The 144,179-nt window shown below is 35.1% G+C and overlaps 1 non-coding gene across 1 annotated transcript; it reads left to right on the top strand.

Annotated features, from left to right (window-relative positions):
- The first annotated feature begins 11,660 nt into the window (after positions 1-11,660).
- On the top strand, positions 11,661-11,762 carry LOC131757933 (U6 spliceosomal RNA). The gene has a single exon (XR_009336077.1). It is a non-coding gene; the product is annotated as a U6 spliceosomal RNA (small nuclear RNA).
- The last annotated feature ends 132,417 nt before the right edge of the window (positions 11,763-144,179 follow it).

Raw genomic sequence — 144,179 nt, 5'->3', positions numbered from 1 at the left:
AATTACGGGGAATCTAATGAATATGTTATTAGAAACACTTATGGAATTGGGGCTTGTGTTAGGTGACTTTGTGACTGGTTCATAAAGCAGGATTTGCTCTGGGTGCATGCTGTCAGGAAAGAGGGGGAAGGGATAAGGAGAAGGGAATGTTTGGTGTCTTCAGGTGTTTGAACAGTGACTTTTGTTTTCATCTGAGGCCTTAGCTTTGGTCTCCCTTCATCACGTTACACATTGTGAATTTGTTGACATGGTTCTGTGAGATTGTCCACACTCAACAAGAGAACACCAAATCCTAGCTGTGAGTGCCAAGTACTTTCTAACAACACCAAGGCCTAGCAGTTATGGTGAGATCAGTTCCCAGATATCAGGAGCCACTTTGTTTTTCTTTCTCACTACTTACTTGTTTAACCACATCCTGTTCATATTTTTTGTGTTCAACTCAAGTTTTGCCAACTCTATTGAGACATTTACAATTGATTATTATTCTTTTTCTCAGGCATTATATTTCCCCTCTTACTAACATAACTACTTATACCCCAAATTTATTTTGTTTTATTTATCTTATTAACTTCAATTTTTCATAGTTTGAAAATTCATACAAATTAGTAAATAATCATGTTTTTATTTCAGTCTTCCAAAATGCAATGTTTTACATGCAGTGTACGTGTGTGTTTTATATGCATGCAGTATATGTTCATCTTAATGAATGCTTTTTTAAGGAATGCTGATCTCAAACAGATTGCAAATAGCTTCAAAAAGTAGGGACACTGCCCTTTAGCGATATACATATTTTGACAAAATTTATCTTGGTAACCAGAGATGTACATGTTCATTTTTGCATAAACTAAATTTATTAGTAAATTTGGAGAATAAAAGAATATTCTTTATTTGACTACTATATGTTTGTTATGAATCTGTCAAATTAACAGTTGTTAAGTGGAGCATAGGGTTCAGAATGGTGAACAAATGTTCAACAACAGGCCAGAAGTAAAGCTGAAATAGAGAAGTTTATCATTCACAGGTTCTGGAGGAAGTACCCGCCATATCTTGAGGGGCCACATGGGGAGGTCAAGGCAAAGTGCAGACAGAGAAAGGGGTAGGATGTGAGGCACATGCCTTTACTGGGGTCCTTGGGTGGCTTTGGGGTTCCTGAGTAAGGCCTGATTGTCAGTTCAAACCAAAAGAATGGGGTTTTGGTGAGTGCCACAGTGCTCTTATGTGAAGAGAGCACAGGGGAAGGCACTGGGAAGGAGAGGAGATTGTTGATTACAAGGGATGTTAGGAAAGTCACATCAGGAGTTTACATTTGCTTGTGCCTCTGAAGGCTGTTATCTAGGGCTTGTGCTTGCACAAACTTGTCATTTTATGTTCCCTGAAGTCTGCTTCGTCAAACAAAATGGTTGCCAAGGCAGCAATAACACGGAGCTTAGCTAAGCTCTCGGACACTGTTCTGTTATATATGGAATTTCTGAGGGTATGATTATCAACGGGAAAGAATAACATAAATATCTGGAGTGGTGTTGCTCAGCCAATATGTTAAAATCTTTAAGGTTTTGATTTTAATAGGATGTAGGCTCATATCATTTCATGGAGAATATTATTCTCTGAGAAATTGTTAAGATAATGAGCCTAAATTAATAAAAATTATACCTAACATTATGGTGATACTTTCTGCAAAGCAAGTATGTTAATGCTTGCTATTTATAAATATGTACATATTGTATACAGTATCAGCTCCCTATTAAAACCCAAAGGGAACATACAAATGCATTGACACTCAGGTCTAAAGTGCTTAATTATATTTCGTGGGTTCCTTATAATGAAAAATGTACCATTCATTCCTTTACATTTTCATGTTCAAGCCATCATACGCAGTTGTTTGCTTTTACTAAGATTTTCCTTGAGTCAGGTGTTTCCAATCTGTACTATATTATTTGGCTTCAAATATTTTATCCTTCTCCGTATTGCCAAATATGTTAGAAGATAATATGTATTTATATCTAAATTTAGGTGTTGAGAATTTTTCCTTTGTTACGTAAAGTAAAGCTATATCTAATGTGTTGAGTTGTGAAAGCAAGTGAAAGGTCAAGGAAATAAGACAGATTCACCTACTGATCACTCTGTTATAGGAGATTTAATAAGATTTTTTTAAAGAGAAAATAGAGCCATATTTGTAAATAACACTGTCAGGTACTTCCCAACGAGTTCTTCCCAATCTCATTCCCACCCCTAAGAAAGAGAAAAATTAAAAAGCAACACTATTCCCTAAAATGTGAAGCTCTGAAGGTGGGTAAATATAATAGTTATACGTTGGAAATGTTAGTGCATCAATGCTGTATTGAAGTAAATAGTATATCTGGGCATATTCTATTAAAATGTCTGGATTAAATATGAATAGGCTGGAAATAAATAATATGGCAACTATAGACACTTACTATAGAAAAAAGTATATTAATTTGCAAAAGAAGGACTAAGAATATATTTTCGAAGGGTCAAGTGACAGAAAATTTCCTCTTATGATAAAATTAGAAATACATGCTAACATGAACTCAAGACCTCAAAGATCTGATGAGATGAAAATAGATATTTCAGTGCAATTAGAAACCACAAGAAACACAGAAGTTACTGATAAAATCTGATCTAAGGCATGGAGGGGGATATGTATATTATTACAGTTAAGATGAAGGAAAAATTAGAAAAAGACTAAGAAATCGGACAAATGAAAGTGATATGGGGGAGAGACTAACAGTATCCAGTATGATAAATGACATAGGAAATACAATTATTATTATTATTATTTTTTTTTGTGGTACGCGGGCCTCTCACTGCCGTGGCCTCTCCCGTTGCGGAGCACAGGCTCCGGACGCGCAGGCTCAGTGACCATGGCTCACGGGCCCAGCCGCTCCGCGGCATGTGGGATCTTCCCGGACCGGGGCACGAACCCGCGTCCCCTGCATCGGCAGGCGGATTCTCAACCACTGCACCACCAGGGAAGCCCCAATTATTTTTATATAATAGATGGACACCATCTAAAATGAAAAACAATTCAAGAATATATCACATAGCATATAAGAACTGAAATAGGACTTTCAAATTAAATACACACCCTGGGGAAGTTATAGAAAGTAATTGATAAACAAAGTTAGAATATGTCATGTAGGAAATGCCTGTTAGTCACAGAATAGATAATGGCATTCCCTCTAACTCTCCACAGCTACATTCAATGAAAAAAGACACTGAAACACTGCGTAAACTGAAGGGAGGTCCGAGTATATTATGCTGTTAACTTGTCATTAAGAGACAGAAACTCGCAAATGTGAAAGAACTGAGAGAATGTCTCTGGCTGTTGGGAGCAGGCTTGTTCTTGGTCCTGTGTAAATCTCAGGCTTTGTTCCTTATAATCTTTTCAGGTCATTCTTTCTTGGATTTAGGTAATTTTCTCACACACATAGGTTCATTTATATACTCAAATGAATTCTCTTGATGGAGCCTTTAGAGATTTCTGGAGTTTTTTTTTCTTTGCAGCTTTTTCCTTCCTGTTCTTTTCTTTGTAAACTCTCACTGCATTGGCTTCCCTGGTCTTCCAACTTGGTCTTCTGACCTCTGGTAGACTTGCAGAGACATCCTGGGTTCCACCTTTCTGTACTTTGGCCTATAAACATTCTCTAGGCAATAAACTGGGATAATCATTAGGCATACCTTGTCTGTTTCCTTTCTCTCATGGTTCAATGTCCTTCATTGCCTAATATCCAATGGCATGAGAGCTATTTATTCACACAATTTGTCCTTTTTAAAAATTCAAGTGGATAAGTAAATCTGGTTTCTGTTACTAAATATTGGTCACAAGAAATCATATATTTTTTAATCTTTGAATCAAGGATACCTTATATATTGTAGCACTCCCACCCCCACCTTAATATTTTTTATAAAGTAAGTATGAAGGGAAGGAGAACGGGTAAAAAAGAGGAAGTTATTTTCTCAATTCCACCAAATTCCTGATATCCAGTGGTTGTGGACATTTCTCATTCCAGCTTCAGAACTTGTGGAATGTAAGTAGGAACATCATGTTGTGCTTTCATCATGTTTATCTTCCACATACCCCCACTGTTAACAAGTCTTTAATAGCTAGGAAAAAAAATACTGTGTTCCATAGACAAGTTAAGAAAATAGATAACTCATCCCATCTACCACTTTATAATTATTAAAGTGACTTTATGATTATTTTGAGAATTGTGAGAACAATCAACTTTAAGAAGGTCAAGGAATTGTAAAAATTCTACACATCGTATTCTCATCATGGTCGTAAGTTTCCATATTTGGATGCCTGCCCTTCTGGGAACCAAAGAACATATGACAGTTACAGGATATCTGTATGGATTTGTGTTGCATTTACATAAAATTATCATATATTCTTTGACAGCTACAGATCACATATGGAGTATCCACAGTTTTTAAGAGAGGGCATTTTTGTTGCTCTTGTTGCTTTCTTGTTCTGCAGCCATTATCTCCTTTCTTTCCTGTTTCAATGTCTCTCCTTTCACCAACTTAACACCCCAAAGATTGCATTTTTCCTTAAAAATGTATGCAATATTGTAATTATTGTTATGGATAAACATAACCTCAGTGGGTTAATTAAAACCTAGATATAATGGTGGCTTAGACTCAATGAAATATAATCGCTAAAACCCCTTGCAATAATATTGAGGAAGGAATCAAACACTTAAATTGGTACCACTGCTGGAGTGGATTTTTCACATGTGAATCACTCATTCACTAGTAACTTCAGCCCAGAAAACATCTACCACCAAAGCATTAAATGTATACTGGTGAGAGAAACATACAGAATCTGTTAAAAATACTGTGGAAGTCTAAATGCCTGTACATTATGGGATGAAAGGTAAGAGTTCCTAGTATTGCAATGAGCTCTTATTCTCTCCAGAAGCTGAAACATTATTTTATATTCATTTCTTTATATATTCATATATTAAATATGTGGACTATTCAAAAATTATATTTCAAGCCCAATTTCCCTGAACTGCAGATGTATATGTCTGATTTAACATCTCCAATAGTGTAACACAGAGACATCTTAAATTTAATATGGTCAAAGGTGATCTTCTCCCAAGCCTTCTTCTGCAGTTTTCCTCATCTCCATTAAAGGTATATCTATTCTTTTAATTATTCAGCCCAAAATCCTTGGTGATTTTATTAAATCTCTGTTTCTCAGATCCCACAATATGTCTTTTTGAAAATTCTATCAAATTGACTGTTAGCAGATATCTGGGTACTTCTCCTTAGCACCACCCCACAATCACTGGCCATTTCAATTTTTTCCCTGTCATTAAAGTAGTAACATATAATCTCCTCTCTCAGAGTCTCCCTTACATCCTTCAGTTTGTTCTCAGCAAAGCAGTCTGCATGATTATTGTATAAACGTATATCTGAGCATGACATGTAACTACTAAAAATAGCTAATGTCTTCTCACCTCACTTTGGAAAAAATAGGGTTCTTGTCCCTTTGACATTATCTACTGATCTCCTCTCATGAAGAACCACTTCAATTACACTGGCCTCAGCACTCAGACCAGAAACACTGCTGTCTCAGGGCATTTGCACTTACTCTGTCTCCAAATATTTGCAGGAACAGCATTCATTACCTTTAGGTCTTTACTGAAAATTCACCTTTTGGATTAACATTTCCAATAACACCATGTAAAAATTTAAATATTTACATGGCAAAAAATCTCACATAAAAACCCCACACTCTAGCATATATTAAAATATAGCATAATATATATTTTATGCATTAATCATATTTATTTTCTGACTCTTCCACTAAAATGTAACCTCCAAGGGTCAGAATTTTGGCCTCTTTACTGACAATTTCCACACCTAGGACAGGACCAGACACACAGTAACCATTCAATGTACTGTTAAGTATGCATATTTAAATACATATTAAATTGAATGACACTATTATTTAAGAAATAAAAATTTAATAACATCTGAACTGGGTAACCTAGTCACAGAAAAATGAATTTTAAATGTGCCTGAAACCAAAGAGAAACTTAAAATAGTTTTGTTGAATACAATATGAATGAATGAGCAACTTAAAACCATAAAGAGATCTTTCTTCAAATGTTTTATGTGAGTTTGACTTTTTAAAATATCTTTCTCCTTGCCGCCGGCCTTCTATAAATATGTATTTAACTTAATATAAGCCAAGTAGTTTTTAATAGTTCTTGTTAAAAAGAGATCAGTAAGCCAGGCAAAGGCTATGCTCAAACTGAAATAAGTCCTTTATCATATTAGTCATGACATCTCTTAGGAAAGTAACTTAATGATAATTTGACCTTAAAAATAACTGTAGTTATGGTATTATAAAGTATGTTTTACAAAGCTGTGAGATTTACTCACATTAAGGTATTTTGAATAGATTCAACAAACTGTGGCACAAATTTATTGTCTACTAGTTTTAGTTATTTCATGTAGTTGAAGCTACTAATTTACACGTTGTCATTTTTAATACAGTTAACGCCTATTAAGATCCTTTGTTTATGACACTTCACAGTTCATTTATGGCACTGTAGGTAACTAAATTTATGTGTGATTTTTCTTTAATTTTTGTTCTTTAAAATTTACCAAAATTGTGCCAAAAGGCTATAGATGGCAAATACACATGTAAAATGATGCTCTACATCATTTATCATCAAGAAAATTCAAATTCATATGACACTACATACCTACTCAAATAGCTAAAAAAAAAACCCCAAAAACCTTACAATACCTTTTGTTGGTACGGATGTGGAACAATAAGAGCCTTCATTCATTAAAAGATATGTGGTGGGCTTCCCTGGTGGCGCAGTGGTTGAGAGTCCACCTGCCGATGCAGGGGACACGGGTTCGTGCCCCGGTCTGGGAAGATCCCACATGCTGCAGTGCGGCTAGGCCCGTGAGCCATGGCTGCTGAGCCTGCGCGTCCGAAGCCTGTGCTCCGCAATGGGAGAGGCCACAGCAGTTAGAGGCCAACGTACCACACACACAAAAAAAAGATACGTGGTTCCCAGGGATTTGGGAAGAGGTTGAATAGGTCAACCCATTGAGTATTTTATAAGGTGATGAGATTTTCTTTATGATACTGTAGTTGTGGCTATATGATACTATGTATGTGTTGAAACTATAGATGTACAGTACAAAGAGTGAATCTTAATGTATTAAATTTATTTATTTGTTTATTTTTTAAGAGGTCCCAGTAAGGAATGCACTCTAACAAAAGAATCTGACTGTATCACTAATATATTAAAGAAACTGACTGGAGGAGGTTAGTGAAAAATCACCAACCTAAATAACTTTGGACATAAGTTTAGTCTGGAAAAGTAATGTCAAAAGGAGCTCTACATAGCAATGTACTCTAATTGATAAAATTCCCATGGTGGTACAGGATAACAATTCTGATGACAGTATAGATATATACTGGGATTAAATATTAAGTAAATAGGAGGTAAAAGGAGGGATCCAGGACTCTCACTGTTTAAGTAGGAAATTACAGATAAACAAGGGGGAAAACCTAGAATGACCCATGTAATAATGGAATAGATTTGGAGACATCAGTATGATCCCGTTTAGCTTAAATATAGTTGCAAATTGACATATATAATAAGATGATAGAAAGATAAATAGATATAGATAAGTAGATTTATATAAAGGTAGATAGATTGATAGATGATTAATAGATGGATAGATAGATAGATGATGGATGTGTATAGATATTGACAAATCTAGGAATATAGAGATATTGATAGATTTGTATCTCTATGTATCTAAAAGGAAACATGCACAGTGACTTCCTACCAAATAATGCAGTATTCAAAAGAATGAAAAGGAGTAAATTTAAAGTGAGAAACCTGACAAACCCTGCCCTACTGAAGTCATCAATGTTAATATCATTAGAGATAAGTCATGCTGATAGTATATAGCCTCATGATATGATGAAAATGAGACTTTTCCTCTGAGATTCTCCTCCCCCAAACACCCAAAGTCTAATTATGAAAAAAAATGTCAATAAAGTTCCTCTGAGAGACATTTTACAAAATAGATGACCAGTATGACTTAAAAACCATCAAGGTCATCAAAAGCAAGGAAAAACTGTCACAGCCAAGTGTAGGAGGAGTCTAGGTAGACATGACTACTACATGTAATATAGCATTCTGGGTAGAATCTTGGAATAGAAAAAATATTAGTTGAAAACTGAGTACATCTATTAACTTTAGTTAGTATATATTTTAAAGTATATTAATAAATAATAAATAAATACTAATTAATATTTTATAAATATCCAAAATTTTTTAAAAACTGAATATAGAGGAGGTGTCAACAAATGTGAAAAAAAAAATATTTCCCAAGAAATATCAGAAAATATATATAAAGTGTTTATGTCATATAGTATTTTTAATTTGCTATACTCTGTAACTGATATAGTTTTTTATGCATTATTGATTAGCATGTAATTAATGGAAATTGTTGTGATACAAGAAAAGCACAAAAATACCATCTCATAACTTCTATTTCTTTTTGAAAAGTCACAAGACTCACTACTATAGCATAAGTCAAAGACAGGGCATGAATCCTAGCAACTTGAATGATTACATTGAATCGTCTTATTGGAAGACTGGGACAGTTATTGGACATACTCTTTTATAAATTTAATATTTTTATATTGTAAAACTGATTATAACAATGTTTAATGCATAAGAGAACAATTTAAAATCTTCCACATGACCATATGCCATCTTTTGTGGCCATTCATATATAAAATTTAAAGTTCTACATATTTTCTTAGAAAGTAAAATATTGCATGTATCCAAGGAACTGCAAGTTACATATTTAAATTCACCGCAGATTAATAAGAATTTATGAGGTAAAAATCAGTACTATTAGCGATTTAAAATTCTATAGTGTGTACATTTAAAACATACCAGATTTTTAATAGAACTGTTGGAAAGTCTGGATCCACTTTTTGTCATACAAAAAACAAAAAACAAAACTTTTTTAACCAGAGAAATAAGCAATGTAAAATAATGACAGAAATAAAATGTTGCATAATAAGTTGATCACCTGCATACTGTAGTATACATATATGGAATAATGGAATTATGGAATATATGTATGAATCACAATTTGTAAGATAATTGCATAATGGCAATTTTAATAAGTTAAGGCAACTGCAACATCCTGATTGCATTCTTACTGAAATTATATGTGTGGTTACCAATGTCAGAAACAAGTCCATTATTTAACCGTAAGAATTAATTTCAATCATAGTATGCCACAGAGATCATATTCAATTTCATTTAAGAAAATCATATTGTGTTAGAAATAAACTGAGAATAAAATATCTGAAATATTATTACTTGCTCTTTTCCTCTTTGATTTTCCCTCTGTGTTTTAATAGGTGTGCTTAAATGTCTATAACATCAACTAACATTAATTAGAGTGGCTGAAGATGTTATCTGATTCTCTTTCATGTGAATGGCTCAAAACTACCTCTTGTTTATTAGACCTGTTACTTTGCAGCAATTTTAAAATAAAGTTTAAAATTTCTTATCTAGATAATAGCATACAGCACTAAATTTCCCACTGACAAAGTTCAAGATACATTTATTAGCCAAAGTTCACCTTCCCCACTGAATGTATAAATGCTCTTGGAGTTTACACAATCTACTATTAATAATTCTATAAAACACCTAAAATATTATAAAATTTTAGATACATTTTGTTCAGAAAAAGAAGTATTTTATTCCTCTCTGTTTGTTTCCATCTGTAATTATGCTCTGAGTTAAGGATCTCGCAGTATACATGAAACTAGCCATGAATACCATCAGGAACATGGATAGTCCAATCTCATAATTAGTGTGGATTCATAGAGGGTCTTCACTCAGATTTGTGGTATTCTTTTAATAATTCTCTGAGAAAATGAATACAGTAAATACATTTTTCAATTTAATTTCTATGCAGATAATCATAGATATTAGGAGAGGAAACTGTTGAAAATGCAAGTGCTACCTCACAAAAATATCTGGCAAATCATGTTTCTACAAAAAACATTTTCAATTACTCCATTACATTATTTTCAGGTTGCTTGGTAATTATTTTGTTATTATTATTATTATCTGGTTATCCAATTCCATTCTACTGCTTTAGCTCTATTCTGCAAAAAGCATGATTATTATTTTATATGCTGCAGAGGAGGCAAATGGTATATCTTGCATCCTTGTGGATGAAAGGCCAGTGAAAACTGCACTTTTCAGTTTTCTCCACTTGCAGGTGTCTAAAAGAGACTCTTGTAAGGGCTTTCTCATGTCTTCTTGGCTCAAGAGCTTTCCTCAATTTTGATTACTAAAATTATGCAAGGTCAAAAGAATCACATGCCATTTACCTAGTAAATGAAAGTCTTTCTTGAAAGATGAACACATTTAAAAAACCATAAGCTCTCAAAAAGGGGTAACAATGCAAACAAAATTGACTGTTATCATTGTGTAAGACAAAGGAAGTAGTACTTATAGCAGTAAAAAAATCTATCAGTATTATATGATCACATACAATGTATGTGATACAATATATCACAACACAGTAAAATACAATGCTAAAGAATGCTTTCTCCCTTTACAAGTTAGTCTTTGGTTGAAACCAAAAAGAAAGCCAATCTATAACCTAAGCATAAACAGAATTGTCTAAAGAATGTGATGAATACTTGCAAAATGTCCAGGAACTAACTGAGGTCTAGAGTACAACATTTCTGAAACAGCAAGATCTCTCTGATTAAGACGTTATTGCTATCATCACCACTTTTGTCACTGGACACTTCTTGCTACACTGGGCACTTCTCCTTCGGCCTCTAAACTCTCAGGTCAACCATTAAAACTATCAGCTATTAACCTCCAACTGCCTCTGCATCTCTGTGTTACTTTCTCAGCAGTCATCTATCAGGTAAAGTGTCCATTGCCCAAGCCTCAGGCACACACCTATAGGTTAAGTTACTAGAGGAGGAGAGTAGATATGTGTTTCCATTTAACACATATGGTTGGAAGACTTCCCCCTAACAGTAAAGGTGTTTAGAGTTTCTTTGAACGGATATTTCAAACTAATACTATAGTCAACTACTTCAGCTGCTGAACAAATGCATGCATATTTTCTGCCACACATACACTTAGAGAAATTGATGTTGACACTGTCCTGGAAGATGTTGCACAGAGAATCATTTTATTCCTTTGAATATACCAATTTATTTTGAGACAAAATAAATTTCTTTGAGTTTGATCAAACAATAAGTTAACTGTTTATTGACCTTGCACTACAAAATTAATCCTCCAAGACAGCTGAGTCAGCATTTAAAACAATTTTTTTTAAGTGTAGTATCAGTCAAATTGGTAATATGAACATCTAAATATGTACCAAAATAAAATCAGATTAATTACAGAGATGAGATTAATTATAATGAAATATAATGAATATAATTATATAATACAATATAGACATTAAAATATATACTAATATATAATATATAATGTATAATATATATCATGACATATATTTTATATATTATAATGAAATATTTATAGTTATATTTTATTCTTATAAAAAGTTTATATTTTAATGATAGCTTTTGTTCTGTTAATATACAGTGTTTGGGAACGACACAGAGAAGGTTAGCATGGCCCCTGCGCAAGGATGACATGCAAATTCATGAAGCGTTCCATGTTTTTTTAAAAAATACAGTGTTCCATTTTCACAATCAGAATATATTTTCAAATGGTACTTAGATATGGTCCATTTGTATTCTGAGACTTTATGATTTCTGAAAGATCCCTAAGATGTTGTATAGCAGCTCTTACTTTAAACTTTAGCTCATTTGCTGTTAGACTTGATAGAGTAAACAAACATCCTCAGGAACTCCATGGAGAGAGAAAATAAATCATCTTCAAAATTTACTTGAATTTAAGATGTAGTTTAACATATCTGTATACAATCTGTATTATACAGTCAATATAATCCTATAGCAAAAACCATAATTTAGTAGACAAAATAGATTGTTTTATCCTTTTTATAATGAAATGAAGTATATACTAATGAAAATGCATTAAAAAATGTACAGTTTATGTAGTCATTATAAAGCAAACATGTAATAGTCACACAACTAAGGCAAAAAAAGTATTGCTGAAGGAAACAACAAAGTTCTGAAACTCATCGCAGGAAGATTTAAAGTTCAGAGTTCTAATTGGAATTTGAAAGAAAATTCCTCATCATTAAGGTAAAAACCAAGCCAAAGACTGCAGGTTTTATCCTTTCTACTCTCTGTTGTGAAGGATTGAGGGGGAACATTTGTTTTGCTTGTTTCCTTGATTTTGAATGCTAACTTTGTGCTAAATTTCAAGCAAAGTGCTAAGAGTAGAGTTAATCTAATATTTTAAACAATATTCGATTCAAAATAGCTGAAATATTCATGAGTCTAGAGATGAAAATGGACGATTATCTGAGAAAATCAGATAAAAGGAGAATAGAACTAAAAACTTGCATTTTACACATACTCAAATATTGTTTACACTAAACCTGTAGTACTAAAAATGTACTTTCTCTTTCACATCTTTATCTGTGTGACCTCTGTTTCAGATTGTGGAATTCAGTGGGTTTCAGTGTGTGGTCAGGGAGCCTGGCTAAAGTAGTCATCTTTAACGTGACCTCTTAAGTTGGAGAACATTTAGCCAGGTTCCATTTCTTCTTCCCACACTATTGCATAGATTCACAGATTGAAAATTTGCTCTTTGAAATGTCTATTTGGACTCTGACATACTTAACTTTCCCATTTCTTGTCCTCACATTGAAAGGGGAGTTCTTGCTCTCTTGTTTAATTCCAAGGTGGTGTGATAAACACAGATCTATGACTTTAATCTGCTTGCACAGAAATTGGGAGATCACATTTCAAGCATATTGAAAAATTGAATTAATAAAGTATTTGTTTGTATAGCCCTTTGGCCTCATGATTTGATAGACCTTTAAAAGTGTTACTTGGGGGCTTCCCTGGGGCTTCCCTGGTGGCGCAGTGGTTGAGAGTCCGCCTGCCGATGCAGGGGACGCGGGTTCGTGCCCCGGTCCGGGAAGATCCCACATGCCGCGGAGCGGCTGGGCCCGTGAGCCATGGCCGCTGCGCCTGCGCGTCCGGAGCCTGTGCCCTGCAACGGAAGCAAAAAAAGTGTTACTTGAAGGGATAGTAAGCTTTAGATAATCCTGCCAGGAAGAATTATGCAATGATTAAAATTCACCAATATATGCTTGCAACATTGCTGGATTTCTTCTTTCTCCTCTTTGAAGGGCAAAAAGGAAAGCTGTAAAGCCAAACAAAAGGAAATAAACACCATAGCAGATAATGTTTCTTAGTATTTTTTAAAAACTTTGGTCCAGCAAATACAAATGCCAACTTCTCTTTAAAACTTACAACATGGCTTTGTTGAACTGCTCCCCTTGTCACCCTGACTCTTGGGGAGCATTATATTAACATAGTATCTTTTTAGACTAACCTAGTGTCTACACTTTGACTATGTGCTTTATATTTATCCATCAAAATTAAGATTAAGCATTCTTTCCACCCAAAAGCAATTGACTTCCTTGACCACTTCAGGCTAGAGTTAGATATTCTTTCTAATCAGACCCTTATTTAGTACTTGCAAGAGTTCAACTGGGGATTAGAGATTAATATGGGAAAAGAGTTCATATATGTAATTCAACGGCCAACCTGCAAGTCCAACTCTCTCTATGCCCTTTATAAATAGTAGTCTCTTGGCCATTTCCCCTGCTTGTGGGTAAACATTAATAGTACATTTGTTCTTAAGAAAACTGACACAAGCAGAGGATTATGCATGCCCTGCATGTGGCCTCCGGTCTATCGGGCAAACGTTCTGGAATCATAGGTACCCAAAGAAAGGTTTAGAAGGAGAGATGCTGGCAGGACACATCTCGTTGGCCCAGCAGGCTCCCAGCCATGGGGGTGGGTATTGCTGGACAAAAGCCAGCAATCTTGTCTAGGTTCAAGCTTATCTTGCCTAGGTCTAAAGACACTATGCCATACTATTTTCTCTCTGAAGGTGAAGTCTGTGTCTTATCTTCTTTATATCCCCAGTGTTATTTGGTATTCAAGAAATTTGTTTTGTGTTGAATGTAATTGTTGAATGAGGAAGTTCAAATGCAGAGACATAATGCAATTGTGACTAAGGCTATTATAGGTAGTGAATTTCAAAAACAGTGCAAATTCAGACTTCAGAATCAAAGTCTGCTGCTTCCAAAGTCCTTAGTTATTGTTTCATACTGATTCCTTTATAGTCGAGTATATAAAAGGAGAACTGTAAGAAATGTTAAGCCACTAGAGGCCTGATGTGTTATAGAATACCAACTGAAGGAAAGGTTAAAGTAGCCTGTGATAATGATATACAATTTTATGGAGAAAGTATGATTAGGACAGAATTTTTCAAGTCTGAACATGATTTATTTAGTTAAGAATGTAAAGAAAATGATAAAAAGGGAAAAGAACAACCAGCTCCTTATTGTTTTTACCTCAACCTCATTCATCTGTAATAAAGAAAAAAAGACATTTTTAAAGCAAATTTCAGCTCAAAAGAAAAGGAGTCAACATTTACTTAAGATAATAAAAAATGTCATAAATTTTTGCTTAATTAAATTGTATCTCCACAACTTTCTCAACTACAGGAACATAGGTAAATTGAAATGTTTACAAATTACATTGAAGACAGTCTCAGGTGAACCTATTCAAAGCAATACATTTAAAATACATTTCTCTCCCCAAAATCAGAATTCCATCTAGCAAAATAAATCTTTTTAAGATCTCATCCTCATGTTAAGGAAAATAATTGCAATGGATATCTATATGTGTGAATTGGGGTTAAAAATATTTCTCTTCCTCCTCTCTTTCTCTCTCGTTTAGTTGGACAAAAGCCACAAGCAAATCATGGTGCCAACCACAGAATTTTTTTCAAATTATTGTGAAAAAAATACCATTTCTGTAGAGACAAGGGGTCTGCTGAAGTGTTTAACAGAGCAGGATTTAATGGGAAAAAGAAAGGATGATTCTTCTCTCCTGTGATAATAAGTTCTATTTGTCCCAATTTACAGCAGCAAGGGAGGGAAAGATGTCCCTAATATGCAAATAAACTCTCCATGTGCAAAGTGTGCATGCAAAGAGATAAGCTGGGTAGTGGCTGAGTAATTACAGTAATTCAGGACATATAAATATATCCTGTGGACCAAAGAAACATAAATAGGTATAGCGGACATGGTACAATTAAGAAAATATGCCTTTAGGTTAAATAGCAGTACACATTTCAAAGGACTTAGCTGCTGTCAGGACAAAATCAAGAATAATGTGCTCATTTGAACAACTTTTTAACCATATTTCAAAGTCAAGTGTAAACTAAAGCCAAGTTATGTAGGCTGATTATCTAAGGTGGAAAAACCATAAAATGCTCCATTCTAAGAATGCTTTTTTATGAACAAATAATAATTTATGGAATTGTTGCCTATTTCCTTTAATTTCTTTGAGAGATAGTAATGAACTCCTCAAGCATCCTTGATGAGAATAAATTTCAGAAACAATGTCGTGAGGAAGGGCATCTCATTTTTCTGAAGCACTACACTACACTGTCTGGCAATTAGTAAGCTACTTCTGCAAAGTTAATGTTAAGGTGGTGGGCTAAATGGACAATTAAACCTCTTGCTTTTCAAACCTTTAGTTCTGTGCTAATTCCTAAGGTTATGGTCAATTATTAGAGTATATTTGATTTTTTAAAAAAAATTTTATTTAAACCAAATACATATTCTAATATGGATTCCCTAGAAATATATTTTTTAATTAATTTATTTTCTTATTTTTGGCTGCATTGGGTCTTCGTTGCTGCACGTGGGTTTCTCTATTTGCTGCGAGCGGGGGCTACTCTTCGTTGCGGTGCTCGGGCTTCTCGTTGAGGTGACTTCTGTTGCAGAGCACAGGGTCTAGGCGCACGGGCTTCAGTAGTTGTGGCACATGGGCTCAGTAGTTGTGGCTCGCGGGCTCTAGAGTGCAGGCTCAGTAGTTGTGGCGCACGGGCTTAGTTGCTTCGCAGCATGTGGGATCTTACCAGACCGGGGCTCGAACCTGCGTGCTCTGCATTGGCAGATGGATTCTTAAACACTGTGCCACCAGGGAAGTCCCTAGAAATAATATTTCTATTTAGTGTTGTAATAAAATTTTATGAGCTTAAATATATTTTTTTTTCAAATTAGAACCTGGAGATAACCTACATTCTGATTTCTTTGATATACAAAGTGATAGTACTCCTCCCAGAGCGTTCTAACACAGGGTCTTACAAATGCCCAAACAATGCATATGCCAAGGCTTCTGTAGCAGATATATAGGGGAAACTCATTTAGAAAGAATCACCAGCACATGTTCACGACCCCTTTTACTCTATCACACTAGGGAACAGTATACGGTGATATGGCAAGGCAGGATCTCTGAATCAGGGAGAATGATCATGATAAGTCTGTGAGATGTTTAAGCTGAATTATTAACAAAATAGTGGTCTCTTTCCTGCTGCGACTAGTGTCTAGGTTATAACATCACTATGATGTGGTAGAAGCTACACAATAACTTTCTTTACCCAGTTTGCTATCTGTGGTTTGGAAAGCACCAGCTCCTCTCCTGGAATAAACGATGTATTGCTGCCTAATCCTAGTTGTGAACTGGAATGTATTGTTGTGGTCAATTTCTATGAAACCTTGCAGGGCGACTCATTTGATGGGAGTTCAGTCAGTAGATTTTCAATCTTGAATAAGCAGAACTTTAGCCTTATGTGGTCATCACCACCAACAGCATTTAGGATGTTGCCAATCTCTGTATGTCTAGTAATAATATTGGAAAAGGGCAAAAAAGTCAAGCATATGGTCATTTCCTTCAAGGAACACCCCGTAATTGAATAAAAAATAAGTACATAGGAAACAACTTAGCATTGACAATCAGAACATTTTGGGGGAATGAGCAACAGAAAAAGGAAATGTGAACATTTCTCAAGTTATGAATAGGGGTTAGAAGAATCGGCAAATTAATAAATATTAATTAATGTAATCTTTTTCCTGTAAAGGAAGAGTACAAGGAGTACTGTGCTAGAGTCAGCTCATGTTGGCTCATGGGACCCAATTGTTAAATTTTCACGTAGCTTAAAATCAGCTATAATGGGAGTATCTACATCATGGGACTCAACAAATCCTAAAAGTCAGGGTTTCCCCTTCATCTCCCAGAGAACTAATTAGTAAATATTTAACAACACATTCCTGAGTACAAGCCAAAGAGGGAATTTCCTGTAATCGATGCTGGAATTCATCAGTTCCTCTTTAATTCTCAATCTTTATTCAGCAATTGCAAAGTTTATGAAATGATCTATGTAAATTTGATAGACTTGAGAAGTAATTAGGGTTCCCTTCAATAAATCTAGAATATTCTTTGATTAAAATGTATGCATATCCCAAACTGTAAGATGAGATATGATATTTGCATGGAATGGAAACATCCTACTTCATAGCACACTAGGTTAAAATAATTGTGATTTTTTACATAAATAAATATTGATCATCATTATACAGGATGCAGTTTTTGATGTCTTTTGTATAGTAATGGCATGTTATGTGCTTTTCAGCCAAAATGGAGTGTTAAGAAATGTATAACCAGTCAGATATTATATCCAACTTAATTTTAAACTGAGCTTTTAGACTTTCTTTAAAGTTCTCTAACATTTCCAGTCCACACGTGAGGGGTTGATATGAGCTGTGAAATTTCAGAGTGATAGCCTACTTTCAGATGGTGTTGCTGCCGACCTTGCCAAGTGGTACTTCCACTGACTCAGCAGAGAGACTGACAGCTGAGTATACAGTTGTCAGACTTCTTATATCCTCAGCTAGGCAGAGCAGAGTTTGAGGCAGGGAGAAACTAACAAGATTTGCCTAATCCACTGTAGTTCAGGCCTCTCAGTCGGGCAAAGTGGATTCATATTTTAATTGACCATGATTTTTAGAATTTAGTCTCCTTTTACCAAATTTTCCAAAGTCACTTTGAAATATTTACATAATACTGACGATTTTGTCTAATATTCATAATGATCACACTTTGAGCTATTGATTATAATCTGGGTACTTACTGTGGAAAATATTCTGGTCCACATGTCATTTATGATAAACAAGGAGAAAGAATTTGTGTTTAAAACCCACTAACACTTTGAGATGCGTTATTGATTATATTAAGATCTGGAAAATAAAGTGAATGATAGACAAATTTTTTAAATATTCATTGTAAGATATTAACTGGGTCTATTTCTTCAAATCATCTAGTAATAATTATTCCATTAAAATCATTTTAATTATAATTTCACCATAGAAGTAATGTGTAGGAGATAATATTCCTACAGATCCATAAAAATACTGATTTTTCTTCAATTTCAAACTGAAACTCTAATTCCCCTTCAGTTTGTTTATTCAGTTTAGAATCAGCATTAGTCAATATTTATGGAACAATAAATCATGATCTCTGTGCTCTGTTTAGTCACAGAGGTTTATGCATTGGGTTATCATACATCTGGGTTCCCTGTGACAGTCCAGTATATGCCTGACTTCCTATCATGATGATAAATAGCCACCCTTTCACTCTCACTCCATTTTGGATGATAAATTTTATGATCACCCCATATAAAATGGGCTCTCACATGTACTTTTTCACTTTATGTGGTAGTACATTTCAAATTTATTTTCCTGATCCAAGTTCTAAGCCAGGAACTGGAAAACAAACACTCAGCAATGTATGAAGGACCATATTATACTTACTTATAAAATAGTAAATAATAATAACCAAGAGAAAACTCATAATTATTTATTAAAACAGCAAGTTATAATAGTTTTTATTTTTCAAAATAAGTTCAAGCAGAAAAAGTCAGTCTAAAAATATGCAATTACATTATTAAGACACACACACACACAAAGTTGTGTCCAGCTCAAAACTAAGACATGACTGCTTCCTAGTTGCTTATTTTATATATAGGATTTTAAAATTCATATGTAATTGCTGCAATATTTAATCAAAATTTGACAAAGCAGTGTTGATACTTGTCTTAATTTTCTATGCTGGAATGGATATCTTTCTTATTTAAAATTATTGCTTCCAGATATCGACATTTGTCAGCTTCAGTTCTGATTTGCATTGGCATTAAAGAAGCTAGCCTTCTCATCCTTCTTGATTATTCCATTCTCTTGTAAACTCTCAGTTACTTGCTTCTTCCCATTATCTTGGCTGCTTCAGTCTTGATTGCTTTGTCTGTTCTGATATTCAACTTTATCTTCCTAGCTCTGCAATATTGCTTAAAGCTGTGCTTGTTTTTCTGCCTTCGATTTTCTATATTTTATGTAAATTTTCAATGTTTTGCCCACCAAGTTTGAAAATGATCCAAGGGAAAAGGAAGCCAACAGAATGTTAATTCACTACTCCGAAGATCCCTATACTTCAGCAGCTTGGCCCCTTGGTCCCTGCTTACGTAGGAATCCATCTTAGTTTTAAAAAATATATTATTTTTACACTTTTATCTGGGTTTGCTAGTTGTTATTGATCTCCTGCAAGCTACACCAACTGATTCAGAATTAGAATTAGAAACATTTTTTTTCAATAAATACTTGTTTCTCTCTTCTTAAGAAGCAGAAATGTGTAATTTACAATAAAACCTCTCTAGAGAAAATAGTGAACAATTCTTTTAGCTATGTGGAAACTTTCTGAAGTGTGTACACCTTTGAACTATTTTGATCATTTGTGTGTAAATGTTGGGAATATTTTATTGCACACTATTTTCTTATCTCGTATATTTGATGCCTAAATAGGGGAATTTTTTAATCAACTATATTAGAAATAAAGCTATAGACCCATTTTTCTAATTTAGTATGATAGAGAACTAAAATGCTCCATTTAATTTTTTTCAAATTGGTCTGATAGATTGATACTCTGTAAATTACCTTTTAACAGAATGGAAACTAAAAAATATGCTTACATTTAAAAAAATGTTTTTATATGATTCTGGACAGTAAATGCTCTGTCTCTTTCTTTTTCCTTTTTCTTTTTCTTTGCTAATCAAACTTGTGTCTGAAGTATTAGATTATTATTTTCAAGCAATCTAGCACAACTTTCAAAATACTATAACAAAATCATCTATTTATTTATTTTATTTATTTATTTTTTGCTCTGTAGTATGGCCCTTTCAAAATGCAAGCGTGTCTTGAAATACTTACTTCTCTCTTTTAGGTTCCAGGAAAACAGAAAGTTTATTTTTTTAGTCTCTTCTTAGTAACTAACACACTGTTTAGCATATAATAAGTGCCCAGGAAGCATTTTGTTTTTAGGAAAAAGATTATGACATTCTTCAATTCCAGATTCCCCATTCCATCTACATTCATTCCCATTGGATATCAGTTAGTAGTCTCTCAAAAAAGAACTTTATCTCACAGTATAATTCTTTGTAATCATATTAATCCAAGTAAGCTTAAATGTCAAGTGAGATATTTTCATCTCTTTATCTCAGAGAGCTACAATTCCATGCAGCCATTAAGTACACATGTAACCAGCAGTACAAATTAAACCAGATTATTCCCAGTTACTCAATGTGATGAATTTAACATTTTTAGCTTTATTTCAGGAAGCACAATAGTGAATGGATAGGGTAAATTTAAAAAAGCAAGAGCAAATGCTAACAAATTCAATAAATTATTTGTTTCATAATTTGACAAGTAGTTTGTTTAAAATTTAATATTCAGTGTGTGTGGATTTAGAACTGATGGCAATATCTTATTATCTTGATTAATTTTCCTTCTCTTGCATTCATTTATTAATTTATTCACCTTTTATTCATTCCATATATACTAAGTACTTATCATGTGCATAGTACATTGTAAAGTTTTCCAAATTTATGTGATAAATGAGAAAATCAGTACAAAGATATGACTTTATCATGTTAAACTCTCACATAATGTACTTATCATGTCCTTCATAAACTTCAGTTATGCTGGTTCCCCTGGGGCAGCTGACGCAAACCTGGTCTCCTCAACACCTGCTGGGGCTTTGACTTCTGGAACACACAGGGCTGAGTCCATGCTGATAGCCCAGGGGCTTCAGGACAACATGGGGTCAAGTCCAAGCTAATGGGAGCGAAAACTCCTCAGAACTTGCTTGGGCTTAGGCTTTGGGACATTGTGGGGTCCATTTCACACTGACGGGAGCCCCATCGCCTCAGGACCTGGTGAGAGGATTGCGGCTGAAGGGAAAGGTAATCCACAGGACCCAAGACATGGTAGCTACTAATATACTCTTCCCAAGGTGTCTCATAATTCCATGGGGACTCCTACAAGGGAAATAAGTATCACAATTTTGGTTGAACTTAGTCTGGCCGTGTGGCTGACAGGGTCTTTGTGCTCCGGCCAGGTGTCAGGCCTGTGCCTCTGAGGTGGGAGAGCCGAATTCAGGACATTGGTCCACCAGAGACCTCCCGGTTCCACTTAGTATCAAATGACAAAAGCTCCCCCAGAGATCTCCATCTCAACGCTAAGACCCAGCTCCACTCAACAACCAGCAAGCTACAGTGCTGGACACCCTTTGCCAAACAACTAGCAAGACAGGAACAAAAACCAACAATTACCAGAGAGCCTGCCTAAAATCATAATAAGGTCAAAGGCATACCAAAACATACCACCAGCCATGCTTCTGCTCAGCAGAAAGACAAGATCCAGGCTTATCCACCAGAACACAGGCACCAGTACCCTCCACCAGGAAGCCTACACAACCCACTGAACCAACCTTAGCCACTGGGGGTAGACACCAAAAACAATGGGGAACTACAAACCTCCAGCCTGTAAAAGGGCGACACCAAACACGGTAAGTTAAACAAAATGAGAAGACAGAGAAACACAAAGCAGATGAAGGAGCAAGGTAAAAACCTTTCAGACCAAACAAATGAAGAGGAAATAGGCAGTCTACCTGAAAAAGAATTCAGAGTAATGATAGTAAAGATGATGCAAACTCTTGGAAATAGAATGGGGAAAGTACAAGAAACATTTAACAAGGACATAGAAGGACTAAAGAGCAAACAAACCATGATGGACAGCACAATAAATGAAATTAAACATTCTCTAGAAGGAATCAATAGCATATAACTGAGGCAGAAGAACGGATAAGTGACTTGGAAGATAAAATAGTGGAAATAACTACTGCAGAGCAGAATAAAGAAAAAAAGAATGAAAAGAATAGAGGACTGTTTCAGAGACCTCTGGGACAACACTAAACGCACTAATATTTGAGTTATAGGGGTCCCAGAAGAAGAAGAGAAAAAGAAAGGGACTGAGAAAATATTTGAAGAGATTATAGTTGAAAACGTCCCCAATATGGGAAAGGAAATAGTCAATCAAGTCCAGGAAGCACAGAGAGTCCCATACAGGATAAATCCAAGGAGAAACATTCCAAGACACATATTAATCAAACTATCAAAAATTAAATACAAAGAAAACATATTAAAAGCAGCAAGGCAATTCCACTACTGGGCATATACCCTGAGAAAACCATAATTCAAAAAGAGTCTTATACCAAAATCTTCAATGCAGCTCTATTAACAATAGCCAGGACATGGAAGCAACCTAAGTGTCCATCAATAGATGAATGGATAAAGAAGATGTGGCACATATATACAATGGAATATTACTCAGCCATAAAAAGAAATGAAACTGAGTTGTTTGTAGTGAAATGGATAGACCAGTAGTCTGTCATACAGAGTGAAGTAAGTCAGAAGGAGAAAAACAAATACCATATGCTAACACATATATATGGAATCTAAGAAAAAAAATGTCATGAAGACACTAGGGGTAGGATGGGAATAAAACACAGACTTACTAGAGCATGGACTTGAGGATATGGGGAGGGGGAAGGTAAGCTGTATTGAAGTGAGAGAGTGGCATGGACATATATACACTACGAAACGTAGGGTGGATAGCTAGTGGGAAGCAGCCGCATGGCACAGGGAGATCAGCTCGGTGCTTTGTGACCACCTAGAGGGGTGGGATAGCGAGGGTGGGAGGGAGGGAGACGCAAGAGGGAAGAGATATCAGAACATATGTAAATGTATAACTAATTCACTTAGTTGTAAAGCAGAAACTAACACACCATTGTAAAGCAATTATACTCCAATAAAGACGTTTAAAAAAAAAAAGCAACAAGGGAAAAACAACACATAACATACAAGGGAGTGCCTATAAGGTTAACAGATGATCTTTCAGCAGAAACTCGGCAAGCCAGAAGGAAGAGGCAGGACATATTTAAAGCGATTAAAAGGAAAAAACTAAAACCAAGATTACTCTACCCAGCAAGGATCTCATTCAGATTTGATGGAGAAATTAAAACGTTTACAGATAAGCCAAAGCTAAGAGAGTTCAGCACCACCAAACCAGCTTTACAACAAATGCTAAAGGAACTTCTCTAGGCAGGAAACACAAGAGAAGGAAAAGACCTACAGTAACAAACCCAAAACCGTGAAGAAAATGGTAATAAGAATATAATATAAATAATTACCTTAAATGTAAATGGATTAAATGCTCCAACCAAAAGACATAGACTGGCTGAATGGATACAAAAACAAGACCCATATATATGCTGTCTACCAGAGACCCACATCAGACCTAGGGACACATACACACTGAAAATGAGCAGATGGAAAAAGTAATTTCATGCAAATGGAAATCACAAGAAAGCTGGAGTAGCAATTCTCATATCAGACAAAATAGACTTTAAAATAAAGACTATTAGAAGAGACAAAGAAGGACAGTACATAATGATCAAGGGATCAATCCAAGAAGAAGATAAAACAATTGTAAATATTTACGCACCCAATATAGGAACACTTCAATACATAAGGCAAATGCTAACAGCCGTGAAAAGTGAAATGAACAGTAATACAGTCATAGTATGGGACTTTAACACCCCACTTCCACCAACGAACAGATCATCCAAAATGAAAATAAATAAGGAAACACAAGCTTTAAATTACACATTAAACAAAAGGGACTTAATTGATATTTATAGGACATTTGATCCAGAAACAACAGAATACACTTTCTTCTCAAGTGCTCATGGAACATTTTCCAGGATAGATCATATCTTGGGTCATAAATCAAACCTCGGTAAATTTAAGAAAACTGAAATCGTATCAGTTATCTTTTCTGACCACAATGCTCTGAGACTACATATCAATTACAGGAAAATATCTGTAAAAATACTAACACATGAAAGCTAAACAATACACTACTAAATAACCAAGAGATCACTGAAGATTCAAAGTGGAAATAAAAAAATACCGAGAAACAAATGACATTGAAAACATGATGACCCAAAACCTGTGGGATGCAGCAAAAGAAGTTCTAAGAGGGAAGTTTATAGCAATACAATCCTACCTCAAGAAACAAGAAAAGTCCCAAATAAACAACCTAAGTTTACACCTAAAGCAAGTAGAGAAAGAAGAACAATAAAAACCCAAAGTTAGCAGAAGGAAATAAATCATAAAGATAGATCAGAAATAAATGAAAAAGAAATGAAGGAAACAATAGCAAAGATCAATAAAACTAAAAGCTGGTTCTTTGAGAATATAAACAAAATTGATAAACCATTAACCAGTCTCATCAAGAAATAAAAGGGAGAAGACTCAAATCAATAGAATTAGAAATAAAAAAGGAGAAATAACAATTGACACTGCAGAAATACCAAGGATCATGAGAGATTACTACAAGCAACTATATGCCAATAAAATGGACAACCTGAAAGAAATGGACAAACTCTTAGAAAAGCACAACTTTCCACGACTGAACCAGGAAGAAATAGAAAGTATAAACAGGCCAATCACAAGCACTGAAATTGAGACTGTGATTAAAAATCTTCCAACAAACAGAAGCCCAGAATGAGATGGCTTCACAAACGAATTTTATCAAACATTTAGAGAAGAGCTAACACCTATCCTTCTCAAACTCTTCCAAAATAAAGCAGAGGGAGGAAACTTTCAAACTCTTTCTATGAGGCCACCATCGCCCTGATACCAAAACCAGATAAAGATGTCACAAAGAAAGAAAACTACAGGCCAATATCATTGATGAACACAGACGCAAAAATCCTCAATAAAATACTAGCAAACAGAATCCAACCGCACTTTAAAATGATCATACAACATGATCAAGTGGGGTTTATCCCAGGAATGCAAGGATTCTTCAGTATAGGCAAATCAATCAATGTGATAAATCATATTAAAAAACTGAAGGAGAAAAACCATATGGTCATCTCAATAGATGCAGAAAAAGCTTTTGACAAAATTCAATACCCATTTATGATAACAACCCTACAGAAAGTAGGCATATAGGGAACTTACCTCAACATAGTGAAGGCCATATATGACAAACCCACAGCCAACATCCTTCTCAATGGTGAAAATCAGAAACCATTTCCTCTAAGATGAGGAACAAGACAAGGTTGTGCACTCTCACCACTATTATTCAACACAGTTTGGTAGTTTTAGCCACAGCACTCGGAGAGGAAAAAGAAATAAAATGAATCCAAATCGGAAGAGAAGATGTAAAACTGTCACTGTTTGCAGATGACATGATACTATACATAGAGAATCCTAAAGATGCTACCAGAAAACTACTAGAGCTAATCAATGAATTTGGTAAAGTAGCAGAATACAAAATTAATGCACAGAAATCTCTTGCATTCCTATACACTAATGATGAAAAATCTGAAGGAGAAATTAAGAAAACACTCCCATGTACCATCACAGCAAAAAGAATAAAATACCTAGGAATAAACCTACCGAAGGAGACAAAAGTCCTGTGTGAAGAAAATTATAAGAACACTGATGAAAGAAATTAAAGCTGATACAAACAGTTGGAGAGATATACCATGTTCTTGGATTGGAAGAATCAATATTGTGAAAAGGACTATACTACCCAAAGATATCTACAGATTCAGTGCAATCCCTATCAAATTACCAATGGCATTTTTAACCAAACTAGAATGAAAAATTTCACAATCTCTGTGGAAACACAAATGACCCTGAATAGCTAAAGCAATCTTGAGAAAGAAAAACAGAGCTGGAGGAATCACGCTCCCAGACTTCAGGTATACTACAAAGCTAAAGTAATCAAGACAGTGTGGTACTGGCACAAAAATAGAAATATGGATTAATGGAACAGGATAGAAAGCCCAGAGATAAACCCATGCACATATGGTCACGTTGTTTTTGATAAAGGAGACAAGAGTGTACAATGGAGAAAAGAAAAAGTGGAGCTCTTTAATAAGTGGAGTTAGGAAAACTGGACAGCAACATGTAAAAGAATGAAATTAGAACACTCCCTAACACCATATGCAAAAATTATCTCCAAATGGTTTAAAGACCTAAATGTAAGGCCAGACACTATAAAAATCTTAGAGGAAAACCTAGGCAGAACACTCTATGACATAAATCACCGCAAGATCCTTTTTGACCCACCTCCTAGAGAAATGGAAATAAAAACAAAATTAAACAAATGGGACCTAATGAAACTTCAAAGCTTTTGCACAGCAAAGGAAACCATAAACAGGACAAAAGACAACACTCAGAATGGCAAAAAAAATTTTGCAAATGAAGCAACTGACAAAGGATTAATCTACAAAATACACAAGCAGCTCATGCAGCTCAATATCAAAAAACAAACAAACCAATCCAAAAATGGGCAGAAGACCTAAATAGACATTTCTCCAAAGAAGATATACAGATTGCCAACAAACACATGAAACAATGCTCAACATCATTAATCATTAGAGAAATGCAAATCAAAACTACAATGAGATATCTTCTCATACCGGTCAGAATGGCCATCATCATAAAATCTACAAACAATAAACACTGGAGAGGGTGTGGAGAAAAGGGAACCCTCTTGCACTGTTGGTGGGAATGTAAGTTGATACAGACACTATGGAGAACAGTATAGATGTTCCTTAAAAAACTAAAAATAGAACTACCATATGACCAGCAATCCCACTACTGGGCATATACCCTGAGAAAACCATAATTCAAAAAGAGTCATGTACCACAATGTTCATTGCAGCTCTATTTACAATAGCCAGGACATGGAAGCAACCTAAGTGTCCATTAAAAGTTGAATGAATAAAGAAGATGTGGCACATACATACAATGGAATATTACTCAGTCATAAAAAGAAACGAAATTGAGTTATTTCTAGTGAGGTGGATGGACCTAGAGTCTGTCATACAGAGTGAAGTGAGTCAGAAAGAGAAAAACAAGTACAGTATGCTAACACATATATATGGAATCTAAAAAAAAAAAGTTCCAAAGAACCTAGGGCAGGGGCAGGACAGGAATAAGGACGTAGATGTAGAGAATGGATTTGAGGACATGGGGAGGGGGAAGGGTGAGCTGGGATGAAGTGAAAGAGTGCCATGGAAATATATACACTACCAAACGTAAAATAGATAGCTAGTAGGAAGCAGCTGCATAGCACAGGGAGATCAGCTCAGTGCTTTGTGACCACCTAGGGGGGTTGGACAGGGAGGGTGGGAGGGAGACGCAAGAGGGAGAAGATATGGGGATATATGTATATGTATAGCTGATTCACTTTGTTATACAGCAGAAACTAACACACCATTGTAAAGCAGTTATACTCCAGTTATAAGCTTCGTCCTTTCATACTTTTAATCAGGGATTCCCAACCCCCAGGCCATGGACCAATACTGGTCCGTGGCCTGTTAGGAACTGGGCTGCACAGCAGGAGGTGAGTAGTGGGTGAGCGAGCGAGCAAAGCTTCATCTTTATTTAGAGCCTCTCCCCATCGCTAGCAATACTGCCTGAGCTCGGCCTCCTGACAGATCAGTGGCGGCATTAGATTCTCATAGGAACTGGAACCCTACTGTGAACTGCACATGTGAGTTTGTGCACTCCTTATGAGAATCTAATGTCTGATAATCGGAGGTGGATTTCAGGCAGTGATGCTAGTGCTGGCTAGCAGCTGCAAATACAGATTATCATTAGCAGAGAAGTTTGACTGCCCAGAGACCATAATAAATCTATTGCTTGCAGACTCATATCAAAACCCTATCAGTGCGTGGCAAATGAAAGCAAGCTCAGGGCTCCCACTGGTTCTGTATTATGGTGAGTTGTATAATTATTTCATTATATTTTACAATGTAATAATAATAGACATAAAGTGCACAATAAATGTAATGTGCTTGAATCATCCCGAAACCATCCCCTCCTCCCACTGTCCGTGGAAAAAATTGTCTTCCACGAAACTGGTCCCTGGTGCCAGAATGGTTGGGGACCACTGCTTTAAATCATCTTCCCATTATTAGAATTAGTGTTTATACATTTAAATCTGTCCACCTTTATGATTTTAAAGTGTCTCATAATAAATATTTCATATCCAAATGTGGTGACTTTTCTGCTACCATACTCTCCAATGAAAATTTCAGTTCATCATTCATTTTGATAACAAAAGCAACAAAAGTGTTTTGAAGTAAAGTGTTCTGAAAATTTTATATAGACATTATATATGTGTGAGAACGGATTTGTGTTACTAATATAGATAAACTCAATGTTTAAAAATATTGATGTGAAACCTACAGAAGTCATCCACACTTCAAATGGAAAATTTATCTCTTACAAAATTACTTCAACATACATATTATGCATGTGTTATGCATCCTATATTAATATCTCTTTAAAAATGTGTTTATCGGGACTTCCCTGGTGGTGCAGTGGTTAAGAATCCACCTGCTGATGCAGTGGACCCGGGTTCGATCACTGGTCCTAGAAGATCCCACATGCCGTGGAGCGACTAAGCTTCTGCACCACAGCTAGCCTGCAGTGTAGAGCCCACGAGCTACAACTACTGAGCCCATGTGCCCCAATTACTGAAACCCACACACCTAGAGCCTATGCTCCACAGCAAGAGAAGCCCGCAGTGAGAAGCACACACACCGCAACAAAGAGTAGCCCCTGATCACCGCAACTAGAGAAAGCCCGTGCACAGCAACGAAGACCAATGCAGCCAAAAATAAATAAATAACATAAAAACCAATATGTTTACCAACATTTAGAAAACTATGTGTAAAATATTAGTGCTGATTTTTATTCATAGTTTTTGCAAGTAGAGGGTTAATGGTTTTAAAATCATTAATATATGAATGTAACATTTTCTAATCAATATGCCACATTGGTACTACTATGGGACAAATTTATTGAGTTTATAGATATTTTATATTTATATCAGAAACAGCTTTGCTCAAATCTTCTACTTATATTTATCTAAGTAATATATCAAATTTACTGAAATAAGCGTGGTAATCTCTCTTTGTAAATTTCACTTTAAAAGAATCCAGCTATATGCAGTGGCAATCTGATTGTAATTTAACGATTTGAGTGACATAAGTTTCTGGGTAAATCAGTCAAGTTACCTTGGAAAATATTTGCTATTGTGCTTTGGATACTTTTGAATTAGTAATGATATTACTGTATCAAAAAGTAATTATCAGTCCTGGTGGTGGGAAAGGGACTAACCAGGGCAGAAGGAATCCTGTGATGCTCCAAACAGCATCCTAACAAAAGATCTTTACTTAAATTTAGAAGACAAAGACAAAATCCTAACATTTATTTGTTATCCTTTTCCTTCTGGTCAAATATTTGAGGGTGACCCTTTATACCTTGTTGCTGGTGTCTGTTAAAATCAATGGCAATCTCTCAGGGTTCCCCTAAGGAATCATATTCTCCCCAATACATGGCTTTTAATTACAACAAATTCTGAATGGACGCCAGATGCAAATACTGTTCTGGAAAACAGAAATAGATATTCCTTTGAATATTATCATCACTTGTATTATTTGGTGTGAAAAATTTCCTTTAAACTATATTAGTGTCCTGCAGACACAAATTGTGGCCAAAGTTCTATTGTATGGATGGGAAAAAAAAGAAAATGTTAAACATGTGCATTTTAATAACTTCAGCCTTTTATTCAGTTTGTTTATTTTGAAACCCGGGATCAAAAAAATCATCACACTGTACTTTCTGTCTTCTTCAGAAAGGAGAGTGCACACCTTCTCACTGAAAAGTAGCTCATGTTAGTGTACTTGTCCTTAGATATTTCATGAGTTTTCACATCTACTGGGGTAGTACATGTGTGTTACTAAAGTTATATTTTCACACATTTATTTCTGTTTCTTGTTAGCTCCCCATTCCATATCTATGTATTGAGGGGAGTGGACCTACCAAATATGAAAGCATAAATTTCAAACTAAGTGGGGTAATTTACATGATTATAAGAACAAAATTTATACACAACTGAGGACCATATAGTTTCAAGCCCTCAAGTCTATTTATAGATGTTTTAATGTGCAACAATATTTGCACATTAAAACAACTAATGTTGTTTTGAAAACAACATTTTGAGTATATAAATCAACACAATTTATGTGGTAAATTATACTAAATGTGCAATCATTAATGATCAATATTTTCTAATGATTTATAATTGTATGTGAAGAATATTAAGTATCAAAGATATGACCAATATAAAGAGGTAACATCTATATAGAAAAAACATAGCAATAGGTTTTGGTTATATAAAATATGTTTTAATGAAAGTAAAAAAAAGATAAAGAACAAATTATGATGATACAAATTCAAGAAGAAAGAAAAAAATGTGTGTGGGTTTTCTTTTTGATTAACTATGTGATTATTGTGTTATATCTATGTAGCACAACTATATATCTAATATCTATATTTATGTGGATGCATTTAGCTGAAGGCAGGCAGAGGTGGGAAACAGGAGTCAATTAGTCATTTTAGATCTGTTTGGAGATTCAGTATAAATTATTAACAGCTATCAATGCCTTTTGAAAGTTAATTAGATGCCAAATTTTGGAAATTCTTCATATAACTTTATATTTAAAACTTTAAAAAAATTTTGAAAAGAGTAATTTCTCTGGGAAAATTATTCGGACTCTGTATATGTCAGAACCACATTATTCAGAAACTTTGAAGTCATGTGTTTGTAACCAAGAGAATTGCTTATTTGGAATATGCCATAAATAGCTGATACAAAAATACCTCAATTTTCTTTCATTACCTGCACATTCAAGTCTGGATTTTAATATCTGAAAGTAGATTAACCACCTTCAATTATTCCCCGATGTCCAGTTAAAACCAAGACTCCTAGGTCATTCTTTGTTTTCTCCAAACTGTGGCTACATCTTACTTTTTTAGTACTAGTATTCAACTTTCACCTACGTAACATTTTAAACCCAAACAGACTAGTCTGCTGTCTATTTAAAAAATTATTTGCATTCTAATGATTTCATATTTTAATTGTTGTTAAATTGGCCCATCCATCCACTAATCCATCCATTCATTCACCATCCATCAAATATCTACTAAATATAAGTATACCATATACCGTATCTTGATCACAGAGAGGTGAATAAGACACTAGCACTCCTCTCACAGAATTATGCCTCCTCACTCACTACCTAAAATGAAATTTCCCGTCACAAGTCAAAGACATCTCTTCTGAGTTCACCACATGTACATTCTATACTTTCCATGTATTAGGAATGAATCATGTAACGTGCCTTTTACAGTTGTATTTTGGAGAGATCTTTAGTAGATGTTCATGACATTTTGTTTGATTTCCACATCTAAATCACAAAGTTATCCAGAACAAGAATTATATGTCATTATAACTCCTCACAATCCAAAAGCAATTATGTCTTATTATCTTGCCCATGGCAGATTATCAAAGCTAGTCTGTTATACAGGATTCTTAGTTTCAAGCAGTAGAATATGATTCTCTCTTATTAAAGCATACAAGTAATTTTACTAAAAGAATATTGGATACGTTAATACTTCAGTGGGTAGCTTGAGTTTGAAGCTTAGGAAAGAGGAAAGAATATACCAAAAAAAGAGCTGAAGTTAAAAATCATCTCAAAAACCAGTCTGAATGCCACACAACAAAACTGCACTAACAGTTAGATAGGTGGATGTTGAGTGCTAACAGTAAATGTGTATAATGCAGCTACAGTTTGGAGGAAACTGAAGGAACACTCTAGGGTTTTAAAAAATGTTATCAGTGGTCATGCTACTGGCACTGGGTATGGAACAGCAACATATGCCTCAGCCACTGCTACTCTTATAAAATTGGTGCTGCTACTGCAATTACTGTTGTTACTAACCACCATCTGAGTAAATTTTCCATTATGCATGCTACTTTGTTATAACAGATCAACACTAGAAGTATAAGGTGTTTACACTGGCTGTTTTAGCCTTAATCTAGTGCCAAAATCCTAGGTCCAAGACAACTTAAGAAAATAGGTGTCTGCTATTAAGCTCTTAGAGGAAAACATAGGAAGAACACTCTTTGACATAAATTACAGCAAGATATTTTTTGATCCACCTCCTAGAGTAATCGAAATAAAAATAAAAATAAAAAATTTGGACCTAATGAAACTTCAAAGCTTTTGCACAGCAAAGGAAACCATAAACAAGTTGAAAAGTCAACCCTCAGAACGGTACAAAATATTTGCAAACGAATCAATGGACAAAGGATTAATCTCCAAAATATATAAACAGCTCATGTAGCTCAATATTAAAAAAACAAACAACCCAGACCAAAAATGGGCAGAAGACCTAAATAGACATTTCTCCAAAGAGGACATACAGATAGCCAAGAAGCACATGAAAAGCTGCTCAACATCACTAGTCATTAGAGAAAAGCAAATCAAAGTTACAATGAGCTATCACCTCACACCAATTAGAATGGCATCATCAGAAAATCTACAAACAACAAATGCTGGAGAGGGTGTGGAGAAAAGGGAACCCTCTTGCACTGTTGGTAGGAATGTAAATTGATACAGCCACTATGGAGAACAGCATGGAGCTTCCTTAAAAAACTAAAAATAGAACTACCGTATGATCCAGCAATCCCACTGCTGGGCATATACCCAGAGAAAACCATAATTCAAAAAGACACATGCACACCAATGTTCACTGCAGCACTATTTACAATAGCCAGGTCATGGAAGCAACCTAAATGCCCATCGACAGATGAATGGATAAAGAAGATGTGGTACATATATATAATGGAATATTACTGAGCCATAAAAAAGAATGAAATTGGGTCATTTGTTGAGATGTGGGTGGATCTAAAGACTGTCATACAGAGTGAAGTAAGTCAGAAAGAGAAAAACAAATATCGTATATTAACACATATATGTGGAACCTAGAAAAATGGTACAGATGAACTGGTTTGCGGGACAGAAATTGAGACATGGATGTAGAGAACAAATATATGGACACCAAGCAGGGAAAGCTGTGGGGGAGTTGGGCTGGTGGTGTGATGAATTGGGCAATTGGGATTGACATGTATACACTGATGTGTATAAAATTGATGACTAATAAGAACCTGCTGTATAAAAAATAAATAAATTTCAAAATTTTTTTTAAAAAAAAAGAAGTGTCTGGATTTTTTCACTTTCTACAGTGCGAGTGGTCTCTTTCACTGACCAAGATTCACAAACTGGGAAAACATCCCACTATAGTAAAGAGATCTTAATTTAGGGATGAACAATGTCCATTAGAGTTGTGGGTAAAACGAATGTCTCCTTTATCTTTCCTGAATATGCATTACTCTACAGAATTGTCTTGGATAATTTGATTCTAGATGCTGCTAAAACAAAACAAAACAAAACAAATAACAACAACAAAACAAGAGGAACAAAAATCATTCCATTGAAGCTATCTCCATTGTGAGGAGATGTAAGTTATGCACTCATTAGCATGATAGCTCTATGTTAAAAATTAAGAATTTTAAATTTTCGTTGAGGATAAAACATCCTCAACTTGGTAAAGAACATCTACAGAAAACTTAAAGCTTACATACTTAATGATGTACTTTTCCACTAAGATCAGGAACAAGGAATGGATATGTCTTCTCATCACTCCTTTTCAACATTGTACTGAAAGTCCTAGATAATACAATAAAATAATAAAGGAAATAAGATTTATACAGATTGGGAAGAAAGAAGATATCTTTGTTCATAGATGACATGTTTGTCTACACAGGAAATCCTGACGAATCAACCAAAAATCTACTCTGGTGTTAATAAGTGATTATACTAAAGTTGCAGTTTACAAGAGTGATATACAAAAGTCAGTTGTTTTCCCATATAACAGTAATGAACAATTGGAGTTCAGAGTTAAAAATAAAATATTGTTTACATTAGCAGCAAAAAAATGAAATACTTAGGTATAAATCTAAAAAATATGTACAAGATTTATATGAGGAAAATTATAAGTCTGATGGAAAAAAGCAGAGAAGATCTAAATAAATGGAGTATTTTATCTTCATGGAGAGAAAGATTCAATATTGTCAAGAACTCAGTATTCTCAACTTGATGTATAGATTCAACACAATCCCTATCAAAACATCAGCAAGTTATTTTGTGGATTTCAGCCAACTGATTCTAGCTTCTATGGAAAAGTAAAAGAATCAAGATAGCCAACAAAATACTGAAGAGGAAGTTAGAGGAATGCAGCTACCTGAATTCAAGACGTACTATAAAACTACAATAATCAAGACATAGTGATATTGGGGGAATAATAGATTTTACATGTATTTGTTCTGACACTATATTTTCGCATATATATTTTAACATTACCTCAAAATAGTTAAAGTTGTTATTATTCATACAATAACTTGGTTTTATAGTTCTGTGATATTCAATGTTTACATATATCTGTGTTTTTTTATGCAACTAAAATAAAACAAGCCTTTGTACAGCAGTTTAATCTATTATCAAGTAAATTCACTCTTAAAAAGATCTCCTTCCCATTATCTTATTCTATTGTGTGAGTGGTCCATTTGTCTTCCCTTTTCCTAAAATCTCCTCAATCTAACATTTTCAAATTATGCTATGTGAACTAATACTTTTCTTCACAGATAGAGTATTTTATTTTTATTGCTTTTTTAGTATTTATTTCCCAAGTTTCTCCATGATATTTTGCAGGAAATAGGTTTTCTTCTTAATATAATTTCCTGTGAGCAGGTTCTAAATAGTTTAGACTTGATCATATGAAGATTTGTAAAAGACAGAGTTTGAAAATCCAAGATAAGATTTTAAATACTTTAGATATTTTAAATCAACTTACTAACAATTATTATTTTATCCAAAGAATGGGTCGCCTTCATCTATATTGAACAATCATCACTTGTGAGAAAAGTAAAAGCAGAAAAAGACAAACCTAGAAAGCTCATATAAGCTCTTTATAGCTGAGTGATCATTGGGGTCATGGCGGTAGAGCCTCCTGAACCTGAATTTTGAGACATATTTACATTAATTCTGTGGTTGAGCAAGATAACCCTTGAATGACAAATCTGATCCTTGCCCCTATTTGTTAGTTGACTATAGAGGATTGCTCATAGCCTTCTAAGTTTTTATTGATGTGGAAATGATTCTTAGTGCTCCTAGACTCATAGTCAATGCTACCATACCTGAAACTCCTTAAATGTTAATTATTTTTATATGTAATAAAAACTAACATTAGTTGAGAATTACTAGGTGGTATAAAAAGAAATTTAGAAATCACTTGAACAGAGTGAAAACAAGGCCAGCCCCAGGGGCAGGATGTCAGAATGTAGAGGGAAGGAAGGAACATGTTGATCTTTTTGTTTGCTTTCCCTTTGGGAGAGAATTGCTCAGGTTACTTTCTTCACCCAAGCTACCCGCTGCTGTTCTGCTGTCCACTCACCTAGGCAGGATGAGTGGATTCCTGAATTACTATATCCCCTATGGAAATCTGGGGGTCTATGACTTAGGTAGGGTGACTATAACAAAATACCAGAAATTGGGTGGTTTAAACAACAGAAATTTATATTTTTACAGTTCTAGAAGCTAGATGTTCAAGATCAAAATGACAGCAGGTTTGGTGTCTTCTGAGGTCTCTCCCCCTGGCTTGCAGATGGCCACCTTCTCTGTGTGTTCACATGGTTATCTCTCTGCCTGCATGTGTCTGGTGCCTCTCTCTCTGTTCTAATTGCTTCTTATAAGACCATGAAATCCCACACTAATGACTCCATTTTAAATTAATTACCTCTTTAAAGACCTATCTCCAAATAAGGTCACATTCTGAGGTGCGGAGGGATAGGGCTTTAACATGAATTTTGGGTGGATACAATTCAGCCCACAACAAGGGGTAACCCTGAAATTTAACAGCACTCTTAGTTAGCACCTTAGTTTCCTGCCATCTGCCTTCTCTTTTGCTGCCACCTTGGATTCTGTTACAGTATCAAAAAATCGACCAGGGTACAGTTTCAGAAATTCATTTTCCTCCATCCCCATGCTCCTGGCAATCTCCCTCATTCCTGTAGCTTTTTCGGTCTCTGCAGAAAGCCTTTCCTTCCCCACTAAGCCTAATTAGCAGGGTTTTTAAAAACCATCAGAGTAAATCAGACTGCATCTGAGCCTCCTTATGAGGCAAAACAATTCTTCATTTGAAACTTAGATGATTTTCAGATCACAAACAATCATTGAAAAATTTAGGAAACACATTCATCTATTAAATTTTTTGCTTGATCCTGATTTTTTTTTTTTTTTTTTTTTTTTTGCGCTACGCGGGCCTCTCACTGTTGTGGCCTCTCCCGTTGCGGAGCACAGGCTCCGGACGCGCAGGCTCAGCGGCCATGGCTCACGGGCCCACCCGCTCCGCGGCATGTGGGATCTTCCCGGACCGGGGCACGAACCCGTGTCCCCTGCATCGGCAGGCGGACTCTCAACCCCTGCGCCACCAGGGAAGCCCCCTGATTTTGTTTTAAACGATTTACAGCTCCTGCTCTATAGGATGTGCACATTGTCATTACATATGAAAGTACAACAAATGTATTAAAAATATTAAAAACTCACTGTTTCCACAAGAAGTGTTTTTGCTGGCACTTGAAGTTTGCAAATGGATAAACAGTGCCATTAATTGGTAATACATAATTAATTAAACCTGAGGCAGTAATGGGAGCTCTCTAGCCTTTCAAGGAAGTAAAAGTGGAGGAGAGTAATTAGAAAACTCAGTAAGCTGTGATTCAAATGAGCTAAATCTTTTTTTAAAATAAATGTATTTATTTTAGGCTGCATTGGGTCTTCGGTGCTGCAGGCTTTCTCTAGTGCCAGTGAGAGGGGGCTACTCTTTGCTGCTGTGCGTGGGCTTCTCATTGCGGTGGCTTCTCTTGTTGCGGAGCACGGGCTCCAGGCGCGCGGGCTTCAGTAGTTGTGGCTCGCCGGGTCTAGAGCGCAGGCTCAGTAGTAGTGGCGCACAGGCTTAGTTGCTTTGAAGCATGTGGGAATCTTCCCAGACCAGCACTCGAACCCATGTGCCCTGCATTGGCAGGCGGATTCTTAACCACTGCGCCACCAGGGAAGCCCTGAACTAGCTAAATCTTTGTAAATGAAAGTCGGCACCTTAAACTAACATTTTAAGTAAATGATCTGCTGTGGTTGATGGATTATTTTTTTCCATTCTTAAGTTTCTTTTCTTGCTTCTCTTTTTTTCTGCTCTACTGTTTTTTAATTTCCAGATCCTTTATAAAGGTAGTCTTTTTGATCTCTAAAGAATCTTTCTGCTTTTCGTTAGAGCCCATCTTTTAGCAAGTAATAAATTGGTGACTCACATTAACAAGAAGATTAGACAATAAAGTTACCATTAGTGGAGTTTCACCTTGTTTCAGAAGTGTTGATAAGGCAATCTGGCAAAACGTTGTTATGACCTTGGAAGATAATGTGGCATTCTCAAAACCAATATGTGTACAAAACCAAATAGCTCTGATGGAAGTTGTCTTATTCCCCAGAGGGCAGAAAGTAATCAAAATATATACATTGAATTTTTGGTATTCTACCTATCTCATTAGTCTCCACCTACAATTGATGCAGTTTTTAAGAAGATCTTTTTTATATACATATTCTCCTTATATGGCATAACAGTGCTTGTCATCTCTATGAATATAGAGCATCCATCTTTTTGAAAAATAATAATGCTGATTTTAATCTCTAAAAATCAAAATTTTATCATGTCATTACATGTTAAATTATACATGTTATCATCAAAGTTCAGCTGGTCCTGTTTTTTAAGGAATTATTTATTTTATTTTATTTTAGTTTTTTGCGGTTGGGGGGCCTCTCACTGCTGTGGCCTCTCCCGTTGCGGAGCACAGGCTCCGGACGCGCAGGCTCAGTGGCTATGGCTCACGCGCCCAGCCGCTCCACGGCATGTGGGACCGGGGCACGAAGCCGTGTCCCCTGCATCGGCAGGCGGGCTCTCAACCACTGCGCCGCCAGGGAAGCCCCTGGTCCTGTTTTTTATACCTTCAAATACAGTGATTGTTTTGCCTTGGGATTTCCGGGAAGATGTTATACTCACTGAGCATAACCATTGCGAACAAATTTGGAAATATTCTCTCAGAAAAAGAACAAACTAATTCCATAGGCTGCTGGGAACATGACTTCACCACTGTACATTTCCTGTTATTTTGTCATTTTTATTGGAAGTTTATCTTCAGCTGCTTTTAGTTTGTCTGTTATCCTGTGGGAATCACTTTTGTTTGCTTCTTCTGGATGTCCCCAGGGCTTTACTGTAAAGATGCATTGTGCTTTTTAGCAGACAGGCTTGACTACAGTACCAAATAATCAAAACATAATGATAAAGGAAATAAGTTAGAAATGTGTTTCTCTGTTTCATAGCAATCTAATATTCAGCAGTGCTAGAATCACATGGTGGAGCCATTGTGTGACAAATTCAGTTTCAGTCTATTTTGTTGCACTGCTGTTCTCAAAAGCCACCTTTGTAGCTGGCAAAGTAGAGCATCAGTGAAAGGACACGGAAGATTAAAAGAATCCCACTATCTGTCCTCACAAGTGTGTGTGCATTCATAAGGGACATTTTTTTCTCCTTTTCCTGGGTCCAACAAGAGGAGATGTTTGTAGGCGCTCAGAATGCTAGTGAACTTTTCTTTTGCTCATGTTTAATTTCTATTTCAAAGGCATGAATTTTCTGAGGGCAAATTTTCACGAGAGTGTGCAAATTAAAAGCTTGTCTTTTTTTGAAAAGGTATTTTGGAGTATAGTTGATTTACAATGTTGTTTTAATTTCAGGTAAACAATAAAGTGATTCAGTAATACATATACATAGATTCATTCTTTTTCAGATTCTTTTCTCATATAGGTTATCACAGAATATTGAGTAGCATTCCCTGTGCTATACAGTAGGTCCTTGTTGGTTATCTATCTTATATATAGTAATGTGTGTATGTTAATCCTAAGTTCCTGATTTATAAAAGCTTTTCTTGTAGCAACTTCTTTTGAAATGTGGTAAAGTTTGGTTAAGATTCGGGGCTTTGCAAATAATTGAGAATTACTGTGGTGAATAGTAGTCACATCTACTGGTCTTTTGTGTCCTTTCTCTTATTTTTAATATATTTTTTAAAATACTGAAAAATATTTATATATTTAATATTAAAGAAAAAAATAAATGAAGCTTTCATCATTTTTGGTGAATTGTAAGATGGGAAGAACATATGCATATAAATACGCTTATCAATAAACAAAATGAATAAAACTGTTATTGTGAATGCTTGGTATGTTAATATTTTCATGTATACACAGCTTCTAGGAGCTGAGAAGATTGACATCTGTTTTTATACATCCCATGGAGGGGAACATAAAAATACACCTAATATCCTAGAAACTGCAGTCTTCAATATGATCTGTGAATTTAAAAAAAAAAAAGAAAAGGGAAAAAAGTTACCTACCAAAACTGTAGAACCCTGGGAAAGCATTCTGTAATTAAATTTATTCAAACTCTTAAACAAAACAAAAGCATAAAAGTTGATGGCCTGGGACACATTATTTAAAGTTAATGGGGATTATAAAGTAGAGAAAAACTGGCAAAGAAGAGATTAATTAAAAGCTATTACATTTTTAAACCAATTCAAGGGAACTCAAGTGAAATTCATTGCTTGGTGTCAGTGAAGTGCATGAGAAATGATTGTGCAAATCTGAGACACACTCTTTAGTTAAAAATAATGCATCCTTACAAATGTTATTCATTTCCAGATTTTTATTTAAGAAGTACAAGAACAGTAGAACAAAAATGTAACTAATATGTGAAAATGACTAATAATATATTAAGAAGCAGTATGGTGGAAGTGATAAAAAGGATAGTTCTTGTCGTTAGAGATAACCTGGTTTTAATCACCAGGTGTACTGCATGGTAACTAGGTGAACCTCCGTTCCTTGATTACTGAATTTGCAAAAGTACACGTTAGTATTTGCCTGCCATTAGATGTAGTTGATATAAACAAGGTATTGTTTGTAAAATGTTTGGCAAGTGGTATGTTATGCCTGTAATGATAGAAAACATGATTGGATTAAATAAAGAATAAGTCTGGTTTTTTTTATAAGTCTGTTTTAAGCTGATTTATTTCTTTTCAATTATCATTATGCTTATTCCAAGACAATCAAATAATTCATGTGTCAAAAAACGAATGAGTTGATTAGCCTTTCTGTAGTAATAATTTATAGATTCTAACATCACTTTTAATCCCAGTTGTCTCCAATGAGCTCTACAACTTTTATGACATTTTTATATTCCCATGGGTCTGATATCCCATTCTTGTTGAATGACAGTTGTAGAGATGTAAACATTAATTCTATGCATATTTTAGGAGAACATTTGCAAACAGATTTTAGGCCTATGTAGATGTTTTATAATTCAATAAATATTTACTTCTTTCAGTGTATGGGAACTACTGGTCATAATAAAAATTAAATTACTAGAATAGAAGAGACAGTGTATTGTACAGTTCCCAGTGTAGCACAACCAAATACTTTGTACTTCATGAAAAGAAAAGAAAGTGAGCAGGTATCAATACATCATAATTGAGAGATATGAAGTGAGATAGAAACTGATAAATTAACAAAGCTTGTGTATTAGAGTTTGAAAATAAAAAGCATGATAGAAAAGAGACAGAAGTAATAATTGGTTAAAAAAAGTCATGGAATTTTGGAATATAATAGTGGAGAGAAATTGAAATACTTGCTTAACAGAATGAAAAATCTTCCAAGCCACGAAGATACTTATTTTGTCTAGACTGAAAAATATAGGTATAAATATATCATATTATTTAATAATTTTAATTAAAATTGTAAATGCTCATATTTCAAAATAACCTTGTTAATGGTAATTTCAAGTTTTTATGCAGGTGTGGCCAAAAAGACCATTTTTATCTCTAGCTAATAATTGTGGTAACAATCATCCTTCCCAGGTATAGATCTCATTATTTGATGTGGGAGGTCGATTTTCCTGGGACTATTTAAGCTTGAGGGAAGTTTATCCAGAATGGTCTTGTGATCAACGACAGGGAGAATGAAAGAAGCATGATTGGGTCAAGAGAAAAGTGGATTTGCAATTCAGTCGTAACAGGACCTTTGCGGAACCCCTGGGGTGCTCTGAAGCTGGAACATCCCTTCAGCATTGCCCTGAGTTGGAGAAAGTGGTTTGGGCCTTTATAACTGCACGTCAAACAGTAATTGGATGTAGGATGCTTTTAAGGAAGAAGACATGGATTTGGGCATGGTAGGGGGCAAATACAGAAATTCAGGGAAGAGTTCCTTCGGCTTTGCAGGGGGTATTTTGGTGTTGTAACACAGCACAAGTGAGAGACTGAATGTATAAAGGAAGAATGGCAAGACCAGAGATGACCGCAGAACTCCAATCGACAATCTCTGCAGCCACAAGCCCAGGAAGCCAAGCTAAGACCTCTGCAGCTATTGGGCTGGAAGAGTCAGGACTTGGTTAATGACTGCCAACTTCCTGTTTATGTTCTTATTCTCACTGCCAACTTTGGACCAACAAGGGAAAGCCACATAAGCTCCCCAAACCATATGAAGTGCCCACTTTTAATTAGCCCACCTCCAGCTTCCTTATGCTAGCAAGCTCCAACCAGAGCATACCTGAAGCCAACTCTTTCTTTTTACCATAAATCCTTTCCACACCCTTGCCTGACTTGAGTCTCTAACAACGAAAAGTTCTTACAGCAAGTTTTGAAACCTATAGGCTCTCTTTATTCTCACTTGAGTGGTCCTTATTTCCACACTTGCCAAAATTTCCAGAGTATAGCTGAAACATTCCCTCTTTCTCTCTATAATAGAGTCTCCATATCCTGCCTGCCTTGGAGTCTCTGGCAAACACAAGCGATGGTAGCCGATTCCCTTGTTTTAGCAACCTCTGAGTAAATAGCTTGCCTTTGTTCTTATTTGGGTCATCTTTGTTTATGTCCAAAGTTTTCTGAAGTTGCACTAAGATATGGTCTGCACTGCTTTTAAAGATTGCACTATATTGACTTTTCTTTCCACCTCATGAAAGAATTTCTTCTACAGCAACCCAGATGGGAATCACTAGATCTTTTCTTTAATCCTTAACTTTAATCATTTTTTCTCAGAGGTCCTTAATGACCTTGTGATTACTGAATGTATTCATATTTTTGTAAGAACAGTATTTACCTGATCAGTCAGATGTATTTGCACTATTTAATATACCAGTCCCTCCCCACCTTTTACAACCCTCTGTCCATGCCTGGACAATTACCATCAGACACCACTTAATATCTGTTTTTTTAGGGGGGTTGAGTTTCATTCTTCCACTAAGATGTAAATTCCAGAAAATGAGGAGCTATATCTGTCTTGTTCCCTACCATATCCCCAGATCTCAAAACAGCATGTGAATCATAGTAACCATTAAATTAATATTTTCTGTATGATTAATGTATAACTCATTTTTAATGCCTGTTTCTTGAACTAATTTTTATTCTTTTTCCCAAAGTCAGATCTACTTTCTTTTTGTGCTGTCTGTCTTGGTAAATGAAACTCCCTTTCAAACAGCTATTCAAGTCAGAAAATTTTAAGCCATCATAGAATTATTCATTTCTATCCATAGCAATCAATCATCAAATGCTTTAGCTTCTATATCTTAATTAATTATTGAATTTGTCCCCTCTTTCACAAACCCAGACTCAGAGTCTCCTTTCTTTCTGAAGCCATCTTTTCTCAGCTGATCCATATCTGGTCTCAAGATCACCAGAATAATTTTTCTTGTACTTAAATTATGTTCATAATTAAGATGGCATATAAGATTTTTGAGATATATCTTAAAATTCAAGTTGTGTGGTTTGTCATTACATTAAACCTACAATTTCCAGGATTGGCATCACTTATACAATGGAAATTGTACTGGAACTTGATATATTTTTTTTTGGTGTAAACAAAGTCTCAGAACTATGCTTATACATGTTTCAGGCAGAAAGTATGCAAAATAAGTACATAGAGTAAGAATACATTTTGTGCAACAGAATTTTGAGACTAGGATAGTTTTGAATGTGAGTGATTTTTCCCCAATGAAAATCAAAGCATTCCTATAGTGTCTACAAAGCACCAGAATTTTTATTTTGAAAATAGTTTAATAATCATGTTAGAACATATATTACCAATTAGTTTGATTGATTATACTGATTTTGCTGTTAATTTCAAATGTCAAAAATATCATACCAAATTAATTCTCATAATGTATTACTGGGAAATTATTATAAAAATTTGAATGCCTAATTTATTCAAAAGCTGACCATAGTCATTATCCCATAGTATGTTCTCCACATATCTAAGACATTATTCAACTGTTGAAGGAAATAATTTTGAAATTTCTATTTTATGGGAATGTTTAATCACATAGTTGTAATTCTTTTACAAAGGATTCCTATTAAAGTTCATGCAAATACAATCTCTGACCTACGACCCCTAGTAATGTACTCAGATTTCCCCATGCATACCTATAAAACTTCTTTCTCTCTTCTGGAAAGGAAAGAAAGAAAGGAATAAAAGAAAGGAAGAAAGAAAAAGAAAGAACAAAAGAAAAGAAAGAAAGAAAGAAAGAAAGAGAAAGAAAGGAAAGAAGGAAGGGAAAGAATGGAAGGAAGAAAGAAAGGGAGAGAGAGAGGAGCGAGATAGGGAGGAAGGCAGGAAAGAAGGAAGGAAGGAAGGAAGGAAGAAAATGAAAAAAACACTTCCAAACACATTTTATGGGGATAGCATTACCCTGATATCAAAGCCATGTTAAGACACTACAAGAAACAAGGACTCTAGTCCAATATCCCTGGTAAACGTGTGCAAAAATCTTCAACAAAATACTAGCAAACTGAATTCAACCACACATTGAAAGGATCGTACACCAAGGTCAAGTGGGATCTATTCCTGAGATATAAGAATGATTCAACATATTCAAATCAATTAATATGATATACCACATTAACAGAATAAAGGATAAAAACCACATAATCATCTCATTAGATGCAGACTAATCATTTGAGAAAATTTCACACACTTTTGTGATTAAAAACTCCACAAACTAGGAGTTTCCTCAATTTAATAAGTTCCATATATCAAAAGTCTACAACTAATATTGGACTCAATGAAGAATGTTTGAGAGCTTTTTTTCTGAGACCAAGAACAAGACAATGATGCTTCCTCTCACCATTTCTATTCAACATAGTTCTCAAATTCCTAGTCTGAGCAATTAGGGAGACAAATAGATGTAAAAAGCATCCTAATCAGAAAGGTAGAAGTAACATTATCTCTGACAATGACATGATCTTATATGTACAGAATCCTAAGGACGTCACAAAAAAACTGTTAGAACTAATAAACAAATTCAGTAAATTTACAGGAGAAAAATTCAATATACAAAATAAGATGCATTCTTATACACTAACAACAAACAATTCAAAAATAAAATTAAGAAAATAATTCTATTTATAATATCTAAAAAATAGAATACTTAGTAATAAACTCCACCAAGAAGGTGAAAGAAGGAGTGTACACTAAAAAAGTACAAAACACTTGTGAAGAAGTTAAAGCAGACAAACAAATAAATGGAAAGGCATCCAGTGTTCATGGATTGGAAGAATTAATATTGTTAAAATGTCCACACTACCGAAAGCAATCTACCAATTCAGTGCTATCCCCACCAAAATCCCATTGATATTTTTAATAGAAATAGAAAAAACAGTCCTAATATTGCTATAGAAACATGAAAGTTCCAAAATAACCAAAGCAATCTTGGAAAAGAGCAAAGCTGCAGGTATTACACTTCATGATTTCTAATTATACTACAAAGCTACAGTAAATTAAAACACTATATGGGCTTCCCTGGTGGCGCAGTGGTTGAGAATCTGCCTGACGATGCAGGGGACATGGGTTCGTGCCCCGGTCCGGGAAGATTCCACATGCCGCGGAGCGGCTGGGCCCGTGAGCCATGGCCGCTGAGCCTGTGCATCCGGAGCCTGTGCTCCACAACCGGAGGGGCCACAACAGTGAGAGGACCGCGTACCACAAAAAAAAAAAAAAAAACCAGTATGGTACTGGCATAAGGACCAACATATATAGACCAATGGAACAAAATAGAGAGTCCCCAAATAAACTGCCATATATATGGTCAACTTATCTTCGAAAGGTGCCAAAACCATACAATGGGAAAGGAGAGTCTCTTCAACAAATGATGTTGGAGAAACTGATTATTCACATATAAAGTACTGAAATTATACTCCACCTTACAGCACACACAAAAATAAACTCAAAATAAATTAAAGATAAGACCTAAAACTTATACTTCTAGAAAAAAAAATAGGGGAAAATCTTCATGACACTGGTCTTGTCAATGATTTCATGAATGATTTCTTGAATATGACATAAAAAGCACAAGCAACACAATCAAAAATAAATAAGTGGGCAAAGGCTTTTAAAAATTTTACGTCTCAAGGGGCCAGAGTAAGAATTTACAATTACAAATTTTCTAAAGTAAACCCTTTAGGAAAAAGAAGGTCAGAGTGCTAAAATTAGAAAAACTACCTTTTTCATGTTGCCTCTAAGACTAACTGGAGGTGTTGATAACTCAAAATGTCACATTTTCCTCTTGAACCAGAATTTTCTTTGAACACATAAAGGAGACAATGGCATTCTAAGAAATATGAATGAGTAAGGAACTCTCTGATATGCTTTCTTAAAGATGTTTCTTCTGTTTATTTTTCAACCATTTATGTCAAAAATGATGATATAGAAGAAAAGGGAAAGATAAAGCAATGCTTAGTTCCTTCTCCTTTTAATACAACCTAACTCACTGTTAAATCAAAGGTAGAGAGTGTTGGTAGAATGTGCAAATATCAAGAAGTGAAATAAAGAACATATGGTTGAATTTTATGCAACATCTCCAATATTGTGTCAAGTACATATGCATCTACCAGCTATAAATATGAACTGTGTGATTTGGATGATTTTGTATGCAAGAAAAATGCTGTTACATTAGCATCTCTATTAGCTTTGCGCAATGTAAAGATGAAAGGTAAAATTCAAGCTAATAGTTTAAAGCTTTAATTTTTATTTAATTTGAGTGACTTTAAGTAGCAAGTAAATAGGCACCATAAGAAGCTGAGAGAGAATCTGATATAATTTAGTACCTTAAAGAGCACCCTTTTCCTGCTTTTTCAGCAAAGGGTCACTGCATTTTATTTTGCCTTGAGCTCCATAAATTATGTAGCTGGCCCAGAAAAAGGTAGGTTGTTGCTGAATCTGGGTTCTGATTATTCCATAGAGCCATCATTTCTACGTTATATTTAGCTCCTAGGATTTTGAATTCTGATGGTTATATTATTCCTTGATAAAATATGGCTTCTAGCTTTCTAACATGGATTTTCTATTGTCTATTTGCTTTGGAGGAATATAAACATTCAGTCTGTAGTAGTATATGTCTACTACAGAGAAGGGAAAACATAAGTTAACACAAAATTTTCTACATAAATCTTCATAGCAGAATTATTTGACTATTATAGTTAAAAAGTGGAAATAACACAAATGCCCATCAGCTGATACCTGGGTAAACAAAATGTGGTTTATTCTTGTAATGGAATATTATTCAACAATAAAAAGGAATGAATTACTGATACATGATACGATATGGATAAGTTTTGAGAACATTATACTAATTGAAAGAGGCTAACGATAAAAGATCACACATTGCATTGCTTCTCTTTTAGGAAATATCCAGAATAGACAAATCTATAGAGACAGAAAATAGATTAGTGGTTCCTAGGATTTAGAAGGATAGGAATAGGGAGTGACTGATAAAAGATAGGAGTTTCTTTTGAGGTAAAGTGCTCTAAACTTAGTTTCTGGTGATGGTTGCAAAACTTTGTGAATATAGTAAAAAAGCATCAAATTGTACACTTTAAGTGGGTGACTTATGTTTGTGAATTATATCTCAGTAAAGATGCTAAAACAAATAAATAATAAGCTAGAGTTTCTATTACTGCAGAAGAAAATTAAAATAATGTTTAAGGGGCAATGTTTAATTGCTACAAGCACATTGTTCTGAGAAACCATTTCACAGAAAATATGGGTATAATTATGCTTTCTTCAATTTTTTCCTTCAGAGGTATTTTTATGATTCTATAGGACTCATTATGTAGCAATTGCTTTTTCCTTCAATAAGAAGTCTGTGGTAAACACTGTGAGGTCATGGAGGGAAAGTGCAAGACACAGTTAATACACATGGTATAAAAGATCATACTTCTTGAGTTGTAGAACACGTCGCAAAACTTTTACTTCTAATTATAGAATTTTTAATAATTAATTAATTAATTAATTTAAATTTTTTTCGGTACGCGGGCCTCTCACTGCTGTGGCCTCTCCCGTTGTGGAGCACAGGCTCCGGACGCGCAGGCTCAGCGACCATGGCTTACGGGCCCAGCCGCTCCGCAGCATGTGGGATCTTCCCGGACTGGGGCACGAGCCCACACTCCCTGCATCGGCAAGCGGACTCGCAACCACTGCGCCACCAAGGAAGCCCTAATTTATTTTTTTAATAAATGAAGGAGTGAGATATAATGATCTTCTTTAAAGCAGCTGTCTGATAACATATTTCATGATTATTTATGAACCCCTGAGATAGAATATAGTATGTAGGAGAAACCCAAGTAATATTTATTGAATGAAAAAAAAAAAAAACTGGAGCTATATATTTAAATCCTTTAAAAGCCAGACGGCATTATTTATCTGTTAGCAAGTTGTAGAAGTATATTTCAACATTTTATATGATATGCACCCTCTATATATAATGGACCATCTTACATAAAAGAGGAAGAATAAAGTTTTTTGATGAGTTTTGTCTTTAGTAAAAAGCTAAAGAATATACCCAGACATTGATATCAGTAAGAACTCAAAATAATTTATTATACTTTGGCAAGCAACTTTACTTGCTTAACTTTGCTCTGCACTCCCAATGCAGACTTTACAGTAGTAGACTACTATTTATAGTAGTTATTTATAGTAGTGAACCCTTCTAAAATCTTAAATGACTGCCATCAGTGAAAGAATAGAGAAAGCACCTGCCAAAGGCATGATCTTTGGGACCAGCCATTCTGGTAAGCTCTATTTATCTTGAAAGAAATCATGCTTGCCTGCTGCTTCTGAATTTTGCTATTTTATCAATGAAATACTGCTATTTGGGAGATAAAAGCAGCGGGAAGGATTTGAGCACTGTATTCTTATATTCAAGATCTGATTCTTGCCACAGTACTAAGAATCAGAATGTATTGAAGACCATACCTTATCTTAGTTGGAAAGATAACGAGGTTATTTGGAAATTGTAAAGTCATGACAAGAAGGAGTGCTGGGTGGGATACTTTATTGTTTAAAAGTATAACATTTTCAGCTATGTTATGACTTTCCAGCATCCACATAAAGATACAAATGCAAGCATCAGACCTGAGCAAAAAGTGAGGGGCATCTCATTCCAGACATCAAATATCAGTTGAATTAGATAGTGTAGCATTTATTTTCCATTAATAGTGTAACTATACAATTCAAGCAATGTATATTGAGCTCTCTAAATAAACCTAGCTATATCTTTCTTCATTTTTATAATTTAGAGACATCACAAATTTAAATTCTTGCCAAAAGTTCTGCTAATTTAAAAATTAGACATGATCACATACTTCTTAGATTACCATTAGCAAATTAATCGCCTCCATTTTCTCACATGTAAAATAAGAGTAATAGTAACATCTAATTAAACATTGTTGTAAGTGCTTCAGTAAAAAACTCATGTAAAATGTTTGTTCCTAAGAAAATATCAAGACCAGAGTTCAAAAGAGATTGTAAGGGTGGACCTTGTAGTGGCTTCATTTTTAGGGTGCACCCCATGATTACTACCTCCTGATACTCACTTATGTGCATGATCTCCTCTCTTTGAATGTTTTTTGGACCTATTATTTGCTTTTAACCAGTAGGATATGACAAAGTTGACAGGACATAAGTGATTATGCATACTAGATTATATAGTTACATTAAATAAGTATAGCATCCATCTTGATGAAATCTCTCATTTCCTCGCAACCTTTCAAGAAGAAAACAGGCATGACGGAGACCCACATGGTAAGGAACTGAAGGTGGCCTCTAGGAACTAAGGGTGGTCTCCAGAAGACAGTCAGAAAGTAATTCTGTTAACAAAAATTCAGGTTTGTAAGCAGAATCCTTCCCATTTGCGCTTTCAGCTGAGAACCTATATCTAGCCAATATTTTGAGTGCATCTTTTTAGAGAATTCAGATATGCCATATCTGGACACATGACCTTCAGAAACTATGAATAAGAGTGTGTTGTTTTAAGTACCTAGGTATGTAGTAATTTGTTACTGAGCAAAATGAATCAAATATAGATTCTGGTACATGGAAGTGGGTCAGTGCCATAACAGATACCTACGCATGTGGGAATGACTTTGAAAATTGGTGGTGGATGGAAGCTAGAAGAATTTTGAAGACTCTGATAGAAAAAACCTAAATCATATTGGACAGGTTATTAGAAATCTGTACTGTAAAAATGCAGACTGGGAAGGCTCACTGTACAAATCTGAACTTGGATCATGCTACAAAGGAAACGAAGAACATGCTATTGGAACAGAAAAGAATGAGGATCCTTATTACACAGTTGTAGAACCTTAGCAACTCTACTGTCTATAACAATGTGGAAAGTAAAATGTGAGCCTAAAGAATTTGATGGCCGGGCTTCCCTGGTGGCGCAGTGGTTGAGAATCTGCCTGCCGATTCAGGGGACACGGGTTTGTGCCCCGGTTTGGGAAGATCTCACGTGCCGCGGAGCAGCTAGGCCCCGTGAGCCATGGCCACTGAGCCTGCGCGTCCGTAGCCTGTGCTCCGCAACGGGAGAGGCCATAACAGTGAGAGGGCCGCATACCGAAAAAAAAAAAAAAAAAAAAAAAAGAATTTGATGACCTATCTAACGAGATGTCCAAGCAGAGTGGGTTGCCTGGTTTCTTTTTTGTGATTATAGCAAAATTTAAGAGAAATGAGACAAATTTCAGAAAGATCTGTTAAACAAGAAAAACTAAAACTAGGATGTAATGATTTGGGACATTTTCAGCCTCTCCCAATGGGAAAGTATGCTAAAATTTAGAAGTGGCTTCTGAGCACTGTCGGGAAAAAACGCCTAGAGAAATAGGTGAGAGTGTGATAGTGTAACCTTGTCCTAAATAGTCAGAAATGTTAAAATGTAAGAATATTTAATCATGCAGTTTCCTTTTAAGAGATTAAGGATGTGTCTTATAAAATCTCTCAATCAAACCATAATATCTCTAGGAAACAAGAGCGATGTCCCTCAGCCAGCACAAGGCAGAGCTCAATATAGAGAAGGACTTAACTCAGAATTACCCCTTACTATGGATTTTGTGTAGAGAATGAACCTCAGTTCATTCCATGGGAGATACACAGAGTTTTTGAGAAAATTATTTCAGCAGAAAAATCAGTTAGGGCTGGAAGGGACAGAGACAGTAAGAACTATAAGTACACCCCAAATTCAATTGCCAATAAGCAGGCTGATAACACTATTTACCTACAATCTCTATGATGAGGTCTGGACTTTGGGCAGACACTATATTGGACCAAAGTTCTTGGTGAGCATTTGAAACAAGGAAGGTACAAGTAATTTACATGTGGGACAGATGTAAATCATTGGAGGCTAGAGGGTGGACTGGGATGGGTAGCCTTCTTGAGTGGCCCTCACTATCCAAATTCCCTTGTGTTCAAGACTTTGTGTGATCCTCTCTATCTGAGTACCAGAAGGATCTGTGACTTGCTTCTAACCAATAGACTATGTCAAAAGTGAAAGGACATCAAAAAGGATTATGTGATTAATTTACATAGGATTGTAGTACATATTTTGCTGGAGTTTCTCACTCTCTTGCTTGCCTTGATGAAGCAAACGGCCTTGTTGGAAGGTCCACACAATTGAGGAACTGAAAATAGCCTCTACCTTATGGTCAATAAGAAAGTAAATCTCTCATTTCTTTTTTTTTTTTTTTTTTTTTTTTTGCAGTACGTGGACCTCTCACTGTTGTGGCCTGTCGCGTTGCGGAGCACAGGCTTCGGACGCACAGGCCCAGCGGCCATGGCTCACGGGCCTAGTTGCTCCACGGCATGTGGGAATCCTCCCGGACCGGGGCACGAACCCGTGTTCCCTGCATCGGCAGGTGGACTCTCAACCACTGCGCCACCGGGGAAACCCTAACGCTCTCATTTCTAAAGCCTCAAGAAACAGAATGCTGCCCAAAACAGGTAAGCTTGGAATATGTTTCTCTCTCATAGAGCCTTGAGCTGATAACCCAGCCCTCAGTGACACCTTCATTGCCGTCTTTTAGAGGACCAGCTACGTTGTGCCTAGACATCTTGCATATAGGAACCTTGAAATAATGAATTTGTGTTTTTGAAGACACTAAACTCCTGGTAGTTTTTAATTGCCGCAGTGGAAACTCATTCAGATACACTAAAGGGCTGATGGTCATGGGGTAGATGAGGACAGAGAGGGGTGAAGGGAAAGGAAACTACTAGGTTTCTCTTTGTTAACATCCCATGACAGTCTTTCAGGCATTTCTGCAACGTGACATTTTCCAGTGCTTTTGTTCTATTAATGTAGCCATTAGATGATTACCTAAAGTGTTATTCCTGACTCCTTTGTTCCAAAAGTGGAAAGTCTGGACCTTTGAGCTATATTAAGTTGCCCTATTTGGAGGACAATTCATAGAGCAGATGCTAAGAACAGTTAAAATGCCATATTGAAGAAGGGAGAGAGAATTTAGAATGATAATCTTCTTAAATTAGTTATTAGGTAAAAGAAACCACTCTTTATGAAATTATGGAACAAATTAGGAATTGCAATGAGTTATTTTTTCTAAAAGCTTAAAATAATTTGAAAGATGGGATTTTTTCATAAAATTCAGATGTGTTTTGTTAACAGTTCATAAATAAAATGTTGTAACTTTAGTTTCTATTGTTATATCCTTTATTTTATTCCTGACACATCTTTTATACATATCTAGAAGTAAGACCCAAATTCAGTTTTACAAATAATTATATTTAACCTAACATGTTATATAAATGTTGCCCCTCCAAAATATATGGTGAATATCCAACCATCCCGCCCCCTCCCACAACTAGTGCAAGCCACAACCATTATTCCTAATTTCAGCAATATCTTCGTTTTACTCCACGTACAGTCTTTTACCACATAGAAATCCATCATTTTATTAAGGTGAATATACCTAGTTTCTGCATTCTCATTGAGTTATTACAGCATAATATAGGATCTATTTTCTACTGATGGACACTGAAGTAGTTTCCAGGTGAGGGCTATTATTAATAGGGCTCTTTTAGTTAGTTTGTTTGTTTGTTTTGCGGTACGTGGGCCTCTCACTGTTGTGGCCTCTCCCGCTGCGAAGCACAAGCTCCGGACGCGCAAGCTCAGCAGCTATGGCTCACGGGCCCAGCCGCTCCACGGCATGTGGGATCCTCCCGGACCGGGGCACGAATCCGTGTCCCTGGAATCGGCAGGCGGACTCTCAACCATTGCGCCACCAGGGAAGCCCAATAGGGCTCTTTTGAACATTCTTGAATATGTCCACTGGTGTATTTATGTGCTTGTTCCTGTTGAGTGTAACCTGGAATTATTTTGCAAAGGTATAGATTAGGCAAACATGCAGTTTTAATTGATACTCATAATTTTGCAAACTGACTGTACTAATTTACACTCACAAATGTCATGTTTCTGAATACATGACATATTCCCCACAATTTGCATGTTCTTGATGACTGATACAACAGTTCCGTTTTTCGTAAGTTTCCCAACCATTTGTATACATCAGAATATTTAAGTTTTTGAGAATTGTTTTCTCTTCTACCGTCTGAAATTTTTTTCAAGACTAGAGTAAGAGAGTAAACTTTTAAACTCCCAAATCATGTATTTTTCAACCCTGATTTTTTAAAAAGTAATGAAACAAAAATCTGCAAAAGTTTACCACTTTTGCTTTGAATAACACCCATATTACCTTAACATGGTCTAAAATTTCCTACGTAAGCTGATTTTATTTTCTCAGTTTTGCTGCACCCACACTATCTTTACTGTGGTTCTCGGGTTATACCAAGTTTTTGTTCTTGCACTTGTTTTTACTTCTCTTTTTACTCACTATAGAGACTTTGTTATTATTTTAATCTTTTGACTTTGACTATCCCAGTAATTATGTCTCTGCTCAATTGTCATGTAACAAGAGTTGCTTTATCTGATGAACTAGTAGTATTCCTTGACTTTGATTTTACTGAGGCCCGTTAACATTTTAATTTCTTTAGTTCACTTATCACTATCTGAAAGTATCTTATTTTTAAATTTCCCTCTTCAATATTTGTGTCAATAGCATCTAAATCTGTATCAGGCTCATAATAACTACTTGACACATTTTTTAATAAGTAAATGAGAAATGGACAAGTAAAATATTTTAATGAGTTATTTTTCTGCTTATCCATTTTTAGTTGTTACATTCTCAAAAAAAATCTTGATTGGTTAAACTTTTGAAATATTTATTCCACTTGTACTTTAATCTATCACTAATTTAGGACTTAGACAAATTTTCTGTCATAATTAAAGTGTTAGTGAATGAAGACAGCTGTGTTGTGGAAGTGAGAAAAGCCTCACGTAAGTATGAAAAATCTCACATAAGTATCTACGCTTACAGAGTTAATTAAGGAAAGCACAAGATGATCTGTGCAAAAGGTGGGAAAGCTGAAGCAAAACACTTGCAATCATGTCTTCTTTATTAATTACCTATGAGATCCTGAAAATATATTTAACATAATAATTGCTCATGGCGCTTTTAGTTCTGAAATTTCCAAACTATATGATCTAAGTAATCATATCTTAAATTCATTAAGCAAAGAATGTTGGAAAATTAATGTAAAGGAAAATTTTGCATCAATTTTTTTGCCCTAATGTATGTCCTTATTATTTCCTTTGGTGTCTATATAATACCGAAATGATCCAGATGTTATCAGCTCTCAGTTGCTTCTTTAGTTCAGATATCAAAATATGACTTTGTTAAGCAACAATAAATCACACAGCTTTGCAGTAATTCTTACTCTAGTCAGCGATGGCATTTGGGATGATGTTGCTTCTTATCGCCCCACTAAGGTAAAATCACTGGCCCCATTGACCCCTTTTAAATCCATTGCTCTGCAGGCAAGAGGGTTGAACCCATGTTTAATGTTCCTGTTTCATGCCTAGTTCTCAGACATCTTTATTTTGTCTCTTTTTTTCCAGTTTACAATCCTCTTTATCATCTATCTATCATCTATCTATCTATCTATCATCTGTCTATCTATATATCTATCATCTGTTTGCTATTTTATGTATAAAGTAAATGTACCTGACTTTAGAACAGATTATGTAGTTTATATCATGCACTCATCATAATTTCCTGAATGGGAATCATAATACTTGTTTTATTTGTTTATTTATTTTATGTAGAGGTAAATCTAACTAAGTAAAGAATAAATATGTATGGACCCTCATGGTTGGTTTTAGAAGTACCTACTGAGTGTATAAGGCAGTGGATTAAAAATGTAGATGATAAAAAGAGAAAGGTGAATTGGGAAGGAAAATAAATATTTGTGAATAGGCTTTCAGCCAACTAATGTAGGATTCTTAGAAGGAGTAGATAATGTTCTCTTTCTAACCAAAATGTGCACTTCAGAGATATCTTTACATTTGGAATAGTATTTATTATGAATTAAAATTACAACAAAAATGTTTTCACGGAGTGTCAAGTTTTCTTGTATTTTTTTAGTCCAATCTTAAAAACATTATTGCCTTTTGAATGTCTTTATCATGCCTTTAAGAGAAAACTCCAAAATTTCTGTGAAATTATAACTAAGTGGCTCAAGACCCTGTGCAACTCAGGGTCCAGCAAGAAGCAGATGATTAAGAGGAAGTTCAGAGGATCTGATGTACAACATGGTGACTCTCGTTAATAATACAATGCTGTATACTTGAAAGTTATTGAATAGATCTTAAACATTTTCACCACACCACACACAAAGAAGAGTTAACTATGTGTGATGAAGGATGTGTTCATTCTCTTGATCTTGGTAATCATTCCATAATATATATGTATATCACATCACCACATTGTATACTCCAACTTTATTTAATTACATTTATCAATTATTACTCAATAAAGTTGGGAAACAATAAATTTGAGAAAAGATATTAAGAAAGGGACTATTTACAGACATGTGGATAGAATGTAGGGGAACTGAAACAGATAGTACAATATCTTAGGACTAGTTAGAGCACAAATCCGTTAGAATCAAAGACAAAGAGTGGTTAATGAACTTGAGAAAAGAGTGTGTAGAAAGATTCTCCTTACAGAGTAGTGAGACATTCAGCTCCAGGTGGTAACATAGGAAAGATAATTAAGAAAACTGGAACAAACTCACAGTCTTCTGATTTCTGAGCAGGGCTCTCCATTGGCCAAAACAAATGCAAAGCCAGAAGAGAAGAGATCCTATTGACAAAGTTCATACAGATCAGCCTTCAGGACACAATGAAGGGTGAAGAAGGAGGGAAAGTAGATCAGGATAGTGAGGACAGAAAATCCAGGACAGACCCAGGTGTCAGTTAATGGATAATTTTAAAACTCAAGAGTATTCACATTTAATTTGGACCTTATTCCAACCAAGGCTACCACAAGCTTCATTTATTCTCAACTACCAAAATTAGTGTAAATCAACTCTCTCACACACTATCATCATCTGCCATCCCACCTTTCCCCTTTCTTTCCACATCCATCACTTCAAAGTTGAAATGCAGCTGCCTGTGTTTTTTAATTTGTTTGTTTGTTGTGTTTTCTTCTAGAAAACATAAGTATGAAATGTAAATTCCACTGTAATATCAGTATTTCCTTTATTTCCAGTATGTAACCATGATTTTCTTTTTTAAGAATCAGTCTTCTATTTGAACTAGTCAATCAAACCTTTGGAATTTTGATAAAACATTATTTGATTCACTAAAATTCACTACATGTCCATGGACTTATATTTACTATTTTCATACAATCTAAAATTTCCCCATTTCCCAAAATTCTTACAGCTGCTTACAACTGTATTCTTGTTAGTCTCCTGCATTTACAAGTGTTGGGTCTCAGAGCAGGCCACTCCAAAATATTCCATGGTGGCATACTATTTTGCATTAAAGTTACTTGAGAATTGATCGATATAAAAAGAACACTCTGATCCTCCTCCTCTCTGTCCCCTCTGAAAGCAGGAAATAAATGGCCCATGTAAAAGGTTCCCTCCCTGTACCAAGAGAAAGAGACACATACTCATCACCAGAAATAGGGAATTCAGGGCCATGAAGCCTGTACAAACAAACCTTGTTACTTCTTTAGTAATTTGCTACTCCAAACTCTGTTTGAATTCCTCACTAATTAAGCACTATAGCCGAAGCTTCTTTGTTCAATTAATTCCTCACATTTTTTTTCTTTTTTGTCTAAAAGGTGTAAAAGCTACCTTCCTTGTAACTTCTTAGGTTCCATTTCTGTAAGGCCTGCATACCTATGAATTATATTTGTTTTTTTCTTTTCTCCTATTAATCTGTCCTGTGTCAATTTAATTATTAACCCAGACAAGGAACTCAGAAGAGAAAGAAAAAATTTCCTCCTTCCAGGCAAAAGCATAAGAAACAGGGTCACATTTGCTGAGTAACTGAATCATTATATAATGGAGAGAGAGTGAGAGACAAAGAGACAGAGAGAGATGGGAGTTCGGGAGAGAGAGAACAGAAAATAATCAATTCTTATGCCACACAGCTTAAGTCATTAATATGAAAAATAGAATAATACACTTCAGATGTAGCACTGCTTTGCCCTCCTAAGGACACACACCAATTCATTTTCCCTACTCTGGTAATCCTCCCTAAGAGCAAATTGGTGATTTATCATTTGTGCATTTCCTTCTCAGGACATCAAAAAATAAATTTCCTCTTCTTCTATCTACATTGTAGTTTCTTCATTCTGATTTTCTCCTGTATTTCATTGGAATCTACACTATTTACTACCTGTGCTTGCTTTTATCTATGTCTACCAGAAAGGGCCCCTGTTAGAGAGAATGTTGAAGATTGACCTTAGTTTTGGAACTATCAAGATTCTCAATGGCTGACTTTGTGTCAGGCATCGATCCAGTTGTACATCTAAGCAATAGATGTACAACAACTTATAACTGAATACCTAAGGTACAGTATTTATCAACTAGTGAATAATCACTTCTGTCCAACTGTTTCAGGAGATGGATATATGTTAAAAATTATACCTTCCTTTCTAGTTATATGTTTATTTTTCTTTAATGAATTATTATATGTCTTTATAGAAATAAAATAGATATGTTTAGATAAATCAGTCAAATATTATTTACTTAGCCTACTCTTAATATTATGGATATTTCAAGTAGAAACATTTTGGGGTTTTTGAATGAACTTTAAATAGATCTATCTAGCTACCATACATGTAGTATGTAATATAAAAATACATATGTGTATGCATATATATATATATATACACATATAAATACATTGCTGTAAATGTGCCTTTATGTGCTTGATTTATGAACATACTACTTTGTCAGAAATTAAATTACGTTTTCATAGTGAAGAAAAAATAGAGTAACTGAGAATTGAAACTAACATAATTAACTTTCATCTGTGTTACACAATGCTGGACATTGACATCCTTCCCCATCCCTATATTAAAAAGTGCTAGGACTGAGAAAAACTAAATTAGCTGCCTTCTCCAAGACATACCTCCTCCTAGAAAATAAGACTGTGAATTCATGTGTTAGCCTCCTGGGGCTGCCATGACAAATTGTCACAAATTGGGTGACTTCAAACCATAGAAATCTATTGTCTCAAAGTGTTGGAGGCCAGAAGTCTGAAATCAAATAGGACCATGCTTCCTCTGAAGCCTCCAGGGGAAGAGCCTTCCATGACTCATCCTTCTGGAGGTGGCAGAAATCCTTGTTGTTTCTTATTGAAGATACATTATTCCAATTTCTGCCTTTACCTGTCACATGGTGTTCTCTCTGTGTGTCTGTGTCTCTGTTCTTTACTCCTGTGAAAACACCAGTCACTGGATTAGGACTCACTTTAATCCAGTATGACTTTATGTTAACTAATTACTTCTGTAAAGACTGTTTTCAAATAAGCTCACTTTACCAGGTACTAGATGTTAGCATTTTAATATAATTTTGGGGGGGACACAACATATCCACATCAATCCACTAAACAACTTACTTATCAAGAATAACTATTTGCTAGTCAGGACTTGCTTCAAGTCTCTCTCCTTGCTGCATGCACAAACCCAAAGCTATGATGTTATAACTCTATTCAATTATAACCATTTGGAGTCCTGTTTTGTAAGACTCCAAACATCTCAAAAATGACCTAGGCCAAGTGCTAAAACTTTAAAATCATGCTGCCCTAATTTTCCATTTTGAGACCCTACTAAGATAGTTAATTTACTATCTTACTATTGTCAGCTAAATAAACTGCAGTTTGTTTGATCAACATACTGTGCTAATAGTTTCTGGGGAGTAAACAGTCAACACACATAGATGTCCCTTGATAAGCTTTGCCCATCAAGACTTGCCCAAGACTTTCACTTCACTCTGCCCATAATTCCAAAGCTATCATGTCACAGACTTTGCATAATCCTTTTCAGTTTTCTACCTTGTAAAATCAGATTTAAAATCAACCAGCTCAGGCCCTAAAAAAATTTGAAATACCCTTTTTTATTTTCCATTTTGAGACAATAGTATAACTCTGTCAATGCAGAATCCTCTCTTATTGCAGTAAGTGTGATAAAATTTTATAGTTAAAATATATGTATATAAAATAATAACACAAATTTGGAAATCATCCAAAAGTTCATGAGCAGGAGATGGATAAATGGATAAATAATGATATAGTGACAAGTAGAATACTGTCCAGCAATAAAAATAATAAACAAATTATACATACAACAGAAGTAGAAAGCATGAATAATTAATCTCATTTCCTACTTTTATAGATCTGTTATGTCAGGCACATAAAAATTAAATATATTTTCACAATCTCATACATAATTAATGAAAAAGACATGACTGACAGCATCTTCATATAGCTTTCCCACCTTCTGCATAGATTGTGTCATGCTAAATCGGGAATACTCCTGAATTGTGTGTTAATACAGAAACTTGGAACTTTTAAACTTGGAACCTGTAAAACTCTTATTGTCTGTACATTTCTACAAGGTAATAAAAGAGCAAACTTTCTGGTTACCCAAAAACTTTGTAGTTACTTTTTCTTCCCCTTTTACTTTTCCTCCCCACTGTCAGAATGTCATCAGCTCCTAGATGGGATTATATGAATAGGTGAAACAACAGACCTATTTATTTATTTATTTATTTATTTATTTGGCTGTGCCGGGTCTTACTTACAGCATATGGGATCTTCGTTGTGGCATGTGGGCTCTTAGTTTTGGCATGCCGGATCTAGTTCCCTGAACAGGGATCGAACCCGGGCCCCCTGCATTGGGATGGCAAAGTCTTAAACACAACCAATTTTTAACTGAAATTTAGTTCTTTCTCTATCTCCTTCTATTGTGCCAGGTAGAACCATTGTTTGTTTCTGGTATCCATGCTTCTGTCTTCATATAAATTGCTCTCATGTATAAATTGCTTGCATTTTGAATCTATCAAGTATGAGAAGAAATGAAAAGCTTTAGTCTATTTTCTTTGAGAATTATTTTCTTTTGAAATGATTGGGTGGTGTGTTAGTCATATATCATATATATAAGACTGTATATGGTCTCATATATGGATGTGGAGATATATCTATATATCTATATCTATGTCTGGATCTATCTATACATATATATAGAGAGAGAAAGAGAGAGATTTATTATAAGGAATTGGTTCATATGATTGTGGAACCTGTAAGTGGTCAGGTCCCAAGAGCTGCAGGTGAGTTGGCAGCCAGAAAGCTAGGGATCCAATAGAGCCAATCGTTTAGTTTTAGTACTGGTTCAGAGGTCAGAATGAGGAGAGCCAATGGTGTACTTTTCATCTGCATGTGGGCAGGCTTGAGACACAAGAAGAGCCCATGATTCAGTTCAAGTCCAAAGGCAGGAAAAACACTGATGTCCCAGTTGGAAGATAATCAGGTAAGAACTCTCTTTACCTTGAGAAAAGATCAGCCTTCTTGTTCCATTCAGGCATTAAACTAATTAGATGAGGACCATCCATATTAGGGAGGGCAATCTCCTTTACACAGTCTATGATTTAAATGTTAATCTTATCCAAATACACCCTCAAAAAACACCCAGAATCATGTTTGACCAAATATCTGGGCACTTTGTGGGCCAGACAAGTTGAAGCATAAGGTTACCCATCACAGGTGGCATACTATCAGTTGGTTTTATACTGAGAATTCTGAGATTTCCCAATGGCTTTAACAGTCACATCTTTGCCTCAAGGCAGAATTAATTTTTTGTTGTTAAAGATCCTTCTCAGGCTTATCATTTCCCTTTGGAGTTAAGAAGTAGCTGTCTCTTGCAACACTGCATTTTCTGAATTTATATATTCTCTCTTCTTCCCTTTTATGCCTGCTGCCAAGATAATTAACAGCAAATGAAGAAACAGCAAGGAACACACCCTACAAACACTAATTTCCGACTCTTTGTCCTAGTACTACAAGTGTATTAGACAGATAACCTGTATTCTGAGTTCCTGCAGGTAACGTTTTAAAAAAAAAATATATATATATATATATATATACCATTATGTAATATAGGTCTCTGTTACTTCAACATCCAATCAGAGTTTATTAGTCTCCATGTGAATAGCATGCCAAGCTAATGACTTTGGGTTTGCTACATCAACACAATATGGCCCTCAATTTCTTTACCAGTCAAGATAAGGTAAGTTTATTTCTTACTCATGCTACATGTCCTATAGGGACCATCTGATATTGTGCCCAAGTCTTCTCACTCTGAGACCAAAGCCTCATGCAATAAAAGGAAAAGTGGTTAGTTTTACAGCTTCTTAATGCCTTTATTTAGAAGTAAAACAGGCCACTTCTTATAATTTTTTGTCAAAGTAAGAATCATGACCCTGACTACCTACAAATAGAGAGAGTAAGTTCAGTTTTAATGACTGTGTAAAGAAAAAAGGGAAAACCAGAATACCTGTGAATTTTCCTAATGACTACCAACTAATTTTCATAATTCATTGAAATACTTCTTTTCCATGATATCACCAGTTACTTTCTACAAAGCTGGGACTGTCACACAGTGGCTTTCAAACTCTGGTACTTGACTCATTTATGTGTAGAAAAATCAGTTATTTAATTGTTTCTCAAAGAGCATTTTTAAATGAGTGATGAATATCATTGAATATAATAATAGCATAGAATAGAATAGATCAGAGTTCATGGTAGTCAAACAAAAGTATTATTTTGTGAAATTATATACATATGTATTTTAAATATATATCAGTCCGAAATATACACTTATTATATTATTAAAATATAAAATTATAATACACAAACTGTACTTCAGATTCAAAAATGTTTAAAGCCATGGTTTTAATGTATGCATTGAGGCTATGACAGCTTGGGGTCTTATACTTTACTTAGTTTTGGATGAACTTATATACTGACATTTTACAAAACTCTTTCACATATATTTCAGTTCACCCTTAAAACAACCTTATAAATATGTATCGTTATCTTCAAAATGCAAAACAGCCTAAGCAATATGGTGCCTTGACCAAGGGCATAATCTTCAAGTGGCAGGGTGATGTCCAATCACCCTGTATATATAAAAATATATTTTTAAATATATTTTTTCCACCACCCAAACATCAAAAATCATTATGCTTATAGCTTATATGGCTTGTAGCTTCTCTACTGAATTCTGAGATTCACTTTTGTTCCTTTTACATATTTTTTACAAATTTGAAATAATTATGTATCTTAAAATGGATTTAATTATTTAATATATAGAGTCTCAGCCACATCAATATTAGATTGTGTCTCTTAACATTGAAGACAGCTCCTTCTCTGCTGTCCTAGAGCTGGTGTTGAGGTGACTGTGACTGGCAGCTGTGGAGGAAAGGAATTGATGGGGTTGTAGAACCTATATGTTGTATTCTCCAGGACTTAGAGGTAATCAGGCTTGGTTTGAAGTTTGGCCCTTAACGCAAGGGAAATGGTCGCTGCATACCAATGGGAGATCTGGGTGCACACCTGACACAGTAGTGCCACTGACAGGCAGCTCATGACCACAGCTCTATATACCCTCAATGGCAAGCAGGCAGCGAAATAACTAAAATCGGATTACATGTTACTTACCAACATCTGCACCCAAACTGGGAGCACCAGGTCGGGTATTAAGAAGCAATATAAGAAATGCAGGACTGGAACCTGAATGCAAATCCATCAACTGCCCCAAAATCGCACACAGTGGGAGCAGTGCTCAGGAGACCATAGATCAGCCTGTTGCTGGAGCCTCACCCAGCTGTCCCTACAGGACCCCCCAGCTCCTCCTGTGCTCCAACTGTGTAAATCAGCTGCTGAAGTCCGCTCACTGCACATCGCAGGCAAATCCCTGCTTAGGAAATGAATGGTATGAATTTTCTTTCCTCTGATGGTAGTGTTTTTAAGAATTTGGTGAGTGGCCAAGAAGCCTACACAACCCACTGAACCAACCTCACCCACTGGGGACAGACACCAAAAACAACGGGAACTACGAACCTGCAGCCTGAGAAAAGGAGACCCCAAACACAGTAACTTAAGCAAAATGAGAAGACAGAGAAATACACAACAGATGAAGGAGCAAGGTAAAGACCCACCAGACCAAACAAATGAAGAGGAAATAGTCAGTCTACCTGAAACAGAATTCAGAGTAATGATAGTAAAGATGATCCAAAATCTTGGAAACAGAATGGAGAAAGTACAAGAAACACTTCACAAGGACCTAGAAGAACTAAAGCACAAACAAACAATGATGGACAACACAATAAATGATATTAAAAATTCTCTAGAAGGAATCAAGAGCAGAATAACTGAGACAGAAAAACGGATAAGTTACCTGGAAGATAAAATAGTGGAAATAACTACTGCAGAGCAGAATAAAGAAAAAAGAATGAAAAGAATTGAGGACAGTCTCAGAGACAACTGAGACAATATTAAATGCACCAACATTCGAATTACAGAGGTCCCAGAAGGAGAAGAAAAAAAAAAGGACTGATAAAATATTTGAAGAGATTAGAGTTGAAAACTTCCCTAATATGGGAAAGGAAAAAGTCAGTCAAATCCAGGAAGCACAGAAAGTCCCATACAAGACAAATCCAATGAGAAACATACCAAGACACATATTAATCAAACTATCAAAAACCAAATAGATAGAAAAAAATATTAAAAGCAGCAAGGGAAATGCGACAAATAACATACAAGGGAATCCCCAAAAGGTTAACAGCTGATCTTTCAGCAGAAACTCTGAAAGCCAGAAGGGAGTGGCAAGACATATTTAAAGTGATAAAAGGCAAAAACCTACAACCAAGATTACTCTACCCAGCAAGGAGCTCATTCAGATTTGATGGAGAAATTAAAACCTTTACAGACAAGCAAAAAGCTAAGAGAATTCAGCACCACCAAACCAGCTTTACAACAAATGCTAAAGGAACTTCTCTAGACAACAAATGCTAAAGGAACTTCTCTAGTTATCAATATGTAACAGGAGCACACATATCGCTAACTACCTTAAATGTAAATGGATTAAATGCTCCAACCAAAAGACATAGCTTGGTTGAATGGATACAAAAACAAGAACCAAATATATGCTGTCTACAAGAGACCCATTTCAGACCTAGGAATACATACAGACTGAAAGTGAGGGGATAGAAAAAGGTATTCCATGCAAATGGAAACCAAAAGAAAGTTGGAGGAGCAATTCTCATATCAGACAAAGTAGACATTAAAATAAAGTGTAATGCAAGAGACAAAGAAAGACACTACATAATGATCAAGGGATCAATCAAAGAAGAAGATATAACAATTGTAAATATTTATGAACCCAACATAGGAGCACATCAATACATAAGGCAAGTGCTAACAGCCATAAAAGGGAAAATTGACAGTAACACAATAATAGTAGGAGGCTATAACACCCCACTTTCACCAATGGACAGATCTTCAAAAATGAAAATAAATAAGGAAACACAAGCTTTAAATGACACATTAAACAAGATGGACTTAATTGATATTTATAGGACATTCCATCCAAAAACAACAGAATACATTTTCTTCTCAAGTGCTTATGGAACATTCTCTAGGATAGATCATATCTTGGGTCACAAATCAAGTCTTGGTAAATTTAAGAAAATTAAAATTATATTAAGTATCTTTTCCTACCACAACACTATGATACAAGATAACAATTACAGGAAAAAATTTGTGAAAAATACCAATACATACATGGAAGCTAAACAACACACTACTAAATAACCACGAGATCACTGAGGAAATCAAAAAGTTCCCAGAAACAAATGACAATGAAAACACAATGACCCAAAACCTATGGGATGCAATAAAAGAAGTTCTAATAGGAAAGTTTATAGCAATACAATCCTACCTCAAGAAACAAGAAAAGTCTCAAATAAACAACCTAACCTTACACCTAAACCAATTAGAGAAAGAAGAACAAAAAACCCCTGAAGTTAGCAGAAGGAAAGAAATCTTAAAGATCAGATCAGAAATAAATGAAAAAGAAATGAAGGAAACAATAGCAAACATGAATAAAACTAAAAGGTGGTTCTTTGAGAAGATTAACAAAATTGATAAACCATTAGCCAGACTCATCAAGAAATAAGGGAAAGCACTCAAATCAATAGAATTAGACATGAAAAAGGAGAAGTCACAACTGGCACTGTAGAAATACAAAGAATCATGAGAAATTAATACAAGCAACCGTATACCAATAAAATGGACAACCTGGAAGAAATGGACACATTCTTAGAAAAGCACAACCTTGTGAGACTGAACCAGGAAGAAATAGAAAATAAAAACGGACCAATCACAAGCACTGAAATTGAAACCGTGATTAAAATTCTTCCCACAAACAAAAGCTCAGGACCAGATGGCTTCACAGGCCAATTCTATCAAACGTTCAGACAGAGCTAACACCTAAACTTTCCAAACCCTTCCAAAACATAGCAGAGGGAGTAACACTCCCAAACTCATTCTATGAGGCCACCATCACCCTGATACCAAAACCAGGCAAAGATGTTCCAATGAAAGAAAACTACAGGCCAATATCACTGATGAACATAGATGCAAAAATCCTCAAAAAAATACTAGAAAACAGAATCCAGCAGCACATTACAAGGATCATATACATGATCAGGAGGGGTTTATCCCAGGAATGCAAGGATTTTTTCAACATATGCAAATCAATTAATATGATACACCATATTAACAAATTGAAGGTGAAAAACCATATGATCATCTCAACAGATGCAGAGAAAGCTTTTGACAAAATTCAACAGCAATTTATGATAAAAAGCCTCCAGAATGTAAGCACAGAAGGAACTTACCTCAACATAATAAAGGCCATATACGACAAAGCCACAGCCAACATCATTCTCAATGGTGAAAAACTAAAACCATTTCCTACAAGATCAGGAACAAGACAAGGTTGTCCGCTCTCACCACTACTATTCAACATAGTTTTGGAAGTTTTAGCCACAGCAATCAGATAAGAAAAAGAAATAAAAGGAATCCAAATTGGAAAAGAAGAAGTAAAACTGTCACTGTTTGCAGATCACATGATACTATACATACAGAATCCTGAAGATGCTGCCAGAAAACTACTAGAGCTAATCAATGAACTTGGTAAAGTATCAGGATACAAAATTCATGCACAGAAATCTCTTGCATTCCTATACAATCATAATGAAAAATCTGAAAGAGAAATTAAAGAAACACTCTGATTTACCATCACAACAAAAAGAATAAAATACCTAGGAACAAAACTACCTAAGGAGACAAAAGATCTGTATGCAGTTATAAGAACTACCATATGACCCGGCAATCCCACTACTAGGCATATACTCTGAGAAAACCACAATTCAAAAAGAATCATGCACCACAGTGTTCATTGCAGGTCTATTTTTCAATAGCTAGGATATGGAAGCAACCTAAGTGTTCATCAGCAGATGAATGGATCAAGAAGATGTGGCACATATATACAATGGAATATTACTCAGCTATATAAAGAAACAAAATTGAGTTCTTTGTAGTTAGGTGGATGGACTTAGAGACTGTCATACAGTGTAAAGTAAGTCAGAAAGAGAAAAACAAATACCGTATGCTAACACATATATATGGAATATAGAAAAAAGAGGTTCTGAAGAATCTAGGGTCAGGACAGAAATAAATATGCAGATGTAGAGAATGTACTTGAATACATGGGGAGGGGAAAGGGTAACCTGGGACTAAGTGAGAGAGTAGCATTGAGATATATACACTACCAAATGTAAAATAGATAGCTAGTGGGAAGCAGCTGCATAGCACAGGGAGATCAGCTCGGTGCTTTGTGACCACCTAGAGGGGTGGGATAGGGAGGGTGGGAGGGAGACACAAGAAGGAGGGGATATGGGGTTATATGTATTGTGATACAGCAGAAACTAACACACCACTGTAAAGCAATTATAATCCAATAAAGATGTTAAAAAAATAAAACATTGAAGACAAATAAGTTGCAGAACTCTTTAGGTAGTTACAACTATTGAGCACTTTATTAGGCACCGGGGCTACAGCAATAGCTAAGTGATATTCCTACACTGAAGCCGCCGGGTGGGGATATGGGTGCACAAAAATAAAAGACAATACAATGTAAAACAATATGGTAGAAATATACACAGAATCCTGTAGAATATTGAGGAGGACATGAGAAGCACAGTGTGAGAACTGATGAAATTTTGAGTAATGATGAGTCTGGTAAGAAAATTTAACCACGTCTTTGATGAATAGGAGAAAGACATGCTAAGATAGGGTTAGGAATACAGTAAAGACATACTAACTTGGAAGTAGAATTCATTCTCTTAATAAACATGTATTTATAACCAATTATGTGCCAGTAGATAACTTCGGTAACTGGAATATGAAAATTTTAAATATAATCTCTCCCTTGTTTTCAAAGACCTTAAAAGTATGCAAAAGCCAATGAAGTTCAAACAGTTGTTATGATGGAGAGTTTGAGAATGAAAGGTAACTGGTGGTTATAAATGGTTTGCAAATCAGTTAACGTGGGATTTAAGTTATGATCAGTATAGCCAACTTTCCTAGATTCCTAGATGTTCAGGACAAATTACTTTACCAATATGTACTTTAGTTTTCCTGTATGTAAAATAGGTATACTAGTAGAATTTACCTTAGCACATTTCTAACAAGATTAAAGATATGTATGTGTTTTTATCTGTGTGTGTATTCATTGCTTATCATTTTATAAGCAACACAGTATAAATAACTTCTGTAATTATTACATGTCAGGAAATAGAGAATAGACCTTTTGGGTTTTTTAGCATTTTTAAATTAAAAAAAAAATTTACATTCTTGTGATAATTGTCACAACTTACTGAAAGACCATTAGGAAGGGAATGGCTCGCTTCATCCTAACTGATTGATCTAACTATTCCTTCCTTCTTATTTTCCCTGTTATTTCTTTATTTTCTGAGTGTATAGTTCATTGGTTGTTATCATTTAATTAAAAGTAACAAAGTAAAAATATTTAGTTGGTCAAATTGTGTGGATGCAAGGCTAAAGTATAAAAGTTCTACTATATTATATCAAAATTACCATTACAAGGGAAACATTTTTAATTGATATTTGAAATTTTAACTTCTAGAAAGTTTTGATTTTGTTGTGTCAGATAACCTGTACTTTTATTACATTTAGTTTATATCCACTTTGTTTAAATACTTTAAGAAACTATAGAATCTGAATTAGGATACCATGATTTTTATCATTTTGCAGTAACAATCACACTAATTCGACAGTGAGGATAGTAATTGGTTTCAACTTGCTTGCCATACATTATGCAAATTCAGAACTTTCTTTGATTATGGCATATATAGTCCTTATTTTCAACTCTATAACCTATAAAACACTGTCACTTTCATGATCTCATTTTATTTGTCTCATAACAATTATATGTAGTGTTTCTTGTCCATTCAAAGGACAAAGTAAGCTTTTTCTCTAAAGTTTTGAAAATATTGCCATCAGAGAGTTGAACTGTAAAATCAACTCAAGGTGGAAACAAATGTTCAATCCTAAATGTACCATTTAGAGAACAAATGCCAAATATGTAAATTTTTTTTCTTTTTAAATTTGCCTTGTTAGTCTATGTTAGGATTAAGTGTTTTGATTTAAAAGAATATTTAAAAGCACATAAAAACAGGGGGAAGAAAAAACTTATCAAGAGAAGATAGAGTTATTTTGGGGAAAAAAGTTGATATAGAATTTTGTGAACATCAGAGTACTATTGTGAGGTAGTAGAATCCCACCAAATGGATGACACTTCTGATTTCCTTAGCAAAACTAAAATATAGTAAAGAAAAACTCAAACAAGTTTTATGGCTGGAGAAATTCCTGATGAAGAAATGTGGAATAATTAAAACACAAGTAATATGAAATCAACATATGATATAATCCAAGTTTCCTTTAGTCCTAACTGAATCTAACTATCTAATTCTCAGTTGGGTTACCCAGTCACCAGATGTTAGTAAGATATTAAAATAATCATATGACCTTGAGATATCCTGGTTTCTAACTCTGACTTTTTATTACAAATTTACATTTTTCTGTCTACTTCTTCCCCATATATCAAACACTCTGATTTTTTGCCTTTGAGCATGGTCCCATTTTGTCATGGCCATGACCTGATCCATTGCTGTGGTATACTGTTCACAGAGTCTGGCATGTGTAGGCCATATCCTAATCTGTCCTATTTTAATGGTGTGCATTAAATTGCCCTAGTGCACCTTGAATTCTTACAATCAATAAATGTAATTAATATGTCTAAAAATGACAGTCTGATTTAAAAATAGCACTATGAGTCACTGCTTAGGTTGAATACATCTTTTGAAATTAGCAGGAGAGTATTTTCTGTAGGTGATGATTAAGGTCGCTATTCTGGGAAAATGACAACATATAAATTTATCTCTGGGAAGAAGGTATGGGTATTTTTTTCCAATTAATGTCAGCACATCTTTACCCTTTTGTTTACATGACAAGTAACCAACTTGGGTCTCATTTGTAAGAACAACCTATTTTAAGAGAGTATGACTAAAGAAAAGGCTATTCAAAGAATCAGTCCTAGTGTCTGTCCTTCATTTGTTCAAAACACACAGAGGTGCTTTTATCCTAAAAAATAACCCTGCCCCCCAAAATCCCATTCTGTAATAATGTGACCTTATTGTTGCTATTTTGTTAATTCAAAACTAAATCTCACCTAGGTGAATTTCTCCAAATATTTATTCCTTTTTATCAGTAATAAAATGCTCTAGAAAGCAAATAAAGATCGTTTCTCTGCTGATTTTTATATGTGACAAAGGTTTTAAAACACTAAGCAACAGATTTTCTTTTTAATAGTACAAGCCATAAACCTGAAAAAAAAACCAACCCTCTAAAAATAGCACAGCTGAGTTGCTATCTTCCTTACCATTGCATTTGTGCATGATGTTAGGGAAAATTTAATTACTCATCAGATGCACTGGTTTCAGCTTAATTGTATGCAGTGTATTTAATTATCCACCAGATACTATTGGAATTTCACCAAGTCCAAACTGTGCATGCATCATGCCTACTACTACCCATTTTTTTCAAATACCAAGTAGAAAAGCTCTAAGTGAGCAGTACACTAAACAAACACTCAGAAAACATTTCTTAAGCATCTATTATAGAAAAAGCATCCAAGGAAATAATTGGATGGAAAATGAGAAACGTTTTTGTTTGTTGGTTTGCTGAGTTTTATCTTCCTAGTGTGTAGTACCTTGTTTGACCAGTTTTCAGTCAATAAATTTATTAAGCTAAAGTATTAAAAGAATATATTGCGTTTGTTATCACACACTCTTACAAGAAAATCTCAAAAATGCACATGGGAACAATGCATGGCAAATTTACTAATTCAGAAATTGCTAAAGATAAGTTCTAATAAAAAATAAAAGTAAATAAAATAAAAGTTCTAAAAAACAAAGATGGCTGCTTGTGTTATTTAATCTTTCTTTTTAAAGATCTTTCTCTGAGTATACATATAGTTAGGAGTTTTCTGACAGGCAATGCTTAATTCACCCGTTTTTGTGTGTGTGTTTTAATGATGGAATAAAACATAGGAGTTGTGTATGCTAAGACATATTCTATAAAATAAAAATCAGAACCATGATTTAAGAAGAGTTTTGATGGCAAAGATTATGGTGCTAAGAAATGCAATTAAAATTTAGTATGGATCAAGGTTAGGTACCGTATTTCAGTCAAAAAACAAATGACCTATACAGGACTGCCTACCAAGGGTTTTAGTTCACTGCAATCTGCATCATTTCACAAATATAGTGGCCGTCATAAAGTCAAGGTAGTCTAGGCTGGCTAGTAGAAGTCTGGGATTCATAACTACTGAAGCACTACTTCTGGAATCATATCTTGACCATGTGTTTGTTTTTGAAGCTAATTTGAAAACTTGGATATTGTCAGATAAGGGTAAGCAGGAAGTTAGAAATCTAAAGCCCTCTGCATTAGAGGAATGAAACAACCTACAGCATTGTAGTGGGGGGGGGGCGGCGGGCGCGGGGTGGGGGGGACACCCTGAAAACTACAATCATTACGGGAGTTCCCCGAGGTGAAATTTGAAACTGGCTCGGGGGAGGGCAAGGAGAAACTGAAGAAAGAGGCCTACCACTCCGGATTAGCCTGTGGCTGTTTTAATAAGCAAGGAAATTTGCATACAAGGCTCTTTTTGATCAGGGCAACACGAAGTAGATCTCTGCACCGCCCTGCCAGAATCTTAAAAAGAGTTTATAGAGAGCCCTCAAGCGGGCTTTATCTTCCGATGGTTTTCAACAACACCTTACTGTCTCAAGGCTACGGCCTTGGGACTGGCTGCTGGTGTGGGAAGAGAAGGTGGGAGGAACGTTCCAAGGAGAGCGGAAAGGGTCCAGCTCTGGGGTCAACCGGCAGTCACGTCCTCTCCATGACCTCCTCCTAAAGAGATCCTCATATATTTAAAGGATTGACCCATGAGAAAGGAACTACTGCGAGCACGACTAAGACCAAGGAGAGGAGGTTGGGGAAGCAGTTTCCTGCAGAAGGTACGAACAGTTTTGCAATAACGAAAAAAATCACCAATTGAGATGGGTCTTCTTGTGAGAAAATGCTTTCAATTATGTAGCACAGGCAATTTTTTTTTTTTTTTTTTTTTTTTTGCCGTACGGAGGCTTCTCACTGTTGTGGCCTCTCCCGTTGCGGAGCACAGGCTCGGGATGCGCAGGCTCAGCGGCCATGGCTCACGGGCCCAGCTGCTCCGCGGCATGTAGGATCTTCTCAGACCGGGTCACGAGCCCATGTCCCCTGAATCGGCAGGCGGACTCTCAACCACTGCGCCAACAGGGAAGCCCCAGGCAATTCTTATTACACTAAATATATGGACTGAATGTCCTCTGATGTTCCTTTAAATCTAGGAATCGGTGATTAGTTTGCCTAAACACAGATTGTTTGGTTAACGTTTAAGTACATTGTGAACAATTCTTTTGAATTTATCTTTTGTCAGAAAATTCAAAATCTTGTATCCTGTCTTTTTTCTCCCAAACAACCATAGATGGTAGTATTTTTTGTTTTGGCGGTACGCGGGCCTCTCACTGTTGTGGCTTCTCCCGTTGCGGAGCACAGGCTCCGGATGCGCATGCTCAGCGGCCATGGCTCACGGGCCCAGCCGCTCCGCGGCATGTGGGATCTTTCCGGACCGGGGCACGAACCCGCGCCCCTTCATTGGCAGGAGGACTCTCAACCACTGCGCCACCAGGGAAGCCCGATGGTAGAATCTTTAATATAAGTTGGAATGATGGTTAGTTAATTAAAGAAAAACCCTTGATAATTATCCGAAGTTAAAAATTGTGCTATATTTCACAACAATCTTTCAGGCTCTAGATGTTCATTATGTAACTGTTTCTCACATTTAAATGTGTTCTAGTATGATTTTTAGAGTGTTTTTTACAGCTTCATGTTTCAATTTGAGCAAAAAGATGTCTGTATGCTCCATGTCCTGAAGTCTGCACACTTAATATTTGTTGCAGAATATTGCATTTTTCATCAGTCTTAATAAATATAACTGCATACAGTGTTGATCAAATCTTGCCAGTGATCTTTGCCTGACACACTTATGAATTTGCACAACCACAATTTTCATGATAGTGTATCGTATCACTTGTAGACAGCTATGGTCACACAGCTATAGAATAGATTGGAGAACGTATTCATTTAGGGGTTTCTGTCTTGATTAGCTGTTGGATGCTTCGTTGATATCAAATTGTAATATTTTGATTGTGTAAAATAATCCCAGAGTTGGTAACTTCATTTGCTAGTCAATTAAAATTTCTCTGAGAAATATGCTTCAGGGAGGATCATGCATCTTTGTAACCACTGAGTGTGCTGGACCGGGATGGGCCATTGGAGTTGGCTGAACAAAATCCTTTTTTGCCGGGTTGGCGTATTTCTGGAATTAAAACGTAGAGATCACTGTACTTGAGTAGCAGCACTTCGGGGATCCTTCAGAAATATTTGGCTGTCAGCATTTTAAACTCATAGTAGCATACCAGTCCTCAGGGAAATCCAATATCAAAAGGGGAAACAGGCAGAGATGTCGAGGGGAGAATATTCTTGCCCAGAGTGTATTATTTGCTTCTAGTAGTTAGTATTCTTTTCGATTTGGTTAGCCCCTAGAGGAAATGGAAATAATTTCCTTAGGTTCGGTATTTTGGCAAGACGACCTGTTGATTTATGTGACTCACATTTTGTTCTAAAGTGATATTTGGACCCTCAGATCATTTTCGATATTCTATGTTTAAAATGGTAGCTGGGCATCTCTAGGTCCCTGAGGAAATAAAAAATGGTAAAAATTATTAATGAAACCATTTATTTGTTATTTATAGGGTTTTGTTAAAGTTTTCCCACTTTTATAAATTTTATGGGTTGCTCTTTAATAATTTATCATGAATAAAATCTTGTAGAAAAAATATGAAGCAGGTGGAAAGGGAGACAATAGGTAGTAAAAAAAGATAATCTATAATTTATTGTTTTTGCATTGGAGGAGTCTACAACCATTTCAGTCTCTGAAAATGTATAAGAATAGTATTTTAATGCTATATTGGGTAAGTGGGAACTAGACTAAATATTTCATAAATTATTAAATTATATATCTGACATGTAGAAAAACTATTATAAATTATATATTTAATATTGCATATCACATGTATAAGTAATGTGTATATTATATAATTTGGGAAGAAAATTATGAAAAAGTAAAATGAATCCTATAAGTGGCCAAATAAAGCAAGGTGAAAATATTGAAAATTTTCAAAAATAAATACTTATTGGGTACTTGCTTAATAACAGCCACTGAGCTAGACATTAGTTTTAGAAAAGTGCATAAAATTAATACACCCACTTCACTCAGGAAGGTTTCAATCTGAAGATAAAGTGACATATAGCAAAGCAAATATGAAAATTCTTGGTGCATTCTATGATTGCAAGCATTAGAGTGTATTACAAGAGCACTGAATAAGGACATCTGAACCACGGGAGAAGGTGAAAGGGTAGTCACCGAACACATTTTTGAAATACTAATACTAAACTGTGACCTAAAGATCAATGTCAGGGTGAGCATGAAGTCTATATCCCTGTGGCTGAACAGTTAGCTTTGTTGAGGTGGATGTGAGATGACAAAGAATGGCTAAAGGACTCAGATCCCATAGAATCTGAGGAACTGGATCTGTAATGGTTTCTCTTCTCAAGTACCTAAATGTGCTTCTTTCTTAAAGGGAGAAGCTCACTATATCTTCCCTATGTCCTGTGATTGTGCCCCCAATATTGATTTCTCCTAAAGACTTCAAGCAGATATTTCAAGTTTCTGTTTTCAGAAAGAAATGGTATCTGCAAACTACATTGGTATGCTATTACATCATCCCTTTTACTGTTGAAAATATTGAATAACAGTATGGCTTTCATGAGATCTATGAAACATTCTTATCCTTTTTGGACCACTTAAAGAAATAACAATAGTGATGGGCTGACAAAGCAATAGAAACAAATGCCATAATGTGGTTTTTTGAAAACTTGTGCAATATATGTTATCATTGGCCTATTAGCCATTATTCCAAAAATCTTACACAGCATTTTTATCTAAGCAATGCTGTACAAATACAAATCATGCTATTTTGCTTTCACCTTATTTATAGGACTTCAAAATATGCTAAATCTTAGCACTGGTATTATAGAAATATATATATATTCTTTGCATGCAGAATTAAAAGAAAACCTATGACTTACTTTCCAGTCTTTGATAACCATGAGTTCACTTGCTTCTGGGACTCCAGCCAGGAGGATGGTGATGTTCAGATAACGTTGTGTTCCTGTTGTGATATTTATTATTCAATTAACTTTTTGATGCTTTCATCTCCTATGGGCAGGAGTAGTAAGAAATCCCTTAATTACTTTCTCTTTCATACAGAGCTGCTTTGGGTAATCTTAGAAAACAAATTCAATTAGAAACTTAAAAAAAACAAATAACTAGATTCTACCTATGCTCTTTAATCACCGCTGAGAATATGGGTCAGCAAAACACTAGCGATAATGAAATTATTCAAGTCTTTGTATCAGATTCTTTTTAGTTTTATGATTTCTAAGGTTTTATTTTTATGCATGTATGATAATGAAATTTTGAATTTCTTCCAATGGGTTTAATTGCTATGACATTTCTTAGGTAACCTGATCCATTCCTGATGCCAATGATTACAGACACAGGTTAATTAGAATTTTTCCTCTTTAGAAATGAAAACATTTTGATAATAAGAATTGATTGTATATTGACTTTATGTATCTGATCAGATCTCTGTGAAGTTCATTTGATGAAGTTATTGATGTGTTGGATATTAGGTCATAAATGCTTAGTCCCATCATTTTAAGTGCTTTAATATTAGGTTTAATCATTCATTTTATGATATAGGTATAAAGGTTACTCAGGTTTGTATATTTGAAATAATTCACAGTACTCCTCAGAGCATACTCACATAAGGATTGAACAAAGGCAAATAAGACAATGCAGCAAGAGGAGAGTTCAGGCAAATTTGGGGAGGTCCAAGAAACTTGTAGGCACAACTGCCCCAGGACCTTCTTATTCTCACAAGGACTCAAATCTTCAAATTGAACCAACATCTTTGTGATGAGTTTGCCTTAGAGACAACTGGAAGAGGCATGTGTTGTTCCCTGTAGGGGCCTATATGCCCCTCTGGTCATGGAGCCTAGACAGGCTAGAAAGTTAAAGCGTAAATGATAGTTTGTTTGGACTTCCAAAGAATATCTATCCTCAGGCTCAATGATTTATTAGAAGGACTCACAGGACTCAGGGAAGGTATTATACTCATACAGTAAATACAGTATTAGTACAGTAAAAGTGTACAGATTAAAATAAGCAAAGGGAAAAGGCACATGGGGGAAAGTTTGGGGGAAACCAGATGCAACTTCTAGTCGTCCTCTCCCAGTGGAACTGCTTAGGTGTGCTTATTTCTCCCAGCAGTGATATGTGGTAACATGTGTAAAATGTTCTTAACCAGGAAAGCTGATCTGAGTGTGGGTGTCTGAGATATTCATTGAGGGTCAATCACTTATGCATGCTTGACCTCAGCTGGTTAGACTCTAGCCCCCAGAACAACAAAAAAGAAAAAACAAACAAACAAAAAAAGGATGTTCACCATGGATAATGTTGTTAAGCATAAACTATAAACTAGCTGGTCAAATTAATGCCCTATGCCCAAAGGCGACAGGCAACAAAAAGAAACACACTTACAGACAAAATATTTCAATGGCTCAGAGCTTGTCTTTCAGAAGTCAGGCAAAGGTCAGAAGCAGAGACAGGCCTTTTGTGGGAATGTGCAGGGTTTGAGCAAACCAGGCCTACTGAGTTAAATTTTTTCACACAAATGTTCTTCAACAAATAATTTTCAAGGTAAAATAAACAACTAGAGGAGGGATTGATATATTAAAAAGAACTTAAAGACAAATCAACCTACTTGAATGTATGGGTTTTATTTGAAGCATTTTACAAACAAATAACCAACAATTGCTGTGTGTGTTTTAAACGAATAAAAATCAGAGAAATTTGACACTGAGAATAGAATGAACTTCAATTTCTTAGACATGCAATGTAAATATGATGCAGAATCTCAGTTTGTTCAGGGAATTATTAACAGCTTATATTATGGCACATTTCACATGGAGTTGGCATTTTTTAAAGCCGTCGGTGCTAATTTAAAACAATATTTTAGCATAACAGTAAATATAACTTTCCTTTGTTCTCTATTTCTAGCATACAATGTATTTATTATGTTTAATTCACATTTTGGATTGATGAGTTTTTATTCACTTCCATTCATGTCAGGAGCATTTGGAGCAATGAAACATCATCTTTCTGAAATTCTCTCTTCTATGTGCAAGTGTGTTAAAGTACCCTGTTCTTTTCCTATGTATGTTTATTACTTTTCTGTATTTCCATTACTTTTCTGTATTCCTCAGGTCTTGTTCTCACAAGTGGATGTTTTCCAAGATTTTGTCAGCATTTATCTTCTGAACATATTTCTTAAGATTTTCCCTGTCTACCCTAGACCTCCTTTCTGTGCTCTTTCTCCAATTTTTCAACTTTCCTTTGACTGTTTTCATGCTTATTATCCAGTATTAACTTGAGTTTAATATGGATGAAACTGATCTAATCACATTACACTTTAAACTAGAGCCTCATCATGATCCCCTTAATTTTCATCATGACAAGTATGTTTCTCCAGGTCTCCTAGACTGTAAAATATATGATTCTAATCTGACTCATTCTCTTCCTCATCCACCATGTCTAATTAATTAGTAGCTAACATTGTTTTAACCTTCATTTTGCTCCTCTTTGTCTACATTTCTCTACTCTGTTTACCAGCCCCACCCACAATTTCACATCACGGGAATTCTGGCTAGCATTCCCTTCATATTCTTGTGTTTTAGACACCTCTGTTTCTTCTTGTTTATTCTATTTTTGGAAAAAATTAGAACAAAGTAAATTGAACAAATAAATGAAAAAACAAAAAAAAATCAAAAAGTGTTTAGACTGTTTTCCTGCTGCAGTCCCATAACTATTGTTAATTACACAACTGTCATTTGTGTGTCAATGTTATTGGGTTTTTTCTTAACTACCTCATTTTTTAATAGTTATTTACCTTTAATAAGTTGAAATTAAAGGCACACCTAGAAACTGTTAATTACTGAGTATCTGTCTTCACCCAAAAACTCCTGATACAAACACTGGTTTATATCTAGAGTATACAATTTTATCTGCCTTCACCCAAAATCTCCTGATATAAATACTGGTTTATATCTAGAGTATACAACTTAATAATATGAAATTTAAGTAACTTGAACATGAATAAATACATATAGTCTTTCCCTTTACTTTTTATTTGCATAGTGTACCCATATTTTTCTAGTAAAAATTCTAAGTTGAAAGAATCCTCTTCTGTGTAGAGTGGTATTTACTAATTTCTAAATTCCTATTTTTTTTTTCATTTTTTTCCAATTCAGCAAGTTTATTTTTTTTTAACATCTTTATTGGAGTAAAATTGCTTTACAATGGTGTGTTAGTTTCTGCCATATCACAAAGTGAATCAGCCATACATATACATATATCCCCATATCCCCTCCCTCGTGTGTCCCTCCCACCTTCCCTATCCCACCCCTCTAGGTGGACACAGAGCACCGAGCTGATCTCCCTGTGTTATGTGGCTGCTTCCCACTAGCTATCTGTTTTACATTGGTATAGTGTATATAGTGTATATATGTCCATTCCACTCTCTCACTTCATCCCAGCTTACCCTTCCCCCTCCCGGTGTCCTCAAGTCCGTTCTCTATATCTGCTTCTTTATTCCTGTCCTGCCCCTAGGTTCATGAGAACCATTTTTTTTTTTTTAGATTCCATATATATGTGTTAGCATACGGTATTTGCTTTTTCTCTTTTGACTTACTTCACTCTGTATGACAGACTCTAGGTCCATCCACCTTACTACAAATAACTGAGTTTTGTTTCTTTTTATGGCTGAGTAATATTCCACTGCATATATGTGCCACATCTTCTTTATCCATTCACCTGACGTTGGACACCTAGTTTGCTTCCATGTCTGGGCTATCCTTTTATATAAACTTCAGGAGATGACACATGAAAAAGTTGTTTTCCAATTATAGTGCCGGCAGCATCAGAGAAAAATTCTTTCAGCACCTACAGTACAGACAAACTCATTATGTCCTACCTTATTTCTTTTGGGTTATATAACTGTACACTATACAAAGTATTTTGCAAACTCAGTATTTTCTTTGCTTGGCAAAGTTATTAAGTACATTTGAATGCCATGAATCTTATAGTTCTTCCTAGTTAGCTAGTCTCAGTAAGTATAAATTTGTATTTATAGTGTAAGAAAAAAAAAATCTAACTGTAACTCTCGAATCACATAGAGCTAGGTAATAATTCAAAATGCAATCATCACATCGAATGTATCCCCAAAGTAAATTACCTTAATTAAACAATTTTCATAGTACAGTTATTTTTTTAACATCTTTATTGGAGTATAATTGCTTTACAATGCAATGGTGCATTAGTTTCTGCTTTATAACAAAGTGAATCAGCTATACATATACATATATCACCATATCACCTCCCTCTTGCGTCTCCCTCCCACCCTCTTTCCCACCCCTCTAAGTGGTCAGAAAGCACTGAGCTGATCTCCCTGTGCTATGTGGCTGCTTCCCACTAGCTATCTATTTTACATTTGGTAGTGTATATAAGTCCATGCCACTCTCTTACTTCGTCCCAGCTTCTTCCCCTTCCCCTTCCCCATGTCCTCAAGTCCATTCTGTACATCTGCGTCTTTATTCCTGTCCTGATCCTAGGAGTACAATTATTTTTACAGTTCATTTACTCTATTTTAGCTATTAGTCTCTGATTTTAACAAATACAAGTACTGAACACTGGTACTTAAAAGTGCCTAGCTTAAAGAGCTTTCTGGGAAAAAGAAAGTACTTAGATAATGAATAAGAACTTCTTGGAATAAATGTGCTTTATGCTTCTCCTTTCCTTTTCTCTATCTTCTTTCCTTATTATTGTAAAAAAACATGTTTAAATTTTTGAGAGGCTATACGAAAATATCAGAGAGAAAGAAACTGATAGACAGATGAAATAAGTAGCAATCGTTTTTTTCTGTTAGGAGATTTTCTTTCTTTGAGAGTTAAATGGTCATTAATAATGTGGTTACAACAAACTATAATTTGTAATCATTGATATGCCTTGTTTATTTTAGCTTCATATTTACACAAATGCAAAGTAAAATATAAAGAATATGTTTTTGACAATGTCTTTATCTATAATTTTCAGTTATTTTTCTGGCTTCATGAGTTGACAAACCAAAGTGGGATTGTCAGATTGTAGCTGATACAAACAGGGTTATGGCTGCAAATATGTTAATTAGACACCCACAGATTTCTAGGTTGCGTGTAACAAGTTAATTAGATACATTTTTCAAATAGTATATCATCTTACACAGATTATACACAGATTATGAAATTACTGAATATCTCCAATTTAAAGAAAATAAAGTGTAAGCTAAGTGATATACCCAGGGATATTTTAATGGATACTACAAATTTAATGGATATTACAAATGGATATTACATATCCCAAATCACTAATTGGCATGAAGATAATTTTTTGAAATTTTGTCAGAAATTCATGAGAAGTTTGTAAAATTTGGAAGTAGAATTTTCTTTTTCTGATTACACCCTCACAGTCTCATGACTGCATACACTCCAACCTCCTTTTTTTCAATGTGATAACACAGAGAATTTTCTATATGACTACGGTTATATTCCAAGGAACCCATTTCATTAGGAGGTTTAGTAGGAAAAATAAAAGATAAAACAGTCTATACTTACATGAAGGTACATAAAGTATATCCCCAGAATAAAGAAAGGCTACTGGAGGAATTACTTTGTTACTTGCACCTATTTAAGACTACTCAATTATCTTAATTATCTACTTCTGATCAGAATCACAGATTACATGTGATATGAAAACTATCTCTTATTAGTCAAGCCACTGGGCAAGTTGTAGAATATCAAGTAACAAATACAAAATAAACCTATCTTTATGGATAGTTGTATACTGTATATATTGATATATATAACTAAGTGTGTGCATGATTGCTCTACAGATGTACATCTAACTCTATGTGAAAAGAAAATTTGTTTTCTGATACGCAAGGGAAGAGTACAACTGTAGTGTAACCTTACGATTTTCTCTTCTTTTTTTCTTAGTTTACCTGGTAATTTTAAAAACTGGAAAATGATGTTCTTGGTATAAAGAACATGAGGGAGTTAGCATCTCACCAATTAGGATCTCATCAATTAGGTTCTCACAGTATCACTGTGACCTGTTCTATTTTGAGAGATAATCAGTTCTCTCCTAATATAGTACTTGTACATCTAAGGAAAATTACATGGGTGAACCTTTATTTCTCATTCAGAAATAACCTTCAAATCATAAATATGATTAATGACACTTAATAATTATACTTTTGTTTTGAATTAATAAAAATAAATATCTAAAATTTAATATCCACAGCCTTTAAATTACTCTATTTCTTGCTCTAGGAACAAAACATACACTGTGAAATGTACTTATTATTATATAAATATACAACTGTAAAGTGCCATGCATCGGATTTAATTTAGTGAACTTGCTGCAGAAAGAATTATCTATGTAAAATTTTTTTATTATTTTAAAAAGTTGAGTCCTTGTGCTATAGAAACATATAGGGGCATGGATTAAACATTTGAAAAAAATAGGCAATATGACCAAGTTATTTAGCTAATGTCTCAATTTCTCTGAATAATTTTCCATTAGGAAACAGATTATTTCCATGGTTATAATTAATCTGGATATGTAATAGAATGTAATCAAAATATTGTAGTAGTTACTTACATTAGTTTATCATTATAATTGTGTTTTAAGGGAAGTCTTGACTAAACATCTGGGGAGAATCCTGTTTGCTAAGATCTTTATTTATGTCTTGATTTCATTTTTTAAGGCAGAGACTGCAGTGCTCAAAACTGTAAGAGGCAGAAATTGTTTATTCAGTGCTTCCTTTAACTTTTTTCTCTATCCAGTAATGAACATTAATACTATATTACCCATATCAGTTTCAAATCTCTTTCAAAACAACTGAAAAGATCCCTTTTTTTGAGTTGCTTTTGAAGGATGAAGAGTCCTATTGATATTTTGCTTCCTGCAACTTAGTATTAGAGATCTAGGAAAAACTTTTCAACTATTCAGGTTCAAGCTTTATTGATGCAATATGATCATAGATTCTTCCTGTCAAGAAGATTGACAGTGATGACAATAATTACGTTTTACTTCTCTAATTGCAAAACAATGGGAAATTATGTTGATATAGAGGATATAAAGAAAGAAAAGATAACATCTCATATAATTGTTCCCCACTAAATTGCTATTTAGATAAAGTATCTCTCTGCTCAAGCTTTGCTGTTCCCTATTTAATAGTGAGATAATTTTTCCTGAAGAAGTAAGTATTGTCACATGAAAAAGAACCAGAAATCTTGACTTGAAAGACAAGATTTTTTTAGGGATGCTTTGGTATGCATTGCAGTAGTGTTAATTCATAATAAAGAAAAAAGAAAAAAATATATTCATCCCCAAATTCTTCTCTTTATTGATTTTATTCCTTCTAATCTAGAATTGTGTGGGTCACATTCAGAATATATACAATTGAGTAAAACCAAATAATTTTTTAAAAATCCATTTGATTTTCTGTGTATATGATTGTATTTCCTTGTGAATCACTTAAAACTGTTATCTGATAATGTGTGCTTCGAAAACGTCCAGGGTACATTAACCATATTTCAATATACAGACTATTTAATGTTGAGTTTTTGGTAGAAGTATTGGACAGAGATAAAAAGTCTTTAATACATCATGTATGTTTATAGGACAGAAATAGAAAAGAGATTATCTGATGTGAAGAGGGAAAATGTAGAACATACCTGGAGTACAGCAAAGAAAGATAGAAATAATCCCAGAGAGTTTATATTTTACTGCTGAATAGGAGAAAGAGAAATATCCCTATCATAATTCAGTATTAACAAGGAAATATGTGAACAAAATAAAAATTTATAAATGTTATTAGTGTGTAGGAACCAATAAACACAATAATGTGGCCAAAGACTAATTTTAATAGATGTGGTGGAGTAAATTTTCCTGTAGGATGTAAGCAAAGCATTTTTGTTTTTTAGCTTACACGTTTCACTATCTGGTGAAAAGTAAATATAGGACTACCTAGCAATATAACATTCTCTATAGATGCAGTAAAGGGACATTATTTTCTCTTTTACAATTTGAAGCATTTTATACAGAGGCAATCTATAGAGCTTTCCATCATATACTATGTGTAAACTGCTAGAGGTATATTTTATTTTTTAACATCTTCTATGTATCTCCACGTACCAAAAATATTCTGTTGTGATTTATTATATTAAGTTTACGACTTTTTTTCTGTCCAAATACATAGACATATTTAAATAGCGAATATGAATGAGGAAAGATACATTATTTGAAAATAATGATAGCATAACTTGCATTGTAATATGTGTCCTGTTTTTTTTTTAATTTATTTTTTCTTGTGCTGTCCATATTGAGTTTATTTATTTATTTTTTAATTTTTATTTTATATTGGAGTATAGTTGATTAACAATGTTGTGTTAGTTTCAGATGTATGGCATATTGATTCATGTATACATGTATCTACTCCTTTTCAAATTCTTTTCCTATTTAGGTTGTTACAGAATATTGAGCAGAGTTACCTGTGCTATACAGTAGGGCCTTGTTGGTTATCTATTTTAAATGTTGTAGTGTGTACATGTGAATCCCAAACTCCCAGTCTACCCCTCCCCGCCTTCCCCCCCGTAAGCCTAAGTTTGTTCTTTAAGTCTGTGAGTCAGTTTCTGTTTTGTAAATAAGTTCATTTGTATCATTTTTTTTAGATTCTGCATATAAGTGATATCATATGATATCTGTCTTTGTCTAACTTCCTTCACTTAGTGTGATAATCTCCATGTCCATCCATGTCGTTGCAAATGGCATTATTTCATTCTTTTTAATTGCTAATATTCCATTGTTTATACGTACCGTATCTTCTTCATCAATTCCTCTGTCGATGGACATTTAGGTTGCTTCCATGTCTTGGCTATTGTAAGCAGTGCTGCAGTGAACACTGGGTGTATGTATGCTTTTTTTTTTTTTGTGTGTGTGTGTGTGTGTGTGTGTGTGGTATGCGGGCCTCTCACTGTCGTGGCCTCTCCAGCTGCGGAGCACAGGCTCCGGACGCGCAGGCCCAGCGGCCATGACTCATGGGCCCAGCCGCTCCGCGGCATGTGGGATCTTCCCGGACCGGGGCACGAACCCGCGTCCCCTGCATCGGCAGGCGGACTCTCAACCACTGCGCCACCAGGGAAGCCCACAACTGCTGGTTTTGATGTCATTTTTGTGTGCGGATGATTTCCTACCTTTACAGTGTATTTGCCTTTACAGGTGAGTTTTCCCATTCATAATTTTCTTGTTTCTAGTTGTGGCCTTTTCTTTTCCACTTAAAGAAGTTCCTTTAGCATTTATTGCAAAACCAGTCTGGTGGTGCTGAATTCTGTTAGCTTTTGCTTGTCTGTAAAGCTTTTGATTTCTTCATTGAATCTTAATGAGAGCCTTGCTGTGTAGACTATTACTGGTTGTAGGTTCTTCTCTTTCATCACTTTAAATATATCATACCACTCCCTTCTGCCCTGCAGACTTTCTGCTGGAAATCAGCTGATAACCTATGGGATTTCCCTTGTATGTTATTTGTTGCTTTTCCCTTTTTTGCTTTATGTGTCCTTTTTTAGATACATAGACTTAAAAGCAAAATATGCTCCAGGGAATTACAATATAACGTTATTTGCTAGGAATGTTTTCTTTTTAAAAAAAATTATTTATTTTTGTTTATTTACTTTTGGCTGAGTTGGGTCTTTGTTGCTGCATGTGGGCTTTCTCCAGTTGCGGTGAGCAGTGGCTACTCTTGTTGTGGTGCGTGGGTTTCTCATTGTGGTGGCTTCTCTTGTTGCGTAGCATGGGCTCTAGGTGCATGGTCTTCAGTAGTTGTGGCTTGTGGGCTCTAGAGTGCAGACTCAATAGTTGCGTTGCACAGGCTTAGTTGCTCCACGGCACGTGGGATCTTCCCAGACCAGGGCTCGAACCTGTGTCCCCTGCATTGGCAGGCAGATTCTTAACTGCTGTGCCACCAGGGAAGTCCCCTCTTTTGTTTTTAAGTATAAAACAGGAGGTCTTATTGAGACAAATTTCAAAAGAGTAATTTAAAATGGGCTCTTGCTTTTGTGTTCGACGTGACTGTCGAATTATTAGATTTATAAGCTTTAATTTTCAAAAACTGAAAATATTCACGATGAAATTAGTCCCTGAATTTAATAGTATATACTTATTAGTGTATTTATCTACTGTTTGTATTTAAACAAAAATTTTTAAAATTTCTTTGTACATGTTTTAAATTGAACTCAACTCTACCAAGTGGGGTATTCTCTACTTTCAAATAATCCAAGAAAACTTGTTTAAATAATGACTTATGGTAAATAAAAGTATTTATCATAGGAGACATTGTTCAAAGTCTTCTAGTCTAGTTTTTTATATATTATAGATGAAAGAAATTCATTCCTACAGAAGTTTAACAAATTTTTTAGGTCAGAGATTTAAGTGTTAATTAAGCTAGATCTAAGATCAAGGCCATCTTATTTCTAAGTTAATGCCCTTTCTAGAACAGTAGCTGCAACAATTAAATCGTAATAAAACAACAGCAAGAAAAATAACAACAAAAATAAACCCAGAGCTATTATTTATTGTTTATTATGAATTGGTCAGTTTTTTGAATGTTTATAGTAGCTCATATAATCATATGCAACATTATTATGTAGATATAATTAGTACCCTAACTTAATGATTTAGAAGGTGAGACACCATTCCTCATCCTATATATACACATATCAGATTTTGTTTCTTATATAAAAGTGAAAAAAATTTTAAGCGAATAAGTAAACTAAAGTAACAGTGTCAGTCTTAAGGGATACAAGGCTTCAAATGCAATTGAACTATCAGCAAAATAGTTATTTTTTCATAAATAAGTACAGGAAATACTACAAAATAGAATAATATAAAAATGTAAATACAATTTATTACTAATCTTGCTGTAACTAGCTGTGTAGCACAGGCAAGTTACATAAGAGATTTTCACTTTTCCCCCATCTAAAAGTTGCTGAATCTATGAAAACTCTTTTTTCAATAATTATGTACCCCGTGTCTATAAAATTATGGCTTTGGAGAAAGTATTTATTAGTAAAAGAGGAATATGTTTATTGTAGTGTATGAAACAAATGAATTTTGATTTGGTATGTTTTTCTAATATTCATCTTAAATTTGAAATCGTGCAAATAGCATTTAAAGTACTACAGTTGATCATTAAATATTTTTTAAAGATCAGATGAGCAAAGCATTATACTTATGAGTATAACTAGAGTTAGGATAAGTCAGTTTTCTATAGTTTTTAGCATGACATTTAAAGAAGAATTTCTTCTGTCAAAAAGAACTTGCACAGAAATAGATTCAACAAAATATGCTTATATGGAATTAGGACTCCGCTTTTCTTCCATGAATCTAATTCATTTTATTGTACAGATTTCTCTTATAAATGCATCTGTGCACTGTGGAAATGTCAGTGAATGTAATAGAGAAAATTCCTGGGAGATTTATCATGGGATGTAATTTTCAAATTACCCATATTTTTGTGCTGGGCAGGATCACAGATTAAATTTATTTGAAATCACTGTTTCTTAGATGATCTTGAAACACTTAAAAGGTCATCCACCTCCCTATTGTGACTGAAAGTTAAATCATAAGGTAAAATGTTAAAGAGAAATATTTAACCAAGCTATAACCATCCCTATTTTCTAATGTGTGATACCTTTGCCTTCTGCTGAGGTGTTTTCAAGTATAAGGCCCAGTTTATTTATTTTTTAATTAATAACTCTATAGAATGAAGGTGAGTATAGGTGAATTGGTATGTTTAATCAAAACTACGAGTGCTTAATCCAAAATGTTGACTTATTGAATATTGAATCCTATACAAATAAATGAAGAAATATCCCTGCCCTCTGAGATACCAGTTAAAGGCAGTGGATAAAAGCATGTGAATGGGTTGGGTTATAAGATACATGAGGATAATACAAATATCTATAACAATTTAAATGAACTAGAAGATTACAGATATATAGGCTAATGAAGTAATGACTGAAGATTATTTATATTTTATATATGTATACACAAACATTTGGTTGAGTGCATTGAGTTACCCAGAGAAACCTTAAGCTGAGCTTTCACTCCTGAAGTAAGAATACAAATCAAGGTTATGGATAAAGCAAGAAATAGAGAAAACACTAAATGATGTCCCCAGAACAACTGAGTCTCTTTGCATGAATGAAAGAGAAGCTTTTGATGAAGTTTAGTTGAAAATTTGGAAGTTGTTATTAAAGACATTTCATAAGTTTTCTTTCTCAAAATTACACCTATGATATATTTATAAGAATTTAACCCTTAATTTTATTGTATATTATTAAATTCTACTAAGTAATTAGTAAATTTGGAAATTCATAAGAAATTTAACAGAATTGGGCAGGAAGTACCAGAAGAAGAAATGGTTAAAAAAAGTTTTAATAAGAAAGAAAATATTACTCAGCAAAAACCAAAGTAGGGTGCTATAATGCCAACTTGCTCTTCTTCCCCTAGAAAAAGTAGAGATGGTTTAAAATCTTTTTGCCTCTAGAGAAGTAATGCATAAATAGATGAGATATAGTATCCAGTGTCAAGAGAAACAAAATTCATTGTTCTATTTAGGATAGATCTTTTTGAGTGAATGAAGTTATGTTTATGATTACTAAGTTCATATTTATTTTCACATTCAGTTAAGGCTTGCAGAGTAATGTGTCAGTTGGTATCACCTATCAAAATCCAAGGGTATGTGCAAATTAAAAAGATAAAAATAAAATTAAAAAGTGTTTCACTCATATTTTACCAGAAAGCAGATATTTACATGCAAATAAAACTACTGTCAAACAAATATTCCGATTTTTCATTAGATTTCATCTTTTAAGAACTCTAATTGCCGGAAAGCTACAAAATCAGAAAACAACAATAACAATTAAGGAAAATTGCAAGTGACATAGAAACAACTATATTCGAAAAAGAAATAAACATGTATCAAGTTCTATGCACTATGGTAGATATAAAGAATTTGAGAATAAATGTTTTTTGTAAATGAACCAATTAAAATACAACTAAAATTTCCTTAAATGTGTCTGAGAATGGCTGTTATAATGTATTTAAGAACAAAGAGTGGCCAAAGTCTACTTTCTCTCAAAATTCCTGGAGAGTACAAAGCAGAAGGATTTATACTATTTTCTATATTGTAGTCTTCTCCAATACAGTGAGTCTAATTCCTTTGTTTTCCCTTACAGAACAAATATTAAAATTGTCAATGTAATTATCAATAGTTGGGAAATTAAAATCATTCTCTATGCTCAGAAAGTCTTTCAATATTCTTGTCTTTCACAATCCAATAGTGGAAAATGATCATATAAATAGATCATATAAATAGAAGTGGAGGCATTTGAGAGAAATACATTCATGCCCCCATCATGTGAAGGCAGGTCATCAGACAGCTTGGTCTATTTTTGTCTTGGGTTTTTTTTTTTTTTTTTTTTTTTGCGGTACGCAGGCCTCTCAGATTGCAGAGCACAGGCTCCGGTGCGCAGGCTCCGGACTGCGCAGGCTCAGCGGCCATGGCTCACGGGCCTAGCTGCTCCGCGGCATGTGGGATCTTCCCGGACTGGGGCATGAACCCGTGTCCCCTGCATCGGCAGGCGGACTCTCAACCACTGCGCCACCAGGGAAGCCCTATTTTTGTCTTTATTTGTTTTATTAATTGTGGGAGGCAGCCATCCTCTGTTTAATGTGGAAATACGATAGATATGATTATACTTGTCCCTTTTATCTCAGGATTTATAGACTATATTGTACATTAGAGATTTCCTCAGTAATCTCCTTGTGTCCAGTCTGTGCCACATTTATGAGCAAATTTCTCTAAAGACTTCTTCATTTCCTTTTTTGTCTTATGACTAATCTAAAAAACTGCTAAAGCGAAGAACTACCAAAAACTTGAAGAGATTTCAGCGACCAAATTTATTTTTGTTTGTATCTCAGATAAGATCATGAGAGGATGGCCTATCTATCATTGTTGTTAGGGCAAATGAAACAGGTAATACAGCAAATGCATCACTTGTAAATATATCTGACTTGTTCTGCTCTGCCTAGAAAGTCTTCTTGCCCAATCTTCAAGATTTATATTCTCTATCTATAGCTACATCTATCTCTTTATTAATGATTAAGATTCAGTTATCTTTTGTTGTTGTTCTAGAATTCTGATAGCAAAATAAGACACAAGAAGAAATACTCAGAACTTTAAAATATCAGGGTTATAAGGAACGTTAGAGTTTTTATTTTACGTATGAGGAGACCAATACTGAGAGTTTTATGTGATTTTTTTCCAGGGGATAAAATTATTGTTAGCAATTGCACTACAGCAGAAATTTCTTAACTCCTTTTTCTATGGTCCATTTCTCTAAGCCATAAACTGTCTCTTTATAAATAATATCATTTCTAGTGTGCCGTACATTATTCTGAATGCTTAGATGTGTTAATTTATTTACCTTTTACAGCAACATTATAAAGTAGCTACTGAACACCGTCATTTAGCCAATGAAGAGCCTGTGGGACTAGGTGTTACATGATTTTGCCAAGATCACATCAAAAGTCATAATCAGGAGCCAGAGGCATGTACTTAATCATTAGGCTAGGTTGCCCCTCTTTTGCGAGTGATATTTTAAACTGAAAACTAGATTTTTATGTAAAAAACCAGTCTGATCCCAAATTTAGTAGCAGAATAATTGACCATATAAGCCTTCTCTCTTTTTCAAAAGGCAATAATTTCTTAACAATATTATAGGATCAGGAAAGCATAGGACTGAAGCATTAAATACCCTGAGAGATTGAATATACAAATAGACAATGGCCAGGCCATATATAAAATTAGAAATTTGACCTGCAGCAACAAACCCAGGAAACCAACAACTTATCTACAGAGACTAGCCCAGAAATTAAGTTGGTTGTCTATAAGTCAGACTTGTAGGAAGTCAGATTGCTGTCCCTAGTTACCAGCACAGGGAACCTCTGCAACAGTCAAGCCAAAATGGCCAAGACTTGATTAATGACTGACAGCTTCTCTAATTTTTGTCTGTGTTTCCAACTTAGGACCAATCAGAGAAAGCCAAATATGTACCCCTAACCAATCATATCGGATGCCCCTCTTCTAATTAGTCCACCTAAACCTTCTCTGTGCCAAAACCTCTGATCAGGATATACCTGAAGCTTTCTTCTTTTCCCTTACAAAGCTTTACCATTCTGTCTGCCTGTGAGTCTCTGCCAAAACAGAAGTGACAGTAGCTGACTCACTTAGCCAAGCTCTTTGCTTGTTCTTATTTTTGTGGTCTTTGTTTATTTCCATAATCCTATATTATTTGAACCTGACTTGACTTTACTTGCTTTGGATAAGGTTGGTCCAGATTATGTTACAGTTATTACTATTCTTACTCTATGTGACAGCCCATGCCAGACTGCATTTGTTAAGATAGTCTCTGGTATGTATGGTTGTGTGTTTTATAGAAATGGAACAAGCAGGGTTGGTGTGGGTGAGGTGTCACTGAATTTATGTTTAGACAATTAAAAACACAGTGAAATAGTAGCAAATCGCAAGACTTTCTCATTACTTTTCCTTGTGATACCTAATTTCCTTGAATTAGGTAATTTCCTTTTTAAATTTCATCATATTTATTTTCCCTTCCCAGCGTAACTCTGGTTACCAACAAAACACGGGGCTGGAAATTGGCTCAGTAATTCGGGAGGTTAGTCTTTCCCCTATGTCCGAGGTTAATCAGTTACTTTTCTTGTGTGTGGATGGATTATGTGGAATGAAAATTGTTTTCGTCATCCTCTCTGTTTTCTCCAATGATCCTTAAATTGTAAGACTATAGCCAGAATGTTGTATTTCTTTGATTCAGGGAAAGTTCATGGAACAGAAAGCAAAAGATAGTTTGAAGTCAGTGAATCTATAGGATTGAAGAAAAATATATGAATTTGAAGATGTTTCAATTGGTGCCTTAGACAAGGAGATGAAAAAGAGGAGTGCCTATATGAGATGTGACAGTGATAGAATAGATTCTCATCGTCATAGGGGTTGATATACTCAAAAGTTTCCTCAATGAGTTAAAACTGATTATGTACTCCAGAGCTGTGTCCGCTGGAGGTGATTGGAGCATGGGAGAGAAGCTGGCCTGGTCATCTGCAAATCTGTAGCAGACTATATGGATTTACAGAGTTTGTAATACACATGGGGAATCAAAGAAAAAACTGATATGCAGTCTATGTGCTAGTTATGTTCCTCAGTTATCAGTAACCATTTGAAAGCTTAAGACAGCAGAAAAGCTGATGTTTGGTACATTAAATGTCTTTCCTTGTTTAATCTTTTTCCTATTCTCTGGTATTCAGTTTTTTTTTTTTTTTTTTTTTTTTTTTTTTTTTTGCGGTATGCGGGCCTCTCACTGTTGTGGCCTCTCCCGTTGCGGAGCACAGGCTCCGGACGCACAGGCTCAGCGGCCATAGCTCACGGGCTTAGTTGCTCCGCGGCACGTGGGATCTTCCCGGACCAGGGCACGAACCCGTGTCTCCTGCATCGCAGGCGGATTCTCAACCACTGCGCCACCAGGGAAGCCCTTCAGTTGTTTTAATACTGAACTCTAGTCAGCCTAAAATCCCCACCACAATGAAGTTTTGTTTCCTAGTTGGAGAATTGCCTCTGCTTTCTTTTCTTTCAAAAGAATCACAGTTCTTGAGTGCTGCTTCAGCACTTTCCTCCAGTTACAGTGAGATAGATGATCAGGCTCATATTAGATGAGCTGTCAAGAATTTTGAGCCTGTATTGTGCAAATAAGTCTCAAATACCAAAATGACAAAGATTGCTCCAGAAGAAGACTCACAGATTCAGGAATTTTAGGCACAACTTAATTATATTATAAATGAAAACCATAGTTATCTAAGAAACACAGTTGAGAGCATTTGATTTTACAAAATGAGAGTTGTATCTTGAAATGGGAAAATAGATCATTTTTTTTTTAACATTAATGATTTCTTTTTGATAATACTGTGGTTGTTTCTAAATAATATGAATTTTATTCCAGAGTCAGTAGCTCAACAAAGTATTCTGATTTTTAGGAAAATGCGTTTAAGTTATTCTTCTTTAACTTAGCCTTAAATGGTTTTCTTTTGACCATATTTGTAAAAATAAACTCCAATTAATAATAGAGAGTTCTTACAAAGCAATATCTGTCCTTTGCCATAGTGTAAATATCAAACAAGTCTCTAATGGATTTGTAAAAGGTTATTCCACTCATTTTGTTGAAGATGCTTATAGGTAAAAATTAATGATAAGAATAAATTTAATTTTAGCATTAACACGAATGGCAGTGTATAGCTTTCACTATTGCAGCAGAAAAAAACCCACAGTCAATGTGTATAAAAAGATAGGTTACCAGGATAAAGTCTGCAACTGTTGTCTCCAAGTCTAGAAATTGAACTAAATGTAAAGAATCCCTGTAATCAGCCACTCCATAAGCATATTACATTTATGGAATTCCAGCCTAGCTCTGCATTTAAAACAGGCAATCTAAACATGTTCTCAGTGGATAAGGATAAGCCCCGAAGAGCTACTTTTTAAACTTTATATTTTTCCACAGAAACTAGACTTCAAAGATACTCTGAAAAACCCATAAAGTTTCGAACTTCAGGGCCCACAAAGTTCTCACTTGGTTCCCATTGACATCAATCAGAATCTATGTGCATGGACTGAGGGCAAAGCCTAACCTTTTATATAGCTGACAATATGTTTGAAATGACTACAAAAATGTCTGAAACTTCAAGCACTGTTCTGACTTTACACTTTGAAAGGACACTTAGTTTTAAGAACTCAACAAATGTCTAAATATGCTGGGTTTTATGAGTTTAATTTCAAATTTTAAAAACTCCAGGGGAATTTTCTTTACAATTTGAAGGTCACGATTAGATTTAACTGAAAACATAAAAAATGTTGAAGTAATTTATGGTGGCTTTTAAATATCTTTTTGAGGAATTTCTTCTTATGCAAAGTATTGATTTATTAAATAATAATAGCAAAAGGAAATTCCTGCCCACTCATTCGGGAAAGCCAAACCCACCAATTGTAATTAAAAATTGTGAAAGCAAGAACAGAAAAACCACATACAAAGTGTAAGGAGATATTTACAAACAAACACAACATTTTAGGTACCATCAACTAATCATTTGCATATAAGCTTCATGAAACTTTAATGCCTCTGGCTCCCTGTGTTGTAGGTCTGTGCTTATTCATCAGATGCTATAAACCTCAAAGGTGGGCACTGTCTTCTCTAAGACATTTTTAGTGCTCTTCCTGTGCATAGAATTGTGTAGAATTCCTTTTCTGTGTTGTATAGGTTTGAAGAGTTCATTTTTAAGCATCTTTCTCATTGTTTCTCTCAGATCATGGAATTCCATATTCAATACTTTATGTTGGCTCAAAGGACCTTCTCATCTCCAAAACTGACTATTAAAATGCAAGTATTACTTGGAAACTCATTAGTGAGATTAAGTTGGTCTAAAGGAAAAAAGAAAATTATCTGAAACTGATGTCTTTTCAAGCAGAATGTAATATAAGGACAGGAGGTTTAGAAAACTTTGGAAGTAGAAAAAAGAGAGGGAAGTGGAAATAAAAGACCTCCAAAATGAGCTTTAAATACTATCCTGTTTCTTATCCTAACTTTTCATCAAATTAAAATTTGACCTGAGAGTTTTAACGTGGGGTTTCCTGTTATTTACAGTTTTCTAACTGAGAAAACAAACTGCATGATATATTGACTTTTCATGTTGGTCTGGATTCCATTAACAACTCAACATAAGATTCAGGATACAGGCTAGTGAAATTTGGAGGAAAGTTATATTTTATGGACTTATCAGGAAATCTTTGTTTATTACAAGAAGTATTTAAAGCAAAGACTTCAGTGGACAATTATTCCCAGAGTTAGGAAATATAATAAAGAAAGCTTCATTCTGGGACAATAGAAAACTATTTAACAGTAAGTATAGGACAGTCACACTGCTCTGAAAAGATGCATGATCCCAGATATGGAGCTAAAGTAGACTTCTGGAATCGCTGTTATGCAAGGTTTTTAACCCTTTTAGTAACTTTAATTTGAGAGTTCCTGGAACAGAGGCTTAGCATCTGGGTTAGCGGACGATTTGAGGAAAGATTGATGAAGCAATTACTTGCCAACAGTACTGAAGTGTTTCAACTTTTTACAAACTGATTTCATCTTTATTGTACACTATGAAGAATATCAAGGCTCCATCACATGTGTAACAATTTTACTTGGCATACAATTTCTATTTACAAGTGCAATCAAATATATTCAAATATACATTTTGTCCTTGCCCATCTGTTATTACACTACAACTCAGGTCAGCAATGTGCTATTGTGCATGGTATGGAGTGAGTGCTTGTGTCCCTCTAAAATTCATAAGTTGAAGCCCTATTGTGATAGCATTTGGGAGGTAATTAGATCATGGGAGTGGAGCCCTAATGCTGAAAGTCTATAGCTTTTAAAGGCCAAGATTGATACCTAGTAGGAAATAGGGCTCAGAGGAGCCTGACTAAGGTTTGGTCAAGGGGAGAGCCTTTGTCAACATGCACTGCACTCAGAGCTGACATTGGTCTTAATTTTATGCAATGAAATGAAAACTTAATTTTTTCAAATCTTTTTAACACACATGGTTCCAACAAATTCTTTCTACAAGTACCTACCCTAAGTTAATAACAAATAAAACTGGATCAAGAGAGAGATTTAAAAAAATTGTGAAATATTGCCATTGTGTGTGGTTTATGATTTATTCTTGATTGTTTAGTTTTTTTTACACAAACTGGGTTTTTAATATGTTCCTTTGTGTTCTGCATTATATACAAATTTATGTAAATAAATGAATAAGTGAATGGTCACAAAATGCTTCAAAAATGTGTACTTTGTATTTTTAAATATTCAGACTCAGTTATAGTAGTATCATGAATTTATAATAGTTATGGCATTCTGGAACATGCATTGTTTTACATAGTGCAGCCTTAGTTTAGATTTCCCTGAAGGCAGACCTTGAGACAAGTAGAAAATTTACAAGGAATTCCCAGTAAACATAGGTTTGAGAGGGAAGTAGAGAAGTGAGATGGGGGAGAAGGAAGCCGACCGAGGATACACATGTGAGCTTCAAGGGAATATTAGGGCTTAATTTGTGAGAACTTGCTGAGTGCTGAGAAAATATACCTTAAAATTATGGCTCCTGGACAGAGGATGCTGGGGGTATCTATTCACCAACTATTTCCTTTCATTAATGTAGATCCCTCTGGGGTCATTTCCTCTTTGGCACTTTCAGTCCACCCAGTATAAGGACCAAAGAAATTGCCTGTGACCAAAGATGCACTTAGGCTGAGAGAGAGATATGAGTACAGTTGTGTGTGTAGAAAATATTTGAAAGAGGCTCTCAGGATTGAGCTAAATGTATATGGACTGGCTACTGACAGCATCTTCTCGAAATACTTTAAATTAGAACTATTCTGCTGTCCAAATTTAATTAATATTATATATGAAGCAGAATTTTCACTTGTGCAGTTTGTAATAGAAAAGATAAAATGGCCAGAAAATTATCAGATTTATGGGCTAATTTTGAGACAGATGAAGAATGATTTACTAATAGATCCTGCACTTTTTTTTTCTCTCATACTGACCTCAAGGTAGCATTTACACAAAATAAGAAGCCTATTAAGTCAGCAAAAGAGGGTTACTATATTTTGGTATACTCTCCTAAAATAAAAACCTTAGATGCTCAGAGATAATAATGCATCTGAAAAGAAAAATGAAATGTTGAAATGGGTAAATGCACAATTAGGTGATGATTATTGGAACAAAAACTGGCATTGTTGTGATGGAGTGTTACAAGGCAGCAGAACCAGATAATGCCAGTATGAAAATGGACCCATTAACCTTCAAAATCTATTTAAGTAGAGGCTGTATCTCTAAATGAGTTGAAATGGGAACAAACATAATAAATTAGCTTTCAAAATATTTAATAATATCAAAATATTGCTGGTTTTATCCCTGTTTACTTTTATGAATTATTTTGTATGCATTTCTGACCATTATTCTGAGTACTCTTTTAATAAGGCAATCAATGTGGAAAATTAATCTTGTTCTTAAGCCAGATTTTAAAAAATGCCTTCATTTATGATATTTAATCATACAGTAATTATATTCCCAAGTTAATTCTGTGCATTGCTTATTACAGAGTTCATTCAATACTATAAATGTCTGGATTAATATCTTGATTCAATTTAAAGAAAGCTGTTTATCCATAATGGATGTTAAGTGAACAGGTAGCTTAAGATTTTCTCTTTTTTTCTTTGAAGAATGATACATAAATCACATGCTGTGGTCCTAAAATTTGGAAATATATGTAAAGGTTATGTATTACTGTAAAATATTATTCCTTATATTAAATATAATCCTCTTTGACATGCTACCAAATGCAAGTTCGTGTGCTCAATGCACAGTGAGGCCAAACACTACTGAAATGTTGGAGTTTGGAGCAGAGAAAGGTTTATTTCAGGGCTATGCAAGGAGATAGGTGGCTCATGCCCAAAAAACCCCAAACTCCCCCAAGGGTTTCAGCAAAGCATTTGTTGTCGTTGTTGTTGTTAGTTTCTGCTTTATAACGAAGTGAATCAGTTATATATGTACATATATCCCCATATCGCTTCCCTCTTGCGTCTCCCTCTCTCCCACTCTCCCTATCCCACCCTTCTAGCTGGTCACAAAGCACGGAGCTGATCTCCCCGTGCTAAGCAACTGCTTCCCACTAGCTAGCTATTTTACATTTGGTAGTGTATATACGTCCATATATGCACTACCACTCTCTCACTTTGTCCCAGCTTACCCTTCCCCCTCCCCATGTCCTCAAGTCCATTCTCTACGTCTGCGTCTTTATTCCTGTCCTGCCCCTACGTTCATCAGAATCTTTTTTTTTTTTTTTTTTTTTTAGATTCCATATATATGCTTTAGCATACGGTATTTGTTTTTCTCTTTGTGACTTACTTCACTCTGTATGACAGACTCTAGGTCCATCCACCTCACTACAAATAACTCAGTTTCGTTCCTTTTTATGGCTAATATTCCATTGTATGTATGTGCCACATCTTCTTTATCCATTCATCTGTTGATGGACACTTAGGTTGCTTCCATGTCCTGGCTATTGTAAATAGAGCTGCAGTGAACATTGTAGTACATGACTCTTTTTGAATTATGGTTTTCTCAGGGTATATGCCCAGTAGTGGGATTACTGGGTCATATGGTAGTTCTATTTTTAGTTTTTTAAGGAACCTCCATACTGTTCTCCATAGTGGCTGTATCAATTTACATTCCCACCAATAGTGTATGAGGGTTCCCTTAGCAAAGTATTTTTAAAGGCCAGGTGAGGGAGTGAGGGTTGTGGAGTATGTGATCAGTTTGTGCACAATTTTCTGGCTGATGGTTGATGTTGAGGTAACAGGGTGGTATCACAGGGTGTCACCTTATCAGTCCTCAGGAGCCAGTAGGTCAGGGCTATGTGTTCATGATTATCATGTAGTTAATTTCTTCCATTTGGTGGTGATTTTAGCATCTGAAAAACCCAGGAAATATGCCTGTGATACTATTATCTGGATACTTCAGAGAGAAGCTACAGCAGAGGATATGGGGGAGGGGTCTGTCCTGGGAATACCCCATAGGTCCTGCTTAGTTGCAGATAGGCTTCAAAACTGACTCTGCTTTACAGTAAAACCTATATATATAAAATATTAGTATAGAAAAAATACAGGTCATTGGATATTTGAAATTATTTTATTGTAATATGTTATATACTAATATTTTTAGAACTTAGAAGATTAAAAATTTAAATATTTAAAATATATGAAAAAATAGAACAAGTTTCTTATCTCATACATATGCAGAATTCATACTTGGTAGATACTAAAAAATATTTTGAAATGAAGCATATAAATATCTGTATTCCTTTTAACCTCAAATTTAAAGGTAATCTTTTGTTATAAATATTTCTCTTATAAATTTTATTTAGAATCATCAAGTGATAATTGATGCCACATAGGTGGCCTTTATATTTAAATGGTGACATCTCATTATTAAATAGCTAAATTTAAAAAATGTCTGAAAATTGTTTATCAATCCTGATATATAAAAATGTATGTGTGTGTCTAAAGAAAGTTTTATTTCTTCCTTTCCAATTTGGTTGCCTTTTTTTTCTTCTACCTTTTTTTCCTGGCTAGAATCTCCAGTACAATGTTGAAGAGAAGCGGTGAGAGTGACCCTCATTGTCTTGCTCCTGAACTTACCAGTAACACTGTTGGTTCAAAATTTTCTGGAGTTCCCTGGTGAAAGCTGAAATTAGCCACTGTGTACTGAAGGCAAGGAGAGATCAAAGAAAGAGGCAGACCACTCCAGATTGGTAAGTGTCATTTAATAATCAAGAGAACTTACATATGAGGCTTGTTTCGGGCGGCTGTAAGACAAGCAGATCTCTGCCCCTTCCCACCAGAATCTTAAAAGTTTATATGGAGGCCATAATTTGGTTCATTACATATAACCTTCCCAGTGGTCCAGCAACTTGTTGCCCTCGCAAGGTTGCATCCTTCAAATGGCTCCTACTGTGGGAAAGGTAGGCAGAACATACATTCTAAGGACAGGGGAGGGGTGAGGTTCCTCAGATTGCCCATGTCTAGTTCTTGGGTCAACCGCAGTCAAGTCCTTCCCTGACCTCCTTCAACAAACCCTTAATTCGATCACCATTAACTATTGATATTTTGTTAGCCATTGAGCCATTATAGATGGTCTACCATGTTGTTGAAGTTCCTTCTATTTCTAATTGCTAAAACATTTTATAAGAAATAGATGTTGGATTTTGCCAAATGCTTTGTTTGCATTTTCAAATGATCACTTTTTTTTCTTATGTTAATTTGATAAATGACATGGATTGATTTTGTAATCAACCTTGCATTCCTTGGATAAACTTCACTTGATCATGATGCATTATCATTTTTATGTTGTCTGAAGTCAGTTTGCTAAAACGTCAGAATTTCTGCATCTATTTTCATATGGGATATTAATCTGTAACTTAAAAAAATTGCTTTCTGTAATCTTATCTAGTTTTTTAAAAAAAATACATTTATTTATTTATTTTTGGCTGTGTTGGGTCTTTGTTTCTGTGCGAGGGCTTTCTTTAGTTGCGACGAGTGGTGGCCACTCTTCATCATGGTTTGTGGGCCTCTCACTATCTCGGCCTCTCTTGTTGCGGAGCACAGGCTCCAGACACGCAGGCTCAGTAGTTCTGGCTCACAGGCCCAGTTGCTCTGCAGCATGTGGGATCTTCCCAGACCAGGGCTCGAACCCATGTCTCCTGCATTGGCAGGCAGATTCTCAACCACTGCGCCACCAGGGAAGCCCCTTATCTAGTTTTGGTATGAGGATAATAACTACTTCATAGGGTGAGTTGGGAAATATTTTATCTTTTTAATTTTCTGGAGGAGTTTGTATAGAATTTGTACCATATCAACTTTAGATGTTTCATAAAATTCAGTGTTTGCACTAGTCTGAACATCTGGACCTGGAACTACAAAGTTAATTCATTTCATAAATATACTACTAGTCATGTTACATATTTTTTCTTGAGGTCACTTCTCTAGTTTGCCTTTTTTCAAGGAATTTGTTCCTGTCATATGAGCTGCCAAATTTCTTGGCAAACCGTTGTTTATAATATTCCCTTTTTAAACCTTTGGTTATCTGTATAATCTGTAATGAAAGCACCTCTCTCATTTCAGGTGGATCATTTTTGCTGTCTCTCCTCTTTTTCTTTCTTTGTTTTTCTTTCCTCCCATCAGTCTAGTTAGAGGTTTATCAACTTTAGTGATCTTTTCAAAGAATCTGCTTTTGTTTACACCTATGTTGTTGATTGTTTTTCTGGTTTCTGTTATCTTGGTTTCCACCTTGATCTTTATTACTTTCTTCCTTTTACTTAAAGTTTCATATGTTGTTTTTGCTGGGAACTCTACTGAGTTGGGGAGTAATGAGCTGCAAGGTGTCAGGGTGGCTAATTAAAACAAGTCAAAATGCAAGTAAAAGTTGCCTGATTGTTGTGATGTATTCATTTACTCCTGTAGTACAAATAAGTGGCTAAACTGCTCCTCCACACCTGTTCCTTCTTTCTCTATTTGTGACCTGGCCCCTGGAGGTGGTTAGGTGGATTGGCAAGCAGGTGGAGGTCATCTCACTGTTGAATAGCCCAGAACTAAAGTCTGCTACAGTTTTACAGCATTAGAGGTGGGGAGGTACTTGGAGTGGAAAACTCATAAGTAGCAAGTCAGAGTAGAGAAAAGTATCTTCCAAGTTTCTCTCTCCTTCCCCCATAAAGAGGTCTCCATTTGAGCTTCCTGAGGAAAGCCTCAGCAGAAAACTCCAGATAAAGAGGCCTCTAAACAGAGACACCTGAGCTAGGAGTTCAGCTATATAAAAGAGCACAGCCTAGCAGCGGGGCCTGAGTCTTTGAGTGCAGCTCCCTTCAGAGGCAGCAAGGCGCTGGTTGTGTGTGCAGTGCAGCAGGACTGCTGTCCGGTGAGTACTTTTTCCCCGGGTGTGAGGACTGTCAGGTAAGACTTTTGTAATTGGCTGTGTTTGGGCCTTAAAAAAAAATAATACTTTGGTTTTTAACAAAGAGCTGAAGTTCTTGGTTTCCCGCCCCCTACATTTTATTAGAAGCTGAAGTCATTTATTTGCAACCTTTTCTCTTTCTAATATGGTGATTTATTGCTATGTATTACCCCAATTACTGCTTTAGTGGCACTCCGTAAATATCAATATATTTTGTGAACATTTTTATTCATACAAAATACTCTCATTTTCCTTTTAAATAATTTGAGCACAGATATTTCTTTCTTGTTCTGATTTTTAGTTTCATTGCATGACCTGAGTGATATTATATTTATGAGACTTGTTTTATGACCCAGAATATAGTCTATCTTGGCAAATGTTCTGTGTGTATTTGAAATAGATCTGTTGTTAGTTGTGTGTTCTATAACAGTGTTAATTAGGTCCAGCTGGTTGATATTTGTAGTCATTTTCTATATCCTTGCTGATTTTTAATCTATTTGTGCTATCAATTATTGAAGGTAAGTAATGAAATCTCCAACTATATTTTGTGGACTTTGTTTCTCTGTGCAGTTCTATCAGGTTTTGTTTCTTGTTTTATGAAATTGTTATTAAGGTTGTAAACATTGAGAGTTTTAATTACTCTCTCTCTGTAATTACTGTTTTCATTATTGAGAGTTTTTAATGATAAATTAACTGCTTGTATAGGTGCTATTTTAAATTTAAAACGTATTTAATTACCTTATTTTAAAATTTTAAAATGATAATCGAATATCTGAAGAAAGGAAAGCTGAAGAATATTCAATGCTTGAATACAGTTTTTGTTCTGCACTTTTTTTTTTTTGTCTCAAAGCAGGGTGTCCTTTGATTTGAATAATTTTCCTTTCCTTAATTTTAAGAAAATTCTCATAGCAGAGCATTGAAAGCATGAGTTTCTGGTAGTTTGCTGTTTTGTGTTGGATTAACTTGATTTTTCTGTTTGCTTAAGTAAGTTGCTTCAAAGTCCTTGAAATTCTTTTTGCTTTTACTGTGATGATCACCATCCTTTTCAATATATCTGTGTTTTGATATTAAGTAGTGGTTTTTCTCCTTATTGTGGTTTCAGATTTATTAACTACTTCTCTAAATATGTTGTTTCATTTTTAAAACATTTCCTTCAACCTATAGTTTTACTTTCATCTCATTATTTTGTGTATCCACCTTTATGGTTTTGCTTTACCATATTCATGCTTTTATTTTCTTTTTTAAGAATGAAGACCCCACTGAGAAAATTGCCTTTCTTGAGTTTTCTTCTATACTCAACTTTTAAAAAAAACATTTGTTATTTTTCTTTTATTTTGCTCATGTGATGGTTTTTCTTGGCAATATCTTCTATCTGATATTGATTTGCTTTTACTAGTTAATATTTGGCAACTGAGGGTTCTTTTGGTATTTTTGTTTTTTGTTGTTGTTGTTGACTGAGCTGAAGGAAAAAGACTGTAGTAAGGCTTAGTCTTTGTTTTTTTTTCTGAAATTTGATCAAGTGTTCTTGAAATAAAATAATAAGGTGACAACTAGAAACCTACACATTTTTTTTTTTTTTTGTAATTCCTTGAATGGTCATGGATCCTTTACATATGAAGTTTGGAGTCAGATGTATTGCTCATATTTCAATGCAGTGGTTTCTCTGTAAAAGCTATTCCCATTATTTATCAATCTGAAATAGAAAATGTTAATCAGCCTGTTGTATTGTTACAAAATCTGGGGACTTTACCAAGAATTCTCAGGATCTTGCCGAGCTGCCTGTCCAGTTTCTGGGGGTTAAGCAGTGGTAGGGCATGTGGCCTTTCTATTATGTTCTCCCCGTCTTTGAATCACCCACTAACTGTTCATTTGTTTGAATTTTTTGAAGGATGTTATACAGTTGAGCCTAGAACAACTTGGAGTTAGGGTGCCAACCCTCCATGCAGTTAAAAATCCAGGTGTAATTTAGAGTAGGCCCTTCATATACACAGTTCTCCACATCCACGATTCAATATTCACTGATTCAGCCAATTGTGAATTATGCAGTACTGTCCTATTTACTGTTTGGGAAGGAAAAAACCAAAACAAAAGAGCTTTAAGTGCACTCCTGCAGTTCAAACCCATTTTATTGAAGAGTTGACTATATAAGATTATGTCCCTTCATTTGTTTAGTTGGTGATGTTTTATCTCTGCTTCATTTTTAGTTCACTCATAATTATAGATATCAGAGGAAGACAATTCTTTGCAGTTTCATTCTGATATCCTATTCTTCTCATGCAATTGTATTTATTTCTTTTTTAGAGAAAACTCAACTGTAAAACCAGTGGTGATTGTTTTTCCACCAAAATTAATAATTCACCTACCCCTAAACTCAGTATATGCACACAGGATTAGAAAGAAAAAATGCACAGCCTATTTAGTTAATACTGGAATAGTGGTCAATGAAGGTGATTTTTATTATTTGAGGATTTTAACTCATAAACGTTTTTAACTGAAAAGAATAGTATGTTTCACTTGCAGTGTGAATTGGAACAGAAAAGATAACCAGTATTGATTTAATTGTCTGTGATAATAGAATAATAATCAGAATGCTGTGCAATTAGAATCTTACTTTATCAAAATGGTCTTAGAAAAATACACCAGTTTCAAACTCTGAATTTCAAAAATTGAGCTTCAGACCATTTTAACGTTTGATATTTCCAGTAACCTAACATTACCAAGTATGATTAGCAATACATAAAAAAAAATTTAAGGTAAGTTTTAATATATATGTATTAGTTTAGTGGGTGAAAAATTCAGTTCTACCAAAGACACGTCTCTAGATATTCATAAATCCAGGAATAAAGTCTATAAATTGTGACCCTGTTATTTTCTCACCGTAACCAATAATGCATATAATGGTTCACTTACTGATAAATTAGTATTTTTCTAAGCATCAGAGACAAATACACTATTTCCTTTCTAAAAGGCAAAGAATACTTTACAAGTCTTCAGTTTTTATTATGTAACTAATCTCTATTCACAAAATAATTTAAAATCAATCTATATATGTGAAGTTTTTACCAACCTGATTTACTTGTACTTTATTTTCATGCCTAAAGTTTTGGACCAAATAATGCATTTAAGCAAAATGAAATATTTTCTTGCTTTCTCAGACACACTATTTACCAAGATTTTCATATTCATAATTGTTCAGGTGAGAAAAATATAAGGAACTCATCATGGATGGTTGAGAAAATAATAACTTGGGAGGAGACAGCATTGATGTAGCCATATGCTCAGTGGCTGTTACGTTCTTCAGTGGGCATTGAGATACAGCCACACTGGAGTGTGAGGCTGCCATGACTGGCTGCCTGTTTTCTACTATAGCCAGGTGTAATTCCTGCTGTTTCTGAAGTCTCTGCTCTAGAGGCATCGGTCTGACCCCAGGGAAATCTCAGCTGGTAGAAGTGAATGTTTTCCTCCACTTTTGAACCCATGAGGGTGAAGTAATAATGTATTTCTGGCTCCAAAAGAGCAAGTTACACTGATTGAAATTCACACTTGATATTTACTCTCTAATTTACACATAAGAGCTTCTTAAGTTGTATGAAAAATGATGTGTTATGTAAAAAGTAGAGAACTTTAAGTTGAAATTTTGGAAGATCAAGTCAGAGAATATAGGCACTCATAAACTGAAAGAAATATCCTTCTCTATGTAGGAAGAAATCAAGAGATACAAACCCAGGTACAGTGATCTAAGCAATTAAATAATGTACAATTATCTGATTGTGAAACATGAGGATATTAAATAAGAACTAAATTTACGCCACATGCCAGTCTGTAATTAACCTAGATTGAATTTCAGGTACAGACTGAGGTAAGGATCCCTATACTTCTGGAAGTACGTATCTATCAAAGCACTGTTTTTCTCTGATTTGCAGTGTTGGCTTGAATACACACAACTCGATACATATGGACCTATTTCTCAGTTTTTTCTTTGTTTCTACTTCTCTAAGCCTTCAATATTTTTTAGCTGATAGGGGAAGACCCACAGACTGTTTCTTTATGGACAATTATAGTGTCCTCTTAAGAAGAAATAGCTTCTTAAATTAACTCAAAATTGTGTAAGGATTTTGATGGGCATCTGTAGATCAGTTTTGAAAGTATTTAATATCTTTACAATATTGATTTGTTTTATCCAAAAACATAATATATTTTCATTTTCTCCAGTGAAGGATCGCATATATTTTGTAGACTTCTTCCTATATCTTTTATATATTTTAATTGCCAGCTTCAATTTTAATAAACTACATCTTCCAACATCCTGTTATCAATGTAAAGAAAATTGCCTTTGCATATCAAGTATGTAGTGTGTGTATATGTGTGAATGTGTTTTATTCAGCCTACTGGGGCATTATCTTAAATTCTGTTCCATTATTAGTGGGGAGCAGGGAAGTATGACTCTATATGTGGAAAATAATTTTTTAAAATTCCCCTAAGTATATGTAATTTTTTAGTACAAAATTGAAGAACACTGTATATTTTACTTGACGTACAAAGGCAGTCATTTCAATATTTCACAATGAGGTAGCACATAATAACTTTTTAGAAACCTTTCATTAGATGTTTCCTTTCATCTGTAGTATATAAAGTGTTTTTTTGTTAGTATGTGTTAGACAATATCAAACACATTTACAGTATCTTTAGATAAATATGCTTTATTATTTAATTTCTTAATGTGATAAATTACATGTGGATTTCTAATATTAAAAAGCAAACTTCTATTCAGGGGATAATCAATTTGGTCTTGATACATTAATATTTTTGTAAAATGCTGAATTCTTTTTGTAATTTATTCAGAACCATTTAAAATACATCACTGTGTACAGTTGGACCTTAATTTTCTTACCTAGTTTTTGTAAGAAAGTTATATTACTGTATAAATTGATATGGAATATTAATTTCCATACATTAGTTTTGGGATATTATCTTTTTATATTGCATAGAAAAGTTTAAAATAAAACTGGCATTATTTTGTGAATGTGTGATAGTACATTAACATCAAACTGGCCTGGATGAGAGTTTTCTTTGTGAAAATTTTTTGAAAAGATTTTATTGACTCAAAAATTTTAATGAGTCTGCTTTTCTGTTCTCCCAATATTTTGAGGTCAGTTTTGACAGCACTACAACTTTCCATGACTTCTACAGTTCTCAAAATTACTGTTAGATAATTTTAGATAAAATCCTTGTATTATTTAACCTTTACAATGCCCGTGTATATATATGTATTGTTTCCTATTTATATGTATATTTTATTCCTAGTTTTAGAAATGTAATATTCTTCTTGAAGTTTCAATGTTCAGTGTTATTCTTATTATATTTTAATATTTAATTTGAATAATTTTTGCTTTTATAATTTCTTATTCTGTTTGTGTTTATTCTGCTACATTTTTTCTAATTACTTGGGTTGGATTCTAAACTCCTGAAATTTGAGTTTTTCTTTCCTTTGTTTTTCCCTCCTTCCCTTTCTTCCTTTCTATTTTTAGTATTTTAAGAATGAAGTTTTTACTTAAAGTACCAATTTCTCTGCATTTTCTGGTATTTGATTTTGCACAGAGAATTAACCTTATTGGTTTCAAGTGCAGTAGTACTGGTCTGAAGTTTTGTGGATCCTAGTGATTATTAATTAAAATAATTAACACTTTGTTTTTGAAGGGGGAAATGTTGTATGAATTGTAGTAAAGCCAATTTATTAATACTTTTGTCAAAGTCTTTTCTCACCTTACTGAGTTTTATGCCTACTTGCTGTTTAAATTACTAAGAGACTTGAAATAGCTAAAACTCTTTTCTGGTTTTTGAATGATTATTGCTAAATTATTACTTAATATATTTTGAAGCTCTTTTGCTAGGCACATACACATTTAGTATTTTTTATAAAAGATCCTGCTTTGAGAGTTTCTCCTGTAACTTTCCTGTCTTGGTGTCTATCAAACAGGATAGAGTAAGGAGGAATTTTTGTTTGAGGAATTTTGGGAATACTTGATATGTAGTTTATTTTTTTGGGGAAACTTTTCAGCCACTATTTTTTTTTTCTTGTAGGTCTTATACCTTCTAAATAATAAACCTAACTGTATTAAAGATCCATTTTAAATGTATAAGTTTATTTATATATTATTTTTTGTGGTTTGTTCCCAAGCTCCAACAAACACTATTTGACCTTAGTTGTATTACTGAATATCTCTTTGGCTCAAGATCTTTATGTATAAAGAATATATTTCTCTCAGTTTTTATATTTTAGAATTAATTGCAATTATCCATGTCAGATAATTAGAGACATATTTATAGTAGATGGCTTTGATCTTTATCATTTGTTTATACTCAGAATAGGTGGAAATTTCAGACTGATCTGTAAAATCATTTGTCTAATACATAGGATCTAGCATGAATTCACTGGGATTATCTGATATCAATAGATTGAGGTGGAATATTTTCTAACTTTTGTGCTATCTTTGATAATCTTATTTTTAAAAAAGTATGCTACAAAATTAGTTTGACCTACTAAACATGGCTCTTCTTTATACTTATAATTCAAATAATTAATTTTTATAAATCCCTTCATATTAATACAACTGCAAATCCCAACTTCTATACACTGATTCCTAGATTTGCTTCATATAGTTCTCACTTTATATGTGAATTATATTATAAGGGTGATGGGTAGAGTTGGAAAAAATAGCAGTCACAGTAGAAAAGAAAAAAACAATGTAACAGGGTTATGGTTATAGACATTTAGATAAATATAAACTATCACCACCCTCTTCTTTCAGTCTTGCATAATTTTGTATATTTATCTCTTTCAATGGTAAATATGTGTCAGTTTTGCAAGGTGTCTATTAACCTAATGCAAGAGATTTTCTATCAGTGCGATTTCTTTAAGTGTTGGGTAAAAATTTGAAGAAGTGTTTCACTTTATTATGGTTTTTAGTTTATATGTCTTCAAAAATATTTTAGTGAAAACAAATTATGTATTTAGGAAACATTAGCCGAATCTCTTTCAAATTGAAAATCTTTGTTAATTTTGAAATCTTCTTAAACCTGGTTCCTCCAAACTGAGTCAATTCATTGGTTCTCAGTTTTTTCTGTCTTAAATATGATAAATCTCAAATTTTTATTAACAATTAAATTGCTTTTACTAGAGTTTTGAAAGTCAATGTGGTTTTCTTTACTTGAGAAAATGAAAGGAAGTATGCTACATGTATGGTTATTACATAGCATGTATGGTTACTAGTCTTTTCTAATTGCCTAAGTTTGAAATTATGTTTCCTGACCTGAGTCCCTATTGGTCTCAGTTTGTTCAGTTATTTTGACTATCACATAATGAACTCCCCAAATAAGAATTTATATGTAAATATAAAAGGTAGTTGAGAGCTATCACTGCAATGCCAGCAGAAGAGGATCATATTTTCAGAGCATGTACAAATAGCCAGTTCTCCAGCATCGTATTCTTACTTGGATCTGCCCTCTTAAAATCACCTCAATTCCCACCAGACTTTCATGCCTACTGCTGTATTTCTTCAGAGGATTTATCTCTAAGTCAAATCAATTAAAATTGTGTAGCTAAGTTTTGGTGATAGTAGAATAATGCATTACTTTCAACAAATACCCAGTTACTATTTTTATATGGTCTCCTTAGTTGTTATTATTTTTATTGAAGTGTTGTTGATTTACAATATTTTCAGGTGTACAGACTTAGTGATTTGAAAGTTTTGTAGGTTATACTCAATTAAAATTGTTTTAACACATCAGCTATATTCCCTGTACTGTACAACAAATTCTTACATCATATATATTTTGTGCATAATAGTTTGTAATTCTTAATCCTCTACCCCTATATTGCCCTTCCCCTCCTCCTTTTCCCCACTTGAAATCACTTGTTCTTTATATCTGTAAGTCTGTTTGTTTTATAATACTCATTCGTTTTATTTTTTTAGATTCCACACCTAAGTGATAACATACAGTATTTGTCTTTCTCTGTCTGACTTATTTCACTAAGCATTAATACCTTCTAGGTCCATCCATCTTGTTGCAAAAGGCAAAATTTTACTCTTTTTATGGCTGAGTAGTATTCCTGGTGTGTGTGTGTGTGTGTGTGTGTGTGTATACATACACCAAATCTTTATAAATTCATCTGTTGATGAACACTTAGGTTGCTTCATAACTTGGCTATTGTAAGTAGTTCCGGTATGAACATTGGGGTTCATGTATATTTTGAATTACTGTTTTTGTTTTCTTTCAATATACTCTGGTATGGAATTACTGGGTCATATGGTAGTTCTATTTTTAGGTTTTTGAGGAACCTCCATACTGTTTTCCATAGTGGCTACACCAATTTACATTCCCACCAACAGTGTACCAGAGCACCCGTTTCTCCACATCCTTGCCAACATTTGTTATTTGTGGTATTCCTGATAATAGCCATTCTGACAGGTGAAAGGTGGTAATTCATTGTGGGTTTGATTTGCATTTCTCTGATTCATGATGTTGAGCATCTTTTTATGTGCCTGTTGGGCATCTGCATATCCTCTTTGGAAAAATGTTCATTCATAACTCTTGCCCATTTTAAAATTGGGGGTTTTTTTGATATTGAATTATATATGCTTTTTATGCTTCGGATAGTAACCCCTTATCAGTCATATCATTTGCAAATATTTTCTCCCATTCATAGGTTGTCCTTTTGTCAACAGCTTTCTTGGCTGTGCAAAAGCTTTTAAGTTTAATTAGGCACCATTTGTTTATTTTTGGATCTTATTTCCTTTACTTTAGGAGGTAGGTTTGAAAAAATATTGCTATGATTTATGCCAAAGAGTGCTCTGCCTCTGTTTTCTTCTAGTTTTATGATTTATGGCCTTTAATGTCTTTATTCCATTTTGAATTTACTTTTGTGTATGGTGTGAGAAAATGTTCTATATTAATTTACATAGAATTGTCCAGTTTTCCCAGCATCACTTATTGAAGTGACTGTTTTCTCCACATTGTATATTCTTGCTTCCTTTTTCAAAGATTTTTGTGACCATAAGTGCATGGTTTTATTTCTGGGCTCTGTATTCTGTTCAGTTGATCTATGTGTCTGTTTCTGTGCCAGTACTGTATTGTTTTGATTACTGTACCTCTGTACCTTCGTAGTCTAGTCTGAAGTTAGGGAGCACCTCTGTTTTTTTTTTTTTTTTCAAGATTTCTTTGACTATTGGTGGTCTTTTCTGTTTCCATACAAACTTTAGAAGTATTCTAATTTTGTGAAAAGTGTCATAGGTATTTTTATACAGATTGCATTAAATCTGTAATTGCCTTGGGTAGTATGGTCATGTTAGTCTTCTGCAATCCACGAACACAGCATATCTTTCCAACTGTTTGTTTCACCTTCAGTTTCTTTCATCAGTGTCTTATAGCTTTCCAAGTACAGCTCTTTTACCTCCAGTTAGATTTATTCCTAGATATTTTGTTGCAGTGGTAAATGGAATTTTCTAAATTTCAAATTCTGATAATTCATTGTTAGTGTATAGAAATGCAACCGATTTCTGTATATAATTTTGTATCCTGCACCTTTATCTAATTCATTGAGCTCTAGTATTTTTTTTTGGTGGTGTCTTTAGGAATTTCTACGTATAGTATCATGTCATCTACAAACATGACAGTTTTACTTTCCAATTTGGATTTTTTATTTTTCATGTCTGATTGTTGAGGCTAGGACTTGGAATGTTATGTTGAATAAAAATTGCGAGAGTGAGCATCCTTGTCTTGTCCCTGATCTTAGAGCTAAATAGTTGCAGCTTTTCACCATCCAGTATGATGTTAGCTGTGGGCTTATTGTATATGGCCTTTATTTATTTTTTCTTTTTTCTTTTTTTTTTTAACATCTTTTTTGGAGTATAATTGCTTTACAATGGTGTGTTAGTTTCTGCTTTATAACAAAGTGAATCAGCTATACATATGTATATGGCCTTTATTATGTTGAGGTATGTTTCCTCTATATCCACTTTGTTGAGAGTTTTTTACCATAAATGAATGTTGAATTGCATTAAAAGCTTTTTCTGCATTTATTGAGATACGATTTTTATTCTTTAATTTGTTAATGTGGTATCACATTGTTTTTTTTCCTGGATATTTAACTATTTTGAATCCCTGGGATAAATCCCACTTGACCTTGGTATATGATCCTTTTAAAGTATTGTTGGATTTTGTTTGCTATTTTGCTAAGGAGTTTTACATCTATGTTCATCAGTGATATTGGCCTGTAATTTTCTTTGTAATATCTTTGTCTGGTTTTGGTTTCAGGGTGTTGCTGACCTCATAGAATGAGCATTTAGTATGCATTCCTTCCTCTGCAGTTTTTTGGAATAGTTTGAAAAAAATAGGTGTTAATTCTTCTCTAAATGTTGGGTAGAATTCACCTGTGAAACCATCTGGGTCTGGACTTTTGTTTGTTGGCAGCTTTTTATTTTTTTAAAATTGGAGTATAATTGCTTTACAATGGTGTGTTAGTTTCTGCTGTACAATGAAGTGAATCAGCTATATGTATACATATATCCCCTTCCTCTTGGACCTCCCTCCCATCCCCACCATCCCACCCATCTAAGTCATCACAGAGCATTGAGCTGAGTGAGTTTTCCTGTGCTTTATAGCAGGTTTTCACTAGCTATCTATTCTATACATGGTAGTGTATATATGTCAATCCTAATCTCCCAATTCACCCCCCCCTTCCACCCCTGTGTCCACATGTCCGTCCTCTACGTCTGTGTCTCTATTCCTGCCCTGGAAATAGGTTCATCTGTACCATTTTTCTAGATTCCACATATATATGTTAAAATATGACATTTGTTTTTCTGACTTACTTCACTCTGTATGACAGACTCTAGGTCAATCCACATCTCTACAAATGATCCAATTTCATTCCTTTTTTTTGGCTGAGTAATATTCCATTGTATGTATGTACCACATCTTCATCCATTCATCTGCTGTTGGACGTTTAGGTTGTTTCCATGTCCTGGCAGCTTTTTAAATTACTGATTCAATTTCATTGCTGGTAATTGGTCTGTTCATATTTTCTGTTTTTTCCTGGTTCAGTTGAAAATGTGTACATTTCCAGGAATTTGTCCATTTCTTCTAGGTTGTCAACTTTATTGGTGTATCCTTGTTTATAGTAATCTCCTATGATCCTTTATATTTCTGTGGTACTAGTTGTAAGTTCTCTTTCATTTCTGATTTTATTGATTTGGGCCCTCTGATTTTTTTCTTCATGAGTCTGAATAAAGGTTTATAAATCTTGTTTATCTTTTCAAATAACCAGCTCTTAATTTCAATGGTCTTTGCCCTTTTTGTCTGTTTTGATAATTCATGCTCTGGCTTTTATGACGTCTGTTTCGTTTGTTCTCCTAGTTCCTTTAAGTATAAGGAGGTTACCAGTTATTAAATAAATCTATATAAAATTACTGCTTTGGAGAATGTGATACTTTGTCAGTTTTTGAGCTTTAAAGTACTTTCAGATTCTAGCTGTCCAAGATCCTAGCTTTCTTCCTGTGGATAATTTATATATTAAATCCCATGATTTTAGGTAATAAAATCAGTCATGCACACATTTTAAGTATAAACAGCTAGAAAGTCTGCTATATAGTAGGTATTCAAGAGATGATAGCTCTGAAGTTTAAGTTGACCTCTGACTTCAAGAAACATTTAACTCTTTATTCCCCTGCGAAGTCCCATTTATCCTTCCAACTATTTTGTTTTCCCTATATTAAGTACCAAACTTCTTCTTTTATAGACTGGTGGGTCCATTTTTATTTCACTTCATTATTTGCAAAGTGACTGAAGGGCACTCAAAAAGGAGGGTGGTTTTAGGGACCCATATTTAACTTACTGCTCAAAGTTATGGGTAAAGTCTGTAATAGTTTCAGAAAAGCTCTGAAGATGTTAGAATTTTCAAAAAGAGCTTCATGAGTTTCAAGAAAAAAAAAATCTGAATTTTTGATTTATTTAATATATACATTTGATGGTAACTGTAGAGAAAAGACCTGGAATAGTAAAGCAGAATGTGTAACAATAAAGTATGAAATTAAATATACAAAGATTTGGGTCCAAAGTTAAACTCCAAACACCAAAAGTGGTTTTTATATTTTTTGAGTGACTAAAACATTTCTTAAGTTAAAGTTTCTTGGTGGTTTAGTTAAGGAACTGAGACAAAAATTAAAAAAGAAAATAATAAAATATAGAAATATAGAGCTTAGGAAATAATACCTACCATCTGATCTTTTGGGACTTATGCCAAACCAAACCATTTGAATTTCCCTTGCCACTATCCTGCAATGAACATGCTAATGATAGTATAATACTGGCAGCAATAACTATATACTTTAGGATTTAGTGTGCTCTACCTGCTCATTTTGTGTCCAGCCAGATGTATAAACAGCTGAAAATTACACTTTCTGAAGCAAAACTGGAAATCAGGCTGTTATATCTTGGAAGCAAATCTACCTAAAGAAAAATAAAAATGTCTTCCTCTTGATATAAGAGGAATAGTTTAGGAAGAAATTTTTAAAATAAAAGAATGTTTTTCTATGATTTAGAGAGCTTTTCATTAATTTGAGCTATTTGGGTCTCTTACTTATATCCAAAATGCCTAGAGTGATAGTCACCATATTGCAAGTGCTTAGTTAGTATTTTTTGATGGTAAGAGTAGAAAAATACAGAAAAAAAAAAGTATACAATAAAATGAATAGTGCTAAAGTCTGCTTATACTACATGCTAACATAGTCAAACGTATATGATCTTATCTGTTGATAAAAATATATAATCATATGAGATATTAGCAGGGGATTATTGTGATAGAATGCAAACAGGTTGTTAACATAACATTTGCTTTTTTTTTTTTCTGGCTCTGTATGCGTTCGTTTCTGTGTATATTGGGGGATATGTCTGAGAATTAAGGTTCAGTAAGGGTAGGGACAAAAGTGAATTAAATAAAACAAAGTATCTGTTAAAACTGGTATAGATTGCATTACTTCAGTTGTTTATATGTAAATATCTAAGTACTTACATTATTTCTGTATGATATGCAGATGTGTGTATGTGTGAGGCGGGTATATGTATGAACTAAATTTTCAGGCAGGGTTAGAATGAGTAACAAGGTAATAAAGTATAGAACAAGTATAAAGTGAGATGACAAGGTGGGGAGTTTTGAGTATGCATCACAAAGAAATGTCAGTGCGTTCCAGCTGGGGACCAAGCATAGGCAGCAGATGGACAATCCAAAATTGTATAAATCGGGCTTCCCTGGTGGCGCAGTGGTTGGGAGTCCGCCTGCCGATGCAGGGGACACGGGTTCGTGCCCTGGTCCGGGAGGATCCCACGTGCCGCGGAGCGGCTGGGTCCATGAGCCATGGCCGCTGAGCCTGCGCGTCCGGAGCCTGTGCTCCGCAACGGGAGAGGCCACAACAGTGAGAGGCCCGCGTACCACCAAAAAAAAAAAAAAAAAAAAACACAAAATTGTATAAATCAAAGGGGTGTAGATGTTGGGGTGCATAGCTATGAGTGATGTGGAAACAGCTCTACTGAGAATGTTTCTGCAGTGGCCACGTCACGCTCAGCTCGTGGATCAGTTGCCTCAGTGTGGGCATTAGTGTTTACATCAACAAATCAACATAGAATGTTCACCTAATTTAGACAAAAATAACTTTTAAAAAATGTAACTAATCACTCCAATGATCTATTTCCCAGTAGTAATCTAGCTTCATGAGCTTTCTGAAGTACAGTTAAGAATAAAGATGTAATAAGCCATTTCCAGAGTGATTACCTCAGACTATATTAGGAGCGAGGTAGTAAAATGACTTTTAGATAAATATGAATTCCATCAGTAAACATATAACTAAACTAACAGGGTATAAAGGGGAAAAGTTAACTTTTTGAAATAGATTTCTCATTTATATGTAAGTCTTCTATTTATTTTACTTGAGCTGTTTACCTGAGTGTAAAAAGCAAAATTGTCACAGGAAAAACTAAAATGTATACATTTTTTGACAAAGCAAAATTGTATATTCCCCGTGTCTTGGGCAGCTTGCCCAGACTCGTCTTTGACTGTACAATGTTTATGCTTCTGATTAGAGACATCTGTTAAATTTATAAATTCATGATTGCCTGCCAAACGACATAACCGAGGAGCAATGCACCTGTCAGGAGGAAGGAAACTGGAAGCAATGCAAATGTGTGAAGCTGCCCAGACAGCTAGAAATCTCAAACCCCAGACCCGTTCTATGTGTACGTAAGTGGCTGAGATCACAGCTTTGTAACCTGAAGCCAGCCCACTGATGATGGACACATCATGTTATTTTAATATTCATGACCAATGCCAAGAAGAAACTTTAACTGACTTTTATATGAGAAATCGGGGAAAAAGTTTTGATACATTCTAATCTCCTTCTCTACATACATATAGAAATGGTGATTCCACTGTGAAACAGATTCAGATCAGTTACGATGCCCTGCACAGCCTTCTGGCACTTATCTCTCCATACAAGTAGGAGATGGGGTAGCACGTCCCCAGTATCGTGCTGGCAGATGCGTAATGTGTTTACCTAGACCTGTGAGGTGAGGTTCTATAGCATCATGAATATTTATCTTAAAAATCATAGACAGGCTGAGCTGAAAGCTCCTAGGCAACTAAGATTTATCAAAGCTCTTTGGGAGGCACATTAATTTCACTTTTAATTCATATTTAATAGCTAATTGAGAATGGTATAAAACTCAGTGGACGTGTTATGTACACACACACACACGTCAAAACAAATTCTTCTCTGGAAGAGCTGCCCTGACTTGCTTTTTCCTGCAGTTCTACATGGCTCAGTTTATTAAACCAATAGTATGTGGGATTTTTATGTCCCACAGTAGGAAGCATTATTCTTTCCCAGTATAAAAGTAGTCATGTTGTCTGGTTGTTGTATAACTGAAATTAAAAAAACAGTCTCATTGAAGTAAGGAAAAGAATCTAAGTGCAAGATGTTCCCATTCAGTCAGAAAAAGCTTTTGATTGCTTTATGCATGCAGAAATTAAGATATAAAAAGTTGGTCTATTGCTTCCTAGAGAAGTACTAAATAGAGAAATAGAATTCATCCTTTAGGAAAGGAGAAACTACTAGCAGATGAGAACTTTAGCCGTGAAATCACCCTTACACCATCCTACTTTTTGGAGTATGAAAGTAAAATTGAGAAACCATTTTGTGAGGGAGAATAAAAATTGGTAACATGAAACAAATAGGAAAAAGTTACTTGGGAAACTATAATAAAACAACTCTTCTCAAAATTCTCCTTTTCATAAACGTCTGCTAATAGTTACATCACAATTATATAATTTCTCTACCTTAGGTTATATATGGGTAGATGTTATGAGAATATAAATACTTTTGCACGCTATAAAGAAAAAAAGACAACAACTAGCTTTGTGAAAATATTTATAATAGGTTAAGTAAGAAATCATGTCTGCTTACTTCTTTTTAACCCAAGGTTCAAATATAACTTCATCAATAATATTAACTATTAAATATTCTATTTCTGAAGTGAGGCTTGAAGTTTGGATCAGAAAACAGCTATTCTAACCTACTCCTGCAACCTAATTCTGACCCACTGGATGAAATCTATAGTAGGTCCTGTGAGATTTATCATCACTTAAAGATAATAAAACTTTCTTCAGCTACTTCATTATAAGAAACAGTTTATTAATTATTATATCCACCTTAGGGTAATATCAGAATTATGAACTTCAGGTTTTGAATTTTTCCTCTAAACCCCAGAAAAGTCTGTTCAAACAGACTGCTGCAAATGGGTGTTATTGTTCATCTTTAACCTGTCAGGACCTCCCCACCCAAACACACCTCCTCTGGCTTCAACTTTTGACTGCCTTAGTTGGAGAATGGGAGAGTAGGGAGGTAAGACGACAGGAACAAACTATTCTAGAGTCTAGGGTACTGCAGGTAAAAAAAAAAAAAAAAAAGGGAGGAACAGAGTGTAAAATACCAGTCTAAAGTGGGCCTACCAGTTCCAAACCTGGTGAGCAAGCCAGTGTGTTTGGAGCACTGTCAGGTTGAGTGAAATGATATAGACAGGTAACCAGGGTCAGATTGCATATAGGATGCATAGGAAAAAAGAGTGACTGGCCACATCCCCCAGAGATTCTGATACATTTTGTTTTTAAGGAGGGAGCTTTGCATTTGAAAATGTTTAAACCTTCCAGTGAGCTTACTGTATAGCCAAATGTGAGTACTGCTGTTCAAGGATGCTGCCGGCTATTTTCACTCTGAGAAAATTAAAGATTATTCGAGGTCTCCACTAAACTACATTTTTAAAGTTTCCTTCCTGTTACTGTTTTGATGAAAGGCCAGAGGGGATCAGGGACAGAACTGTGAAACCAGTTAAGTGGCTATTGCAAAATTCTACATAAAGATGATGTGTTAGATCAAGATGATATGGAGAAGTAGGCAGAAGTTGACACGTTCTAAGTGTGGACCTGACAGGATATTCTCGAAAATTAAATATCATGTATGAGTACAAGAAAGGAGTCAAGGATGATTTTAAGTTTTGTGGCCTGTGCAACTGGAGGAATGAAGTTACTGTTTCCTAAGATGGATATACACTCAAGGGACAGGCATACAGAAAGTGATTTTGATATTTTCAAGTCAGACAGGTATGGACAGGTATTTAGATTATGGGCAGTACCCTTAAAAACAGTCAGGAACACAGGCGTCCCTAACTTCTGCAATGTTAGAGGTAGAGGCGAAGGAGGTATTTCACTGGGAACACTCAGATATGTGGTTTCTTCTTGAATCTTGCTGAAGAAGCCAGGAAGTTTGAGGAGTAGCAGTTTAAGTGGAACTCTCTCTGAACTATTGCTGATGAAGTTATGGAGGCCAAAGTAACTATAGCTAAATCAACCCCATGGAGACTCTGTCTCACAAAACTCTCATAAAACCTAGGCATGGTACTTGGGGGGGAAAAAGAGTCTTGGATCATTTCTTGAGAGTTAAGTTACTTTCTGAGCAGAACTGTCAATTTACATTCTGCCACAGGAAGAATTTTTCTGTCCACAGTGTTTGGATTTAGCCTTAAGAATGAGCTGGAACTTTTTCTTGTGCCCCCCACCCCCAGTTTTATTTTTAATTAATTAATTTATTTACTTTTGGCTGAATTGGGTCTTCGTTGGGTTGCACGGGCTTCTCATTGCAGTGGCTTCTCTTGTTGTGGAGCACTGGCTCTAGGCTCAAGGGCTTTAGTAGTTGTGGCTCTCGGGCTCTAGAGCACGGGCTCAGTTGTAGCACACGGGCTTAGTTGCTCCCCGGCATGTGGGATCTTCCCGGACCAGGGCTCAAACCCGTGTCCCCCACATTGGTAGGCGGATTCTTAACCACTGCGCCACCCGAGAAGCCACCCGGGAAGCCCACCCGGGAACCACTTAAGTGGTTAAGTGATTCTTAACCACTGCGCCAGCTCTGGAAGCCCCCTTCCCCCACCCAGTTTTTAAGATGTGCAAATAACTCTCCACCTTGTCTCCTTCAAGTCTGATTCAATTTTTTGAGATGAAGATAAAACCTTCCATCAAGAGCCACCCTTAATAGAGAGTGCAGGACATGCATGGTCCACTTGTAGTACAAATTTTTGCATCTGCTCTCCATGTGGACCCTTTCATACATTCTCTGTGGTTTAGAGTAATAGAATTGTGACCACCTAGAGGGGTGGGATAGGGAGGGTGGGAGGGAGGGAGACGCAAGAGGGAAGAGATGTGGGGATATATGTATATGTATAGCTGATTCACTTTGTTATACAGCAGAAACTAACACACACACACACACATACACATGCACAAAGTGGAAAAAAAAGTAATAGAATACTTGCTTTCATTCACCTTCTTGCAGGTCAAGTGTGGTGGCATCATGGTGAATTTGGAAACTTGGAGTTGACACATAATGATTTGGAAGCTCTGCCAAAACTAAAATTGCAATAGGTTTATTTTAATATATTACATGCACGTAGTTCTTTTATTTTACTTATGTCACTTGACTTTCAAAATGGCTTATGAGTCAAATATGACAGATATTTATTATCCTTGTTTATAGAGATGAAAATTGGAGTCAGAAGTTCACTGACTTGCTTCAGGTGATATATCAGAAAATGAAGGGCTTCCCTGGTGGCGCAGTGGTTGAGAATCCGCCTGCCGATGCAGGGGACACGGGTTCGTGCCCCGGTCCGGGAAGATCCCACATGCCACGGAGTGGCTGGGCCCGTGAGCCATGGCTGCTGAGCCTGCGCGTCCGGAGCCTGTGCTCCGCAAAGGGAGAGACCACAACAGTGAGAGGCCCGCCTACCACAAAAAAAAAAAAAAAAAAAAAAAAAAAAAGAAGAAATATTTGAACTCAGATTTTGTGATTTTAGAAAAAAATCTTTAATAACACAGGGATGCTCTGTTTCCTATTTTTTTCCCCTCAAAAGTGTGTCATATTATTCCTTTTAAAAGAAAAATAATCTTGTGTTCTTAGTATCTCTATATATTTTCTTTACTGCGGTGCTATTCAAACACATACACATATCCTAGGCGATGTAAAATTTTATATCTCTTAGATGTTTATAAAACTAAAGTATAAAAGTCAAACTTAATATTTTACATCTTGTAATGAGAGAGCAACTTTTATTTGACTAATTTTCTGCAATAAACATTAATAAAACCTGGATAAAATATTAAGATTTTAAAAATAATTAGTTAATTAATTTTTGGCTGCATTGGGTCTTTGTTGCTGTGCGCGGGCTTTCTCTAGTTGCGGTGATGAGCAGGGGCTACTCCTTGTTGTGGTGCGCGGGCTTCTCACTGTGGTGGCTTCTCTTGTTGCAGAGCATGGGCTCTAGGCACGTGGGCTCAGTAGTTGTGCTCGCAGGCTCTAGAGTGCAGGCTCAGTAGTTGTAGCTCACGGGCTTAGCTGCTCCGCGGCATGTGGGATCTTCCTGGGCCAGGGCTCGAACCCATGTCCCCTGCATTGGCAGGTGGATTCTTAACCACTGCATCACCAGAGAAGCCCCTAAGATATTTTAAGTAATAAAATAGCATAAACTAGAAGTTAATATTGAAAGAAAATGACCACACTGGGTACAATTTGCACATATAGCTTTTAGTCACAGGATACCACACAGAATGAGGTATGTAGGATCAAAGTCAGTCTTACTTGCTTCAGGAGTCAAATGGTAACTTGAGGCAAAAGGAGGAATGAGAAAATTAAAAATGAGGTCCCACGAAAGGGGGATTCATACAGGGAGAGCTCCAAAATCTGTTCATAAATCCTCTCCAAATTGCTGATAGGACCCCACAATAGGTATCTTGGAAGGAGAAGGTCCCAGCTAATGACAACGGCTGGGAAGATAAAGAAACTGAGACGTTTCTGCTGTTGCCACCTTCAGGAATCAGTTTGACATTTGAGTTAATTCAAAGTTAACTGCCTGCTAGAATAAAAACATTATTTAAAGGAAGATAACAAGCAGACAATCTTCAGTGTATTATACATAACATCCAGTACACAAGCAAATGTTACTAGGCATACAGAGTATATCAAAATATGACCCATTGGCAAGAATAAAAATATTGAATAGAAACCTATCATAGGACGACAAGGTGTTGTATTCAGGGGACAAATTTCAGGCACTTATTCTTAATATATTCAAGAACTAAAAATGTTCCTTATATTCTGAGTCTCATGAGAAGATATTTTTTCCAGGTGCATATAATTTTAGTCAAGAAACATGAAATATAAGCTATCAATTTCAGAAGTAAAAAATGAAAAATCAGATTCTATAAACATTAAAGCATTTATTTAAAATATTATAAAAATTTTAGGCTGATAAATTCAACAATCTAGAGGAAAGACAAATTTCTAAAATAACAAAGCCAAACATTATATAATCTTAAACCTATAAACAAGATATTAGCCTTCATTAAAAACCTTTCTGTGCGATATTTCCAGTCCTATGTGGCTTCATTGATATATTTTACCTCTGTAAGAAGATTGTTATTCCTTTGTAAAGACAATCATTTCCAAAGAAGTACTTGCCAGCACATATAAGCAAGACTAATAGAAAAGCCTTAAAGACTAGAGTGGGAGAAATAAAACTATCTCTACTCATAGGTAACATGAATTAAGAGTAGAACTTTAAGTCTACAAAAAAAAACTAGTAAATTTAATAAGTAAATTTACTATGTCTGCAAAATAAAAGATCAACATAAAATCAATTTCATTTTATACATTAACAGCAAACAATTGGAAAATGTAACTTAAAAATATCTTCTTATAATAGCATAAAAACACATTTTAGGAATAGACTTAATAATAGATGTAAAACTCTTCAATGAAAAATAGAAAATACTGCTGAGAAAAATTTAAAGAAAACTTTATGAAGTGGAGTGCCACACAGTGTTTATGGGTCAGATGATTTGATGTTAAATTTTAATTATTCCAAAATTGCTGTATAGGTTAAAGTAATCCCCAAATTTCTACAGCTTTTTTAAATTGAAAATTGACAATGTGATCCTAAGTTTATGTCAAAACTTAGATGTCTCTCTGCCTCATTTGGATATTTTGTTGACCTCTTTTCCAGTTCACTAATTCTTCTGTTGAATCCAAGACAGAACTCACCTCTCAAATTCTTTATTTTAAGTAATTTATTTTCAATTTTAGCATTTCCATGCACCTCATTTTATTGTATCATGAAAATCTTACTCTTTCCTCTTATTCCTGTTTCCTTTATTTCAGGGTTTCTCAGTTTCAGGAATAATAGTATTTGGGGATGAGTGATTCTTTGCTGTGGGAGAGTTCTCCTGTGCACTATAACATATTTAGCAAAATTTGTAACCTCCACTCAATGGATGACATAGAAGCCTCCTCCCCAATTAGGACAATCAAAACTCTCCAGAAATTGCTAAATAGTCCCAAGGGGAAAAATTCACCCCCTGTTGAGAACCACTGCTTTATTTTATTTAATGTATCAATTGTAATTTTTGAAATTGTGTGTATACATGTGCACTTATTCCAGTAGTAGGATCATTTTTTTAACTTTTTATTTTATATTGGAGTATAGTTAAGTAACAATGTTGCAGTAGTTTCAGGTGTACAGCAAAGTGATTTAGTTATACATATACATGTATCGTTTTTCAAATTCTTTTCCCATCCAGGTTGTTCCTTAATATTGAGCAGAGTTCCTTGTGCTCTAAAGCAGGTCCTTGTTGGTTTAAATATAGCAGTGTGTACATGTCAATCCCAAACTCCCTAACTATCCCTCTCTTCCACTTTCCCCCTTGGTAACCATAAGTTCCTTCTCTAAGTCTGTGAGTCTCTTTCTGTTTTGTATATAAATTCATTTGTGTCATTTCTTTTTAGATTCCACATATAAGCAATATCATTATATTTCTTTCTCTGTCTGACTGACTTCACTTAGTATGCCAATCTCTAGGTCCATCGATGTTGCTACAAATGGCATTGTTTCATTCTTTTTAATGGTTGGGTAATATTCCATTGTATAAATGGTACTACATCTTCTTTATCCATTCCTTTGTTGATGGCCATTTAGGTTGCTTCCCTGTCTTGGCTATTGTAAACAGTGCTGCAATGAACATTGGGGTGCATGTATCCTTTCGGACTGATTTTCTCCAGATATATGCCCAGGAGTGGGATTGCAGGATCATATGGTAGTTCTATTTTTAGTTTTTTAAGGAACCTCCATACCGTTCTCCATAGTGACTGTATCAATTTACAGTCCCACCAACAGTGTAGGAGGTTCCCCTTCTCTCCACACCCTCTACAGCATTTATTGTTTGTGGATTTCTTTTTGATGATATGATAGTCATTTTGACTGGTGTGAGGTGATATCTCATTGTAGTTTTGATTTGCATTTCTCTAATGTTTAGCAATGTTGAACATCTTTTCATGTGCCTCTTGGCCATCTGTATGTCTTTGGAGAAATGTCGATTTAGGTCTCCTGCCCAGTTTTTGATTGGGTTGTTTGTTTTGATGCTATTAAGCCACATGAGCTGTTTGTAAATTTTGGAGACTAACCCCTTGTCAGTCACATCGTTAGCAAATATTTTCTCCCCGTCTGTGGGTTGTCTTTTCATTTTGCTTATGGTTTCCTTTGCTATGCAAAAGCTTTTGAGTTTAATTAGGTTCCATTTGTTTATTTTTGTTTTTATCTCCATTACTCTGGGAGGCAGGTTGAGAAATATATTGCTGCGACTTATGTCAGAGTGTTCTGCCTACGTTTTCCTCTGGATCATTTATGCTTTTAAAGTCTTTCTCTTGGCTTTTGGCCATAAATTCCTGCTTCTTGTCTTGAATTCAGTTTACTCAGAATACTTATTAAATGAACTATACAATTGTTTATTTTAACATTTACCCACATATATATTTTTTATGTTCCTCCTAGAGGGTTCAGTCTTCACTTCCTTTTCAGTAACTTCTGTGTAATTTTAGCCTCTCTAGCCCCAGTTGCTTCTTGAAATCCCTTTATATTTTTAAATATTAAAAAACAATCATACTCTAATCTCAGCAAAGGTGGTATTCTGTTGCATACTACTTCATCTTACATAGAGTCAGAGTAAACTTTGTTATTGGTTTGTATTTATTTTTTGATAAGACTGAGATCTGTAACTCCTGGTCCATGAATAAACTTTTCAGCTCTATCCAATATTATACTTACAATACCTATTCATTTTTTTCACAAGTAGTCTGTATGTTATTAAAAAAATATACTTAGTATTTTTTTTTCCTTTGATGGTTTTATTTCTGCTCTTCACATTTTTTATATTTCTTTATTTTTACCTCATTAGAATAATATTTAAAAGGAGTGTTTAGCTTGTTTATAGTTTAGTGTTCTTGGGTTGCTAAACTAAACCTTACTGTTTTTTGTTGGGATTTTCCTTGAGGATTGCTGCCTTATTTTCAACAGAATAAATATCACTCCATCACACATAGTAGAGGAATGGGAATCACTGAGTGAAGAGAAAACTCACAAAACCATTGACAACAAGTGGGGGAAAAAAAAAAAAAAAAAGATATCCATCCTTAACCCGTCAGCCACAGAGTAGTATATCAGGGTTTGGGTGATCTTCTAGATGGCAGTTTTGTTAAACCTTCCAGTAGAGAGAACATAACTGCTTGTGGGTATCCTTTTAAAATAAGGAAAAATTTAGGGCATAGACTTGTCAGTGATATCTTGGCTGTGCTTATATTGAATAGAGTGCCTTGTCTTTTCCAAGCCTTAACTAAGTAATAAATCTTACTGACTGTCATTTCTCTGGGTTCACCTCTGTAAAAATGAGAGGGAACAAAGTAGATTTCTTCAAACCAGGAGTTAGTCACATATTCCTGAAATAAATCAATATTATTTATGACAATGAATGATGTCAAAGGGTGTATTTTTATATGTGATAGAGTGATACTTCCAATTTACATTACATTGAATAACCTCAGTTTTTATTCACCTTCAATATTTTCAACTTTATCTTGGCTTTATTCTTTCATTATCTTTGAGGAGGAAGTCGTTTGTAGTATAATTTTCCATACTGAGATAGAAAATAGTTTCTGATGTTTGTTGCCCTCCTATCTTCAGAGCTTTAGAATTTGTCAAATTATCAGAGCTTGCACAGACCTGTTAGAATTGCAATGGTCATTTTTCTGATTGACATAAATTTAAGAGGCCAGTTTTCTTTCTCAAAGATTTTATTGCTGACCACTTGTTTCTTTCCAAACAATAAAGTTACCTAGTTGCTACGCAGGGTTTGTTGTTAAAGTACTTCAATCACCAATATTTTATGATTAATCCATGAAGAACTCTGTTTATCTAGGCATCTTTAGTAATGAGAGTTCTGATATTACTTTGGGTTTTTCAAGTTCATGTATGCATTACCTCAGTTAATTGAGTACATATCATATATCCACTGCTTAGATAAACAAAATATCAATAGATCAAACTCTGAATTTTATTTTATTTAAATTAATTTTTATTGGAGTATAGTTGCTTTACAGTGTTGTGTTAGTTTCTACTGTACAGCAATGAATCAGCCATACATATACATGTATCCCCTCCCTTCTGGAGTTCCCATTCAGGTCACCACAGTGCATAAAGTAGAGTCCCCTGTGCTATACAGTATGTTCTCATTAGTTATCTATTTTACACATAGTATCACTAGTGTATATGTGTCAATCCCCATCTCCCAATTCCTCCCACCCCGCCTTCCCTCTTGGTATCCATACATTTGTTCTCTACTTTATGTACTGCAATAGACTTTGTTTTTATTTGCCTTAAGACTCTTGATCTTTTTAAAGTTTTACATTTTATAGGGTTTACTTTTGTCATGAATGGCATTTTCCATTGTTACATCATTAGTGAGCATATGCCACTAATTCTTCTAAGTTGCCTATATCCTTACATGTTAGAAAATTTATCTTGTTCCTCTCTAATATATTGTATTTACTATGATGGTAATTATATTTTTAAAATAGTCTGGTTTTCCCTCTTTATTCTGAAGACGTTTATTGTGTCTTTTTTTTTTATTAGCTTTTACCTCCAGAAAAATGTTGATAGGATGAATTCTTGGGTTTAATGGATGGTCCCTAAAGTTTTACCTTAACTAATATGTTTTACTAATGAAACATGTTTACTAATGAAACATATTTACTAATTTAATACCCTTTAAAAGAATAAGAGTTTTACATTATAAATTATTATATTTTATCAAAATGTTTTTATATCTTTTAAAAACAGCATATGGTATTTTTCTTATTGTTAGTGGATAGATCATATTATTGGCCTTTATGTTGAACCATCCTATTGATTGATTATCATTAAATTGTCATTATTACTGAAATTTTTGCAAAACAGATTCTTTAAACCACATACAATTGTATCCTTCTGTAGTATGAGATTTTTTTTTCCCCCCAAGGCTTGGATATTCTCATATTTTATAGTGTTTCATATTAAAATTGATAGTTCTCTAAAGAAATTATTTTTATTTCCTTAGGATTTATTAAGGCTTGTCTTTAGTTATTTAAGACACTTAAGTATGTGTTCTGTTCTGTTTCCTATATTATCACATATGTGCCTTCTGCAGTACCTTTAAAAATGGCTTCTGACCTCAGTATTTTGCATTTGTGTGAATTGCATTCCTGTGAATGCATTTGTGTCACAATTTGCAAAAAGACTATAGAAGGGTTCTGAGACCAAGGAATCAGAATGGTCATAGGGAAGATTAAATTACAATGTCCAGTAAGTGGAAGAATCACACACAGATTTCTTGTTTAGAAGAGGAATAGACGATTAACCAAAACATACTCCTGGTGTTTTCTTCAAGTAATTATTCCTGTTTCAGCTGTTTTTACTTGCCTAGTCCCAGAAAGCTACTCTAGGTTAAGTGGCACATTCATAGAAGCCCCAGGGATCTGGAAAACCCTGGTTAGATACTTAAGCAGGAGCTGAGAATAGGGTTCCCATATAAAAGGGAAGGTCAGTACATACTAGTGTCTATTGCCATATATATATGGGAGCAAATGATCTAAAATTTGTAAGTTGAAATCTTTGGCCTTAAATGTATGTGAATTAAAGCTCACATCAACTGCAAATTGCCTTGGAGTTTAGAAACTGGATTCCTAGCCTGCTTCTCAAATTTGATTAGCAGCAGGGCTTACAACTTTGGTATAATGGCAGAGGTAGAGAAAAACCCAGGAATTGACTCTCTGCTTCAGTGGATCCTTAGAGAAATGATTTGAAGTGTGAGTGTCTCCTTTTGGAGTCCTAGTTTCTGGAGGCCATCCACAAGAAATTTTGAAGCCAATTTCAATGATAGATGTAAGATATAGACTATATGACCATTACTTAATACTGATTCTGATGAAAGTTTGCTGGAGATGAGAAAAATTGGCTGTACTCAGAAAACATAGCCCTTGTATATTCAGACTTGAGTCACCTGCTATGTATCTAGTCATATCCATCCCTTCCAGGCTTCCTCCTTGATCTGTGTGGCAAAGGACTACAAAGACACTCCACTCACCTTCTTCCAAGGTGGTGATAACTAATTCATCTGAGTTTCTCATCCGAATTAATGTTGCATTTCACATGCATTCAATACTAACACTATAATTTGAAGTTCCTATCCCTGGGGAAATTGGAATGGGAATATGTGCAGTTACAACTTTGACCAAGGCAGTGATCTCCATTTAGCAGGAATAATAATAAGGTGCTTTTGACTGTGGTTGATTCCTGTGAGTAAAAGAATATAAATCATTCTGAATTTATGCTAGGTTTCTTATTTAGTCCCCTTTCTTTGGGAAGGTCTGGGTTACCCCGGCTTTTTCTATTTACTAATTCAACTTCCTTTTCAGTTAGCTAATATTAATGCCTTGCCTTTCTCCTATTCAATAGGAACACTCTTTGATCAATACTAAATCACATCATCTTCCACTGTTAGCTTCCTCACTCTTTTTACTTGGCCAATTATGAAAGTCACATTTGCCTCCATTGCTCAGAATAGCGTGCAGGATGAATACGTATATAGAGGTTGAAGATAAAAATATGAAAGATGTTTTTTTTTCTTCCCCAGTTTTCATTTTGAGCCAGGTTTATAAAGCATGGGGTCTAATTTATTAAAGATATAAGTAACTAAAATTGGTTGAATAGTTTTAGTAGAGTTGACAGGGTAGTGCAAGAGTCTCTTAACAACTTATAGATCTTATTTATAATGCAGTTAGTTAACATCAGGAGAGAACAATATGCATTGCATGCATGGTTTAGCAAAGGTGTATTTTGTATTCTTATTTTTTCCTACATATCTAGAGTTTACAGATTCTGGACCAACTTTAAGCTTTAGCCTTCTACAGGGAATTTTTCTGTTAAGATTGTGTTGCTAAGGTTTGAATTCGTCTAGAGAGAAAAAAGTCAAAATGTATTTTTCAGTGTTTTATTTTCAATATAAAATCAAAATAATGGTAGTTCTTCCAGGGAGAGAAAGTGACAGAAAATTGATAACTTATCCTGTGAACAATGCTGAAAAGGGAGAAGAAATAAATTATCCCTGACCATTCAAAGTCTAATCGTTAGGTGTTTAAGTCAGTAAGTTCTAGTGAATCTGTAAGATTTTTTTTATTCCTTTGGATGAAAAAGCAGCATATCTGTACTGTTTCCCATATCATTTGTTCTGGGAAGTAGATATTTTGCAACAAATGAATGAACATGTTTTTCTTATGCTTATTGATAAAATTAGTCATAAATATAATCATTTAAATCATTTCAAATGGTTTTTAGACCTTTTAATTGTGACACACAATGATGCTATAAATCCTTAAATGTATTGCTTTTCTTGGATAAGAATTATCTTTACTAGGGAGATAGACTGAGAATGTAGTAAGAACACCTACAGTTAAAACTGTAATTATGAGAATAATCAGATCATAGAAGCCTATACTTAAAACAATTGCCAAAAAAGTCTTTTATAATACAAAGAAAACTTATTTCTCATAAACTTACCTTCACATTTATATAATTATGTCTTTTTTTTTTAACGTATGATTGTGGCAAATTAAAAAGTCTATCAGAAGAGTCTTAGATTATGGTTGGGTTAAAAACGGTGGTGGTTTTAAAGCTCAGTGGCAGCAGAGAGCTTCCTAGAGATGAAAGGTATTTTAGTTCTCTTGCTGCTTATGGAAGCATCCCCAAATTTAGTAGTTTAAACATTCGCCACTTAATCAGCTCATAGTTGAATCTGCTGGCTTGTTCTGTCAGAGCTGAGCTGAGAGCTGCTGGACTTGCCCATGCAGCTGTTGTCTACTCATGGTGTGGCTTGTGTCTGGGTGCCCTCATTCACACATACGGCTTTAGTAGGCTGTCGAATTGTGTGATAGAGGCACCTGACTTTTTTTTTTTTTAATTTTATTTTTATTTTTATTTTTTGCGGTATGTGGGCCTCTCACTGTTGTGGCCTCTCCCGTTGCGGAGCACAGGCTCCGGACGCACAGGCTCAGCGGCCATGGCTCACGGGCTTAGTTGCTCCGCGGCATGTGGGATCTTCCCGGACCAGGGAACGAACCCGTGTCTCCTGCATCGGCAGGCGGATTCTCAACCACTGCGCCACCAGGGAAGCCCGAGGCACCTGACTTATAACCCAGTAGGCTAGCTTGGATTTCTTCAAAAAGTGATTGAATGGTTACAAAAGCTGTGAGGGAAGACATCCTCAACGTACAAGTCCTTGTTAAGACTTTGCTTGTATCGCATTTACTAGTAAAGTACAATAAATTCACCAAAGAAAGTCATATGGCTATTCCAGGTGCGAGAGATGGAGCAATATGCCCCACCTGTTCATACTGGTCATGTCAATAGAAAGGAAGGAATTTGTGGGCATTTGGTAATCAATCACAACCATCCTCTGGCTGTAACTTATTCCTATTACTCTCACTTGGAAACATGCTCAGTCTTATCCCAGAGACCTAAGATGTCTCCTAAAATTCTGCCCTTAGGGTGGAAGTACAAAATCTTGGGATCTAAAAGTCATATTTAAAAGGCAGTCTTGGGGCTTCCCTGGTGGCGCAGTGGTTGAGAATCCGCCTGCCGATGCAGGGGACACGGGTTCGTGTCCCGGTCCGGGAAGATCCCACATGCCGCGGAGCAGCTGGGCCCGTGAGCCATGGCCGCTGAGCCTGCGCGTCCAGAGCCTGTGCTCCGCAATGGGAGAGGCCACAACAGTGAGAGGCCCGCGTACCGCAAAAAAAAAAAAAAAAAAAAAAGTCAGTCTTGGATGTGTTTCTGTTGGGCTAGAGAGACAAGTTACTGGCAAGGATATGTAAGGCTATGGTAGACGTGTATGTTACACATGAGCTTCAAGCTTCCAATTAAGAGTGGGTGATAGTTTTGCTGGCTCTTTTACTATAAAATAAGATGGGTCGTCCTTTTTCCAGCTTGCCGTAATTTCCTTATTATTTTTTTTTTGTAGCCTCCATGAACAGATGATTCAGCATTTTTCCAGTCTCACTTAATAGTTTCTTCACTGTTTTATTTTTTTCCAGCCATAGCCACCTCTCATTCTCCAGATCAATGCCACTTAGAAGTGCAGTATTTCTATTATATATTGCTATATAACAGACTCCATCCAAAATGTCAGTGGCTTAAAACAGTAATCATGTGTTTAGCTAATTCTGTGGGTTGGCAGGGAAGTCTTCTTGACTAGGCCAGGCTTGCTGTCTTCTGCTGGCAGCTTATGCAGCTGGCAGGGTTAGCTAATAGCTCGATGATTTGTGGTGAACTAGTTACATGACTGGCACTTGACAGACTCTTGACAAATTGGAGGGGGCTGGGCCAGGTGTCTCTTGTTATCTGGAGGGATAGCCAGGGATTCTTTACATGGTAGTTGAAAAGTTAAAAACACCGTAAGATAGGGTAAAGTTCAGCGCTCAGGCAGTTTCCAAGTTTCTGAGTTTATCATATTTGCTAGAGTTCCGTTGGCCAAAAAATAAATCACATAACCATCACAGATTAAACAGTGGAGAAAGAGACTCCACATCTTTAAGAATGAATGTATACCCACTCTTCGATTCTAGCATCAAAGATTACAGAAAGCAGTATTTCTTCTTGTTCGTATTAACAGGGATATTTCATTTTTTTCTATGAGTACACAGAGCTACAAAGAAGATAGGAAATGTAATACATCAAGTCTCTTTCACATACCTGCCATATCAACTCTCTAGCTTTCCAATTCCTTGTTCTTTCATCAGTCATAAAATTTTTCTTCTTCCACACTCCATACTCTAGTGTTCTCATACTTCAGTGTTTATCATTGACAGTTAGTGCAGTCCTCCAGAAGTTTAGATTAATGATTTTATGCTATGAATGACAATTTCTGTATTTCTAGCTTATTTATTTTAATTCACGCACTTATGAAAAATAGAACAAAATTTGACCTCGTCTTGAACTTTGTTGCATTAACTCTATCACCTTTTTCCACTCTTCATCCTCCCCTTAATACCCAGCTTAGATTTCGTGGTATATTAATATAATTACTATCTCTCAGAGAACCTCAATCTTCTGTCCTTCACCTGAGCAAACCCCAAACCTGGATAAATACATTTCTCCATAAACTGGTAACTATGTTGCCGCATTTGAATGGAGCCATACACATGCAGTACCCACAGTCATAAGGACTTGTCTCACTTTGAATTTGTGAACACAAACATCAGGTGTACCCTCAGGATTGTTTGCCAAGATTATTACATTTCCTGACTAATTCACTTAGCCAATCAGAACTTGTCAAATTTCTTCACTTCCCTGCTCACTCAAAGGTCACATTATCTTACTGAGAATACAGAAACAATTAGAAGTGAATTCCCGATCTTGCCAATTTACCCGAATCTGTAGACACATCCATTCTTTGCCTGCTGTTACAACGGATGCATTGCTCTTTCTTCCATCTAAAGTCACTCCCCCTGTTTGTTCACTGGATGTCATCATGCCTAATCCATGTCTTGGTAGTTGTCACCTATCCCTCCTGCCATAACATATTTAAATTCTTTATTGGATCATTTCTATCACTACTTAACTTGATGCTTATACTAATAAAAATTTAATGTGAATGCTTGTCCTTACTTACTAAATGAGAATTGTAAGCAATATGTATGTCCCTGTCTCTAAGGCATACACATACACACATATATATTCACCATCTCTATTGATGCTTCTCTCATTCTCTTGACCTCTGCAATTAAACATTCATCAGGGTCAAACCACAGAAATCACTCTTGTCAATCTTGTCATTTTAAAAATTCCTACAGTCAATTTGACGCCTTTCAACAATATTTGAAAACGTTGATTGGTGCCGCCTCATTAAGCACTTTCTTGGTTTCTGAGATAGGGAAGCCTTCTGCTTTTCCATCAAATACACTGACTCCTTCTATCATTCTTTTATTAGTATTTCTTCCAACCCATAAACACTAAGATTCTTCAAGAATATATTCTCAGAAATTTTCTTTACTCCCTGTACTTACTACTTTCTAGTGATACTAAATTCCCGTAACTTCAAGTAAGATCTATTTATTGACTCTTCCTGAATTCATATAGTGAATTCCAATTTCTCCTGAAGCTTTATTTTTGTATACAACTTTTCACCTTACATTTGCACTTGAATGTCGCTGAAATAAGCATCCTTCACAGGCCTAAAAAGAAAATTCAAATTCAACATTCATATGCCTGCCAGTCTTCTACATACTAGTAAATCACTCCAACATCCATTTGGTTAACTGAGGGAGAAAAAAAGAAAACCACCTCAGGGTCACTGTTATGAACTTACTTTCTCTCCACGCCACATGTTGGCTCTACTTCCAAAATTCACATCACATTAAGTGGCTCTTCACTACCTCCACTGGTGCCACTAGTCGTCCACTCTTGTTTGGATGACTTATGCAGCCTTCTGTCGGTCTCCTTACTGCCACTTTTTATTCTTCACCCAGAGTCATATTTTAAGAATATAAATTGTGTCACTTTCCTTTTGACATCACCCCAAAAAAGCCTTCCCAAAAAACTTCAAATAAAATCTAAAATCCATTTGTAATTCTGATTTCTGGATCCACATGTAACAAGCTTGGATGTCACCATTCCCCCATAAGAACAAGTATAATGCTGAACGGATTGAAAAAAAAAAATCAGCAACTCTTCTTGAATCCATAAGAGAAGAAGATTAAAGACAAACCAGTGCCCCCAAGATTTGAGAGACTGGGATAAATACAGATCAGACTCATGACTAAAGCTGGCTGTGGGAATAAGTGCTGGCATAGGCAAACCAGAACAAGAGATTAACATAATGGGGTTTCATTAGAGACTAACTGACCTGGAGAAGGGAAACTAGTCAAATTCAGCCTACTCTAGCAATCTTGTCTCACCTAAGGAAGGAAAAAAAAAAAAAAGAAACATCTGTGAAGTTCACTGTTCAGAGGCATAATCTCCTTAAAAGACTGAATCCCAATTATAGAACTATAGATTGTTTTCTCTTCCTTCTTCCACCTTACTACTACATTACCAAAGGGCTATTTACAGCAGTTTCTTTTACTTAGTACATCATGTTCAGTGAAGGAGGAATAAGTGAAGATAACAAAAACTTTTTTCTTTTTGGACCTAAGTAGATAACAGCACAAAATAATGGCAGCAGTGTATCAATTATGTGTATGTGTGTATGTACCTTACATGTGTTTATATACCTATTGTATATAAGTGAAATGAATGACAGCAGTGATACAAGGGACAGGAGGAAAACTAGAATTATTTTGATATAAGGTACTTAAACTACTATGAAGTGGTATAGTGTTCAAAAGTAGACTTGGATTAGCTGTAAATGTGTATTGCAAACTCTAGGTCAACCATTATAAAATAGAGTATAACTCATATGCTTATAAAGGGGAGAAGAAAAAATCATATAAAATGCTCAATTAAAACTACAAAGGCTGAAAAATAGTGGAAGACAAAGAAAGGAACAAAGATCAAGGGCAACAGATAGAAACAGTAACAAATATGATAGATATTAATCCAACAATATCAGTAATTATTTTGAACATCTGTGGTCTAAATATACCAGTTAAGACAGATTTTTCAGAATGGATAAAAAAAAAATAAGACTGAACTATATGTTGCCTACAAGAAACCCACTTTAAAATCACATACAGACTTAAAGTAACTGGAAGGAGAAAAATACACTATGCTAATACCAATCAAAAGAAAGCAGGAGTAGCTGTAGTTATTTCATACAGAACAAATTTCAAAGCAAGTAAAGTTTTCAGGGATGAAGAAAGTTATTACATAGATAATGATAAAGGGATACTATAAACATCCTAGACTTATGCCATAACCTGTGACCCGTGGGGACTGATGTTTATAATTAAGTATTCCTTTCTTCTAGCCCTTATTGGACAACCCTAAGGTATATTTTATACTACTCCTCAGAGGATCCTAGATGGATTATGCCTCAGTTGCCCCATTATGAAGAACAAAATTACTCATTCATCCTTGGATTGGCTTTCCCTCCTTCACTGAATCACTGTGACACTTTTCCTTGACCCTCACTCCTACTCCATCTGCATGCTACCCCTTTTATCAGGACTCTTCTTTTAGGGTAACACTAAAACAATCAGCAACAGTAGTAGCCCTTTTTGTTTAGGCGAGTGATATTCTACAATTCCCTAATTAGGTGCTAACTGTAGCATTATAATTACCAAGTTTTCTTGTAAGGGGTGGATTGGAATTTGGTACAGATAGAACATGATGCATTGGTTTGTACAATACAGCACACTTTATCAATATGTGAGCAATAATAATAGTAAGGGCTATACAATTAGCCAACCTTCATCGACATCTATTTTAGAAGCCCAGGGGACAAAAAATGCCAGGTTTAAATCAGCCACCTATCAATCCTCTGGTAGAACAGAAGACATTGATGAAAATCAGCCCCAGGATTTAAATTACAGGAGTTAAACTGTAATCCTTTGAATTCCAAAGGATAGAGTGAACAACCTCCATGGGTCTCCCTATGCCAAACAAGACCCTATGCCATGGGTCTTCCTGAAGAAAAGAAAGACCTAGAGACCCAGGGTGTGGGCAATTAGGTGAGGAAGCCTGATGATTCTGAATTTCTACATTTATCTTAAACATCTTCTTAGGAAGAAGCAGTCCCCTCCTCCATGCTAAATCTTTTCCTCACTTAGAGCTCCAGTGGAGGCCTCATCTGGTTTGGGTGCCTTGCAAGATGATGCTGGATTAATCAGTGTTTGAGTTAATTTTCTCTGACTGTATTCTCATCTGTAAGTGGGGACAGGTGAAACCAAGCAAAGGCAAATTAATACAGTAATTTATTCAGGAGGAGAAAGCCAAATACACACAAATAAATAAAATATCTGACGAATAAGTACTTGGGAGTACATGTTGGGGGGGTGTATTGGGAAGTTGGGTTTGGAAGAGGACTACAAAATAACATGGCTTACTGTTGACAAGAGTACTGTGTTGTGACTCAGTGTTTAAGTGTTCTGGCAGGGACACCTGGAGACTGTTTAGAATTGCTTTTTAAATCTTGGAAAGAATGATGCTATATGGTGAATGAAATAAAGTATTTAGAACAGTGTCAGGAGACTCAGGTAGGTGAGCAATACAGAAGGAGTCCAGTATGTGAGATCAAGTCATCCACTACGGAAATATGCTCCATGAGAAATCTCAGACTATTTTTCACTAACAGTAAGAATTAAACTGCTAAGGAAGACACTGACATGTCTGAACAGCTCATTGTTGCTTGCTTCTTTAGGCCAAGGTTGACATTAGCAGATTTGCCATGGGACTGGGCTTCCTAGTACCACTGGGGATGGATTCTAAAATTGAAGAGGCTAAGAGGTCAATATTTATCATCAGGGATCATCTCAAGGGAGCCGTTGTAAGAGCATCAAGATGAGATATTTAACCAGGCGCCTTTATTCATAAGGCTCTATAGTCGTGACTAATAGATCATTATATTCCTAACGTTGAGGTAGATGGTGAGCTAACTAGAGTATTAATTGACTTCTATAATAAAACATTGACAGCTGCTGAGCATATATCTATCACAGCTGCCATAGTACAAGTTGAGATCTATTGCCCAGTTTCAAGATGAAAGTCAGAAAATTCTACCATTAAAATAGACCCTTAACTATGTTAACAAGATACTGAGATGGTTCCTGTACAATGGTGTCAGGAAGAAGTGTGTCTGTGTCCCAAGGCATCCCTGAGGGTGTTCATGGGTGCTTCATGACCAGTGATAACAAGTTTAAAGCAACTGAACACTCCAACTCCTTTATTAAAAACGTCAGAACCACCCTGCTTTGCCAGAAATATAGACATGTTCAAGTGCTGGAAAAATGTGATAAAACTCTAAAATGGGTGGTGGAAGAGAGGTGAATATTAAGTATGGTCTTCGAACCCAGTTTTAACTAGCTTGTTTCCCTCAAATGTGGTCATGGAATATTTCACAGATAATGAAGCCAGCCAATATCTGGAAGGCTCTGGAATGTAGCAAAGTTAACACACCATGGACTTAAGCTGATGAGTACAAAGGGTGGAGTGTATAGAACACTTCTTATGTCCTATCCCAATCCTTCCCCAGCCCACCTTTGTACTCATGCCATTGCTTCAATGACCATCTGTACCTAAGTAGAACTAGAATACATGCCTAATATTTGCTACATGTAAATCTTACAGGCTTCTCTTCTGCTTCCATGTAGAAAGTGTTTGCCATTCTGAGAACTGGCAAACCCAGAAATATGAAGGAGTTAATCCGTAGGAGTGAATCTTGACCAATGAGACATGGGTGCTGATGGATTAAATTGCCTCTTCTGAGTTCCTTTGTGGAAAATTCCGAGATCCATTTTACATGTTTATAAGAGACTCCCTAGTATGACTGAACCATATTTTTTCACAGTAGTGATCATCCTGATAACACCCTTGAATTGGCTTACTCTACTTGCCTCTTTCACTTTTCCTGATCTCTACTCTTGACCAATGGCTCACTTCTGAAATTAAACTTACTAAGTTCGAGCCTTTGTCTTAGCGTTTGCTTCTGAGGAAACTCAGTCTAAGACACTAGCATTTTTCTATGCCTCTAACACACACAACAAACTCCTTTCTACCTCAGTTGATGAGTTCTCTCCTCTCTGCCTAGTATTCTATTGCTGGAAAGATGCATTGCTTAATTATTCAACTTATTCAGAATTTCAGTCACATAACTATTTTAGAGAGTTCTTTCTTGACCTGTCCATCACGTCCTATTCTCTCATTACTCTAACACTGCTTTACTTTACAAGTTATCTTAGTCATTTAATTTTAATATCATGGTATTTAAAATTTACCTAGAAAAATACCTAGAGAAATTTTTCAGCACCCAGTATCTTTCTATCATCAAATAATTAAAAGATGTCCATTTAGACCAAGAATTATGAAGTCCCAAGTATCCTATTCTAATAGAATAGAACAAAAACTGCTAAAACTAGAATATGATCATATGAAGAATTGTCAAATAAGGCTCACATGAGTCATAGATCTTATTATGGAAACCATTGCCAAATTTAATAATGAGATAGGCAACAGGTGAAAATTTCACTTGGAGAATTCTGAGACTCTCCTGTGTAGCTCCACTTTAAAGTTCCTTTCTCTACAGCATTAGGATGCTTCTTCGTTTCAGGCTTAACATGTGACATAAGTTTGGAATAATGTATGTGCTGATATTGCTTCACAGGGTAAGCCATTTGATTATGGAATACCTTTATCCTATATCAAGGCAAGAATTTCAACTCCTCAAAATCCCCAGTTCCAAGTTTAATTACAATAAGCAACCTAGAGAGAGTCTATCTAGTCTGCCAACTAGCATGTCATAAATAAGAACTCTCTACTTCATGCTATATACCTGTTTGTATGTCCACAAGGACATCTTCTTTGTAGCATGTTGAGTAGGTTTGTTTAGAGTTGTTCCTTTTTTTCAGGAATCACTGAAAATAAGAGGAATTGAGTTACAGTATTACTCTTCAGTCTTTATGTCCCAGAACTCATAATATTCCAAAGTATAAGACAGAAATGGGAAAGGGGAATAAGAGAGAAAATAACAGTCGGCAGTCTTAACCCTATGTTACACGTTGTTTTTTTCCATATTTTCATTTTCAGGTGAGCTCTTGCTGCTTCTGATAACTAGCATCCATCCACAAGCAGTGAATGAGCTGAGTTATTGACTTCCTCAATTTATCAATTACATCAGTCAGAACATGAGAAGCAAACAGGTTCAGACATTTTATTTTATTATTTGTATTGAACTACCACAAAAATCTGTGTGATAAAAGGTTACCATTTCCTTGTCCTAATTTCTCCCATGAATACCTCATGAGATCTTCCTGACACAGATAATACCAAATCAGTCCTTGCCCACCTAATACTTAGAAACCATTTTCTATGTTGTCATTGGTATAAGGAATGACTCTCTGGTCAGCTACCAGTTAATTCAGTTTGTGCCCCAACTCTGCTTCACCATACTTTGTGTTTGGGCTCTTATTTTTTTCCTTTGGACACAGCAATGTGAAATCTGTTACATTTACATAGAGAAATATGCTGAAATTTATCATTTTCCAGAGATTTTGTGAAAATGCCGATCCTTACTGGAAGTTATTACTCCTTTTTTTTCCAACTTAACCTCATACCGTCCACTGTTCCTTCAATAATGTAAGTTTCTCTATAATTATTTTTCTCATGTTACAAATATCAAATCTATAAAGTGCAAAATGTGGGTGGTAACTGTAAAAGTATCTTATAGAGGGGGTAAATATTATCATTGATAATAGAGGAAGATAGAAGAATATAATGTTGATTATTAATATAACTTTACCTTTAGTTTTCTAATTTTTCACATAATCCTTCAAATAAGATATGATCAAATATATCATTTGTTTCCATAAAATATGGTTTCCTATATGTATATAACAAGAACACCAATAACATTTGAATTTACATTTTTTGTGGATTTTTCTCTCTGTTTAAAGGTGGGGAGACTTGAAATATCCTTATTAAAACCTTCCTCTCTGTCTTCATATATCTTGAATAATTGTTTAAACAAAGAATAATAAGAGAATAGATTTGGAGAATTAGTATATGTTAAGGACAGACCAAATATTCTCTTTGAAATTAGAATTAATATTCCTAGGTCTTTGTCAATGTCACCATAGTTTTTGTATTGATTTCTTTTTCCTGATAGATGATTCTTATGTCAATTCTATATAAAATGTTATATTCAGAATTAGAATATGCATTGCAATGATATTTAAAAGTCTAAAACTTCTTATCCCCTTTAAGGAGTACAGACATATCTAAGTTCATATCTTACAAGAAATAGACCTTGAAGCAAGGATTATGGTTCAATGACTTTAGTTAGGTAGTAATCCTATGAAAAAAGCACTGATGAGAGAGAGAGATGGACAGGAAAGGAAGAAAACAAAAAGTTTTAGTTAATGGGTAGGTTACTCAACCTATCTGGCTAATTGTCCTGGGCAATTGAGGCTCGGTATTTCTGGAATATTTATCCTTTCTCATTTTTGAAGGTGACTACAGACGGTGATAAATTTCCCCCTTGAAATTCCAGTCCATCCCTCTAGACCAAAAACACCTTCAGGAAGAGACCTAAGTGCTTGAGGTAGGAAGTCCTTTGCATGAATGGGAAGTAGTCACAGAAACAGTCACAGTTAACAGGCTGTGGATGAAGCATGTACAGAGCTTGATGCCAGAGGGGAAAGTATAAACCTGAATGGTTCCTAAATAACTACTCCCACTATAATTTTCTTGTAATATAGATTTTAAAATAAAGTCCTTGATGGGCATTATCTTATAGATGTGTTTCGCCTAATCAGTTACAGTACAAGCAAACTGCGAAGACTTGGGGGTGAACTAAGGGCTAGTAAAACAAGGAAACCAGGCATTCCATGGTAAAAGTTTGCAATTTTCTCTCCTAAAACATCTTCCTGTTGAGAACACCCATATTTGTAACTGTATTCCTACTCTGCTATCTCACACCTGCTCTATCTGCTACATATGTTTGTGACAGCTTATTCGTAGGAAGCAAGGCAGGCAGTGGAATAGGTAGTGCTAATAGGATTCCTCCTTCAGTTTTTATCTATTTATTTATTTATTTACATCCTTATTGGAGTATAATTGCTTTACAATGGTGTTTTATTTTCTGCTGTATAACAAAGTGAATCAGCTATACATATACATATATTCCTATATCTCTTCCCTCTTGCGTCTCCTTCCCTCCCTCCCACCCCTCTAGGTGGTCACAGAGCAGGGAGCTGATCCTCCTTCAGTATTTTTATGCACATGCTTAAGATGTTTGCTCTTAGTTTTAACTAGCTGCTCTAACTAGCTGTTATTCTTAAAGATGAGGGGGAAAAAAATGTTAAGTTGTGAGGTTTCCTCATACTGAAATTGTTTTTTTCACTAGAGTTTTGCTTTTTTTTTTTCTTCCTCATACTGAAATTTGATTTGATTTGTCTTTATCACCCAGGACTCTATTTGAAACAGCAAATAAGTCTTAGGTGGAAGTATCAGGGTGATGTTCAAATTCTTTGACTGGAAGAATCTATAGAAAGAATCACTAGCCATTCAGTATTGACAATATTTTCACTCTTAATGGAGTTCTCAGGTGTGACTTACCATTGGTTCTACTTTCTTCTATGGTGACTATGACAGCACTGACGCTGATGATGATCCTAAGTATTGTCACTGTCAGTCATGATCATGATATATTAAAATTTTTGTTATGCTACATTTGGCCAAGAGTGAGATTCACGGGCAGGTGTTTGCCAACTCTATATAATAGTTGGTGTATAATTTTTTTTAAAAAAATACCTTATTTTTTAGAACAGTCTTAAATTTACTGAAATTGAGATAACAAAGTCGCCCATATCTTACCTTCAGTTTCCCCTATTATTGACATATTAGTATGGTACACTTGTTACAAATAATAAACCAATATCATGCATTTTTATTAACTGAAGTATGCTTTTTATTTAGAATTCGTTAGTTTTTGTCTAATGTCCTTTGTTTCAGGATCCTATCCAGAATACCACATTCTATTTAGGTGTAATGTGTATTACTTTTTAATAATTCAAGTAAGCATTTGTATACTTCCACTAAAGAACTAAGGTACTGTTTTGTAATTCAGAAAAAAAAATTTAGTAGTTTTTAACAATTATTTTTCCTATTTTCCACTACATTGTTTTGGACACTTAGAAAGCAGAGTGGAGAAGCTGGTGCATGACTGATGGGGCTACCTGTGTCTGCCCAGACTGCACCTCTAGGCTGGACTGGACAGCATCCCTGGAGGGAATAAGACCGCTTTTCTCTACTTTCCAGCCCACCCGGAATATCTATGCAACCAGCTTAATTTTTTCTTTTTTTTCGGGGGGGGCCACACCACATGGCATGCGGATTCCTAGTTCCTTGACCAGGGATCAAATTCGCCCCTCCCCCGCCACAGTGGAAGGGCAGTCTTAACCACTGGACTGTCAGGGAAGTCCCTATGCCACCAACTTAGATAAGCTTCCTGGGCAGTCACCAAGTGCCTTTTGTCCCTCAGTTCATCTGTTCAAACAATCCAAGGGTTAATCATCTGAATGATGCCATTTCTTCCAATTACAGTATTGGGAATGACAAAAATATGTTGAGTCTATGTTCAGTATAGGATCTTCAGTAGCTGAGAAACTAGGGATATCTGTATTTGTGGCCATTTCCTATGTTCTTAAATATATTTATATATGTACCTAGATTTTTTAAATGTAGTTTTTGTGCATTTAAACACATTTTATAGTCAAGTGTTAACTTAAAATATCATTGAGAAGAAATAAAGATCTAGAACTATACAAAGTATATACATATATATATTTTGTATATATACTATACAAAGTAGTCCTAATTTTATAGAAAATCATTAAAATACTTTAAAATTAGCCTCATGGTCTTGCAGGGAAAACCAGAGGTTGATGTGAGGGTAATTACATTAAGAAACTAGAAAAATTATATTAAGAGACTAGAAAAAGCATTCGAATGGTTAATTATGTAGAAAAATAACAGTATCCTCATCTGTCAAAAGCTTTATTATTTGATGAAACTAACTCAATTGGAAAATAAAAAATATTTCTTGGGTGTGAGAAATCACAGACTAGGAAGTTTGGTCTTATATTTTTGCTGAGAAATGATGTTGACAATCACTTAGAATAAGGTAAATGTGGAAGCAGAGATAGAAATACCTCATAGACTGGCTGGATGTTAAGCAAACCCACTTCTTATTCTCAAACGTTTTCCACGTTTTCTTGAGGTTAGGTATGGTAATGTGACTTACTTCTGTTCAGTGTATGTGTCTGGATATCTTGTGTAGTATCTTCATGCCCAGACCAAATATTCTCCCATAAACAATTCTTTGTTTTCCACCAACATCGTGCTATATTTTGATATCCATACCTGGAATACCTTGGAATCCTTGTGGCAAAGATGACAGACGCTATCATCTTATTGGATGCCTGGATATTTCATGGAATTGAGGACTACCCCATTCCTATGTATTTTGAATTTATATGAGCAAAAAATGTCTGTTTAGTTGAGCAGCAGATTTTTCTTACTTTCTTTGTTAGAACAGCTATAATTCCCTTAACTAATAGAAAGTGATACATTGAAGCTGATTGTAGCCATAAATAAAACCTGAAATTCAAGGCTTTGGTTTAGAGGTCAGAATAGTGGTCACTGAGGAAGATGATAGGAGATATTGGAAAAATGGAGAACCTAATGGAAGACAATTCTCCCAGTATTACTCAATGTTTATGTATTATCTGGGCCTTCTGAGCAAAGGAAATAAACAAACCACAATGTAGAGCATTTCTATACCTTCTCTACACTGCTCTCTTCCTTTACCCCTGTAGACCTGTGCTGACATTACAGAATAATAAATTGAGTGATGCCATTTTTTTTTCTCACTCTCAGAGAGTTTCTGCTTACTTTCTAGAGCAAAAGATAAGGTCTTTATTTCCAGAAGGGAAGATGGGTAATTGTGTTAGAAGCTCTATACAAGAACTGACATCATTTGGGGGTTCCTTTTCTACTGTGCAACACTACTGCATACATAGGTATACGTCACCCTGTGGAAAAATGTGCATGGGAAACCAATACATGATGCTCTGTAAATGGCTGTTTTCTGGTCCAGAGATCTGTTTCCTGTCAGAATATGAATATATAAATCGTAATAGCTCCATGCTGTGCAGTAGCAAAGTATCGGATTGGCCAAACATTCTGTAGGATGTTACAGAAAAACCCGAACACACTTTTTGGCCAACCCAATACTTGGTAAAAGTATCCCTTTTGGTATTCAGCTAAGGTTTTGTCGAATTTGTGGCTTTGAAAATGGGGTTGGAAAACAACATTAGAAATTTGTATTGATTATTACTGACTGCTTTTAACTAAAGTAGAAAGAGATGAGCTCAGGCAGTAAGAACTGGTTTATTTGCAAACTGAAAGGACAGACAGTAGAGTGTGTCAAGATACTTGAAGCCTGAAAAATATGGAGAGTATCTATTGTTTTCAGAATCCAAAGAGTAGGAAAGAATTGGCTTTTTATAATAATAAAAAAATGACAATGTCAAAATTTGAAAAGGATTGAAAAGCTTGCTTCTTTCGGACTTCAAGTAGTAGAAATGACATTTTAAAAGCTTCTGAATGGCAGAGCCCCATTTATATTCAGCCCTGCCACAAAGATAAGTTAAGATTGTAGCCTTCCTATTCCATCTCGATGCTTCAAGATTGCCATCATTAGATTGGGGAGGGAGGGGATGTTTTAGTCCATTTGAGCTGCTGTGGCAAAAGACCACAGACTGGGTGGCTTAGAAACAACAAAAAATTATTTCTCATCATTCTGGAGGCTGGAAAGTCCAAGTCAAGGCACCTGCATATCAAGTGTGTGGTAAGGATCTGCCTTCCTAGTTCATAGACAGCTAGATGTCTTTCCTGTGTCCTCATGTGATGAATGAGCTCTGTCTGGGATCCCTTTCATTAAGGACACTGATTTCATTCATGAGGGCTCCACTGTCATGACCTAATCACTTCTCACAGGTTGGGCCTCCAAACACCATTACATTGGGAATTAGGTTTTTAGGTTTCAACATTTGAATTGTGTGAAGAGGGGCACAAACATTCAGTCTATAGCAGGGGGAACAAAGGAACAAAAACAAATGGAGACCTATGGTTAGGAAGTAACTTTGTGTGTAGCTATAGGTACATGGAACTAACTAGAAATGAAAAGAAGTCTAATACATTTTATAGGAACAATGTAAAAGTCAGGGATTCAAAAAGCTTTAACTGTTAGAAATTTAGAACATCCCTTTAATCCCTGAATTTATGTAAGGATAACATAAGTTGTACTTATCAGAAGAAAATTATATTTCCAGAGACTTTTTCTAAATTTAAGAATCCTTTATTGGATTTACT

The sequence above is a fragment of the Kogia breviceps genome, chromosome 5 (genome assembly GCF_026419965.1).
Source record: "Kogia breviceps isolate mKogBre1 chromosome 5, mKogBre1 haplotype 1, whole genome shotgun sequence".
Taxonomy (NCBI): domain Eukaryota; kingdom Metazoa; phylum Chordata; class Mammalia; order Artiodactyla; family Physeteridae; genus Kogia; species Kogia breviceps.
Note: the sequence above shows the minus strand (reverse complement) of the source record. Positions and strands in the feature narration are given on the sequence as shown.